The sequence below is a fragment of the Pan paniscus genome, chromosome 7 (assembly GCF_029289425.2).
Source record: "Pan paniscus chromosome 7, NHGRI_mPanPan1-v2.0_pri, whole genome shotgun sequence".
NCBI lineage: Eukaryota > Metazoa > Chordata > Mammalia > Primates > Hominidae > Pan > Pan paniscus.
In genome coordinates, this window is record NC_073256.2 from 160,411,559 (window position 1) to 160,549,225 (window position 137,667).

The 137,667-nt window shown below is 55.2% G+C and overlaps 3 protein-coding genes, 3 long non-coding RNA genes and 1 pseudogene across 24 annotated transcripts; 3 read left to right on the forward strand and 4 right to left on the reverse strand.

Moving 5' to 3' along the window:
* Nucleotides 1-6,888: 6,888 nt before the first annotated feature.
* On the reverse strand, nt 6,889-65,151 carry LOC117981537 (uncharacterized). The gene is made up of 2 exons (XR_008626537.1): nt 65,013-65,151; nt 6,889-9,100 (listed from the first exon to the last, which is right to left on the reverse strand). It is a non-coding gene; the product is annotated as an uncharacterized LOC117981537 (long non-coding RNA).
* Nucleotides 18,029-28,566, forward strand: LOC129398653 (cell division control protein 42 homolog; annotated as a pseudogene).
* Nucleotides 65,152-65,297: 146 nt separating the features above from the next.
* LY6E (lymphocyte antigen 6 family member E) lies at nt 65,298-69,764 on the forward strand. Of its 8 annotated transcripts, none has more exons than XM_055117054.2 (6): nt 65,318-65,439; nt 65,686-65,972; nt 67,627-67,742; nt 68,241-68,349; nt 68,669-68,788; nt 68,921-69,764. In XM_055117054.2, exons 4-6 carry the CDS (start codon nt 68,298-68,300, stop codon nt 69,142-69,144), a joined length of 396 nt encoding a protein of 131 aa, XP_054973029.1. In that variant the 5' UTR covers nt 65,318-65,439; nt 65,686-65,972; nt 67,627-67,742; nt 68,241-68,297; the 3' UTR covers nt 69,145-69,764. The 8 variants fall into 8 exon arrangements, with proteins under 8 accessions (XP_054973026.1, XP_054973028.1, XP_054973029.1 ...); XM_055117056.2 differs by having other exon boundaries at nt 68,246-68,349; XM_055117052.2 differs by lacking the exon at nt 67,627-67,742.
* Nucleotides 69,765-72,169: 2,405 nt separating this feature from the next.
* LOC129398656 (uncharacterized) lies at nt 72,170-86,352 on the reverse strand. 3 transcript variants are annotated; one of them, XR_008626539.2, is made up of 5 exons: nt 86,205-86,352; nt 74,438-74,571; nt 73,846-73,938; nt 73,065-73,184; nt 72,170-72,754 (listed from the first exon to the last, which is right to left on the reverse strand). It is a non-coding gene; the product is annotated as an uncharacterized LOC129398656 (long non-coding RNA). The 3 variants fall into 3 exon arrangements; XR_010112845.1 differs by having other exon boundaries at nt 74,438-74,536; nt 86,205-86,316; XR_010112846.1 differs by lacking the exon at nt 86,205-86,352 and adding an exon at nt 79,369-79,505.
* On the forward strand, nt 86,353-120,773 carry LOC100980434 (chromosome 8 C8orf31 homolog). 10 transcript variants are annotated; one of them, XR_010112844.1, is made up of 9 exons: nt 86,623-86,951; nt 90,395-90,479; nt 91,868-92,036; nt 94,914-95,049; nt 96,438-96,527; nt 96,961-100,531; nt 108,020-108,173; nt 108,427-118,392; nt 118,749-120,773. It is a non-coding gene; the product is annotated as a chromosome 8 C8orf31 homolog (long non-coding RNA). The 10 variants fall into 10 exon arrangements; XR_010112843.1 differs by having other exon boundaries at nt 116,831-120,773; XR_010112840.1 differs by lacking the exons at nt 108,020-108,173; nt 108,427-118,392; nt 118,749-120,773 and adding an exon at nt 92,523-93,225 and having other exon boundaries at nt 86,353-86,951; nt 100,434-103,745.
* Nucleotides 90,325-92,910, reverse strand: LOC129398654 (lymphocyte antigen 6S). The gene is given in 5 exon segments (XM_057303104.2): nt 90,325-90,510; nt 90,513-90,554; nt 91,903-92,019; nt 92,507-92,658; nt 92,799-92,910. Coding segments are annotated over 4 exon segments (402 nt in total). The 5' UTR covers nt 92,577-92,658; nt 92,799-92,910; the 3' UTR covers nt 90,325-90,337.
* A 3,915-nt stretch (nt 120,774-124,688) lies between the features above and the next one.
* LOC134730948 (uncharacterized protein FLJ40521-like) lies at nt 124,689-127,419 on the reverse strand (the record flags this gene model as incomplete). The annotated part of the gene is given in 2 exon segments (XM_063606617.1): nt 124,689-124,858; nt 126,264-127,419. Coding segments are annotated over 2 exon segments (1,326 nt in total), but the record flags the coding sequence as incomplete, so codon positions are not given.
* Between the last annotated feature and the right edge of the window lie 10,248 nt (nt 127,420-137,667).

The window sequence follows — 137,667 nt, forward strand, 5'->3', positions numbered from 1 at the left end:
TTGTTCTCAAACTCCACTTTCTTGTTCTCCATGCCTCCTTGCCCCTAGTTACTGCAAACAACCTTCCAGTCAGCTCTAAGCAATAACTCACATCTGTTCCCTTTGCTACCCGCTGTACACCCATTCCTCCCTTTGAAACTTCACGTCCCACCACTATAAATCACATCCCCCCTTCCCTTCCTTATTTGGGAAAGTATTCACAAATAGCCAATTGGGTCAATTTAAAATGTGCGGTCTGACCCCAGCCCATGAGAGAATGACATAGAGGTAGGGGCTGCATTAGAAATAAAAACCCTTTCCCTCCTTTGTTCAGTGTGCTCTTGCGATTATGAGTGACGCAAACAGCACCCTTCTGCAGAAGATAATTGCCTTGCTGAGAAAACTTTTGCCTGAGTGCTGGTTTCTCTTTGCAGCACTGAGCATTTATCTCCAACAGTGAGAAACCTTTAGACCCTTGGACCAAGAGGCCTGACCCCAGGTGTGGCCCAAACCATCCCAGCTGTCTGTTGCAGAGGCCCAGAACCCAGCAAGCCTGCCCAGAACCCAGCGAGCCTACTCAGCCTCTCCGTGCGCTGATGTTGCCTGGGCTTAGCCTTGCCTTTGGTCTGGCCTCCATCTTGGTCGAGTTGTTGGCTGCTGTCAGCCTTGACCAAGGCCTACCCCTGGGTGTCCCTCCTCTTGGATCCCTTTTGCTTGTTGTTCTCTCCTCTGCCTGCAGGTCTTTTGTTTCTTCAGTCTTGGTTGAGGGGTCTTGGACTCAATTCTCCTCCTGGCCCTAGATGTGATGTAGCTGTTCTCACTGTGGATCTGATCTTGTCCTTGGCCTTCACCTTGCGTGTGCCCTTTGTCTTGGTTCTCTGTCTCAGGACACTACACCCTTGACGTTCAAATCCAGGCATCCTCTGGTTTTGTGTGCACACCTGAACCTGTGTGACTTGACTGCCATCCTTTTCTCCAGCTGCATCTGCAGCTGTGCACACAACACACTTCTTCAACAGCAAGACCATGGGGGCGAATGCTGGGGGAGGCGGTGGGTTATGCTGACTGTGAGGGGCTCTTGGACACCAGGCAGGGCAGCCCACAGGCAGCTGGGAGGGCTCCAGTCCTCACCTGACTGCCCTCACTTGCCGGGGCTGATGGACATGCCTGTGGCCTGGAATGTGGCTCTCTCGTGTCTGCCAGAACTGAGCAGCCACCAGAGCCTGGGCCAGGGGACCTGGGTTCTAATAGCAGCTCTGCCATTTCTCAGTTTGTCATTTCTGGGATGTGAGAACAGGTGTTGAAAGCTCCATATTTAGGGAAGGGGGACAGTTGGGGTAGTCACCCCAGGGTGCTTCCTCTGGCCTAGCAAAAAGAGCCATCTGGGAGCACAGGGTCTGGCTGTGCCCCTCCCCTCGCTGTGCTGCCTCCACAGGTGCCTGCCTCTCTGGGCCCCAAGGCTGCTGGGGATGCCTGGGAGCCTGAGGCCTGCACAGGCTGATTTGGATGTCAGAGACACCACCCCCAAAGGCTTCCAGAACAAAGGCTCTGAAAGCTGGGGGTGGTTGGTGGAAACTGAAGAAGGAAGGAGCCCCTGCTAGGCCAAGGGAATGCGTGAGAGAAGTGGAGAGTCCCTGGGGAGGAGTGGCATCTGGAGACTTCAGCATCCTCTGCCCTTCTCCCTTCGCAGGCTCCTGGGTGCACCGGCCGGCAGGCCACTCGCCTCCCCGCCCCCCGCCCCCCGCACAGACCAGAGCTTGGGGCTGCACAAGATGTGAGGAGGCATAGGCAGGGAGCGGGGGCCAGGGGCGGGAGCAAGTGCAGGCAGGTGGTGGCAAGTGCAGGCAGGTGGGGGCACAGAGAGTGGAAAAAGCATGGGGGGAGAAGCAGACAGAGGCAGATGGAGAGCTGGGAGCGCGCAGGCCGGGAGAGCGCAGGCTGGGAGAGCGCAAGGGAGAGAGAGCACAGGCTGGGAGAGCGCAGGCTGGGAGAGAGAGCGCAGGCTGGGAGAGCGCAGGCCGGGAGAGCGCAGGCTGGGAGAGTGCAGGGGAGAGAGAGTGCAGGCTGGGAGAGCGCAGGGGAGAGAGAGTGCAGGCTGGGAGAGCACAGGGGAGAGAGTGCAGGCTGGGAGAGCGCAGGCGGGGAGAGAGAGCGCAGGCTGGGAGAGCGCAGGGAAGAGAGAGCACAGGCTGGGAGGGCGCAGGCTGAGAGAGAGAGTGCAGGCTGGAAGAGCGCAGGCTGGGAGAGAGAGTGCAGGCTGGGAGAGCACTGGCTGGGAGAGCGCAGGGGAGAGAGAGCGCAGGCCGGGAGAGAGAGCGCAGGCGGGGAGAGAGAGCACAGGCTGGGAGAGCGCAGGGGAGAGAGAGTGCAGGCTGGAAGGGTGCAGGCTGGGAGAGAGCAGGGGAGAGACAGTGCAAGCTGGGAGGGCACAGGGGAGACAGAGCCCAGGCTGGGAGAGCGCAGTCTGGGAGAGAGCAGGGGAGAGAGAGTGCAGGCTGGGAGGGCACAAGGGAGAGAGAGTGCAGGCTGGGAGAGCGCAGGCAGGGAGAGCGCAGGCAGGGAAGAGAGATCTGTCATCCTAGTTGTGATCCTCATGTCTCAGAATGGAGTCACTCATGTCAAAATGCATGAAGCCGGACTGGCACAGTGGCTTACGCCTGTAATCCCAACACTTTGGGAGGCCGAGACGGTTGGATCACTTGAGGTCAGGAGTTCGAGACCAGCCTGGCCAACATGGTGAAACTCCATCTCTACTAAAGATACAAGATACTAGGCACAGAGCGAGCCAGCAGGGCTGCGCACACTGTCTCTGAAAGGTGGATCCCTCGACTGCCCCAGTGGGATGGGAGACCAGCGAATTCGGCCAAAAAAAGACTATTCTTGAGCCTTACGATCTAATGCTGTTTGCTTTATTGCCTTCGTCCCTGCTCAGGACCTGTTACCCTTTCTTCTTTCCTATTTCTCCCTTTTGGAATAGGTGCGTCTGTCCTCTGCCTGTCCCACCCCTGGGTTTCGCAAGCTCACATCTCGTTTGCTTCTGTAGGCTCACAGCTGGAGGAGAATCCGCCTCGGGATGAATCACACCTTGAGTCTCACCCAGCTGTGATTTACATGATATTTAAATGAGACTTTTGGACTTAGACCGTCAAGTTGATGCTGGAATGACTGGAAACTTTTGGTCTGTTAGGATGGAGTGAACCTATTTTGCATATGAGGAAGACATGAATTTTGCAGGGCAGAATGCTATGGCTGGAAAGTTTGTGTCCTCTAAAAATTCCTATGCTGAAATCCTAGTCCCCAAGGACTGAGTATCAGGAGGTAGGGTCTTTGGGGAGGTGATTAGGTCATGGTGGCAGAGCCCTTATGAATGGGATTTGTGCCCTTAAGAAAGAGGGCCAAGGGAGCTCATGCACCCTTCCCCCACGTGAGGTCACAGTGAGAGTGTGGCATCTGTGAACCAGAAAGCCTTGGCCAGACACAGAATCTGCCAGCGCCTCGATGAACCAGAAACCAGGCCTTGGGAAGACACAGAATCCACCAGCACCTCGATGAAGCAGGAAGCAGGACTTAGCCAGACACGGGATCCACCAGCACCTCGATGAAGCAGGAAGCAGGACTTAGCCAGACACGGAATCCACCAGCGCCTGGATGAACCAGAAAGCCTTAGCCAGGCACGGAATCTGCCAGCACCTTGATCTTGGACTTCCAGCCTCCAGAGCTGTGAGACATAAGTGTCTGTTTTTTATAAGACACCTGTGCTGTGGTATTCTGTCATAGTAACCCCAACAGACTAAGACACCTTCCTTCCCGTTCCCCTTCTCTTCCCTCCGCTTCTAGCATGGAAGAGACAGCCAAGGGGTTGAGGACATGAGGAAGTGATGGAGATTGGGAAGTCACACTGAGGCACAGGCTGGAGCCTGGCAGCTGCACAAAGGTGTGGACCCGGGGCTCTGGCTTCCTAGGACACAGGGGGTGGCAGGAGTGCAGGGGAGCCCCTCAGAATGCAGGCCACTGGGCCCCATTGCCAAGGGGTGTCAGGGAAGGGGCACAAAGTGAGTGGACGGAGGCCATCAGTGCAATAGGGAGATCAGTAATGTTAAGCAAACAAGTAAATATATTCAGGATGAAGGGGATCGAGCTACTCCCTGCTGGGGAAGACATTCACAAACACAGAAGTCTGAGAGGCTAGAAAGAATCCTGGGGTGTTGGGTTGCAACTGAGAGTACTGGTAAGAACTCATGGCTGTTGACTGGATGCACAGATAGATACAAAGATACTTACAGATGAGTGTCGTGTACAGATAAACACACACATATTTCCCAGGCTGCCCACTGAGAGGACTCGGTGGCATGAACACCCTGGCAGCAATGAGCAGACCCAGCGCCCGGATCTTGGTTTCTAAACACCATCCTGCACTAAAAGGAATGATTCCAGGGCCAGGCAGGGAAAGAATAAAATGAGCCTGGGACATCTTTTTGTGCCATAAAGGACAGACTTAGTCAATGAATGATATAGGCCTGTCAAAGGGACACAGCCCGAAGGGGCTCCCATGCCTAAATCAGAAACCATTTTAACATCAAAAATAAATGATTGCCCGAGCATGGTGGCTCATGCCTATAATCCCAGCACTTTGGGAAGCCGAGGCGGGTGGCTCAGTTAAGATCAGGAGTACAAGACCAGCCTGGACAACATGGTAAAACCCCATCTCTACTAAAATAAAAAAATTCACTGGGTGTGGTGGCAGGCGGCTGCAGTCCCAGCTACTCAGGCGGCTGAGGTAGGAGAATCACTTGAACCTGGGAGGTGGAGGTTGCAGTGAGCCGAGATTGTACCGTTGCACTCCAGCCTGGGTGACAGAGACTCACTCTCAAAACAAATAAACAAACAAACAAATAAATAAATAAAGGTAATTCATGGATTATAGCCCTCTGAATAAAATAGGAACCCACAAGTTAATAGTGTACATGAAGGAACAAGGAAGATGAGAAAACTCACATTTGTTAATAGTCACATATCAGCTAATAAACGCAGAAGGAATTACAGAAATGAAGGTTTGTCCATGGGCAACTCTCCTGGAGGCGGCTAATTTGGGGTGGTTGTTTGAGCTGTGAGGCTGCTGGGTGGAGACTTAAAGAACAGGACATTGGTGGAATCCGGAACGACTCCCACAAAAGACCAATCAATTACAAAGGGAAAAAGGAGATCTCAGGTGGAGAAACCTGGCCGACCCCCACAGGACCAGGGGCCAGGGCTGGCATCCGAGAAAGAATGATGGCAGAGAGTGCACATCCGCAGCACAATGGGGCAAAGGCAGTGACCACTTCCTGGAGAGACAGAGGGGACATGGGAGCTCTTAGTACCGCTCTGGAAACTTCTAAGTAAGTGTTGCTTAACATTTCTTATACAGATTACATAGATAAATGATAGATAGATGATAGACAGATAGATGATAGATAGATGGTAGATAGATAGATAATAGATAGGTGATAGAGATAGATGATAGAGATGACAGAGATGGACAGATAATAGATAGATGATATAGATAGATAGATAGATAGATAGATAGATAGATAGATAGATAGATATAGATAGGTAGATAGATAATAGATAGATGGTAGAATAACATAACAAACACTTGTAAACTCACCACCCACATATGTCCTATTTTAACATTTTCACATAGTTGCTTCTAATTATTTTAAAGACATGATTTGGCCGGGTGCGGTGGCTCATGACTGTAATCCCAGCACTTTGGGAGGCCAAGGCGGGCGGATCACCTGAGGTCAGGAGTTCAAGACCAGCCTGGCCAACATGGTGAGACCTCCGTCTCTACTAAAAATACAAAAATTAGCCGGGCATGGTGGCACGCACCTGTAATCCCAACTACTCGGGAGGCTGAGGCAGGAGAATCGCTTGAACCCAGGAGGCGGAAGTTGCAGTGAGCCGAGATCACACCACTGCACTCCAGCCTGGGAAACAGAGTGAGACCCAGAGGTAACCCTATCCTTCACACGGGGCTATCCTTGCCCTCCAAATGTGTCTGTATCTTTGCTAAAGATGTGCTTAATACACAGTGTCTGTCAGGCTGGTTTAAAATTTTTACATCATGGCATCCCCTACGTACGCCTGTGCGGTTGCTTTCTCACTCGCCATCGTCTGGGCACACGATGGTGGGGATGTTGGTGCAGGTGGTGCAGGTGTTAACCTGCCTCCCGTATTTGCGCCCTTGTAGTCCACACCTCATGGATCTGGGTAGGGCCTATGTTGTAATTCTGGGTCTGAGTCTCACGAGGACTAGGCAGCTCTGTCTTATGCCTCTTGGAAGCCAGAGGTGACCATGGATGAAGCCCACCTGCCCCTCTAAAGACACCAGGTGGAGAAGCCACGTGCAGAGGGAGAGAGCCTGAGGCTACATGGAAAGAAATCGGGGAACCCAGCTGACAGCAGGAATTGAGGCCCCAGAAATGCGACTCCAGTGGAGCGGCTCTGGCCAGCCTGCAGCTGTCCCAGCCACAGAGCCATGAGGGAGGAAGGAAGCCAGCACAGACGTTCCAGCCCTGCCACCTCGCAGGCAATGGGAGGACCTTCCACGTGTGCCCTCCCCACCGCTGTGCACAGAGCTCTCTTCGCCCCACAACCTCCCCAGTGCTCGGTGTGGTTGGTCTCCTCAATTTTCTACATTTTGATGAATGTGCTGATATATCTTCTGCTTTGCATTGCATTTCCCTGATGTTAATGAGGTTGGTCACCATTTCATGTTTATTGGCCACGGGGCATCTTCTTTTGTGAAGTGTTTGTTCAATTCTACGCATATTGCCTCCTGGGCTGCCAGTCATTTTTTCATTGGTTTGTAGAAATATATATATATATATATATATACACACACCAGCACACACACAGAGGCAGGAGGAGAGAGAGAGAGATGACTCAATTTAATATGTTCATTACATACTTCCAGGATTTTTTGTTTATTTGTTTTTTGTTTTTGACACAGAGTCTCGCTCTGTCGCCCAGGCTGGAGTGCAGTGGCGCGATCTCGGTTCACTGCAAGCTCCGCCTCCCGGGTTCACGCCATTCTCCTGCCTCAGCCTCCCAAGTATCTGGGACTACAGGCGCCCACTACCACACCTAGCTAATTTTTTGATTTTTAGTAGAGACAGGGTTTCACCGTGTTAGCCAGGATGGTCTCGATCTCCTGACCTCGTGATCCACCCACCTCAGCCTCCCAAAGTGCTGGGATTACAGGCGTGAGCCACCACGCCTGGCCAACTGCCAGGTCTTATATGCTAATATCTTGTTGAGGATTTCTGTCTATGTTCATGAGTGAGACTGGTCTGTAAGTTTATTTTTTCTCTGTTGAGTTTGGGTATCACGTTCTCCTGGAGGTGAAACATGACAGGTGGAGTTGCTGTTCCCATGATGCCTCGGCTCTAGAAGAGTTTGTGTGAGATGGGTGCTATTTATTCCTTAAATGTTTAGTAGAATTCACTGGTGAAGCATTTGTGACTAGAGGTTCCACTGCGTGGAATATTTTCATGACAGATCCCATTTATTTAACAAATGTGGGGTCATTTATCTTTCTTCTTTCAGTTTTGGTAGTTATAATTTTCTAGGAATTTTTCCATTTCATCGAAACTTTCAAATTTGTTAGCATGTTCCTTGTGCTCTATTTTTTTTTCTATTATCATTATACTTTAAGTTCTAGGGTACATGTGCACAATGTGCAGGTTTGTTACATATGTATCCATGTGCCATGCTGGTGTTCTGCACCCATTAACTCATCATTTACATTAGGTATATCTCCTAATGCTATCCCTCCCCCCTCCCCCCACCCCCCGACAGGCCCCGGTGTGTGATGTTCCCCACCCTGTGTCCAAGTGTTCTTATTGTTCAATTCCCACCTATGAGTGAGAACATGCAGTGTTTGGTTTTCTGTCCTTGCGATAGTTTGCTGAGAATGATGGTTTCCAGCTTCATCCATGTCACTACAAAGGACATGAACTCATCCTTTTTTATGGCTGCATAGTATTCCATAGTGTATATGTGCCTATTTTTAATGTCCACAGATCTCCAGCAATCTCCCCTTTTCCTTCCCCATCGCAAGGTGCCTTCCTTCATTGTTTTCTTGGTCAGCATCACCAGAGATTTATGAGTTTGGGGCACTTTCAAAGAATCGATAGTTGACTTTTTTGGCCCTTGATGGAAGGTGTGTTCTGAAGGTTTCTCCTCCCTGTGTCTCTAGCCCTCCCTCTAAGGACGTTTCAAACACCTCTTCTATACCAATCAGCTCATGTCTCCTGAGGAAGAACGCTCTTGATTTCTCTTGTGTGAGTCTGTATTTATTTCACCTTTATTCTTGGAGAGTATTTCCACTAGGAATAGAATTTAGGTTGGCAGTTAATTATTTCACTTAACAATTAAATTCTTTCAATATTTTGAAGATCACATTCCCTTGTAGTTTGGCTTTTATATTTCTATTTCGAAGTCAGATGTTAGTGTGATTGGTGTCCTTATGAAGGTAATGTGGCTTTTTTCCTCCAACTGTTAAGTGTTCTATTCATCTTTGGTTTTCAGCAATTTTACTATGTTGTGTCTGGGTGCAGTTTTCTTGTAGTTACCCTGCTTGGGTTTGTAACACTTCTTGAGCCAGGACTTTATAGCTGTTTTATTACCTTTATCTCAACATCTTGAGACATACCATAAAATCTATCATAACCTGGTAGCAGGATCCAAAAATTCAATCACAGAAAATGGGGGCAGGTGCCATTACTGTGAGGCCAGTGAAAAACAATGTTTTCAGCTACTAAACCAGCCATGTGTGACCACGGCCTGGGCTCGGCACTGCCCTGTGTGTTGGCCAGTGGCCCATGATGATCTAGTGAGGCTGGAAGGCTGGATGGAGCCAGGAAGCAGGTGCAGGCTGAGGTCACGGGGCAGAGTCTGGTGCTGGGTGATGGGGAGAGAGAGGACGCTTCGGTCTCTGTACAGGGTGGGGAGCTGGTACCAGCTGCAGCCGACAGGTAACTGTTTCTTTCACTCTCCTGAGTTCTTGTTCAGGATGCTTCAGCCCTGAGGCTTTGATGGGTGAAGAAAGTTCCCAATGGCTGTGATACACTCTTCCCTGCACAGAAAATAAACATGTAGCTTTTAATACAAGAACTCACATGATTGTTTGCTTTTTCTTTCAAATACTCCTGTTTTTATACCTTGGAATCTTGTCTATTTTATCTTGTTCCCAGTTTATTTATTTATTTTTTTTTTTGAGATGAAGTCTCGCTCTGTCGCCCAGGCTGGAGTGCAGTGGTGCGATCTCAACTCACTGGAAGCTCCACCTCCTGGGTTCAAGAGATTCTCCTGCCTCAGCCTCCCAAGTAGCTGGGATTACAGGCACCCGCCACCACACCTGGCTAATTTTTTTTGTATTTTTAGTAGAGATGGGGATTCACCATGTTGGCCAGACTGGCCTTGAACTCCTGACTTCAGGCAATCAGCCTGCCTTGGCCTCCCAAAGTGCTGGGATTACAGGCATAAGCCACTGTGCCCAGCCTCCCAGTTTATTCTTTTACGTCTCCAATTATTTAAAACTATGTATCATGCAGTGCCTCTCCAAAATGCTATTATTCCGCGGTCTCATGGAACGAATTCTGCCCTTTGCTGTGCCTACAACATGTCGCCCTCAGTGGGTGTGTTACCTAATGGGTTTTGAAATCATGAATCTTGAAGCTGTCTTCTGGGAGCCCCTATTTCAGGGGATTCCTTTCCCTTCATATCCAAGTCTCATCTTCTTTCCCCAGGAGCCCCAGGGATGTCACTAAGGCAAGACCACACTTTGGTGTGATTTATTGGCTTGGCACCTCTGCAATTATGCAGGCAGCATCCACTCCAACTCCAAAGCCATCTGAAGTTCAGGCCTGTGTGTACATCTCAGGGCAGTTGTTTTTTTTCCTACCCAGAAGCCAGGCCGATACAGGAAAAATCCCTTTTCATTCCCTGTTCTGCAGGGTAGAGGTTTCTGTAGTCCCCCCTGCACAGAGAGTGTGGCCCTTCCAAGGTCCTGCTTCCTGCAAGGTCTCAGTTTTACGCTCCCCACGGCCAGAGCTTGTCCCCAAGACCCTTGGCTAAGCACACCAGACCCCTGCAACGCTGCAGGCAAACGGTCCTGGATCTCAATGCCCTCTTTGTTGTGCGGCATCAATTCACCCCCCAGAGATTCCCCCTTGCTTGTTGTAAATTCAATGTACTTTTCAAAGAATTCAACTTTTTCCAGTATCTTGTAGCTCAAACTTTTGTCAAAAATGAAAACCTCTTAAAATTCTTCTTTTATCTTTTATTTCAAAGGATATTAAATAATACTACTCAAGGCTGGGCGTGGTGGCTTACACCTGTAATCCCAGCACTTCGAGAGGCCAAGGCAGGGGGATCATTTGAGGTCAGGAGTTCGAGACCAGCCTGGCCAATATGGTGAAACCCTATCTCTACAAAAAAAAAAAAATATATATATATATATATATATATATACGTATATATATATACGTATATATATATACACGTATATATATATAGACACACACACACACACACAAAATTAGCTGGGTATGGGGGTGCATGCCTGTAATCCCAGCTACTTGGGAGGCTGAGGCAGGAGAATCGCTTGAACCCAGGAGGTGGAGTTTGCAGTGAGCCAAGATTGCGCCATTGCACTCCAGCCTGGGCAACAAGAGCGAAACTCCATCTCAGTAAATAAATAAATAAATAAATAATAGCAGTACTCAAGGTAAAATCCAGAACTTGCCGTAGTTTCTCTGCCCTCTACTGGTGAGGCCTCACCCTTTGAATTGTTTCAAAAGCCCAAGCCCGTAAGTTCACCCCACGTGGCGTCTCCCATCTCAGAAGGGACACAGGGACAGCCCAGTGCTCTCTAGGATTGGCAGCTCCTCTATTCTTTATCCCCAGATCCCCCAGGGACTGGGGATGAGGACAGCCCAGCTGATTTTTCTCCTTTCCCACTTGGGCTGCTGAGAGGTGAACTGGCTGCATTCCCTAGGAGAGATTTTACAAGTACATTAACACGCAAGGGATAAAGGCAGCAAAGACTGGCATGAATTCCTGATGCTTGCAGATCACGGCTGCTCCCTGCTGGCTGCGTGTGGCCACAAGGAGGTGTGCCAGCGGGACCTCTCTCCAAGAGGGTGCAGGAGGAACCTCCTTGGCTGGACTGAACCTGGGGCTTCCTCCGGCTGCTCCCGACAAGGACAGGGCAAGAGAGGGTACTCGAGCTGGCTGTTTTCCTGCCCATGGCAAGAGTCCTCTGGTGGGCATCTTTGGCTTGAAGGCAACCTGATGGCTGGCTGAGGCTTTCTTAGAACTGTGCTGAAGTTGGAAACTCTTTCTATGCAACATCCTTCTTGGGTCCTCTCTCTCTGAGAGGGCCAAGAAAACAGACAGCAAGGCCGGGTGCGGTGGTTCACGGCTGTAATCCCAGCACTTTCAGAGGCTGAGGCGGGCGGATCACCTGAGGTCAGGAGTTCAAGACCAGCCTGGCCAACATGGTGAAACCCCATCTCTATTAAAAATTCAAAAATTAGCCAGGCGTGGTGGCAAGCACCTATAATTCCAGATACTCGGGAGGCTGAGGCAGGAGAATCGCTTGAACCAGGGAGGCAGAGGTTGCAGTGAGTGGAGATCGTGCCATTGCACTCCAGCCTGGGGCACAAGAGCGAGCCTTCATCTCAAAAAAAGGGGAGGGGAGGGGGAGGGGAGGGGGAGGGGAGGGAGAGGGGAGGGGGAGGGGGGAGGGGAGGGGGAGGGGAGGGGAGGGGAGGGAGAGGGGAGGGGGAGGGGAGGGGAGGGGAGGGAGAGGGGAGGGGGAGGGGAGGGGAGGGGAGGGGGAGGGGAGGGGGAGGGGAGGGGGAGGGGGGAGGGGAGGGAAGGGAGAAAGCAGACAGCAAGTGGGATTTTGAGACCAGCCAGCCATGGCCTGCCTGGCGAGGGAGGGCCACCTGGAGTGGAAGGTGGGACCCTGGATGGTCCCTGGCTCAAGGCAGGGGCTGGTCACAGAGGGTTCACTGGCGGTGGCCTGAGCAAGCATCCTGGGAAGGACTACGCTTTAGCCCATGTGATGGTTAAGCGGCCTGGAGGGTCTTGGGGGCAAATGCCTATAGGGACAGCCATGCGCTAGCCGTCACCAAGTCACACTAACCCTACAGGGGATAACGAGAACACCAGGAGGTGCATAAGCGTCAGGACAAGTGTGAAGGCACGGGCCCCTGCAGAGGATGGGCAAAGCTGTGGGGCAGTCAGAACACAACAGAGTGCGAGCCCAGGAAGCTCTAATGCTCAGCCAAGGCAGGTCTGTGCACCAAGGCTGGGTCCCTGGAGGTGAGACCCAGAGATCCAAGGGGTGGATATCGGGAAGTGCCTGCAGACACCCTGACCCCACAGGCAGCAGGTGCATCTGTGCAGGGGCCAGTCACCTCCATTCTGGGACACACCCTGCCCTCCTGGCCTTGGTGGGGTGATCTTGGGTTTTATTATTACTGATGTGCTGTCTTGACCCAGTTTTGAGGCCCTAGAGGCCGGTCAGTTCCCTCCTTGAGCAGCCAGTTAAGTCCACACCCAACCACCTCCTCATCGGCCCCTCACACTCCAGGCCACGGCACATGTGTCCAAATCTGCCCCAGGGCCAAGGGCCAGACTATCAGGGACAGCCCTGTGACCCAGAGCTCAAAATCACCCAAATTAGCCAATCCACAGGGAGCCCCAGAAACCCAGCCACCCCACCTGCTGTCCACATACCAGCCACCCGGCAGCCCCAGCTGTCTGCTACCCTGTCCCCGGGTGCCTCATGCAGCCCTACCTGGACGCCTTCCTCGTTTGGAGCTGTAAGTGACAGAGTGCTCTGCTTTTCATCTCTGGAGTGTCAGTGTGCCGTGCCCTACCTCGGAAGAACTTTCAGATCCTATATAATGGGTGTCCGGCCCGGTCTCCAGCCCCACCCCCAAGAGGGCTAGGCAGGGTGTCCTTCTGCCGTTGCCCAGGGTTGATCTGGGGTGAGGGGCCGGTGGCCAGTGCTGGTTTGTCATCTTGCCATCTATTAAACATATTCTTAGGCATTATTTTGTTGCTTTTGACTCTGTTACACGTAGGATTCATTGTTATTATTTCAATTTCTATGATAACTGTTTGTTGCCAGTACATAAAAGCAATTTTATATGTTCAATCACTTACTGAAAGCATCTTATTGGTTCTGTAGGTTATCAGATGAATGAAGCTTTTGGATCTTCTCAATGGGCATCCCTGTCTTCTGCAGGGAGGGGAGAATGTCAGCACTTCTGGCCTACTGTGCACAATCTCTACTGCATCTGCCTGCCTTCATCTGCCATGAGGATCCCCAAATGCAGCTTGAGGGGTACCAGTGAGACAGGCATCCCTGACTTTTTCGCAGCTTTAATGCTGATCACTAATATTTCATCAATTAATATGTTATCTGTTCTTTTTGAAAAAGTAGGTGTGATTTTTAGGTGCAGTATTTAAATTCCATATTTTATTTTACTTTATTTTTTTGAGACAGAATCTCGCTCTGTCGCCCAGGCTGGAATGCAGTGGCGTGATCTCGGCTCCCTGGAACCTCCGCCTCCCAGGTTCAAGCGATTGTCCTGCCTCAGCCTCCCGAGTAGCTGGGACTGAAGGCGTGTGCTTCCACACCCGGCTAATTTTTGTATTCTTGTATTTTTAGTAGTGATGGGTTTCATCAATGTTGGCCAGGCTGGTCTCGAATTCCTGACTTCAAGTGATCTGCCCACCTTGGCCTCTCAAAGTGCTGGGATTACAGGCGGGAGCCACCACACCCGGCCCCCTTTTATTTTAAATAGAAGATTTTATGAGAAATGACTGCTAAATTTCGCCAAGTACTTTTTTCACTAATTACAACATAATTACATGATTTGTGTACTTTAGTGTACTGATGTATTATATTCTGCTTCCTAATATCAAGTCACTGTTACATGTATGCAATCAAAGCTTGACTATGGTGTGCTCTTCCTTAATAAATGACTGTGTACAAATTTATGGTATTTTATTTGGATTTTTGCATCCATTTTACAAAATAAATTGGAATATTTTTCTCATACTATATCAAAATTTGATACGAAGTTACTTTAGCTATATAATATGAATTGGAAAAATTTTCACCTTTTTCTATTTTCTGGAATATTTTTTAAAATACTAGAAGAACTTGTTCCTTACCAATGAGGAAGAAGACAGCTTTAAAACCATTTGGTGTTGGCATGTTTTGCACTAACAAATGTTACACGGACTTGCCAATTTCTTCCTTTTTTGATTTACCCAAGTTTTCCACTTACTCTGGTAATGTATTTCCTCTCAATTTTCACATTTCTTGCCGTAAAATTATACATATGATATAATTCACTTAATCATTTTATTTTTTATAGTCATGTCTTTGTTGAAATATGTTCCGACGTCTTTGATACCCCTCCTTTCTAAAGGCAGAATCAGCCTTAGAGGCTCACACCCCACGCATGGAATGTGGCAGAGTGACACTGTGTGACTTCAGACATGAGGCTGCAAAGAACACTGCGGCCTCCCCTGTGCTCTCTGGGATCCCTGCGTGGAGGAAGAGGCCACCCATGAGGACACTCGGCGACGACGTGCAGAGATGACCACGTGCCAAGAACCCAAGGCCTCCCGCCAAAGGGCAGCATCTGCCTGCCGGCAGCACAGTGCTCCATCTAGGAGACGGGTCCCCCAGCCCTAGCCGAGCCTTCGGACCACTTCACCCCAGACAACATCTGGCCTCACGCAGCCGGAACCACCCGTGGCGAAGGCTAAAATGACTCCATCTTGGATGCTGAGCCGCCATGGGGACTTCCGATGAACCCTAGTTCTGGGTCCTTAGGTCAAAACAACCTTAATGTTATTGTAAACACAAAATCCTGCCCTTAAGCGAGTTACAGGCTGCGGGGCAGGTGGCATTCTTGCCTTCTCCTGAGGGTGGACCAGCAGGCGGCATTCTTGCTTCTTCCTGAGGGGTAGGCCAGTTGTCTTACACATCCTTCTGAAGCTCCCACTCCCTTTCCCTCTGCTACCTAAGCCCTGGGTCCGCGGGTAGCGATGCATGGATCTCGCGGCCGCCTGCACCGTGGCTTCTGCTCCCAACGCACTGTTGAATGTTTCTTTCTGAGAAACAGGATTTGTCGGCCTTTTTCTTCAGCCTCTCAGCACCCTCAGCCTTTGTGGGTAAGTGGCATAGACCTGCTCGCCACAGAGCGCCACCCAGCAGGCTTTTCTGAACAACCCACAGAAACTGCGATCGTAAATGCTTTTTGACGTTGTAAACCTCTAAGTTTCAGAGCAATTCTTTTAATGTGACAATAGATAACTCATGCACCAGTATTGTTTTATTTTCTCTCTCCCATTTATTTTCAGCCAGCCAGAAAAAAGCAGTCTGTTTGTCGAGCCGATCCTGTAAATCTGATGTTAGTAAAAACGGGGACCCTGCCTCCCTACTGAGACCAACCCCCATCCCCATCCTGTCCACACCCTGCACAGCTACGGCAGTGAGTTTCAATCTACGGCGGGCTTTGGAAATATTCACAGTTAAATGCCAACAATGACCACCTGTTTCCTCAGGTTGGTTTAGGAGACCGTGAAACCCTCTACTCACCTCCAGTTCCCAATTAGTCACACTCATGGCCGCTTGCTGTTTCTACCAACGAAAAGCCTGCATTCCAGCAGATGTGAGCGGCTCCAGAATCTCCGCTTGAGTTGCCCCCGAAACACCTAGAGCCCAGTCTCCACGCCTGCGGGGGAGCCACACTCCCCGGGCTGCTGCGGCCCCCAGGGTGCCACCTCCCTCTGCAACAGCCTTTAACAGCTCTGCACGTTCTGTGGGGCCGTCCCACGGAGAGGTGGGGTCTGAGAAGGGAGTGGAGGCACAGGGCTCCCGCGCCACGTCAGAAACGCCCTGCAGCTCCCACCTGACATCTTCGGAGGCTCCACGAGAGGAGACCAGCCCCATGCGGAAAAGTCCAGCACCCTGTGAGCGCCACTCTGCAGACACCATCTGTGGCGTCCAGGCAACAGCCCCGCCAGAGCTCCAGCCTCATGGGTGTCCCATCTTGGACTCACAGCCCAGTGACTTCTGAACACACTCATATGACAGACTCAGGAAAGAATTGCCCCAAAGACCCCTCCCCGAATTCCTCACCCTAAAATATGACCAAAATCAGATGGCTGTTTTCAGCTGTAAGTTGGGGATGTGTCGCACGCCGACAGAGACAGGAGCGCCCTCCTTCCAAACCATAAACCTAGAACCTAGCATCGCTCGACAGCACCGAAGCCACCTCCACACACTCTGCTGCAAGGAGTTTGGGAAACGTGTTTGGCTTTCTAGTCTCTGCGGGAGAGCAAGGTGTGCCCACAGAGGGCACAATGGATGTGGTGGGGCCGCCTCTGGACATCCCAGCCTCTGAGTCTCAACCGAGCCAGCACGCCGTTGCGGGCGAACCCATGCAGGGCTCCTTGCCGTCTCTGAGCTGGGATGTCCACAGCGCTGTGACTGAACGCGACATGACATGTGCACAGGAGGGCTCTGGAATGGCCACCTGTGTGTCTAATTCACAAAGGTTTCATTTTACACACCCCTGACACAGTGCACCAAGAGCCTGGCTCCCAGGCTCACAGCACGTCCATGCACGGGGGCAGCGTGTGTACACATGCATGCATGTGATGTGCTGTGGTGTGAGTGCGTGGCGTGCCTGTGCACAAATGTGTGTGTGTGGGTATGATGGGCGTGCACGTTTATGTATGGTGTGTGTGTGTGTGGTAGGTGTGCATGTGTCTGGTGTGAGTGTGTGGGTGTGAGGTAGGTGTGCATGTGTGTGGTGTGTGGGTGTGTGGTAGGTGTGCATGTGTGTGGTGTGTGGAGGTGTGGGTGTGATAGGTGTGCATGTGTGTGGTGTGAGTGTGTAGGTGTGTGGTAGGTGTGTGTGGTAGGTGTGCATGTGTGTGGTGTGTGGGTGTGATAGGTGTGCGTGTGTGGCGTGAGTGTGTAGGTGTGTGGTAGGTGTGCATGTGTGTGGTGTGTGGGTGTGTGGTAGGTGTGCGTGTGTGGTGTGTGTGGGTGTGGTAGGTGTGCATGTGTGTGGTGTGTGTGGGTGTGTGGTAGGTGTGCATGTGTGTGGTGTGCGGGGGTGTGGGTGTGATAGGTGTGCATGTGTGTGGTGTGAGTGTGTAGGTGTGTGGTAGGTGTGCGTGTGTGGTGTGTGGGGGTGTGGGTGTGATAGGTGTGCATGTGTGTGGTGTGAGTGTGTAGGTGTGTGGTAGGTGTGCATGTGTGTGGTGTGGGTGTGTGGTAGGTGTGCAGGTGTGTGGTGTGAGTGTGTGGGTGTGTGGTAGGTGTGCATGCGTGTGGTGTGTGTGGGTGTGTGGTAGGTGTGCATGTGTGTGGTGTGTGGGTGTGTGCTAGGTGTGCGTGTGTGTGGGTTTGGTAGGTGTGCATTTGTGTTGAGTGTCTATGCGTTTGGTAGGTGTGCATTTGTGGGGGGTGTGTGTGTGTGTGTGTGTGTGTGTAAGGATGGGTTCACAGTGCACTGGGCCTGGTCTCATGAAACCCGTGTTTGGAATATGTGGTTCCAGTCTCATAACCTACATAGGCAACCCCACATTGCCCCGCCCCTGGCTACCGCACAAAGCGAGGTTTCTCCCGCTGCACCTCAGGGGTGCTACTCAGCGCTTTTTCTGTCCAGGAAAGCCTCCCCAGCATCCACCCCACCACTCACAGCTTCCACCCACCGCCCACGGCCTCCAACCACAGCCTCCACCCACCACCCACAGCCTCCACCCACAGTCTCTATCCGCCACCCACAGCCTCCATCCACAACCCACAGTCTCCACCCATGGCCTCCACCCACCACCCAGTCTCCACCCACAGCCTCCACCCACCACCCACAGCCTCCACCCACCACCCACAGCCTCCAGTCTCCACCCAGTCTCCACCCACAGCCTCCACCCACCACCCACAGCCTCCCTAGCCTCCACCCACAGCCTCCACCCACAGCAGCAGGTGAGCACAGGCGGGCATTCTTCCCAACCCCAGGAAACTCCAAAGAGCAGATTTGCCTTCTAGAGGAAAGGAACCCCAAGACTCCAGTTGGGGAGACTTGCTGGGCAGGCCTGGGGCCCCTGAGCAGGCCCAAGGGAGGGAGCAGCTAAGGCCTCCAAGAACAAAGCAGTGACCCTGGGCGCTCCCTGAGCAACTGGAAGCACCGGGTGTTCTGACAGCCCCCAAGAGCTGAGGAGAGGGGCAGGGCCCCAGGCCGACCATAGCCACCACATTCATAGCACTCTTTGCTGGCCCAACCTTCCAAGATGTTTATCTTTCCATAAACAAGAAAAGAACACCTCAACTGCAACTTTAGTCTGCAACACCTGGTCCGCAAAGCTAGTCTGTTAGAATGCACACCGACAAGCTGGATTCCAAGCAGACCTTCCCAGGTGCAGAACAAAGGCCAGGTGAGATTCCTCTGCCTACCTGAGACCAGAGGTCAGCAGGATTAACTCTTCCTTTGCCTCCCCTCATCCCCGGCAATGTTTGCCCACGGATTACTGTTGGGCACTCGTTAATGAAACCAATTTGCCTAAGCGCCTGCCCCCTCTTCCTGCGCTCCTTCTCCCGGTTAAAGAAACGTGTTTATACTGAGCCCCCCACAGACCTCCTCAGAGGACACGGGCCACAGAAGCTTCTGGGCCCACATTTTTCCCGACCATGCCCTCAAGCTGTGGCTCAACAAGCTTCAGCTGATGGAGACCCCTGCTTCAGTCTCCCAGGTTGGCCCTGGGTAAAGGATGAGAAACCCTTTCAGACATGAGAGGGATCAGACATCGAGGCTGCAGGTTTTGGGCTAAACTGACTTAGCAGGATTCTTGCTAAAATTGAATTGTAGAGGAAAGGCACAGATGGGCCTGGGGGGAAGGTTCAGAAGCTTGATTACAGATTGGCCAAGCAAACCATCCTCATCAGGTGCTGGGGGTCAGCACTGTGGGGAGGGGCAGTCACAGGAAGCCTGCAGGGTCTTCCCAAGGCCAGAGCGGACCCGGAGGAGCCACCCTGAGCCATAGCAGAGCCCAGCTGGCGTGGGTGGGGGCAGGGAAAAGGGAACTGCAGGAATTCTGTGTCCCTGCAAGCAGGAAGGAAGGGGCTGGGGCCGTGCTGAACCTGCGTCAACAGAGGCCAGCTCCTGCTTCAAACGCAGGGTCCTCTCCCCCTCCAACTGGCTGTGTGCCCAATGGTGTCTGGGAAGCAGGCTGCCACTCACCCTGCTGAGAGTGAGAAAAGAAAAGAACTATTATCTGAGAAATGTGAGTCTTTTTCTATTATCAGGCCCAGAGAGATACTGACATGAGACAGCAGGTGCATCCTTCTACTACCTTGAGCTATGGACTCATCTCCGGTGGTTGCCATTGCCAGCAGCTATGCATTCACCTGATAATGCCGCACTGGACACGAAAACCCACACCCTGGAGCTTAACCATGTCCAGCCAATCACCCAGCAATGTCACTTCTGTGAACCAATCAGAATTCCTGACAAACAACTTTATATCAGCCACACTCTGCCCCCTTTTTGCCTTTAAAAATTCACTTGTATGGCTGGTCGCCATGGCTCACGCCTGTAATCCCAGCACTTTGAGAGGCCAAGGCGTGCAGATCACCTGAGGTCAGGAGTTCGAAACCAGCCTGGCCAACATGGTGAAACCCCATCTCTACTAAAAGTACAAAAATTAGCCAGGCATGGTGGCAGGTGCCTGTAATCCCAGCTACTTGGGAGCCTGAGGTAGGAGAATCACTTGAACCCAGGAGGTGGAGGTTGCAGTGAGCCAAGATCACACCATTGCACTCCAGCCTGGGTGACGAAGCAAGACTCCATCTCAAAAAAAAAAAAAAAAAAAAAAAATCATTTGTAGCTAGGCTCAGTGGCTCACGCCTGTGATCCCAGCACTTTGGGAGGCCAAGGCAGACAGATCACCTGAGGTCAGGAGTTCAAGACCAGCCTGGCTAACATGGTGAAACCCCCTGTTGACATTTTTGTAGAAATCTCTACAAAAATACAAAAATTAGCTGGGTGTGGTGGCACACGCCTGTAATCCCAGCTACTCAGGAGGCTGGGAAGGGAGAATCGCTTGAACCCAGGAGGCGGAGGTTGCAGTGAGCCAAGATCGCGCCACTGCCCTCCAGCCTGGGCAACACAGCAAGACTTGTCTAAAAAAAAAAAAAAAGACTTGGAATCCATAGAAAGGAATGTCTGGGTTAAGATAAGGGATTGCGACACCAAGATTCTTATCATTCAGGTAAAGCCTCCAGATAGCAGGCTTCAGGGAGAATGGAATGTAAATGTTTCTTATCAGACCTAAAAGGGTGTCAGTCTCTTAGCTGATTCTCTCCTGGGTCAGGAAAAAGGCCTCAGAAGAAGAAGGCGATTCTCTACAGACTGTAGATGTTTCTCCCACAAGAGACAACTTTGCACGGCTACTTCAAGATATGGCAAATAAATGTATATGCATTTAAAATACCTCATTTTCTTCCTTGTCCGTCATGCGATGCTACACCACAGTCAGGCTGGAAAGGCAGCCGTGTTATATGGGGTTAAATAAAACCCATTTGAGAGACTCTACGGTTTGTAGGGCACACTCCCCAGGCCTCTTAGGTAGGAATTTGGGCAAAAGAAGAAAAAAGGGCCAGAGTTTAGTCCTCAGAACGCTGACGTGGAACCCCCCGCCCTCAGCCAGCTAGCCTGCCCTGCCCTGTTCAAGCACCGTGGGGCCAGGAGTGCCTGAGGGTGGAGGCAGCTGGAGGCAGCTGGAGGCAGGCCCTGGAGTGGTGGGCAGCCCTCCCAGCCTCCTAACCCATGCTCAGACAGGTGACCACTGGCAGGCCCAGCTCCAGGCTAGCCCCAGGGACAGGGAGACCAGTTCCCCTCAGTGGGAGTCTGAGAGGGTGGCTCTAAGATTCCCCACCAACACCAACCACTGACTAGTGTGGAGGAAGCCCAGGGTGTGGGACCCTAGCACGGTAGGAGGTGGCCGTCAGGACCAGGAGTGTGAGGCTGGTGGGAAGAAAAGACCTTTTGCCAAATAGGAGGTGGTGTCTTCTTTAGGTATGTCAGGGTGGGAGGCTCCCACTCCATGTCTCATTGACCATCAACAATGGTAGCCCCAGATCCCCAGTGCCCAGCCAGCCTCTCTGGGACCTCTCTGTGCAGGTAAGACTTTGTAACCACTGAAGGGGCTCTTCCTGCCTGCTGCATAAAGAAAGACCATGGCATTGCAGTAAGGAAAGAGTTTAATAGACAAAAGGCTGGCCACGCTACAGAGATGGAGTTAGCACTCAAACAACCTCATGCAAAACTCACAGGTTAGGGGTTGTTCAAAGACAGTTTTTGGGGAAGGAGTGGGGGAGGCCAGGTAATAGGTGCTTGCTGCTGATTGCTTAGAGCAGAGATGAAATCACAGGGGGTCAACGCTGAGTCCTAAGGACTGAGTCACTTCTGGGTGGGGTCACACGAGCAGGATTGGCAGGTCCAGGTGGGTCCAGGTGGAGCCACGGTCATGCACAAACACTGGAAAAGATTTCTCAAAAAGCCAATCTACAATAGTGGTGTTATCTGCAGCAATAACTGGGGAAGTTGCAGATCTTATAACCTCAGAAAAAAATGGCTGACAACCCTTTCTGTCTGTGCCTTACCAGGACTCAGGCAAGCTCCACCTCCCGGGTGCAAGCAATTCTCATGCCTCAGCCTCCTGGGTAGCTAGGATTACAGACACATGCCACCACACCTGGCTAATTTTTGTATTTTTTGGTAGAGATGGTGTTTCACCACCATGTTGGCCAGGCTGGTCTCGAACTCCTGACCTCAAGCAATCTGCCCGCCTTGGCCTCCCAGTGTGCTGGGATTACAACTGTGAGCCACCATGCCCAGCCCAGTACCTGTTTTTACTGAAGACAAATCATAGTAGGACAAATTTATTTAAAATAATTTTTCATCTTATACTTGGCCTGAGTGTTTGCATAATGTCAGCACGAATAATTATTTGCCATATAGGCCTGTCTTAAAATTGGCTTTACTGGAACTTTATTCTATAAGGAATCCCAGATTTGACTTTTTTTAAAGCCTTGAGCCCAGCCATGATTTATTGGTGCCTGAAAATACCTATATAAATTGGGCAATGTCCTCTCCTCAAGGTCCCAAGATAATTTGGGGCTCCTGAGCCTGTCAGAAAGTGACATTCTTTACATACTACAGGCAAGGAACTCTGTACAGTGACTGTGTAGACAAGGGATGAGGCCAACTTCATAAGTCAGCTTTGACTCCTTAAAGCAGTCTGTTTGTATCTGAAAGTACATCCTTCCAGTCAAAGCTTTGGTAAAATAACCAGTGTCTCCAATTATGTCCTGTTACAAAAGAAAATACATTCTTATTGAACTTATGCAAATAACTATACTGCCGTAAATTAAGTATACTTGCAAATAGTTTTCAAATTTCGACAGAAATCAGGTAGACAGAAATGTACTTCAGAGTTTACTCACAGGAGTGTACTTTACCCAGTTATGAAAAGCTGTAGAGTGCTGCCAATGCCCCAGTGAAGAAGCTGAGGTCAACATCAGATTTGAAATATTTAAAGTGGATACAAAATTATTTCAGCAATGCAAACAATTAAGCGTGTTGTTGTGGGCAATGGTGCTGTTGGTAAAACATGTCTCCTGATATCCTACACAACAAACAAATTTCCATCAAAATATGTACCAACTGTTTTTGACAACTATGCAGTCACAGTTATGATTGGTGGAGAACCATATACTCTTGGACTTTTTGATACTGCAGGGCAAGACGATGATGACAGATTCTGACCGCTGAGTTATCTACAAACAGATGTATTTCCAGTCTGTTTTTCAGTGGTCTCTCCATCTTCATTTGAAAATGTGAAAGGAAAGTGGGTGTCTGAGATAACTCACCACTGTCCAAAGACTCATTTCTTGCTTGTTGGGACCCAAATTCATCTCAGAGATGACCCCTCTACTATTGAGAAACTTGCCAAGAACAAACAGAAGCCCACCACTCCAGAGACTGCTGAAAAGCTGATCCGTGACCTGAAGGCTGTCAGGTATGTGGTGTGTTCTGCACTCACACAGAAAGGCCTAAGGAATGTATTTGATGAAGCAATATTGGCTGCCCTGGAGCCTCCAGAACTGAAGAAGAGCCACAGGTGTGTGCTGCTAGGAACATCTCTCCAGAGCCCTTTCTGCACAGCTGGTGTCAGCATCATACTAAAAGCAATGTTTAACTCAAACCAAAGATTAAAAATTAAAATTCGTTTTTGCAGTAATGACAAATGTCCTGCACCTACCCACATGCACTCATGTGAGACAAGGCCCATAGGTATGGCCCCCCCTTCCCCCTCCCAGTATTAGTTAATTTTGAGTAATTGCGTATTGTCAGAAAAGTGATTAGTACAAGTTTTTGTTTTGTTGTTTCAAATTTTTTTTTTGTTTAAAAGCAAGGCATGCTTGTGGATGACTCTGTAACAGACTAATTGGAATTGTTGAAGCTGCTCCCTGGTTCCACTCTGGAGAGTAATCTGGGAGATCTTAGTGTGTGTGTGTGTGTGTGTGTGTGTGTGTGTCTCCTCTTTTTTTGGGAGGAGTGTGTGTGGGGTTTATTTTTTAGTCCTTTATTTTTTTTTTAATTCATTAACCAGTGGATAGCCCTTAAGGGGAGGAGGACAGATTGATTCCACATTCCACTTCCTAGATATGGTTTAGAAAACATGTTCCCCACCTGGGGCTCTCAGGAAGGAGTATAGTAAATGCCTCATTTAATAACAGACTCCTTTTTGAAAGTTGCCTTTTCTCTCCACCTTTGAGTAGATCCAGTATTTGATGAAACTCATGAAAGTGGGTGGAGCCTGTCTTGCCCCTCCTCTTTTCTAGGACACACTATATGTGACTGTGACTTTCAAAGACATTTGTTTGCCATTTGCTGATTTTGGGGGGAAGTTAATTTCTAACTTCTTTCACTAATAAATGAAGAAAAGTATTGCACCTTTGAAATGCACCAAATGAATTGAGTTTGTAATTAAAAATTTTTTTCCCTGTCAGTCATTGTCTTACATGCTTAGCATCGATTTGCAGCTCAGTAGTATATGGTGTTCCTAGAATGCAGCTGAAGACCTGGTATGTAGAGGAAATACCAGGGGTGGTGCTAGAAGATAGACATCTGTGGAATGATTCACTTCCTCTCATTAGGAGGATAGAGGCCTTCTTCATTAAGAAGCTGGGGGTTGGGTGGGGGTGGGGAGAACACATAACAACATGGGGACCAGTCAGGGGAGTCCCCTTATTTCTGTTTTGCATATGAGGAACCCTACAGCAGCCAGGTGAGGCTCTCTAGTTTAATAAAAATCATGGAAAGAGTCTTTTTTTTTTTTTTTTTTGAGCTGGAGTCTGGCTCTGTCACCCAGGCTGGAGTGCAGTGGCACAATCTCGGCTCATTGCAACCTCCACCTCCCAGGTTCATGCCATTCTCCTGCCTCAGCCTCCCAAGTAGCTGGGACTACAGGCACCCACCACCACGCCCGGCTAATTTTTTTGTATTTTTAGTAGAGACGGGGTTTCACTGTGTTAGCCAGGATGGTGTCGATCTCCTCACCTCATGATCCACCTGCCTCAGCCTCCCAAAGTGCTAGGATTACAGGCGTGAGCCACCACGCCCTACCGGAAAGAGTCTTATGAAGACTTTTCATAAGTGTTAATAGGGATTTTATCAGCTTATTTTGGTTGCAGTTTCCAATTTCTTAAAATGTTGAGGTAATCTTTTCCGCCTTCCCAATCCTAATTCTTGTAGATTCATTAATGTTAAACCAATGCCTTCTCATATCTCAATTTTTTGTATATGCATTCTTTTCAAATGTATTAAACAAACAAAAGCCCTTCACAAGCCAAAAAAAAAAAAAGCTATAAACAGCTCAAAAGAAAAAAAAGGTTTTCTAGACTCTGAAAAACAAAAGAATGCGCAACATTTCAAACAAAAAAGCAATGAAAAGATTACTCCCATCTTCCTTTAGTTCAGTCTATGTAATTGACTTCTGTTCTGCTCAATATTCAGGAACACATTAGCTGTCTGTGGGAGTCTTGGAAGTTTCTCCTCTATTCTAATGCCACAACTGCCAAAGTTCTCAGAAACTTGCCTTCAAGAGCACCTGTCAGAGTCCTATAGCTGATTATAAAACCACCTTGAAAATAAAGTAAAACAATTGTGGATAAGGAAATCTCAGAACGGCCACAGTTAACGTCTGGTCATCTCTGTGGTACACAATAATTTCACATAACAATCCTAATTATTACTGATAACACATACTGAGATATATCAGAATTACAGGAATCTTACACAATTTTGGAACATATACTAATAACATATTCATACAAATACAGCCCAAATAAAGCCAAATACCGTTTCATACTTGACAATGCTTCCTGTATGATTTTACCAAATAACCAAATATGCCTCTTTTGGACTTTTACCAGATTTTTTAAAAGGCTAACTTTAGGCCGGGCACAGTGGCTCATGCCTATAATCCCAGCACTTTGGGAGGCTGAGGCAGGCAGATCACAAGGTCAGGAGATCGAGACCATCCTGGCTAACACAGTGAAACGCTGTCTCTACTAAAAATACAAAAAATTAGCCGGGCGTGGTGGCGGGCGCCTGTAGTCCCAGCTACTTGGGAGGCTGAGGCAGGAGAATGGCGTGAACCCGGGAGGCGGAGCTTGCAGTGAGCCGGGATAGTGCCACTGCACTCCAGCCAGGGCGACAGAGTGAGACTCTGTCTCCAAAAAAAAAAAAAAAAAGGCTAACTTTAGAATTTGACTTTGGAAAGTTTGTCAGATATCAAAGGTTTAATCAAACATTTGATATTACAACATGAAAGTCCAGGTCACTATAAGTAAAGGGGAAAATCTTTACTCATTGACAGAGGGGAGACTCCACTTTCCAAACAGGACCCAAAAAAGATGGCATGAGGCCAACTGAATGTCCCCTCTTTCCCTCCCTTTTTTCCTGCTGTTATTCAAAAGGCAAACAAAAACCTTTCATTCTCTTTTAATATTACATCAAAATCTTGTTCAAAAAGGAAACCCAAATTTCACCTTTCCATTAATGTACTATTAATGTTAAATCTGATTTTTTTTTTTTTTTGAGACGAAGTCTCACTCTTGTCCCCCAGGCGGGAATGCAATGGCGCGATCTTGGCTCACTGCAAACTCTGCCTCCCGGATTCAAGCAATTCTCCTGCCTGAGCCCCCCAAGTAGCTGGGATTACAGGCGTCCACCACCACACCCGGCTAATTTTTGTATTTTTAGTAGAGATGGGGTTTCACCATGTTGGCCAGGCTGGTCTAGAACTCCTGACCTCAGGTGATCCACCCACCTCGGCCTCCCAAATTGCTGGGATTACAGGCATAAGCCACCACGCCAGGCCAAATCTGATTCTTAATAAAACCTTACAAACAAGTCTATCCAATCTTACTTTGAACATAAGACAAAATTTCCATAAGTGTTTTATAATTTTCTGTTAAACAGCAGATCAGCTCGCTAAGAAAGCCCTGTTATTCAAACACACGGGCCCGGATTCTGACCCTGCATCAGTGTGCTTTTATTTCAATGTTCAACCTACGGAAAACTAAATCATCCCCTTTAAATCCTAGCCAACTTGCTCACATCCACAGAACATCCTGAACAAGATCAACCCTTCACAAACCCTTCACGACTTGCTTAAACCTTCAGTTTCGTCCCATTTCTCTGTTAGGTTAGGGCAACCCTTAAAAATCTCCACAGCAGACAAAATTACATTCTGTTTTACAAAAAAAAAATATATATATATTTCCAAGCCTTCTTATAACCTTTTACAAAGAACACATTCTACTTCCCTTCTACACCTTGTGTGTAAATCTGTTTCTCCAGTAGTCTCAAGTATGTGTTACACTGTTAACTCTTAGCAACTTTTATTTTTGCTGAAAAACCTGGTAAGGAAGCAGTTTTCACCATGTATAAGATTGGAGAGCCCAGGCAAGGAGATTGCTGCAGATAATGTGTGACTCTTCCCAGCCTCACCAGGGGACCTAGCTAACTCCATGTGTCCCCAGGCCTTCCCTAGAATCTAATGGCTATAAAACAGACAAGTCAAACACTTATTAAAAGTCATAGAAGCAGCTTATGGCCTTAAAGTATCTAGCAAACAGTACTAAGCATTCCTAATTTAGACCAAATGGGTAAGCTTCCCAGCAATCATCTTTTAACTGTCTTTATTTTTCAAAGATTATCAGTCACATGACCTAAAAGGCATTAAAGTTTCTATTTTCCTGACAGTGTTTGATTTAAGCACTTGCTTTTCTTTTATCACTTAACTTTTATTTTAAGTTCAGGGGTACATGTGTAGGTTTACTATCTAGGTAAACTTGTGTCATGGGGGTTCATTGTACAGATCATCTCATCACCCGGGTACTAAGCCCCAGCACCCACTTGTAGGGAAAAGAGAGATCAGACTGTTACTGTGTCTATGTAGAAAGGTAAGACATAAGAAATCCCATTCTGACCTGTACCTTGAACAATTGTTTTGCTGAGATGCTGTTAATTTGTAACTTTGTCCCAGCCACTTTGCCCCAACTTTGAGCTCACAAAAACATGTGTTGTATGGAATCAAGGTTTAAGGGATTTAGGGCTGTGCAGGACGTGCCTTATTAACAAAATGTTTACAAGCAGTATACTTGGTAAAAGTCATCACCATTCTCTAGTCTCAATAAACCAGGGGCACAACGCACTGCGGAAAGCCGCAGGGACCTCTGCCCTTGAAAGCGGGGTATTGTCCAAGGTTTCTCCCCATGTGATAGTCTGAAAAGTGGCCTCGTGGGATGAGAAAGACCTGACCGTCCCCCAGCCTGACACCCGTAATGGGTCTGTGCTGAGGTGGATTAGTAAAAGAGGAAAGCCTCTTGCAGTTGAGATAGAGGAAGGCCACTGTCTCCTGCCTGCCCCTGGGAACTGAATGTCTCGGTATAAAACCCGATTGTACATTTGTTCAATTCTGAGCTAGGAGAAAAACCGCCCTATGGCGGGAGGCGAGACATGTTGGCAGCAATGCTGCCTTGTTATTCTTTACTCCACTGAGATGTTTGGGTGGAGAGAAACATAAATCTGGCTTACGTGCATGTCCAGTCATAGCACCTTCCCTTGATTCTTTGGCTCACATGTTTTTTGCTGACCTTCTCCCTATTATCACCCTGCTCTCCTACTGCATTCCTCTTGCTGAGATAATGAAAATAACAATCAATAAAAACTAAGAGAACTCAGAGACCAGTGCCAGAGCAGTTCCTTGGTATGCTGAGTGCCGGCCTCCTGGGCCCACTATTGTTTCTCTATACTTTGTCTCTGTGTCTTCTTTTCTCAGTCTCTCATCCCACCTGACAAAAAATACCCACAGGTGTGGAGGGGCAGGCCACCCCTTCACCCATTACTTATTTTTCCTGATCCCCTCCCTCCTCCTACCCTCCAACCTCCAATAGGCCCCAGTGTGTGTTATTCCCCTCTATGTGTCCATGTGTTCTCATCATTTAGCTCCCACTTATAAGTGAGAACATGCGGTATTTGGTGCCTGTTCCTGCCTAAGTTTGCTAAGGATGATGGCCTCTAGCTCCATCCATGTTCCTGCAAAGGATATTATCTCATTCCTTTTTATGGCTGCATAATAATATTCCACGGTGTATATGTACCGTATTTTCTTTATCCAGTCTACCATTGATGGGCATTAGGGTTGATTCCATGTCTTTGCTATTGTGAATAGTGCTGCAGTGAACATACACATTTATGTATTTTTATGACAGAATACTTTACATTCCTTTACGTATATACTTGGTAATGGGATGGCTGGGTCAAATACTATTTCTGTTTTTAAGTCTTTCAGGAATTGCCAAACTGTTTTCTACAGTGGTTGAACTAATTTACATTCCCACCAACAGTGTATAAGCATTCCTTTTTCTCTACTACCTTGTCTTGTCAGCATCTGATATTTTTTGACTTTTTTTGTTTGTTTGTTTGAGAGAGTTTCACTCTTGTGGCCCAGGCTGGAATGCAGTGGCATGATCTCAGCTCACTGCAAACTCCGCCTCCTGGGTTAAAATAATTCTCTTGCCTCAGTCTCCTGAGTAGCTGGGACTACAGGCACACACCACCATGCCCAACTAATTTGTGTATTTTTAGTAGAAACAGGGTTTCTCCATGCTGGCCAGGCTGGTCTTGAACTTCTGACCTCATGATCCACCCACCTTGGCCTCCCAAAGTGCTAGGATTACAGGCGTGAGCCACCGCACCTGGCCATTTTTTGACTTCTTAATAATGGCCATTCTGACTAGTGTGAGATGGCATTTAATTGTGGTTTTGATTTGCATTGCTCTAACAATCAGTGATGTTGAGCTTATTTTAATATGCTTCTTGGCCGCATGTATGCCTTATTTTGAAAAGTGTCTGTTCATGTCCTTTGCCTACTTTTTCATGAGGTTGTTTTTTTCTTGTAAAGTCATTTAAGTTCCTTATAGCTGCTGGATATTAGACCTCTGTTAAATGCATAGTTTGCAAAAACTTTCTCCCATTCTATAAGTTGTCTGTTTACTCTGCTGATAGTTTCTTTTGCTATGCGGAAGCTCTTCAGTTTAATTAGGTCCCATTTGTCAATTTTTGCTTTTGTTGCTATTGCTTTTGGTGTCTTCATCATGAAATCTTTGTCATTTCCTATGTCCAGGATGGTATTGCCTAGGTTGTCTTCCAGGGTTTTTATAGTTTGGGGTTTTACATTTAAGTCTTCAATCCATCTTGAGTTAATTTTTGTATGTGGTAAAACATAGGGGACCAATTTCATCCTTCTTCATATGGCTAGCAAGTTATCCCAGAGCCATTGATGAAATAGGTAGTTCTTTCCCCATTGCTTGTTATTACTGACTTTGTTGAAGATCAGATGGTTGCAGGTGTGTGGCCTTATTTCTGGGCTCTCTATTCTGTTCCTTTGGTCTATATAGACCATAATATGTCTGTTTTTATACCAATACCATGCTGTTTTGGTTACTGTAGCCCTGTAGTATAGTTTGAAGCTGGGTAGGATGATTCCTCCAGCTTTGTTCTTTTGCTTAGGATTGCCTTGGCTATTCAGGCTAATTTTCAGTTCCATATGAATTTTAAAGTAGTTTTTTCTAGTTCTGTGAGAAATGTTATTGGTAGTTTAATAGGAATAGCACTGAATCTATAAATTGCTTCGGGTGATATGGCCATTTTAACAATATTGATTCCTCCTATCCATGAGCATGGAATATTGTTCCATTTGTGTCATCTCTGATTTCTTTGAGCAGTGTTTTGTAATTCTCCTTGTAGAGATCTTTCACCTCGCTGATTAGCTGAAGTCCTAGGTATTTTATTCCTCTGTGGCAATTGTGAATGGGATTGCATTCCTGATTTACCTCTCAGCTTGACTCTTGTTGGTGTATAGGAATGCTAGTGATTTTTGCAAACTTACTTTGTATCCTGAGACTTTGCTGAAGTTGTTTATCAGCTTAAGGAGTTTTGGGCCAAGACTATGGGGTTTTCTAGATATAGGATCATTTGTCTGCCAACAGGGATAGTTTGGCTTCCTCTCTTCCTATTTGGATGCCTTTTTAATTTTTTTTTTTTTTTTTTGAGACACTCTGTCACCCGGGCTGGAGTGTAGTGATGCAATCTCAGCTCACTGCAACCTCCACTTCCTGGGCTCAAGTGATCCTCCTGGTTCAGCCTCCTGAGGAGCTGGGACTACAGATGCAAGCCACCATGCCCAGCTAATTTTTTGCTTTTTTTTTTTTTTTTTTTTTTTTTGTAGAGACAAGGTCTCACTGTGTTACCCAGGCTGATCTCAAACTCCTGAGCCCAAAGCAATCCACCTGCCTCAGCCTCTCAAAGTGCTGGGATTATAGGAGTGAGCCACCATGCCTGGACAAGATGCCTTTTATTTATTTCTCTTGCCCAATTGCTCTGGCTGGGACTTCCAATACTACGTTGAACCGGAATGGTGAGAGAGAGAATTCCTATCTCATGCTGGTTTTCCAGGGGAATGCTTCCAGCTTTTGGCCATTCAGTATGATGTTGGCTGTGGGTTTGTCAGAGATGCCTCTTATTATTTTGAGGTATGTTCCTTCAATATCTAGTTTATTGAGAGTTTTTAACATTAAGGGGTATTGAATTTTATAAAAAGCTTTCTCTGACTCTATTGAGATAATCGTATGGTTTTTGTCTTTGGTTCTGTTTATGTGATGAATCATATGTGTTGATTTATGTATGTTGAACCAACCTTGCATGCCAGGGATAAAGCCTACTTGATCATAGTGGATAAGCTTGATGATGTGCTGCTGGATTCCATTTGCCAGTATTTTGTTGAGGGTTTTTGTGTCGATGTTCATCGAGGATATTGGCCTGAAGTTTTTGTTGTTGTTGCTGTATCTCTGCCAGGTTTTGGTATCAGAATGATGCTGGCTTCACAGAATGAGTTAGAGGGGAGTCTCTCCTCCTCAATTTTTTTGGAATCATTTCAGCAACAATGGTACCAGTCCAGTTCTCCTTTTACATCTGATATACTTCAGCTGAGACTCCATCTGGACCTGGGCTTTTTTTGATTGGTAAGCTATTCATTACTGATTCAATTTCAGAGCTCATTATTGGTCTGTTCAGGGATTCAATTTCTTCCTGGCTCAGTTTTTTGTTTTTTGTTTGTTTGTTTTTGAGACAGAGTCTTGCTCTGTCTCCCAGGCAGGAGTGCAGTGGTGCAATCTTGGCTCACTGCAACCTCTGCCTCCCAGGTTCAAGCAATTCTCCTGCCTCAGCCTCCTGAGTAGCTGGGATTACAGGCATGCACCACCATGCCCAGCTAATTTTTATATTTTAGTGGAGATGGGGTTTCACTATGTTGGCCAGGCTGGTCTCAAACTCGTGATCTCAAGTGATCCACCCACCTTGGCCTCCTAAAGTGCTGGGATTACAGGCTTGTGCTACCATGCCTGGCCCTGGCTCAGTCTTGAGAGGGTGTATATGTCCAGGAATTTACCCGTTTTTTCTGGATTTTCTAGTTTATGTGCATAGAGGTGTTCATAATATTCTCTGGTGGTTATTTATATTTCTGTGGGGCCACTGGTAATATCTCCTTTGTCATCTCTGATCGTGTTTATTTGGATCTTTGCTTTTCTTCTGTATTAGTATAGCTAGTGGTCTATCTATTGTATTAACTTTTTCAAAAAACCAACTTCTGGATTTGTTGATCTTTTGAATGGTTTTCATGTCTCAGTCTCCTTCGGTTCTGCTCTGATTTTGGCTACTTCTTGTCTTCTGCTAGCTTTGGGGCTGGTTTTCTCTTGGTTCTCCAGTTCTTTTAGTTGTGATGTTCGGTTGTTAAATTGAGATCTTTCTAACTTTTTGATGTGGGCCTTTAGCGCTATAAATTTCCCCTTAACACTGACTTAGCTGTGTCCCAGAGATTCTGGTATGCTGTATCTTTGTTCTTATTAGTTTGAAAGAACGTCTTGATTTCTGACTTAATTTCATCATCTACACAAAAGTCAATCAGGAGCAGGTTATTCAATTTCCATGTAATTGCATGGTTTTGAGTGAATTTCTTAGTCTTGATTTCTAATTTGGTTGTGCTGTGGTCTGAGGAATTGGTTGTTATGATTTCAGTTCTTTTGTATTTGCTGAGGAGTGTTTTTTGTTCAATCATGTGATCTATCTTAAAGTACGTGTCATGTGGCAATGAGAAGAATGCATATTCTGTTGTTTCGGGGTGGAGAGTTCTGTAGGTGTCTATCAGGTCCATTTGTTCCAGTGCTGAGTTCAGCTCCTGAATTTTTTTGTGAATTTTCTGCCTTAATGATCTGTCTAATACTGTCAGTGGGGTGTTAAAGTCTCCCACTATTATTGTGTGCGAGTCTAAGTCTCTTTGAAGGTCTTTAAGAACTTGCTTTATAAATGTGGGTGCTCCTATGTTGGGTGCATATATATTTAGGATAGTTAGGTCTTCTTGTTGAATTGAACCCTTTACCATTATGTAATGCCCATCTTTGTCTTTTTTGATCTTTGTCGGCTTAATGTCTGTTTTGTCTGAAGTTAGGATTGCAACCCCTGATTTGTTGTTTTCCATTTGCTTGGTAGATTTTTCTCCATCCTTTTATTTGAGCCTATGGATGTCACTGCATGTGAAATGGATCTCTTGAAGACAACTTACCAATGGCTATTGGTTCTTTATCCAGCATGCAACTCTGTGCCTTTTAATTGGGGCATTTAGCCCATTTACATGCAAGGTTAGTATTGATATATGTGGATTTGCTCCTGTCATCATGTTAACTGATTATTATGCAGATTTGTTTGTGTGGTTGCTTTATAGTGTAACTGGTCTGTGTACTTTGGTATGTTTTTGTAGTGGCTGTTAACAGTCTTTCTTTTCCATATTTAGTGCTGCCTTCAGGAGTTCTTGTGAGGCAGGTCTGGTGGTGACAAATTCCCTCAGCATTTACTTGTCTGAAAAGGATCTTATTTCTCCTTCACTTACGAAGCTTAGTTTGGCCAGATATGAAATTCTGGGTTGGAATTTCTTTAGGAATGTTGAATATTGGCCCCCAATCTCTTCTGGCTTGTAGGGTTTCTACTGAGAGGTCTGCTCTTAGTCTGACAGGTGTTCCTTTGTAGGTGACCTGGCCTTTCTCTCTGGCTGCCTTTAACTTTTTTTCTTTCATTTCAACCTTGAAGAATTTCATGATTATGTGTCTTGGGGATGATCTTCTCATGGAATATCTTACTCTGAGTTTCCTGGATTTGGATGGCAGCCTCTCTAGCTAGGCTGGGGAAGTTTTCATGGATGATATCCTGAAATCTGTCTTCCAAGTTGCTTACACTCTCCCCATCTCTTTCAGGGACACCAATGAGTCACAGATTTGGATTACAGAATCCCATATTTCCTGGAGGTTTTGTTCATTCCTTTTCAAAGTTCTTTTGTCTCCATTCTTGTCTGACTGTCTTATTTCAGAAAGCTAGTCTTCAAGCACTGAGATTCTTTCCTCCACTTGGTATATTCTGCTATTAACACTTCTGATTGCATTATGAAATTCTTATAGTGTGGTTTTCGGTTCTATCAGGTCAGTTATGTTCTTTTCTATACTGGCAATTTTGTCTGTCAGCTCCTGCATCATTTTATTGTGACTCCTATCATCCTTGGATTGGGTTTCCACGTACCCCTACACCTCAATGATCTTGGTTCCTATCCATATTCTGAATTCTATTTCTGTCATTTCAGCCATCTCAGCCTGGTTCAGAACCCTTGCTGGAGAGGTGGGGCAGTCATTTGGAGGAAAGAAGGCACTCTGGCTTGTGTTGTCTGGGTTCTTGAACTGGTTCTTTCTTATCTTTTTGGGCTGATGTTCCTATGCTCTTTGAAGTTGCTAACCTTTGGATAATTTTTTTTTCTTTTATCCTATTTGATGACCTTGAGGATTTGATTGTAGTATAAGTTGGATTCAGCTGACTGGCTTTGTTTCTGGATGATTTTAGGGGGCCAAGGCTCAGTTCCTGACTCCCGGACTGTGTGCTCTAACTGGGGGACTTGTATCAGGCACCAACTTTGTTCTCTGGCTCCTGGAGGTTAGGAATCAACTGCACTGAGGGATCAAGGTGCTCCTCACTACCGGTCACTACACTCTGATAGGTGGCGCCAGCCAATGCATTTTGCAGTGCAGTGGCAGCAGGATCCATTCTTGCTTGCACATGCCAGCAGCCGTGGTGGCAGCAGCACAGGGTGCACGTTCATCGGCTGTGGCAGGGTGCTAGCAAGTGCTTGGGTGCCTGCCTCCATGCAGGTGTTCACCACAGTGGCAGAAGAAAGCACCTGGGGGGCAGGGCCCCCTGCTGGCAACAGCCATGCTGGTGGTGGTGTTGGGATGGAGGTGGAGCACCGGCAGGCCCAGGCCTGTGGCATTCTTTGTGCCCCACAGGCAGGGTGGTCCCTGTTCCGTGCCTAGTTTCACTCCCGCAACAGTGTTGGTGCAAGAGTGGGGTGCAAGGGAAGTGGGGCTGGCTGGCTCTGTGTCTGCCAAGGCTCCAACTGCAATGGCAGTCAGCAGGGGGCGTGGGGCAAACGGTACTCCTGCCACAGCAATGGCAGGGCACGGTGCAAACACACAGGTACACTGGCGGGCAAGGAAAGCAAAACCCACCTGCACAGATATGCACTGGCAAAAGCAAGATGGGGGGTGACAGTGGGCCCTGGAGAAGCTGCAGTGTGGGAGGCAGTGGGCAGGCTGGCACAGGGATATGGGGGCTGCCCTGCTGGAGCTCTCCACCAATCAGGCATGGTCCACCAGTGCAGAAGCTATGCTGCAGGCCCCCAGGGCACCCAGAGCTGCCCTGCAAGCAGGCGTGGCCAGGCCGGGGCCCTGGGAGAGGCCAGCAGACCAAGGCATGCTCGGGTCAGACTGGCCCCATCTGATGGGCAAGACCGCCCCGCAAAGATCACATACAACAGCTCCCCTAGGGCTAAAATCTCCTATGGGAGGAATTTGAGCCTGGGGGATGGCCCTCCACTACAGACTCTCCTGCACCAAACCCTCTGGGCTCTGCCTCAGCTGGCTGCTGCCCCCACACCTTCTCTAGGCAGCTCTCTCTGCCACCTCGAGTGTCCATGGTGGTTAATCTCCTCCTGCCGGGATTCCAGAGGCCCGTAGTGACAGTGGGCTCCTCCTTGCCAGTTCAACTCACCCATTCTCCCTGAGTCTTGGGGACCAGTAACGAGTCCCAGTGCGCAGTGGCCCCGTGCAGGGTTCCCAGCTTCCTCCCGCTTCAGCCTAGCTTCTGTGTCCTCCTGCAGTCCACTCCGGGTGTCCAGCAGTCCACTCCCGGTGCCTTCCCTCTGAAGATCTGTTGGAAACATGCCAGTTGTCTCTGCCCCTCGGTGGCAGCTGTTTCACCTGGCTACGTTGTCGGCTGTCTTCCAACTTTTAGCCTATTTTTCTTTAATTCAGTTAATTAGAGCTCTTTTTTTTTTTTTTTTTTTTGAGATGGAGTTTCACTCTTATTGCCCAGGCTGGAGTGCAATGGCACGATCTTGGCTCACCGCAACCTCAGCCTACCGGGTTCAAGCAATTCCCCTGCCTCAGTCTCCTGAGTAGCTAGGATTACAGGCATGCACCACCACACCCGGCTAATTTTGTATTTTTAGTAGAGACAGGGTTTCTCCATGTTAGTCAGGCTGGTCTTGAACTCCCGACCTCAGGTGATCCACCCACCTCAGCCTCCCAAAGTGCTGGGATTACAGGCATGAGCCACCGCGCCCGGCAATTAGAGCTGTTTTATAGAAAGACCATAAGCGACACATTAAATACACAGACAGACAGAAATGAAGAATCAACACAGAATTCCGTTGACTAAAAGTGTTTAGAGGGAGAGCAGGGGCTTTAAAACAATATCTGCACAAATATAGCCCAAATATCGGTTTTAATAAAGTCGATTTCTAACTATAGAGCTCTCAAAAGAAAAATCCTTTTAAAATCTGGCTGGGCATGGAGGCTCACGCCTGTAATCCTAGCACTTTGGGAGGCCGAGGTGGGTGGATCACCTGAGGTCAGTAGTTCGAGACCAACCTAGCCAACATGGTGAAACCCCATCTCTACTAAAAATATAAAATTAGCCAGGCATAGTGGCAGGCACCTGTAATCCCAGCTACTCGGGAGGCTGAGGCAGGAGAATTGCTTGAACCCAGGAGGCGGAGGTTGCAGTGAGGCAAGATCACACCATTGCACTCCAGGCTGGGCAACAGGAGTGAAACTCCATCTCAAAAATAAAAATAATAATAATAATAAATCTTTTATTACCAGATTTCAGCCAGGACAACGGGCCAATATTTCTGGCTTTTGAATTGTTTTACTAAAGGTAAATCAGTGAGCCTTAACGAAAAGGATGACTTAACCACAGATATTCAAAGTGTCTCCAAAGAGATAATAAGTGATTTGTACAAGGTCTAAAATCTCCCCAAAGGTAGTTCAAGACAGAAAATCAGAAGCTGTCCATAGAGGGGAAAATAATCAATAAGCGGCAAAAGTCCAGCAAGTATTAGACCACGAAGGACTCACTCCCAAAGCCAGGAACTGAACCCAGGCCACGATTGCGAAGAACCACCAGAGCCTTAGCTAGCTGATCTCTAGCACAAGGTGGCTGCTGGTGTCTTTCCCAGGAGTCAGTTCCAACAGCAACTCAATCTAAAAAGCCCGCTAAAGTCCAGATGGCAATCTTCCAGGTTTTTACCATCTTAGCAAAAGGTATTTCCAGAAAGGGAGTAAAGCAGGCATCTCCGTGATCCCCAAGAATCCACTCTCAGAAATGGGCTTAAGAAAGTGATAGGCGGCCGGGCGCGGTGGGTCACACCTGTAATCCCAGCACTTTGGGAGGCCGAGGCGGGTAGATCACGAGGTCAGGAGATCGAGACCATCCTGGCTAACGTGGTGAAACCCTGTCTCTACTAAAAATACAAAAACAAAATTAGCTGGATGTGGTGGTGGGCACCTGTAGTCCCAGCTACTCAGGAGGCTGAGGCAGGAGAATGGCATGAACCCGGGAGGCGGAGCTTGCAGTGAGCCGAGATTGCACCACTGCACTCCAGCCTGGGCAACAGAGTGAGACTCTGTCTCAAAAAAAAAAAAGAAGAAGAAGAAAGCGATAGACAGTAAAAGCCCTGTAGGGATGAGACCTTTTAAGACAAAACTCTTGAGAGGGCTCAACACACTCAGGGGAAGAGCAAGGCAACTCATTTCTGACTCCTGGTCCTTGGACCAGCCGCCTGACGTGAACTTGAAAATTCCTGCCCTCCGGATGGTGGAGAGCAGGAGAGAATTCCTGCACATGGTCACAAAGTCACGCTTTCAAGGACATAAACCAAGACAAGAGGGAAACTTCCTCCAGTTTTTGCTCCAGGAACCCGCAGCAAAGTTTGTCACTGACCAGCCTGTCGGACCAGGTTGAGCCGTGGGCTTCCAGGGGTCCTGAGCTCATGTTTATCCTGTGGTGCCCCCTCTTTATGACAGAACAACAGAGAAAAACGAATTCATAGCACAAGGTACTCCAGATTTGCTACAGCCTCAGACTAGCCTCACAAATCCTTCTTCTCATTAATAAACAGTGGTTTTTACCATTCACTCAACCAGTATGCACAGAGAGAGAGGGCCCAGAAGCCTGGCTGGTAAGGCATTATTATTATTATTATTATTATTTTGAGGTGGAGTTTCACTCTTGTTGCCCAGGCTGGAATGCAATGGTGCGATCTCAGCTCACTGCAACCTCCGTCTCCCGGGTTCCAGTGATTCTCCTGCCTCAATCCCCCAAGTAGCTGGGATTACAGCCGCCCACCACCACACCTGGCTAATTTTTTTTTTTTTTTTTTTTTTTTTGTATTTTTAGTAGGGACGGGGTTTCACCATGTTGGCCAGGCTGGTCTTGAACTCCTGACCTCAGGTGATCCGCCCGCCTTGGCTTCCCAAAGTGCTGGGATTACAGGCATGAGCCACTGCGCCCAGCCCGGTAAGACATTCTTACCCTGCTGCTGGCATGCCAGGTTTTTTGGGTCCCCTTTCCCTGGGCTGCCCTGGTGACCCTGCTCACAGCACCAACCACAGCTATGGGGGCGAAGCCACATCACGAAGGAAAATCACCTTTTTCCACTTCATGGAATCACAGGGGGAAGAAACCTCTCGATTTTGCGAGATGCTGCCCAGTGAGCTGCATGGGGAACCGGCAAAATTAACATTTTCCATCCCAGCTGTCGCAAAATACAAGGAAACAGACACAGGTCACCTCGCTCAGCAGCCAACATTGACCGCACAAGGCTCAGACTTGCCCCCTGTGGTCCCTGGTGTCTTTGATGCACTCAAGGTGGGGAGGGATGACCTCTCACTGGGAATTCAATGGGTGGTCTTTGGGCCAGATGGACGAGCGGACGGACACCCCCAGTCAGGCCTGTTGAGCTTCCACTAACAATTCCTTCAGGGCTCACCAAATGGGACCACACAAATAAGGAGGCTTCTCTGAGTGAGGCTTGCTGGACTTCCATCAGCGACTCCTTCAGAGATCCCCCCCACGTGTTCAAACACACACACGACACCACCACAAGTGTTTCCACTCAGAGGCACTCACCACGCAGAAGCCGGGTCCAGCTGTCATGGAGTCCAAAACCAAGCGGGAGTGACAGAAAGGAAAATAAGATCTTGGGTCCCCAGACTCACTATGCCAAAGGAAAAAGTTAAGCTTGGAAACTGAGTCATGCAAAAAACAAAAACAAAAACAAAAAAAACCCCTGCCTTTCCTTTTGTTCTTAAACGGACAGCTACAAGATAGAAGGCCACGTGTCTCCCCAGGTGGCCTCCCTCACCTGAAAATGTAAATGAACAACAAATCAGCCAGGCACGGTGGCTCGTGGCTCACGCCTGTAATCCCAGCACTTTGGGAGGCCGAGGCGGGTGGATCACCTGAGGTCAGGAATTCGAGACCAGCCTGGCCAACATGGCAAAACCCCCATCTCTACAAAAATACAGAAATTAGCCAGGCGTGGTGGTAGTGCATGCCTGTAATCCCAGCTACTCAGGAGGCTGAGGCAGGAGAATCGCTTGAACCCGGGAGGCAGAGGTTGCGGTGAGTTGAGATTGCGCCACTGCACTCCAGCCTAGATAACAGAGTGGGAGTCCATCTCAAAACACACACACACACACACACACACACACACACACACACACACAAATCAACTGTTCCTCTGGCCCCCACTTTCACCTGCAACCTGGAGAGCAGTGGACACTGATCACAGCCTCACAAGAATATGACCTTCCCTTTTTTCCTTTCCTCCTTCCCCTGCGGCCACTTCTTTCTTTAAATATTGAAGCCCCAAAACCCTCTTTGGAAAAGGAGTGGGCTGCACACCCTACTGTGGCTTCTGCCTCTTTTTCCCAGGCATGGCTTCAACCTTGGCAAAGTGAACCTCTGAACCGGTTGAGACCTGTCTCAGTCACTCTGTGGGAGGGGCCTCCCCTGAGGTTGGGGAAGATGTCCCAAGAGGAGAGGACAAGCAGCAACTCAAGGAGGCCTGGAGCCAACTTCGGTTTCAGGGTTGAGCCAGGGTCAAGGTGGCAGTGGAAGTTAGAGGAAGAGCCTAAGGCCCCAGTGGTGGGAGCAGATGCTGAAATCCCCGGGAGCACTTTGGACTGTGCCCTGGGAGAGGCGGGAACCAAGCCTGAGAGCAGAGTACTGGCAGCTGCACGTTGGAATGTGAAGCCTGGACACAGGGAGGTCAGGCAGCGAGCTCACGGCAGCCCAGCCAGAGAGTCAGCCTGCTCTCCCCGCACTGAGCCAAGGCTGGGAGACAGCCTACCTCCCGCCAGAGCCAGCAGGCAGGTCCCAGCCCAGCCTGCCCTGTCCTGACATCTGCACTCCCCGTCAGGCCTCCTGGCCAGCCCCACAGTCCCTGCCTTCCAAGAGACACAGGCAGCGGCAGCAGCGGCTGGATGGGGGAGGCCAAGAATCAGGGGCACTCCCCCACAGGACCCTGAATCATGGCCAGAGAAAGGTCAGGGCAGGATGAGGCCTGTGGCCACGGGCAGATCTCAGGTGGCTGACCCGTCCTAGGAGCACACAGGGCAGCTGTGGCTCCTTCCCTCTCGAACCCAGAAAACAGGGCAGAGCTCATCGGTGGCCTCATCTGCCAGCCCCAGTAGTGAGGCCGCCGGCTCATTCTTCATGGGGAAGCAGCATCTGGCTTTCTGGCTCCAGACACCGCCTGCTGGGCCAGGCCTTCAACCAGGTCCCTCCTGACAGCAGGCACACCTGAGTCCAGACACAAGACAGAGCTGGGAGGCAGCCTGCAGCAAACGTGCCCCAAGCTCCACAGGCGCCTAACCCAGTCCTGCCAGGGGAGAGTGCTCCAGGCTCCGCCCTCTCGCTGGAGGCCCACTGCTCACTCTCACCCATGGGACTTCTCCCCACAGGCCCCAGCAGCCTCCTCCCGTCATCGGAGACGCTACCAGGACAAAAGTCTTCCACAACAAGGGCCAAAGGCCTCTTAGTCATGGAAGTCTCCCTGAACCTATTCTGCTTCGGCGGTTGCCTGGTTTAAAATTTTAAAAATTAAAAAAACAAAAGCCTCCGCATGAGAGCAGGCCCGTCCCAGTCTCATGATGTCTCTGCTCTGGTGTGTGAGGAGGAGGGAGTGCCGTGTGAGGGGAGGGAGTCGCGTGTGAGGGGGAGGGAGTGCCGTGTGAGGGGGAGGGAGTGCCGTGTGAGGGGGAGGGGGTCCCGTGTGAGGGGGAGGGGGTCCGGTGTGAGGGGGAGGGAGTCCCGTGTGAGGGGGAGGGAGTCCCGTGTGAGGGGGAGGGAGTCCCGCGTGAGGGGGAGGGAGTCCCGTGTGAGGGGAGGGAGTCCCGTGTGAGGGGGAGGGAGTCCCGTGTGAGGGGGAGGCAGTCCCGTGTGAGGGGGAGGGAGTCCCGTGTGAGGGGGAGGCAGTGCCGTGTGAGGGGGAGGGAGTGCCGTGTGAGGGGGAGGGAGTCCCGTGTGAGGGGGAGGGAGTCCCGTGTGAGGGGGAGGGGGTCCCGTGTGAGGGGGAGGCAGTGCCGTGTGAGGGGGAGGGAGTGGCGTGTGAGGGGGAGGGAGTCCCGTGTGAGGGGGAGGGGGTCCCGTGTGAGGGGGAGGCAGTCCCGTGTGAGGGGGAGGGAGTGGCGTGTGAGGGGGAGGGAGTCCCGTGTGAGGGGAGGGAGTGGCGTGTGAGGGGGAGGGAGTCCCGTGTGAGGGGGAGGGGGTCCCGTGTGAGGGGGAGGCAGTCCCGTGTGAGGGGGAGGGAGTGGCGTGTGAGGGGGAGGGAGTCCCGTGTGAGGGGAGGGAGTGCCGTGTGAGGGGGAGGGAGTCCCGTGTGAGGGGGAGGGAGTCCCGTGTGAGGGGGAGGGAGTGCTGTGTGAGGGGGAGGGAGTCCCGTGTGAGGGGGAGGGAGTGGCGTGTGAGGGGGAGGGAGTCCCGTGTGAGGGGGAGGGAGTCCCGTGTGAGGGGGAGGGAGTCCCGCGTGAGGGGGAGGGAGTCCCGTGTGAGGGGAGGGAGTCCCGTGTGAGGGGGAGGGAGTCCCGTGTGAGGGGGAGGCAGTCCCGTGTGAGGGGGAGGCAGTGCCGTGTGAGGGGGAGGGAGTCCCGTGTGAGGGGGAGGGAGTCCCGTGTGAGGGGGAGGGAGTCCCGTGTGAGGGGGAGGGAGTCGCGTGTGAGGGGAGGGAGTGCCGTGTGAGGGGGAGGGAGTGCCGTGTGAGGGGGAGGGAGTCCCGTGTGAGGGGGAGGGAGTCCCGTGTGAGGGGGAGGCAGTGCCGTGTGAGGGGGAGGCAGTGCCGTGTGAGGGGGAGGGAGTCCCGTGTGAGGGGGAGGGAGTCCCGTGTGAGGGGGAGGGAGTCCCGTGTGAGGGGGAGGGAGTGCCGTGTGAGGGGGAGGCAGTGCCGTGTGAGGGGGAGGGAGTCCCGTGTGAGGGGGAGGGAGTCCCGTGTGAGGGGGAGGGAGTCCCGTGTGAGGGGGAGGGAGTCCCGTGTGAGGGGAGGGAGTCCCGTGTGAGGGGGAGGGAGTCCCGTGTGAGGGGGAGGGAGTCCCGTGTGAGGGGAGGGAGTCCCGTGTGAGGGGAGGGAGTCCCGTGTGAGGGGAGGGAGTCCCGTGTGAGGGGGAGGGAGTCCCGTGTGAGGGGGAGGCAGTCCCGTGTGAGGGGGAGGCAGTCCCGTGTGAGGGGGAGGGAGTCCCGTGTGAGGGGGAGGGAGTCCCGTGTGAGGGGGAGGGAGTCCCGTGTGAGGGGAGGGAGTCCCGTGTGAGGGGGAGGGAGTCCCGTGTGAGGGGGAGGGAGTCGCGTGTGAGGGGAGGGAGTCCCGTGTGAGGGGAGGGAGTCCCGTGTGAGGGGAGGGAGTCCCGTGTGAGGGGGAGGGAGTCCCCTGTGAGGGGGAGGCAGTGCCGTGTGAGGGGGAGGGGGTCCCGTGTGAGGGGGAGGGAGTCCCGTGTGAGGGGGAGGCAGTGCCGTGTGAGGGGAGGGAGTCCCGTGTGAGGGGGAGGGGGTCCCGTGTGAGGGGAGGGAGTGCCGTGTGAGGGGAGGGAGTCCCGTGTGAGGGGGAGGGGGTCCCGTGTGAGGGGGAGGGAGTCCCGTGTGAGGGGAGGGAGTCCCGTGTGAGGGGGAGGGGGTCCCGTGTGAGGGGGAGGGGGTCCCGTGTGAGGGGGAGGCAGTGCCGTGTGAGGGGGAGGCAGTGCCGTGTGAGGGGAGGGAGTGCCGTGTGAGGGGAGGGAGTACTGTGTGAGGGGGAGGGGGTCCCGTGTGAGGGGGAGGGGGTCCCGTGTGAGGGGGAGGCAGTGCCGTGTGAGGGGGAGGGGGTCCCGTGTGAGGGGGAGGGAGTCCCGTGTGAGGGGGAGGCAGTGCCGTGTGAGGGGAGGGAGTCCCGTGTGAGGGGGAGGGAGTCCCGTGTGAGGGGGAGGGGGTCCCGTGTGAGGGGGAGGGAGTCCCGTGTGAGGGGGAGGCAGTGCCGTGTGAGGGGAGGGAGTCCCGTGTGAGGGGGAGGGAGTCCCGTGTGAGGGGGAGGGGGTCCCGTGTGAGGGGAGGGAGTCCCGTGTGAGGGGAGGGAGTCCCGTGTGAGGGGAGGGAGTCCCGTGTGAGGGGAGGGAGTCCCGTGTGAGGGGGAGGGGGTCCCGTGTGAGGGGGAGGGAGTCCCGTGTGAGGGGGAGGGAGTCCCGTGTGAGGGGAGGGAGTCCCGTGTGAGGGGAGGGAGTCCCGTGTGAGGGGGAGGGGGTCCCGTGTGAGGGGGAGGGAGTCCCGTGTGAGGGGGAGGCAGTGCCGTGTGAGGGGAGGGAGTCCCGTGTGAGGGGGAGGGGGTCCCGTGTGAGGGGGAGGGAGTCCCGTGTGAGGGGGAGGGAGTCCCGTGTGAGGGGGAGGCAGTGCCGTGTGAGGGGAGGGAGTGCCGTGTGAGGGGAGGGAGTCCCGTGTGAGGGGGAGGGGGTCCCGTGTGAGGGGGAGGGAGTCCCGTGTGAGGGGGAGGCAGTGCCGTGTGAGGGGGAGGGAGTGCCGTGTGAGGGGGAGGGGGTCCCGTGTGAGGGGGAGGGAGTCCCGTGTGAGGGGGAGGGAGTCCCGTGTGAGGGGGAGGGAGTCCCGTGTGAGGGGGAGGGAGTCCCGTGTGAGGGGAGGGAGTCCCGTGTGAGGGGAGGGAGTCCCGTGTGAGGGGGAGGGGGTCCCGTGTGAGGGGGAGGGAGTCCCGTGTGAGGGGGAGGCAGTGCCGTGTGAGGGGAGGGAGTCCCGTGTGAGGGGGAGGGGGTCCCGTGTGAGGGGGAGGGAGTCCCGTGTGAGGGGGAGGCAGTGCCGTGTGAGGGGGAGGGAGTCCCGTGTGAGGGGGAGGGGGTCCCGTGTGAGGGGGAGGCAGTGCCGTGTGAGGGGGAGGCAGTGCCGTGTGAGGGGGAGGGAGTCCCGTGTGAGGGGGAGGGAGTCCCGTGTGAGGGGGAGGGAGTCCCGTGTGAGGGGGAGGCAGTGCCGTGTGAGGGGAGGGAGTGCCGTGTGAGGGGAGGGAGTCCCGTGTGAGGGGGAGGGGGTCCCGTGTGAGGGGGAGGGAGTCCCGTGTGAGGGGGAGGCAGTGCCGTGTGAGGGGGAGGGAGTCCCGTGTGAGGGGGAGGGGGTCCCGTGTGAGGGGGAGGCAGTGCCGTGTGAGGGGGAGGGAGTCCCGTGTGAGGGGGAGGGAGTCCCGTGTGAGGGGGAGGGAGTCCCGTGTGAGGGGGAGGGAGTCCCGTGTGAGGGGGAGGGAGTCCCGTGTGAGGGGGAGGCAGTGCCGTGTGAGGGGGAGGGAGTCCCGTGTGAGGGGGAGGGAGTCCCGTGTGAGGGGGAGGGAGTCCCGTGTGAGGGGGAGGGAGTGCCGTGTGAGGGGGAGGGAGTCCCGTGTGAGGGGGAGGGAGTCCCGTGTGAGGGGGAGGGAGTCCCGTGTGAGGGGGAGGGAGTCCCGTGTGAGGGGAGGGAGTCCCGTGTGAGGGGAGGGAGTCCCGTGTGAGGGGGAGGGGGTCCCGTGTGAGGGGGAGGGAGTCCCGTGTGAGGGGGAGGCAGTGCCGTGTGAGGGGAGGGAGTCCCGTGTGAGGGGGAGGGGGTCCCGTGTGAGGGGGAGGGAGTCCCGTGTGAGGGGGAGGCAGTGCCGTGTGAGGGGAGGGAGTGCCGTGTGAGGGGAGGGAGTCCCGTGTGAGGGGGAGGGGGTCCCGTGTGAGGGGGAGGGAGTCCCGTGTGAGGGGGAGGCAGTGCCGTGTGAGGGGGAGGGAGTCCCGTGTGAGGGGGAGGGGGTCCCGTGTGAGGGGGAGGCAGTGCCGTGTGAGGGGGAGGGAGTCCCGTGTGAGGGGGAGGGAGTCCCGTGTGAGGGGGAGGGAGTCCCGTGTGAGGGGGAGGGAGTCCCGTGTGAGGGGGAGGGAGTCCCGTGTGAGGGGGAGGCAGTGCCGTGTGAGGGGGAGGGAGTCCCGTGTGAGGGGGAGGGGGTCCCGTGTGAGGGGGAGGCAGTGCCGTGTGAGGGGGAGGGAGTCCCGTGTGAGGGGGAGGGAGTCCCGTGTGAGGGGGAGGGAGTCCCGTGTGAGGGGGAGGGAGTGCCGTGTGAGGGGGAGGGAGTCCCGTGTGAGGGGGAGGGAGTCCCGTGTGAGGGGGAGGGGGTCCGGTGTGAGGGGGAGGGAGTCCCGTGTGAGGGGGAGGGAGTCCCGTGTGAGGGGGAGGGAGTCCCGTGTGAGGGGAGGGAGTCCCGTGTGAGGGGGAGGGAGTCCCGTGTGAGGGGGAGGGAGTCGCGTGTGAGGGGGAGGGAGTCGCGTGTGAGGGGGAGGGAGTCGCGTGTGAGGGGGAGGGAGTCCCGTGTGAGGGGGAGGGGGTCCGGTGTGAGGGGGAGGGAGTCCCGTGTGAGGGGGAGGGAGTCCCGTGTGAGGGGGAGGGAGTCCCGTGTGAGGGGGAGGGAGTCCCGTGTGAGGGGGAGGGGGTCCGGTGTGAGGGGGAGGGGGTCCCGTGTGAGGGGGAGGGAGTCCCGTGTGAGGGGGAGGGAGTCCCGTGTGAGGGGGAGGGAGTCCCGTGTGAGGGGGAGGGAGTCCCGTGTGAGGGGGAGGCAGTCCCGTGTGAGGGGGAGGGAGTCGCGTGTGAGGGGAGGGAGTCCCGTGTGAGGGGGAGGGAGTCGCGTGTGAGGGGAGGGAGTGCCGTGTGAGGGGGAGGGAGTCCCGTGTGAGGGGGAGGGAGTGCCGTGTGAGGGGGAGGGAGTCCCGTGTGAGGGGGAGGCAGTCCCGTGTGAGGGGGAGGGAGTCGCGTGTGAGGGGAGGGAGTGCCGTGTGAGGGGGAGGGGGTCCGGTGTGAGGGGGAGGGAGTCCCGTGTGAGGGGGAGGGAGTCCCGTGTGAGGGGGAGGGAGTGCCGTGTGAGGGGGAGGGAGTCCCGTGTGAGGGGGAGGCAGTCCCGTGTGAGGGGGAGGGAGTCGCGTGTGAGGGGAGGGAGTGCCGTGTGAGGGGGAGGGAGTCCCGTGTGAGGGGGAGGGAGTCCCGTGTGAGGGGGAGGGGGTCCGGTGTGAGGGGGAGGGAGTCCCGTGTGAGGGGGAGGGAGTCCCGTGTGAGGGGGAGGGAGTCCCGTGTGAGGGGGAGGGGGTCCGGTGTGAGGGGGAGGGAGTCCCGTGTGAGGGGGAGGGAGTCCCGTGTGAGGGGGAGGGAGTCTCGTGTGAGGGGGAGGGAGTCTCGTGTGAGGGGGAGGGAGTCCCGTGTGAGGGGGAGGGAGTCTCGTGTGAGGGGGAGGGAGTCCCGTGTGAGGGGGAGGGAGTCCCGTGTGAGGGGGAGGGAGTCCCGTGTGAGGGGGAGGCAGTCCCGTGTGAGGGGGAGGGAGTCGCGTGTGAGGGGGAGGCAGTGCCGTGTGAGGGGGAGGGAGTCCCGTGTGAGGGGGAGGGAGTCCCGTGTGAGGGGAGGGAGTCCCGTGTGAGGGGGAGGCAGTGCCGTGTGAGGGGGAGGGAGTCCCGTGTGAGGGGGAGGCAGTCCCGTGTGAGGGGGAGGCAGTCCCGTGTGAGGGGAGGGAGTCCCGTGTGAGGGGGAGGGAGTACCGTGTGAGGGGGAGGGAGTCCCGTGTGAGGGGGAGGCAGTCCCGTGTGAGGGGGAGGGAGTCGCGTGTGAGGGGAGGGAGTCGCGTGTGAGGGGAGGGAGTGCCGTGTGAGGGGGAGGGAGTCCCGTGTGAGGGGGAGGGAGTCCCGTGTGAGGGGGAGGGAGTCGCGTGTGAGGGGAGGGAGTGCCGTGTGAGGGGGAGGGAGTCCCGTGTGAGGGGGAGGCAGTGCCGTGTGAGGGGGAGGGAGTCCCGTGTGAGGGGGAGGGAGTGCCGTGTGAGGGGGAGGGAGTCCCGTGTGAGGGGGAGGCAGTCCCGTGTGAGGGGGAGGGAGTCGCGTGTGAGGGGAGGGAGTGCCGTGTGAGGGGGAGGGAGTCCCGTGTGAGGGGGAGGCAGTGCCGTGTGAGGGGGAGGGAGTCCCGTGTGAGGGGGAGGGAGTCCCGTGTGAGGGGAGGGAGTCCCGTGTGAGGGGGAGGGAGTCCCGTGTGAGGGGAGGGAGTCGCGTGTGAGGGGGAGGGAGTCGCGTGTGAGGGGAGGGAGTGCCGTGTGAGGGGGAGGGAGTCCCGTGTGAGGGGGAGGGGGTCCCGTGTGAGGGGGAGGCAGTGCCGTGTGAGGGGGAGGGAGTCCCGTGTGAGGGGGAGGGGGTCCGGTGTGAGGGGGAGGGAGTCCCGTGTGAGGGGGAGGGAGTCCCGTGTGAGGGGGAGGGAGTCCCGTGTGAGGGGGAGGCAGTGCCGTGTGAGGGGGAGGGAGTCCCGTGTGAGGGGGAGGGAGTCCCGTGTGAGGGGGAGGGAGTCCCGTGTGAGGGGAGGGAGTCGCGTGTGAGGGGGAGGGAGTCGCGTGTGAGGGGAGGGAGTGCCGTGTGAGGGGGAGGGAGTCCCGTGTGAGGGGGAGGGGGTCCCGTGTGAGGGGGAGGCAGTGCCGTGTGAGGGGGAGGGAGTCCCGTGTGAGGGGGAGGGGGTCCGGTGTGAGGGGGAGGGAGTCCCGTGTGAGGGGGAGGGAGTCCCGTGTGAGGGGGAGGGAGTCCCGTGTGAGGGGGAGGGGGTCCGGTGTGAGGGGGAGGGAGTCCCGTGTGAGGGGGAGGGAGTCCCGTGTGAGGGGGAGGGAGTCTCGTGTGAGGGGGAGGGAGTCCCGTGTGAGGGGGAGGGAGTCCCGTGTGAGGGGGAGGGAGTCTCGTGTGAGGGGGAGGGAGTCTCGTGTGAGGGGGAGGGAGTCCCGTGTGAGGGGGAGGGAGTCCCGTGTGAGGGGGAGGGAGTCCCGTGTGAGGGGGAGGGAGTCCCGTGTGAGGGGGAGGCAGTCCCGTGTGAGGGGGAGGGAGTCGCGTGTGAGGGGAGGGAGTGCCGTGTGAGGGGGAGGGAGTCCCGTGTGAGGGGGAGGGAGTCCCGTGTGAGGGGGAGGCAGTCCCGTGTGAGGGGGAGGGAGTCCCGCGTGAGGGGGAGGGAGTGCCGTGTGAGGGGGAGGAGGGAGTCCCGTGTGAGGGGGAGGGAGTGGCGTGTGAGGGGGAGGCAGTCCCGTGTGAGGGGAGGGAGTCCCGTGTGAGGGGGAGGGAGTCCCGTGTGAGGGGGAGGGAGTCCCGTGTGAGGGGGAGGCAGTCCCGTGTGAGGGGGAGGGAGTCGCGTGTGAGGGGAGGGAGTGCCGTGTGAGGGGGAGGGAGTCCCGTGTGAGGGGGAGGGAGTCCCGTGTGAGGGGGAGGCAGTCCCGTGTGAGGGGGAGGGAGTCCCGCGTGAGGGGGAGGGAGTGCCGTGTGAGGGGGAGGAGGGAGTCCCGTGTGAGGGGGAGGGAGTGGCGTGTGAGGGGGAGGCAGTCCCGTGTGAGGGGAGGGAGTCCCGTGTGAGGGGGAGGGAGTCGCGTGTGAGGGGAGGGAGTGCCGTGTGAGGGGGAGGGAGTCCCGTGTGAGGGGGAGGGGGTCCCGTGTGAGGGGGAGGCAGTGCCGTGTGAGGGGGAGGGAGTCCCGTGTGAGGGGGAGGGAGTCCCGTGTGAGGGGGAGGGAGTCCCGTGTGAGGGGGAGGGAGTCCCGTGTGAGGGGGAGGGAGTCCCGTGTGAGGGGGAGGCAGTCCCGTGTGAGGGGGAGGGAGTCGCGTGTGAGGGGAGGGAGTGCCGTGTGAGGGGGAGGGAGTCCCGTGTGAGGGGGAGGCAGTCCCGTGTGAGGGGGAGGGAGTGCTGTGTGAGGGGGAGGGAGTGGCGTGTGAGGGGGAGGCAGTCCCGTGTGAGGGGAGGGAGTCCCGTGTGAGGGGGAGGGAGTCCCGTGTGAGGGGGAGGGAGTCCCGTGTGAGGGGGAGGCAGTCCCGTGTGAGGGGGAGGGAGTCGCGTGTGAGGGGAGGGAGTGCCGTGTGAGGGGGAGGGAGTCCCGTGTGAGGGGGAGGGAGTCCCGTGTGAGGGGGAGGCAGTCCCGTGTGAGGGGGAGGGAGTCTCGTGTGAGGGGGAGGGAGTGCTGTGTGAGGGGGAGGGAGTCCCGTGTGAGGGGGAGGGAGTGCCGTGTGAGGGGGAGGGAGTGCCGTGTGAGGGGGAGGGAGTCCCGTGTGAGGAGGAGGGAGTGCCGTGTGAGGGGGAGGGAGTGGCGTGTGAGGGGGAGGGAGTCCCGTGTGAGGGGGAGGGAGTGCCGTGTGAGGGGGAGGGAGTGCCGTGTGAGGGGGAGGGAGTGGCGTGTGAGGGGGAGGGAGTCCCGTGTGAGGGGGAGGGAGTGCCGTGTGAGAGGTAGGGAGTCCCGTGTGAGGGGGAGGGAGTGCCGTGTGAGGGGAGGGAGTCCCGTGTGAGGGGGAGGCAGTCCCGTGTGAGGGGGAGGGAGTGCTGTGTGAGGGGGAGGGAGTGGCGTGTGAGGGGGAGGCAGTCCCGTGTCAGGGGAGGGAGTCCCGTGTGAGGGGGAGGGAGTCCCGTGTGAGGGGGAGGGAGTCCCGTGTGAGGGGGTGGGAGTCCCGTGTGAGGGGGAGGGAGTCCCGTGTGAGGGGGAGGGAGTCCCGTGTGAGGGGAGGGAGTCGCGTGTGAGGGGGAGGGAGTCGCGTGTGAGGGGAGGGAGTGCCGTGTGAGGGGGAGGGAGTCCCGTGTGAGGGGGAGGGGGTCCCGTGTGAGGGGGAGGGAGTCCCGTGTGAGGGGGAGGGAGTCCCGTGTGAGGGGGAGGGAGTCCCGTGTGAGGGGGAGGGAGTCGCGTGTGAGGGGGAGGGAGTGGCGTGTGAGGGGGAGGCAGTCCCGTGTGAGGGGGAGGGAGTGCTGTGTGAGGGGGAGGGAGTCCCGTGTGAGGGGGAGGGAGTCCCGTGTGAGGGGGAGGGAGTCCCGTGTGAGGGGGAGGGAGTCCCGTGTGAGGGGGAGGCAGTCCCGTGTGAGGGGGAGGGAGTCCCGTGTGAGGGGGAGGGAGTCCCGTGTGAGGGGGAGGGAGTCCCGTGTGAGGGGGAGGGAGTGCCGTGTGAGGGGGAGGGAGTCCCGTGTGAGGAGGAGGGAGTGCCGTGTGAGGGGGAGGGAGTGGCGTGTGAGGGGGAGGGAGTCCCGTGTGAGGGGGAGGGAGTGCCGTGTGAGGGGGAGGGAGTGCCGTGTGAGGGGGAGGGAGTGGCGTGTGAGGGGGAGGGAGTCCCGTGTGAGGGGGAGGGAGTGCCGTGTGAGAGGTAGGGAGTCCCGTGTGAGGGGGAGGGAGTCCCGTGTGAGGGGGAGGCAGTCCCGTGTGAGGGGGAGGGAGTGCTGTGTGAGGGGGAGGGAGTCGCGTGTGAGGGGAGGGAGTGCCGTGTGAGGGGAGGGAGTCCCGTGTGAGGGGGAGGCAGTCCCGTGTGAGGGGGAGGGAGTCCCGTGTGAGGGGAGGGAGTCCCGTGTGAGGGGGAGGGAGTCGCGTGTGAGGGGAGGGAGTGCCGTGTGAGGGGGAGGGAGTCCCGTGTGAGGGGGAGGGGGTCCCGTGTGAGGGGAGGGAGTCCCGTGTGAGGGGGAGGGAGTCCCGTGTGAGGGGGAGGGAGTGCCGTGTGAGGGGGAGGGAGTCCCGTGTGAGGGGGAGGGAGTCCCGTGTGAGGGGGAGGGATTGCCGTGTGAGGGGGAGGGAGTCCCGTGTGAGGGGGAGGGAGTCCCGTGTGAGGGGGAGGGAGTCCCGTGTGAGGGGGAGGGAGTGCCGTGTGAGGGGGAGGGAGTGCCGTGTGAGGGGGAGGGAGTCCCGTGTGAGGGGGAGGGAGTCCCGTGTGAGGGGGAGGGAGTCCCGTGTGAGGGGAGGGAGTCCCGTGTGAGGGGGAGGGAGTCCCGTGTGAGGGGGAGGGAGTCCCGTGTGAGGGGGAGGGAGTCCCGTGTGAGGGGAGGGAGTCCCGTGTGAGGGGGAGGGAGTCCCGTGTGAGGGGGAGGGAGTCCCGTGTGAGGGGGAGGGAGTCGCGTGTGAGGGGAGGGAGTGCCGTGTGAGGGGGAGGGAGTCCCGTGTGAGGGGGAGGGAGTCCCGTGTGAGGGGGAGGGAGTCCCGCGTGAGGGGGAGGGAGTCCCGTGTGAGGGGAGGGAGTCCCGTGTGAGGGGGAGGGAGTCCCGTGTGAGGGGGAGGCAGTCCCGTGTGAGGGGGAGGGAGTCCCGTGTGAGGGGGAGGCAGTGCCGTGTGAGGGGGAGGGAGTGCCGTGTGAGGGGGAGGGAGTCCCGTGTGAGGGGGAGGGAGTCCCGTGTGAGGGGGAGGGGGTCCCGTGTGAGGGGGAGGCAGTGCCGTGTGAGGGGGAGGGAGTGGCGTGTGAGGGGGAGGGAGTCCCGTGTGAGGGGGAGGGGGTCCCGTGTGAGGGGGAGGCGGTCCCGTGTGAGGGGGAGGGAGTGGCGTGTGAGGGGGAGGGAGTCCCGTGTGAGGGGAGGGAGTGCCGTGTGAGGGGGAGGGAGTCCCGTGTGAGGGGGAGGGGGTCCCGTGTGAGGGGGAGGCAGTCCCGTGTGAGGGGGAGGGAGTGGCGTGTGAGGGGGAGGGAGTCCCGTGTGAGGGGGAGGGAGTCCCGTGTGAGGGGGAGGGAGTCCCGCGTGAGGGGGAGGGAGTCCCGTGTGAGGGGAGGGAGTCCCGTGTGAGGGGGAGGGAGTCCCGTGTGAGGGGGAGGCAGTCCCGTGTGAGGGGGAGGCAGTGCCGTGTGAGGGGGAGGGAGTCCCGTGTGAGGGGGAGGGAGTCCCGTGTGAGGGGGAGGGAGTCCCGTGTGAGGGGGAGGGAGTCGCGTGTGAGGGGAGGGAGTGCCGTGTGAGGGGGAGGGAGTGCCGTGTGAGGGGGAGGGAGTCCCGTGTGAGGGGGAGGGAGTCCCGTGTGAGGGGGAGGGAGTCCCGTGTGAGGGGGAGGCAGTGCCGTGTGAGGGGGAGGCAGTGCCGTGTGAGGGGGAGGGAGTCCCGTGTGAGGGGGAGGGAGTCCCGTGTGAGGGGGAGGGAGTCCCGTGTGAGGGGGAGGGAGTGCCGTGTGAGGGGGAGGCAGTGCCGTGTGAGGGGGAGGGAGTCCCGTGTGAGGGGGAGGGAGTCCCGTGTGAGGGGGAGGGAGTCCCGTGTGAGGGGAGGGAGTCCCGTGTGAGGGGAGGGAGTCCCGTGTGAGGGGGAGGGAGTCCCGTGTGAGGGGGAGGGAGTCCCGTGTGAGGGGAGGGAGTCCCGTGTGAGGGGAGGGAGTCCCGTGTGAGGGGGAGGGAGTCCCGTGTGAGGGGGAGGCAGTCCCGTGTGAGGGGGAGGCAGTCCCGTGTGAGGGGGAGGGAGTCCCGTGTGAGGGGGAGGGAGTCCCGTGTGAGGGGGAGGGAGTCCCGTGTGAGGGGAGGGAGTCCCGTGTGAGGGGGAGGGAGTCCCGTGTGAGGGGGAGGGAGTCGCGTGTGAGGGGAGGGAGTCCCGTGTGAGGGGAGGGAGTCCCGTGTGAGGGGAGGGAGTCCCGTGTGAGGGGGAGGGAGTCCCCTGTGAGGGGGAGGCAGTGCCGTGTGAGGGGGAGGGGGTCCCGTGTGAGGGGGAGGGAGTCCCGTGTGAGGGGGAGGCAGTGCCGTGTGAGGGGAGGGAGTCCCGTGTGAGGGGGAGGGGGTCCCGTGTGAGGGGAGGGAGTGCCGTGTGAGGGGAGGGAGTCCTGTGTGAGGGGGAGGGGGTCCCGTGTGAGGGGGAGGGAGTCCCGTGTGAGGGGAGGGAGTCCCGTGTGAGGGGGAGGGGGTCCTGTGTGAGGGGGAGGGGGTCCCGTGTGAGGGGGAGGGAGTCCCGTGTGAGGGGGAGGCAGTGCCGTGTGAGGGGAGGGAGTGCCGTGTGAGGGGAGGGAGTCCTGTGTGAGGGGGAGGGGGTCCCGTGTGAGGGGGAGGGGGTCCCGTGTGAGGGGGAGGGAGTCCCGTGTGAGGGGGAGGCAGTGCCGTGTGAGGGGGAGGGGGTCCCGTGTGAGGGGGAGGGAGTCCCGTGTGAGGGGGAGGCAGTGCCGTGTGAGGGGAGGGAGTCCCGTGTGAGGGGGAGGGAGTCCCGTGTGAGGGGGAGGGGGTCCCGTGTGAGGGGGAGGGAGTCCCGTGTGAGGGGGAGGCAGTGCCGTGTGAGGGGAGGGAGTCCCGTGTGAGGGGGAGGGGGTCCCGTGTGAGGGGAGGGAGTCCCGTGTGAGGGGAGGGAGTCCCGTGTGAGGGGGAGGGGGTCCCGTGTGAGGGGGAGGGAGTCCCGTGTGAGGGGGAGGCAGTGCCGTGTGAGGGGAGGGAGTCCCGTGTGAGGGGGAGGGGGTCCCGTGTGAGGGGGAGGGAGTCCCGTGTGAGGGGGAGGGAGTCCCGTGTGAGGGGGAGGCAGTGCCGTGTGAGGGGAGGGAGTGCCGTGTGAGGGGAGGGAGTCCCGTGTGAGGGGGAGGGGGTCCCGTGTGAGGGGGAGGGAGTCCCGTGTGAGGGGGAGGCAGTGCCGTGTGAGGGGGAGGGAGTCCCGTGTGAGGGGGAGGGGGTCCCGTGTGAGGGGGAGGCAGTGCCGTGTGAGGGGGAGGGAGTCCCGTGTGAGGGGGAGGGAGTCCCGTGTGAGGGGGAGGGAGTCCCGTGTGAGGGGGAGGGAGTCCCGTGTGAGGGGAGGGAGTCCCGTGTGAGGGGAGGGAGTCCCGTGTGAGGGGGAGGGGGTCCCGTGTGAGGGGGAGGGAGTCCCGTGTGAGGGGGAGGCAGTGCCGTGTGAGGGGAGGGAGTCCCGTGTGAGGGGGAGGGGGTCCCGTGTGAGGGGGAGGGAGTCCCGTGTGAGGGGGAGGCAGTGCCGTGTGAGGGGGAGGGAGTCCCGTGTGAGGGGGAGGGGGTCCCGTGTGAGGGGGAGGCAGTGCCGTGTGAGGGGGAGGGAGTCCCGTGTGAGGGGGAGGGAGTCCCGTGTGAGGGGGAGGGAGTCCCGTGTGAGGGGGAGGGAGTCCCGTGTGAGGGGGAGGCAGTGCCGTGTGAGGGGAGGGAGTGCCGTGTGAGGGGAGGGAGTCCCGTGTGAGGGGGAGGGGGTCCCGTGTGAGGGGGAGGGAGTCCCGTGTGAGGGGGAGGCAGTGCCGTGTGAGGGGGAGGGAGTCCCGTGTGAGGGGGAGGGGGTCCCGTGTGAGGGGGAGGCAGTGCCGTGTGAGGGGGAGGGAGTCCCGTGTGAGGGGGAGGGAGTCCCGTGTGAGGGGGAGGGAGTCCCGTGTGAGGGGGAGGGAGTCCCGTGTGAGGGGGAGGGAGTCCCGTGTGAGGGGGAGGCAGTGCCGTGTGAGGGGGAGGGAGTCCCGTGTGAGGGGGAGGGAGTCCCGTGTGAGGGGGAGGGAGTCCCGTGTGAGGGGGAGGGAGTCCCGTGTGAGGGGGAGGGAGTCCCGTGTGAGGGGAGGGAGTCCCGTGTGAGGGGAGGGAGTCCCGTGTGAGGGGGAGGGGGTCCCGTGTGAGGGGGAGGGAGTCCCGTGTGAGGGGGAGGCAGTGCCGTGTGAGGGGAGGGAGTCCCGTGTGAGGGGGAGGGGGTCCCGTGTGAGGGGGAGGGAGTCCCGTGTGAGGGGGAGGCAGTGCCGTGTGAGGGGAGGGAGTGCCGTGTGAGGGGAGGGAGTCCCGTGTGAGGGGGAGGGGGTCCCGTGTGAGGGGGAGGGAGTCCCGTGTGAGGGGGAGGCAGTGCCGTGTGAGGGGGAGGGAGTCCCGTGTGAGGGGGAGGGGGTCCCGTGTGAGGGGGAGGCAGTGCCGTGTGAGGGGGAGGGAGTCCCGTGTGAGGGGGAGGGAGTCCCGTGTGAGGGGGAGGGAGTCCCGTGTGAGGGGGAGGGAGTCCCGTGTGAGGGGGAGGGAGTCCCGTGTGAGGGGGAGGCAGTGCCGTGTGAGGGGGAGGGAGTCCCGTGTGAGGGGGAGGGGGTCCCGTGTGAGGGGGAGGCAGTGCCGTGTGAGGGGGAGGGAGTCCCGTGTGAGGGGGAGGGAGTCCCGTGTGAGGGGGAGGGAGTCCCGTGTGAGGGGGAGGGAGTGCCGTGTGAGGGGGAGGGAGTCCCGTGTGAGGGGGAGGGAGTCCCGTGTGAGGGGGAGGGGGTCCGGTGTGAGGGGGAGGGGGTCCCGTGTGAGGGGGAGGGAGTCCCGTGTGAGGGGGAGGGAGTCCCGTGTGAGGGGAGGGAGTCCCGTGTGAGGGGGAGGGAGTCCCGTGTGAGGGGGAGGGAGTCGCGTGTGAGGGGGAGGGAGTCGCGTGTGAGGGGGAGGGAGTCGCGTGTGAGGGGGAGGGAGTCCCGTGTGAGGGGGAGGGGGTCCGGTGTGAGGGGGAGGGAGTCCCGTGTGAGGGGGAGGGAGTCCCGTGTGAGGGGGAGGGAGTCCCGTGTGAGGGGGAGGGAGTCCCGTGTGAGGGGGAGGGGGTCCGGTGTGAGGGGGAGGGGGTCCCGTGTGAGGGGGAGGGGGTCCCGTGTGAGGGGGAGGGAGTCCCGTGTGAGGGGGAGGGAGTCCCGTGTGAGGGGGAGGGAGTCCCGTGTGAGGGGGAGGGAGTCCCGTGTGAGGGGGAGGGAGTCCCGTGTGAGGGGGAGGGAGTCCCGTGTGAGGGGGAGGGAGTCCCGTGTGAGGGGGAGGCAGTCCCGTGTGAGGGGGAGGGAGTCGCGTGTGAGGGGAGGGAGTCCCGTGTGAGGGGGAGGGAGTCGCGTGTGAGGGGAGGGAGTGCCGTGTGAGGGGGAGGGAGTCCCGTGTGAGGGGGAGGGAGTGCCGTGTGAGGGGGAGGGAGTCCCGTGTGAGGGGGAGGCAGTCCCGTGTGAGGGGGAGGGAGTCGCGTGTGAGGGGAGGGAGTGCCGTGTGAGGGGGAGGGAGTCCCGTGTGAGGGGGAGGGGGTCCGGTGTGAGGGGGAGGGAGTCCCGTGTGAGGGGGAGGGAGTCCCGTGTGAGGGGGAGGGAGTGCCGTGTGAGGGGGAGGGAGTCCCGTGTGAGGGGGAGGCAGTCCCGTGTGAGGGGGAGGGAGTCGCGTGTGAGGGGAGGGAGTGCCGTGTGAGGGGGAGGGAGTCCCGTGTGAGGGGGAGGGAGTCCCGTGTGAGGGGGAGGGGGTCCGGTGTGAGGGGGAGGGAGTCCCGTGTGAGGGGGAGGGAGTCCCGTGTGAGGGGGAGGGAGTCCCGTGTGAGGGGGAGGGGGTCCGGTGTGAGGGGGAGGGAGTCCCGTGTGAGGGGGAGGGAGTCCCGTGTGAGGGGGAGGGAGTCTCGTGTGAGGGGGAGGGAGTCTCGTGTGAGGGGGAGGGAGTCCCGTGTGAGGGGGAGGGAGTCTCGTGTGAGGGGGAGGGAGTCCCGTGTGAGGGGGAGGGAGTCCCGTGTGAGGGGGAGGGAGTCCCGTGTGAGGGGGAGGCAGTCCCGTGTGAGGGGGAGGGAGTCGCGTGTGAGGGGGAGGCAGTGCCGTGTGAGGGGGAGGGAGTCCCGTGTGAGGGGGAGGGAGTCCCGTGTGAGGGGAGGGAGTCCCGTGTGAGGGGGAGGCAGTGCCGTGTGAGGGGGAGGGAGTCCCGTGTGAGGGGGAGGCAGTCCCGTGTGAGGGGGAGGCAGTCCCGTGTGAGGGGAGGGAGTCCCGTGTGAGGGGGAGGGAGTCCCGTGTGAGGGGGAGGGAGTCCCGTGTGAGGGGGAGGCAGTCCCGTGTGAGGGGGAGGGAGTCGCGTGTGAGGGGAGGGAGTCGCGTGTGAGGGGAGGGAGTGCCGTGTGAGGGGGAGGGAGTCCCGTGTGAGGGGGAGGGAGTCCCGTGTGAGGGGGAGGGAGTCGCGTGTGAGGGGAGGGAGTGCCGTGTGAGGGGGAGGGAGTCCCGTGTGAGGGGGAGGCAGTGCCGTGTGAGGGGGAGGGAGTCCCGTGTGAGGGGGAGGGAGTGCCGTGTGAGGGGGAGGGAGTCCCGTGTGAGGGGGAGGCAGTCCCGTGTGAGGGGGAGGGAGTCGCGTGTGAGGGGAGGGAGTGCCGTGTGAGGGGGAGGGAGTCCCGTGTGAGGGGGAGGCAGTGCCGTGTGAGGGGGAGGGAGTCCCGTGTGAGGGGGAGGGAGTCCCGTGTGAGGGGAGGGAGTCCCGTGTGAGGGGGAGGGAGTCCCGTGTGAGGGGAGGGAGTCGCGTGTGAGGGGGAGGGAGTCGCGTGTGAGGGGAGGGAGTGCCGTGTGAGGGGGAGGGAGTCCCGTGTGAGGGGGAGGGGGTCCCGTGTGAGGGGGAGGCAGTGCCGTGTGAGGGGGAGGGAGTCCCGTGTGAGGGGGAGGGGGTCCGGTGTGAGGGGGAGGGAGTCCCGTGTGAGGGGGAGGGAGTCCCGTGTGAGGGGGAGGGAGTCCCGTGTGAGGGGGAGGCAGTGCCGTGTGAGGGGGAGGGAGTCCCGTGTGAGGGGGAGGGAGTCCCGTGTGAGGGGGAGGGAGTCCCGTGTGAGGGGAGGGAGTCGCGTGTGAGGGGGAGGGAGTCGCGTGTGAGGGGAGGGAGTGCCGTGTGAGGGGGAGGGAGTCCCGTGTGAGGGGGAGGGGGTCCCGTGTGAGGGGGAGGCAGTGCCGTGTGAGGGGGAGGGAGTCCCGTGTGAGGGGGAGGGGGTCCGGTGTGAGGGGGAGGGAGTCCCGTGTGAGGGGGAGGGAGTCCCGTGTGAGGGGGAGGGAGTCCCGTGTGAGGGGGAGGGGGTCCGGTGTGAGGGGGAGGGAGTCCCGTGTGAGGGGGAGGGAGTCTCGTGTGAGGGGGAGGGAGTCCCGTGTGAGGGGGAGGGAGTCCCGTGTGAGGGGGAGGGAGTCTCGTGTGAGGGGGAGGGAGTCCCGTGTGAGGTGGAGGGAGTCCCGTGTGAGGGGGAGGGAGTCCCGTGTGAGGGGGAGGGAGTCCCGTGTGAGGGGGAGGCAGTCCCGTGTGAGGGGGAGGGAGTCGCGTGTGAGGGGAGGGAGTGCCGTGTGAGGGGGAGGGAGTCCCGTGTGAGGGGGAGGGAGTCCCGTGTGAGGGGGAGGCAGTCCCGTGTGAGGGGGAGGGAGTCCCGCGTGAGGGGGAGGGAGTGCCGTGTGAGGGGGAGGAGGGAGTCCCGTGTGAGGGGGAGGGAGTGGCGTGTGAGGGGGAGGCAGTCCCGTGTGAGGGGAGGGAGTCCCGTGTGAGGGGGAGGGAGTCCCGTGTGAGGGGGAGGGAGTCCCGTGTGAGGGGGAGGCAGTCCCGTGTGAGGGGGAGGGAGTCGCGTGTGAGGGGAGGGAGTGCCGTGTGAGGGGGAGGGAGTCCCGTGTGAGGGGGAGGGAGTCCCGTGTGAGGGGGAGGCAGTCCCGTGTGAGGGGGAGGGAGTCCCGCGTGAGGGGGAGGGAGTGCCGTGTGAGGGGGAGGAGGGAGTCCCGTGTGAGGGGGAGGGAGTGGCGTGTGAGGGGGAGGCAGTCCCGTGTGAGGGGAGGGAGTCCCGTGTGAGGGGGAGGGAGTCGCGTGTGAGGGGAGGGAGTGCCGTGTGAGGGGGAGGGAGTCCCGTGTGAGGGGGAGGGGGTCCCGTGTGAGGGGGAGGCAGTGCCGTGTGAGGGGGAGGGAGTCCCGTGTGAGGGGGAGGGAGTCCCGTGTGAGGGGGAGGGAGTCCCGTGTGAGGGGGAGGGAGTCCCGTGTGAGGGGGAGGGAGTCCCGTGTGAGGGGGAGGCAGTCCCGTGTGAGGGGGAGGGAGTCGCGTGTGAGGGGAGGGAGTGCCGTGTGAGGGGGAGGGAGTCCCGTGTGAGGGGGAGGCAGTCCCGTGTGAGGGGGAGGGAGTGCTGTGTGAGGGGGAGGGAGTGGCGTGTGAGGGGGAGGCAGTCCCGTGTGAGGGGAGGGAGTCCCGTGTGAGGGGGAGGGAGTCCCGTGTGAGGGGGAGGGAGTCCCGTGTGAGGGGGAGGCAGTCCCGTGTGAGGGGGAGGGAGTCGCGTGTGAGGGGAGGGAGTGCCGTGTGAGGGGGAGGGAGTCCCGTGTGAGGGGGAGGGAGTCCCGTGTGAGGGGGAGGCAGTCCCGTGTGAGGGGGAGGGAGTCTCGTGTGAGGGGGAGGGAGTGCTGTGTGAGGGGGAGGGAGTCCCGTGTGAGGGGGAGGGAGTGCCGTGTGAGGGGGAGGGAGTGCCGTGTGAGGGGGAGGGAGTCCCGTGTGAGGAGGAGGGAGTGCCGTGTGAGGGGGAGGGAGTGGCGTGTGAGGGGGAGGGAGTCCCGTGTGAGGGGGAGGGAGTGCCGTGTGAGGGGGAGGGAGTGCCGTGTGAGGGGGAGGGAGTGGCGTGTGAGGGGGAGGGAGTCCCGTGTGAGGGGGAGGGAGTGCCGTGTGAGAGGTAGGGAGTCCCGTGTGAGGGGGAGGGAGTGCCGTGTGAGGGGAGGGAGTCCCGTGTGAGGGGGAGGCAGTCCCGTGTGAGGGGGAGGGAGTGCTGTGTGAGGGGGAGGGAGTGGCGTGTGAGGGGGAGGCAGTCCCGTGTGAGGGGAGGGAGTCCCGTGTGAGGGGGAGGGAGTCCCGTGTGAGGGGGAGGGAGTCCCGTGTGAGGGGGAGGGAGTCCCGTGTGAGGGGGAGGGAGTCCCGTGTGAGGGGAGGGAGTCGCGTGTGAGGGGGAGGGAGTCGCGTGTGAGGGGAGGGAGTGCCGTGTGAGGGGGAGGGAGTCCCGTGTGAGGGGGAGGGGGTCCCGTGTGAGGGGGAGGGAGTCCCGTGTGAGGGGGAGGGAGTCCCGTGTGAGGGGGAGGGAGTCCCGTGTGAGGGGGAGGGAGTCCCGTGTGAGGGGGAGGGAGTCGCGTGTGAGGGGGAGGGAGTGGCGTGTGAGGGGGAGGCAGTCCCGTGTGAGGGGGAGGGAGTGCCGTGTGAGGGGGAGGGAGTCCCGTGTGAGGGGGAGGGAGTCCCGTGTGAGGGGGAGGGAGTCCCGTGTGAGGGGGAGGGAGTCCCGTGTGAGGGGGAGGGAGTCCCGTGTGAGGGGGAGGCAGTCCCGTGTGAGGGGGAGGGAGTCCCGTGTGAGGGGGAGGGAGTCCCGTGTGAGGGGGAGGGAGTCCCGTGTGAGGGGGAGGGAGTGCCGTGTGAGGGGGAGGGAGTCCCGTGTGAGGAGGAGGGAGTGCCGTGTGAGGGGGAGGGAGTGGCGTGTGAGGGGGAGGGAGTCCCGTGTGAGGGGGAGGGAGTGCCGTGTGAGGGGGAGGGAGTGCCGTGTGAGGGGGAGGGAGTGGCGTGTGAGGGGGAGGGAGTCCCGTGTGAGGGGGAGGGAGTGCCGTGTGAGAGGTAGGGAGTCCCGTGTGAGGGGGAGGGAGTCCCGTGTGAGGGGGAGGCAGTCCCGTGTGAGGGGGAGGGAGTGCTGTGTGAGGGGGAGGGAGTCGCGTGTGAGGGGAGGGAGTGCCGTGTGAGGGGAGGGAGTCCCGTGTGAGGGGGAGGCAGTCCCGTGTGAGGGGGAGGGAGTCCCGTGTGAGGGGAGGGAGTCCCGTGTGAGGGGGAGGGAGTCGCGTGTGAGGGGAGGGAGTGCCGTGTGAGGGGGAGGGAGTCCCGTGTGAGGGGGAGGGGGTCCCGTGTGAGGGGAGGGAGTCCCGTGTGAGGGGGAGGGAGTCCCGTGTGAGGGGGAGGGAGTGCCGTGTGAGGGGGAGGGAGTCCCGTGTGAGGGGGAGGGAGTCCCGTTTGAGGGGGAGGGATTGCCGTGTGAGGGGGAGGGAGTCCCGTGTGAGGGGGAGGGAGTCCCGTGTGAGGGGGAGGGAGTCCCGTGTGAGGGGGAGGGAGTGCCGTGTGAGGGGGCGGGAGTGCCGTGTGAGGGGGAGGGAGTCCCGTGTGAGGGGGAGGGAGTCCCGTGTGAGGGGGAGGGAGTCCCGTGTGAGGGGAGGGAGTCCCGTGTGAGGGGGAGGGAGTCCCGTGTGAGGGGGAGGGAGTCCCGTGTGAGGGGGAGGGAGTCCCGTGTGAGGGGAGGGAGTCCCGTGTGAGGGGGAGGGAGTCCCGTGTGAGGGGAAGGGAGTCCCGTGTGAGGGGGAGGGAGTCGCGTGTGAGGGGAGGGAGTGCCGTGTGAGGGGGAGGGAGTCCCGTGTGAGGGGGAGGGAGTCCCGTGTGAGGGGGAGGGAGTCGCGTGTGAGGGGGAGGGAGTCCCGTGTGAGGGGGAGGGAGTCCCGTGTGAGGGGGAGGGAGTCGCGTGTGAGGGGGAGGGAGTCCCGTGTGAGGGGGAGGGAGTCCCGTGTGAGGGGGAGGGAGTCCCGTGTGAGGGGGAGGGAGTCGCGTGTGAGGGGGAGGGAGTCCCGTGTGAGGGGGAGGGAGTCCCGTGTGAGGGGGAGGGAGTCGCGTGTGAGGGGGAGGGAGTCCCGTGTGAGGGGGAGGGAGTGCCGTGTGAGGGGGAGGGAGTCCCGTGTGAGGGGGAGGGAGTCCCGTGTGAGGGGGAGGGAGTCCCGTGTGAGGGGGAGGCAGTGCCGTGTGAGGGGGAGGCAGTGCCGTGTGAGGGGGAGGCAGTGCCGTGTGAGGGGGAGGGAGTCCCGTGTGAGGGGGAGGGAGTCCCGTGTGAGGGGAGGGAGTGCCGTGTGAGGGGGAGGGAGTCCCGTGTGAGGGGGAGGGAGTCCCGTGTGAGGGGGAGGGAGTCCCGTGTGAGGGGGAGGCAGTGCCGTGTGAGGGGGAGGCAGTGCCGTGTGAGGGGGAGGGAGTCCCGTGTGAGGGGGAGGCAGTGCCGTGTGAGGGGGAGGGAGTCCCGTGTGAGGGGGAGGGAGTCCCGTGTGAGGGGGAGGGAGTCCCGTGTGAGGGGGAGGGAGTGCCGTGTGAGGGGGAGGGAGTCCCGTGTGAGGGGGAGGGAGTCCCGTGTGAGGGGGAGGGAGTCCCGTGTGAGGGGGAGGGAGTCCCGTGTGAGGGGGAGGCAGTGCCGTGTGAGGGGGAGGCAGTGCCGTGTGAGGGGGAGGCAGTGCCGTGTGAGGGGGAGGGAGTCCCGTGTGAGGGGGAGGGAGTCCCGTGTGAGGGGAGGGAGTGCCGTGTGAGGGGGAGGGAGTCCCGTGTGAGGGGGAGGGAGTCCCGTGTGAGGGGGAGGGAGTCCCGTGTGAGGGGGAGGCAGTGCCGTGTGAGGGGGAGGCAGTGCCGTGTGAGGGGGAGGGAGTCCCGTGTGAGGGGGAGGCAGTGCCGTGTGAGGGGGAGGGAGTCCCGTGTGAGGGGGAGGGAGTCCCGTGTGAGGGGGAGGGAGTCCCGTGTGAGGGGGAGGGAGTGCCGTGTGAGGGGGAGGGAGTCCCGTGTGAGGGGGAGGGAGTCCCGTGTGAGGGGGAGGGAGTCGCGTGTGAGGGGGAGGGAGTCCCGTGTGAGGGGGAGGCAGTCCCGTGTGAGGGGGAGGGAGTGCCGTGTGAGGGGGAGGGAGTGCTGTGTGAGGGGGAGGGAGTGCTGTGTGAGGAGGTGGAGGGAGTGCTGTGTAAGAAGAAGGTAGATGTGTGGGGGCAGAGTTGGCATTCAGCCAGGTTCCTGACTCAGGACTCCATGGCCCTTGTTACAGTTGTGGGTAGAAATGGAATCTCTGTGACATCTCCTGCTCCCCTTTCACCTGCCCCAAGGCAGGTCTCCAGTCCTCCCCCTCCTTTCTGATCATGGGCCCAAAGAGGCTCATTCAGAGAGGATCAGTCCCATGCCCTGGGGGCAGGAATGCTGAGCACACAGAGGTTTCCTGGAGGGGCCACGTGGGCGGCATGGAAGCTCCCCACCCCTTCCCGGAGAGGGCGCCCTGTGACTCTCCTGTGTATCCATTTATAATTAACTGCAAATATGTTTCCCTGAGTTCCCTGAGCCACTCTTGCAAATCAATTGAACGTAAAACAGGGAGGGGCTGCAGTATTGCTGGGAAAGAGGGTCCTGATCCAGACCCCAAGAGCGAGTTCTTGGATGTTGTGCAGGAAGTAATTTGGGGTGAGCCACACAGCACAGTGAGAGAAGCAGGTTTATCTGAAATGGCTCCGTTCCAGAGTGGGGCGTGCTCAGAAAGCAGGAGGAGGAGGGCCTGTCCTCTGTTAGTGCCTCTGCTTATAGGAAACTGTAAGGAGCTACAGTTACACCTGGAATGGGCAGATGCACTCACTAAGGATAGGGGCTGTGGGTGCCATCAGTGCCCGTTCATCCTCCAACCTCAGGCTGCTCATTGAAATTATCTCTGAGTAAAGTGGCCTGCACTCTTGGGTTATCTGGACAGTCTGCGGGCTTGCTGGGAGATGCCCCATATGGCCACAAATATTCTGTAATTATAATTGGTGTCCAGCTTGAGACGTGGCTATTTTTAGACCATAAGCATTAACCTTATAGGTGCCTTGTGAGTGCCTCCTACTCACTTCAAGATGGAGTCACTCTGGTCATGTTTCATTAAACCAGATGCCTGGTGAGCAAGCGTTCCTCTAACAGTGGGAACCTCAACGTCGGGCCAGTCGGTAAGAAGTTCCAGAGGCTGGCCCTCGCAGCTCATGTGTGTGCGCGTGTGTGTGTGTGCGTGTGTGTGTGTGTGTGTGTGTGTAGGTGTCTTGGAGCTAAGCGCTCACCCTGTGGGATCTGATGCTATCTGCAGGTACCGGAATGGTGTTGGAGGACACTCGGCTGGTGTCCGCTGCAGAACTGATGGCTTGCTCGGTGGCGGGGAGACGTCCACCTGCCACATTTGGCCCCGGCAGTCTTGGGAGCCTCCTGTGTTGGTGTCTTCTGTGTTGAGTGAGAGGCGGGGTAAATGGTTTGAGAGTTTTTTCCAAACAGCCCTCCTCCTAATGCAGCTTGTTTTCTGAATGAGAGGGTCCTGTCTTGAAGGGGGCAAACCCACCCGTGCTTTCGTCCCACAGTTCTTACTGAGCCCCTGCCGCGGCAGGGATGGCCCCAGGTGCCGGCTGCAGAGACAGAACCCCCTGCCCTCACCGCCAACATTCTAGAGAAGAAGACGCCCTGCCTGTGCCCCACGTAAGACGCAGAGGCAGGGACTCCCCCGGGCCACAGCCTACTGGAGCCTCCTGTCCCCAGAGACAGCTGGGCCATCGCCCCCAAAGCTGTGGAAGCCCCACCCACGATGCCATCATACCACGGCCAGGACATCTCGTGACACACAGAGCCCCAGCCTCAGCCTCCATACACACACACACACACGCACCACACACACTCACTCATGCCAAACACACACACAGCCACATTGACTGCACCCCTAGATTTGAGACAGGGGTGTTACAGGTGTCAGCCCCAGCCCCCTCCTGACCACACGGCCACCTGCCCACCCTCGCATTTCCCCACACCCTCCCCCTACTCCCGTGTGGGGTTCAGAAGACCCCTCCCTGGTGCTCGCCCTGTCACCCAGAAAGGAAACGCACTGTCAACTGGAGAACAGGCCGGTGGCAGAGCCCCAGCGCCCACAGCCCCTCGGAGAGGGCCTGGCGGGAGGAGAGGCACCCACCGATGGCAGAGCCTCAGTGCAGCACCCACAACCTCCCACCTCCCAACCCTTGCCGGTCTCCCCACCCCCGCCTGAGGGATGGCCAAGGAACAGCCCAGCCTGGAGCGGGAAGCAGGGACAAGATGACCTCAGGAATCCCAGGCTGCGGGGGTGCCTGCGTCCTCCCCTCCCGAGCTCCACTCCGCAGGCGAGACCCCCAACACTGCTCCCCGACACTCTCCGAGGCACCCCTCCTCCGTGCTCACACCCAAACACGTCTGCTCACCCGTGGGCTTCCCACCCCGAACACAACGAGGACTGTCCAGGTGTCAGTGACGGTCACCCCGACCTGGTCCCCTGTCGGGCCTCGCCAGGTCAGCACCTGCCGCGCGCACAGCAGGGCCGGGTGGAAGGAGGCCGGGCCTGGCCGTGGCTCAGGCGCCACCTCGCTGGGGAAACTGGGAGGTGGTCTCAGCCCCCTTCTGGGCCTCAGCCTCCCCATCTATCCCAAGGAGCCGGGGTAGGCCTGGGCAGCGCGGGGACCCCCACCGCGGGCTCGCCGACTCCGCCCGCCGGAGGCCCCTCCCGCGTCCCGCCCCTGCCCCCGCCCCGGGGCCGCGCGGCTGCCTGGGAGGCTCCGGGCCAGCCGCGGTCCAGAGCGCGCGAGGTTCGGGGAGCTCGGCCAGGCTGCTGGTACCTGCGTCCGCCCGGCGGTGAGTCCGCGGGCCCCCGGCCGGGACGCCCCCGCCACCTGCGCGCACGCGCTCAGACCCGGCGGCCTCGGCTGCGGTGCACGCGGCCCCGGCTCAGCCACGCGCGGCGGAAGGCGCCCTGCGGGGGCCGGGGCGGGAGAGGGTGGGAGAGAGCAAGAGGGGCGCACGGGGAGGCGCAGGAGAGGGGCTGGGGCTGCCGGTGGGTTGGTCCCCAGAGAGCTGAGCTTCTCCTCCCATCCCCCGCAGGCCTCCGCGAATGTTTCCAAAGATCTGGGGCGGGAGCGGGCGGAGACTGCCGCCAGGAGCCTCCCGGCCGCCCCAGGGCTGCGCAGCCACTGGAGCCCATCACCCAACTCCAGACGCTCCTGGCTCCTCTACGTGGGCCGGGAGGGACAGCCTTGAGGACTAGGGGAGGGGGCACGGGACCTTGCAGAGCTCCTGGCCGGAAAGGGAGGATTGACCGCCCCCGGCATATCACCCCGGAGCACTGGAACCCGCCCCCGCTTCTTGTTTTGGCACTGGTGGTGCTTGCGGTGAGGTCCAAGGGGCCCATCCTCCCTGAGTGCACCGCCGGGCCCCTCCCCATTCCGGGACAGCCTCTTGCTGGCTGGGCAGCCCCTAGATACCTGGCTCCAGGGGCCAGCTTCCCTGAGCCTGGGGATGAGCCATGAGCCTGCAGCCTGGGCCCCAGAGGCGCCCCCCACGGCCTGCCGGCTGGCTCCCTCCGGGCTCCAAGGCCCACCCGGCCTTCCTAATTGCCTGCGGCTCCCACCGGTGCCTTAGCTCAGCCTGGTGGCCCAGCGGGTTGGGTGCCACCCAGTGAGCAGGTGGCGGCACCAGCTGGACCTGTTTGTGGCCCTGTATGCTAGGACTTCCTCAGAGACAGCTCAGGGACCCCCCCACACCAGAACCTCACTTTAGGGGGGTGGGGGAAAAGGAATTGGAGATCCTTCCTCCTCGGGCTACTCCCTGGAGGCGGGGACAGGCCCCAGCCCGACTTGGCACTGTTTTTGGCCATCTGGGGCTCCCACTCCCAACCCCAGGATGTCAGCCCAGGTCTCACGGTCCTGGCCTGCTGCTCTCCCCTTAGGGTCTCTGCGGGCCCCTCTCCAGATCTGTTCTCTGAGGCATCCTCCTTACCCCCAGTGCCCAGCACTAGCTCCCCAGGCCCGGGATGTCCCTCCCACTCCTCTGCCCACGGCTGTCCCTGACAGAAGGCAGCAGCCTCCCCCTCCAACACCATGCACTCACAAAACAGAGAATCACGACCCCAGCTGGGTGTGTTCCAGATTCTTTCTCCAGCAGTGCAGAGGGTCCTGTGCAGAGGCCCCTGCCCAGGGGAGGGTCCTGTGCAGAGGCCCCTGCCCAGGGGAGGGTCCTGTGCAGAGGCCCCTGCCCAGGGGAGGGTCCTGTGCAGAGGCCCCTGCCCAGGGGAGGGTCCTGTGCAGAGGCCCCTGCCCAGGGGAGGGTCCTGTGCAGAGGCCCCTGCCCAGGGGAGGGTCCTGTGCAGAGGCCCCTGCCCAGGGGAGGGTCCTGTGCAGAGGCCCCTGCCCAGGGGAGGGTCCTGTGCAGAGGCCCCTGCCCAGGGGAGGGTCCTGTGCAGAGGCCCCTGCCCAGGGGAGGGTCCTGTGCAGAGGCCCCTGCCCAGGGGAGGGTCCTGTGCAGAGGCCCCTGCCCAGGGGAGGGTCCTGTGCAGAGGCCCCTGCCCAGGGGAGGGTCCTGTGCAGAGGCCCCTGCCCAGGGGAGGGTCCTGTGCAGAGGCCCCTGCCCAGGGGAGGGTCCTGTGCAGAGGCCCCTGCCCAGGGGAGGGTCCTGTGCAGAGGCCCCTGCCCAGGGGAGGGTCCTGTGCAGAGGCCGAGGAGCAGTACACCGACCCATCTGGCCCCTTCCTGCTGGTGGGACCAGTGGCACGCAGCCTTGTCTCTCGGAGCCCATTTCCCAGCCACAGAATGGGGAGTAGCAGATACTGAGTGGGGTGCTTTCCTCGGAACTGAGTAACATCAGGAATGGGGAGTGCTTTCCCCCTCAGCCATGCCCCACCTGGCCCCAGGTCTCCATGTGAGGGGAGCTGCCTGGGCTCAAAACACTGAGCCATCCCAAGGAACATTCTAGATACAGATTAGCTAATATACACTGACAGATACACATAAAGATGTGTATATAGATTTCTCTTTTTTTTTGAGACAGGGTCTCACTCTGTTGCCCAGGCTGCAGTGCAGTGGCGTGATCATAGTTCACTTCAGTCTTGAACTCCCGGGCTCAAGAGATCCTCCCACCTCAGCCTCCCGAGTAGCTGACCACAGGCACGTACCACGCCCGGCTAATTTTTGTGTTTTTTGTAGAAACAGGAGGTCTCACTGTGTTGCCCAGGGTGGTCTCAAACCCCTGGCCTCATGTGATCCTCCTGCCTTGGCCTCACATAGCATGGAGATTACAGGCGTGAGCCCCTGTACCCAGCCCCAGACTAGCTAATATTATGACTGATCACCATTCCCCATTCCCCCACCCCAGGACCACTGGCAGAGGCCACTCACTCTGCCTTCTTTTCTGTGGTTCTGAGAAGGCTGCTGAGTTTCCTCCTCTTGCCTGTGCAGCCCCCTCCTGCCAGGTTTCAGGAGGGAGATAGCCTAGAGCATGTCTGCACTGAGTGAGGAGTGGGTCAGGAGAGAAGCAGGGAAGTCCTTGTGTGCTGGCAGGTCCCTGCCCCTCTGCTGTCTGTGTCCTCATCTGCAAAGTGGGGGTGCAAGGTCTTGGGGAGGAGTGAGGCACCACCCGGCCCCCTAACCAGTGTGTCTCTCCAGAGCAGGACAGGCTGCTTTGGTTTGTGACCTCCAGGCAGGACGGCCATCCTCTCCAGAATGAAGATCTTCTTGCCAGTGCTGCTGGCTGCCCTTCTGGGTGTGGAGCGAGGTGAGGTGCCCTCGGGGACCCCAGACCTTTGTCCAGCTGTGCCCTGCTCTACTCCCTCTCCACCCCTCTCCCCTGAGCAGACGCCCCAGGGGTCCTTCCAGGCCGCTCCCAGCAGAGGGCTCACCCGGCCTGGCCACACTGTCTCACTGTGTGTTTGAGTGTCGCTTGACCTGCTCGACGGCCAGGGTGGGGTGTCACTGTCTTTGCTCTGCCTTCAGCCCAGGGCCTGGTATACAGTAATTTCTCAGTAAATGTCCACTGGGGTCAGGCCTGGGAGGGACACTGGAGGCTTCCCTGAGACAGGTGTGTCCTTCCACAGCCAGCTCGCTGATGTGCTTCTCCTGCTTGAACCAGAAGAGCAATCTGTACTGCCTGAAGCCGACCATCTGCTCCGACCAGGACAACTACTGCGTGACCGTGTCTGCTAGTGCTGGCATTGGTGAGTGCCAGGCGTCAGACCGTGCCTTCCTCCCCTGGCCATCTCCCTAGCCCGGGCCGGGGCTCAGCAGAGGCCATTGCTGTCTGTCTGCAGCCGTCTGTCTCTCCCCTGACAGCCTCATTTCCCATGCAGGGAATCTCGTGACATTTGGCCACAGCCTGAGCAAGACCTGTTCCCCGGCCTGCCCCATCCCAGAAGGCGTCAATGTTGGTGTGGCTTCCATGGGCATCAGCTGCTGCCAGAGCTTTCTGTGCAATTTCAGTGCGGCCGATGGCGGGCTGCGGGCAAGCGTCACCCTGCTGGGTGCCGGGCTGCTGCTGAGCCTGCTGCCGGCCCTGCTACGGTTCGGCCCCTGACCGCCCAGACCCTGTCCCCCGATCCCCCAGCTCAGGAAGGAAAGCCCAGCCCTTTCTGGATCCCACAGTGTATGGGAGCCCCTGACTCCTCACGTGCCTGATCTGTGCCCTTGGTCCCAGGTCAGGCCCACCCCCTGCACCTCCACCTGCCCCAGCCCCTGCCTCTGCCCCAAGTGGGGCCAGCTGCCCTCACTTCCGGGGTGGATGATGTGACCTTCCTTGGGGGACTGCGGAAGGGTCGAGGGTTCCCTGGAGTCTTACGGTCCAGCGTCAGGACCAAGTCCCATGGACATGCTGACAGGGTCCCCAGGGAGACCGTGTCAGTAGGGATGTGTGCCTGGCTGTGTACGTGGGTGTGCAGTGCACGTGAGAGCACGTGGCGGCTTCTGGGGGCCATGTTTGGGGAGGGAGGTGTGCCAGCAGCCTGGAGAGCCTCAGTCCCTGTAGCCCCCTGCCCTGGCACAGCTGCATGCACTTCAAGGGCAGCCTTTGGGGGTTGGGGTTTCTGCCACTTCCAGGTCTAGGCCCTGCCCCAAATCCAGCCAGTCCTGCCCCAGCCCACCCCCACATTGGAGCCCTCCTGCTGCTTTGGTGCCTCAAATAAATACAGATGTCCCCCAGCTTCCTGCTGTGAGTGTGGCTGCCCCTTGTGGGGAGAGGCAGAGCACCCCAGGTTTGGAGGGTCCTGGGGTCTTCTGTGGTATGACCCAGGGGGGTGGTGGGGGAGGAGGAGTCGTCCCCTGAGCCACAGCCAGCTGCTTGCCTGACCTCAGAGGGAGCCCCTCCCCAGTGCTCTGCCCTTTCTTCTGCCCCAGGTTCAGCAGGTCAAGTGAGTTCCTCCTCCCACAGCGGAAGGAGGTGTTGGGGGGCATGGAGGAAAGAAAGCGGGTGCAAGAAGGAGCACGCTCAGGCTGGGGCAGCACCCAGGGCCGTAGGACTTGGGAATGGAGGGTGTCTGTCTGGACCCGCTGGTGCAGAGGGCACAAAAGCTGGGCTGGGGCAGGACAGACGGGCCGGAGTGTAGTGAGTGGCCTGTGGGAGGGGCAGGGGGCTCCCACGCAGAAGCTCTGGGCAGCAGCCCTGACCCATCCGTGCCTGGACTGCAGCGCTGCCCGCTTCCCCCTGGCAAACAGGTGGCAGCCTCCTGACAGAGGAAGCCGGCCCAGGCCGCTGTGTCTGCAGTTGGGTGCTGTGCGCTGCCCAGAGGGGTCTTTGGGCTGGAGAGAGAAAACAAGAACAGACACCCAGTGGAGGTGTGCTTGTTCATTTCTCCGGGACAGTGGGAGGGAGCCGGCCAGGGTCTCAGCCACTTAGCGCCCGACCCTGAATTTCCCCGGCTGGCCAGAAACTGTGGTGTGTGTGTGTCAGGATCCCAGGGGCACCGTCCAGCAGGAGGGGCCGGTGGTCAACGTGGAGGCCTGAGATTCCCACCCCCGGCAGCTGATGTGAATAGCCGGGTCCTCCCAGGTCCCTGAGGTCAAGGCAGGTCAAAGACCTGTGTCCTCCTCCTGGGTCCCTGAGGTAGTGATTCCTGTCTGAAACACACTAATCATTACTGCCACCCATGAGGGGCCCATTGTAACTGAGCGAGAGGGCCTGGAAGAGGTCAGCGGGAGGAGGGGCCTGCCACCGATCAGCTCTCCCAGTGCAAGGACCCGGAGCCCGTCAGAGCAGCCTGCAGAGACTGAGCTTGAGATTCCGTGGGGAGTTTGGATTCGCTGAGTGGGTCGCTCTAGCATTGAGAAATGCAAGCAGAGAACAGAGGGTGGAAACCAGATAGTCCAGGAGCCTGGGCACTGTAGCCAGGAGGACAGAGATCCCGGTGTTTGGGCCCCGGTGTGCAGTGCGTTCACTGCATTGTTCACTCGGAATCGCAGGTGGCTTTGCTGGAGGGACAGACAGTTGATCATAGTGGAGCTGGTGAGAGGAAGCTGCACCCAAAAGCCATGGCCGGGAACCTGGATCTGACTGCAGGGACACAGAAGCGTGGTGGGCGCTGGGCGATGATGGAATTTCTAACAAATGCTTTGTTTCTGCTAAAGCTAACTTGCGCTTCCATCTCTGGCATCTCCTCCACTTCCCAGGTGAGCTGACTGGTTACTGAGCCTCGCAACTACACTGAGACGGGGGCGCAGTCATCCCCTCATTTCCCCAGGGGAGACATGCTCAGAGTGGAAGCCGCTTGTCCTCCTAGGATCTGGGACTCGGGGCCCAGCTCTCCCTCTGCTCTGGGTTTAGGGCTGAGGTCAGAGGCAGCCCTGACCTCCTGCTGGTGGTAGGTAGGGCAGTCCCGCAGGGTTCCTGCTGCCCCGCCCTCGGGAGGCTGGAGGCCCCCCAAGGACAGGTGGTTTCCAGGAGCAGAGGGAGGGAGCACGGGAGCAGAGGGAGGGAGCCCGGGTTGTGTCCTGGGCCTGGAGCAGAGAGGGGAGGAGCCCAGCGCCTGAGTTTCAATTTCCTGAAGCCTGGGGGAGGGAGAGGAAGAGAGCCTCGTTTCAGGGCTCTGGACCTGAGCCTCCCGCCCAGGGCCCACCACACCCTGCTAGGACCTGGGATTTCCCAGTCTCCCCACCGGCCCGGAACTGGGCCCCCTCCTCTCCGCAGCCCATCCAGCCCCACTTCCCCGCTTCCCCGCTTCCCAGCATCTGCCCGCGGATGAGCCTCTGGAGGATGGGCAGCCCGTCCCGGCGCTGCCTCTCACCCGCCCCCCACCGCTCAACCCCTGTGGGGACTTCCTGCAGTGAGGCCCAGGCAGGACGCTGCGCTGCCTCCCCCATCCACAGCCTCTGCCCCCTTGACACCCCCGCCCTCTGCGGTGCTTTGCAGGAGTCGCCAGCCTGTGGGCCCGGGACCGTTTCACACGCTGTCCACAGTCGTGGAAACCCGGCAGCCACAGCAGGCCTGGGCCCACGGTGCCTCCACCCCTCCGTCAGCCCCCAGCAAGTCTTCCTGGGGGGCCCCAGCCCTGAGTGCGAGACCCTCCAGGCTGCTTCTGGACCTCGGGGCTGGGGCTGAGCCCGATCCTGGCTGGAAATGAGTGCAGGGCCGATCCTGGCTGGAAATGAGTGCAGGGCCGGGCCGCCAGGGGGAAAGCCCTCCAGTCTCTGAGCCCCACCCTGGGGAATTTGCTGGGACCCCTTGAAGGCTGCAGGCCAGACCCCAGGGGTTAATAAGGGAACAAAGTCCTTGGGCGAACACATGCATTTACTATCTGAGCCAGCAGGCAGCTAGGATGCTGGGTGAGGGGGTCTCTGGGCTGCTGGGCGGCCAGGCGGGAGCATCGGGGCAGGAGCTGAGGGCTGCACTGGGCAACCACCCTGAGCCCCTGTTTACCCACCAGGGGCAGTGCCAGGGCGGGCTGGGCTCACAGCAGAGCCCAGAGGAAGGGGCCCAGGCTGAGCAGGAGCTCCCCGACAGTCTGGCACCAGAGGCCACGCCGCACTGTGGCCGCCTTGTTATGGAGGCTATTTTCACAGCAGGTCATGTCCAGCTTCTCAGTCTTCAAGTCAATCAGTCTATCCTCAATTTCTGTGGGGTAAGACCCTCCAGGGACCACAGTAATCTGGGCACAGAGTGGGGCCACAGCCCTTGCTAGTGTAGCTGAACTTCTGCCCTGTGGGCAAGAGAGGAGGGTGTCTGGCACAGGAGGTCCCACCCGAGCCCCTCGGACCCGCCCCAGGACCACCCCCTTCAGGGAACCTTGAAACCAGTGGGGACACGGAGACAAGCAGAAGAGAACGGGCGGCGGCCCCAGGCCCCACACCAAGTCTGCGGTCCATTAGATGGAGGTCCCTGAGCTCTGTCCCCAGATCTAAGCTTCCACCAGGCCAGGGGGCTCAAGGCAGAGCCCCTGGGATGCTGCCAGAGAGTGCCCTGCCCACCCCTCACCTGCCTACAGACGCTGGGTCCCACCCAGGACTCACCATCGATAGTGCCAGTGACCACAGAGGAGGGGCAGCTTTGAGCCTGCATGGGATAGGAGACGGGGTGGCACAGGCTGGGGTCCAGGACACCGTAGCACTGGAAGCACTCAAGGCCCTGGCCTGGGATGGGGCGGGGAGGGTGCAGGTCAGGGTCGCAGGCTGAAGGGTGGGTTCCAGTCCCTCTCACCAGCACCAGCAGCAGGCCTGGGCAGCACACAGGTAGGCTCAGGTGCCCTTGGCTACTCAGAATTGTGGGCAGGGTCCTGCTGGCATCTGGAGCCCCCAGCATCGAGAGGGTCTTACTCCCACCTTCAGGCCTCCTTCCCATCCCCCACCCTCAGCCAGCAGCAGCATGGGGCCAGTGACCTTCATGGTCTTGGGTATGGGTGCATTGAGGGCACGTGTGGCACAGAGGCTCTGAGCCTGGAAAGAGCTAGGGGAGGCCTTGCACCCCCAAGCCTGGGAACCTCTGCCCCACTTCTGGTTTGTGATGAGGAGCCCGGATTGTTTGTGTAAAGTGCACACAGCTGATGGCCTCATCCCATCATCCCACAGAATGGGAACTGAGGGGTAGAAACCCTTCCTTCCTGACCTGGCTGCTCTGGAAGGCAGACATGACCTTGAGCAAGACCCCTCTCACCCCACCCCTTCTCTGCCTGGGGCCTCCCAGAGCTCAGGGTGTGAGCAGAACAGACCCGGAGGGAGGAGGGGCTGCGGTGAGGAGAGGAGGGGCTGTGGTGAGGAGAGGAGGGCGAGGTTGTCCCCTGGGGTAGGAGGACACCTTAGGAGAGGTTCTGACTCAGTAGAGAGGAGGGTCCCGGACTAGGGCCTTGAGTTTCAGTTTCAGTTTCCTGGTACATCACGGTGTTGGTGTCTGAAGCAGGAGAGAAAAGCAGCCGTGAGACCTCAGGTCACGCCCAGGACCAGGCCCTTCCCGCTCAGGATGAGGGTCTCGGGCTGAGCCCACCACTGGCAGGCCCCTGTGCAGACAGAGCCTGGGAGGGGCCAGCAGGGCAACAAGCTCTGACACTGAGACCCCAGGCCAGGCACCCCTTGTTTTCTGTGCAGGGAGCAGAGGCCCCTGTAACGGGGTGGGACGACATGGGGGCTCCCTCGGGGCAGGGGAGGGGGGGTCCAGAACTCTGTCCTGGCCACAACCGGAACCACCCCTGTCCCTCCCCCCTGCCCACCCCCATCACACCCACACCCGAATTTGTTCTTCACGGAGAATCAGAAGACACAGGAAATGGGCCAGGGGTGACTGACTGCAGACTCCGCCCCCCCTCCCCAACCAGGTGCTGGGCAGAAGGAAGAGAGGGCTGCCTGGGCTGTGGGGACAGAGCCCTTGATGAAGACAGATAAAGGCAGCAGACCTGCATAAGGATGGGTCGCCTCTCCGGTGGGTGGTCCCTTCCGAAAAGCAGAATCCACTCTGTGCCCTCAGGGGTCTCTGCTTGGAGAGTCCATGGCATCTGAGAGGATGGGCCAGGTGAGGTGGGGGTGGCTCCTGAGAGCAGGGAGGACAAGGGCGGAGCTGGAGGCGTCAGGCCCAGAAGACCCCCCAGTGACTCGGGGCAGCTGTGGGCAAGGCTTGGGCCCAAGAGGCCTGACCACCCCACCTGGCAGCACACCAGAGCACAGGTCAGACCTGAAGGGGCAGCGCCAGCAGGGCCCATGGTCCGCAGGTCACTCTGCCGGCCCTGCAGCCACACTGCTCAGGTCCCAGGGCCTGATGATGGCTGAGCCAGACATCATAACACCAAGCAATGGAGAAGTTAGAATATTGCTAGGGATACTGACTTGTATTTTTGAATCTTAAAATATATGTTTTAATCTGACATCTATAAGCAGTGCATGTTACATGCCAGTCAGAGCACGAGCATCCCCGAGAGGTGTGCACTCTGTGTATCTATGGATAATGAAAGCACGGCTTTCACACAGCAAGTTATCCTCACTTCCTGTGATCAACTCTGATATCTTCTACTTTATTTGAAAGAGTATTGATTGTGTCCCACTCGACTGATTTTACACCCTCTATGTACATGGTCCCCAGTTTATGGGCAGGGCGGTTATTTTGTGTTTTATTTTGTTTTTGAGACGGAGTCTTGCTCTGTCGCCCAGTCTGGAGTGCAGTGGCGCGATCTCGGCTCACTGCAACCTCCGCCTCCCGGGTTCCGGCGATTCTCCTGCCTCAGCCTCCCGAGTAGCTGGGATTACAGGCGCCCGCCACCATGCCCGGCTAATTTTTTTATTTTTAGTAGAGATGGGGTTTCACCATGTTAGGCTGGTCTCGAACTCCTGACTTCAAGTGATTTGCCTGCCTCAGCTTCCCAAAGTGCTGGGATTACAGGCATGAGCCACCACACCTGGCCTGTTTTGTTTTTTGAGATAGGGTATCCCTCTGTCACCCAGGCTAGAGTGCAGTGGTACAATCACAGCACATTGCAGCCTCAACCTCCCTCCCAACCTCAACCTGCAGGGGAGGGGAGGGAGAGGAAGGGAGGCTCATCTCAGGGCTCTGAACCTGAGCCTCCCGCCAGGGATTTCCCAGTCTCCACACTGGCCCGGAACTGGGCGCCCTCCTCTCTGCAGCCCCATCCAGCCCCCACTTCCCAGCATCTGCCCACGGATGAGCCTCCGGAGGATGGGCAGCAGGTCCTGGCACTGCCCCTCACCCGCCCCCCACCACTCAGCCCCTGTGGGGACCTCAGGAGGTAAGGCCCAGGCAGGACCCTGTGCCACCTCCCCCATCCACAGCCTCTGCCCCCTTGACGCCCTTGTTACAGAGGCTCTTTTCACAGCAGGTCATGTCCAGCTACTCAGTCTTCAAGTCTATCAGTCCATCCTCAGTTTCTATGGGGTAAGACCCTCCAGGGACCACAGGATGGGTGAGGTTCATAATCTGGACACACAGGGAGGGCCACAGCCCTTGCTAGTGTAGCTGAACTTCTGCCCTGTGGGCGAAAGAGGAGGGTGTCTGGCACAGGAAGCCCCACCCGACCCCCTCGGACCCACCCCAGGACCGCCCCCTTCAGGGAACCTTGAAGCCAGTGGGGACACAGAGATAACCAGGAGACAAGCAGAAGAGAACGGGCTGCGCCGAGTCTGCAGTCCTTCCAGGCTCAAGCAATCCTCCTGCCTCATCTTCCAAGTAGCTGGGACCACAGGCACCCGCCACTACCCCCAGCTATTTAAAAAAAAATTTATAGAGATGGGATCTCACTATGTTGCCCAGGCTGATCTTGAACTCTTGGGCTCAAGTGATCCCCTTGCCTCAGCCTCCCAAAATGCTGGAATTGTAAGCATGGGCCTCTGCACCCGGCCTGGTCCGCAATTTAAAAACACACAGCCACCATTCCCTCTCCAGAAAGCACCCAGATCCCTTTGGGAGAACCAGCCTCCTCCATGGAGGAAAGCTTGGGATCTGCCTTCCCACCTGGGGAGGAGAGGGATCTGTGGAAAATCCTTCTGACGGACTTCCCTCAGTGCCTGATCCATACTCAATAGTAGAAAAAGTAAGAAATATACAAAGATAGCAGATACACGGAGACAGTTCCCCAAATAGCTGAGCGAATAGCGCAGAAGCAATATTGAAGACCTAATAGCTGAGACATTTCCAGAACTGATAAAGTGCATCCAGCCACAGATCAAGCAGCCCAGAAAATTCCAGGCAGCATCAACAAATAAATAGCCCCACATGCACCCGTGAAAATGCAGAAGACCAAAGAAAAAAGTCCTGTCAACAGCCAGAGAAAAAGATCAGCCACCAGGGGTCGGTAGTGAGAAGGACAACTGTGGAAGCCAGGAGATGACAGCCCTGAGTTCCACAGGCAATGGAAGAAAGATTGTCAGACAGAAAGGTTGTCCCCAATATACTTGCACTAAAAGAAAATCTTTTATTTATTTATTTATTTATTTTAGACAGGATCTCACTTTGGAGTGCAGTGGCGGGAACACAGCTTATTGTAGCCTTGACCCAGGCTCAAGCGATCCTCCCACCTCTGTCCCCGAAGTAGCTGGGATGACAGGTGTGCACCACCACGCCCAGCTAATTTTTGTATTTTCGTAGAGGTGGGGTTTCTCCATGTTGCCCCAGCTGGTCTTGAACTCCCTTGATCAAGGAATGCTGAGACTACAGGTGTGAGCCACAGCACCGGCCAAGAAGGTCTTTTAAAAAGTGATCTTTTCGGGCACGGTGGCTCATGCCTGTAATTCCAGCACTTTGGGAGGCCAAGGCGGGTGGATCACAAGGTCAGGAGTTCAAGACCAGCCTTGCCAAGACGGTGAAACCCCGTCTCTACTAAAATTAGCTGAGTGTGGTGGTGGGCACCTGTAATCCCGGCTGCTCGGGAGGCTGAGGTGGGGAATTGCTTGAACCCGGAGGCAGAAGTTGCAGTGAGCCAAGATCACGCCACTGCACTCCAGCCTGGCGACAGAGACAGACTCTGTCTCAAAAAAAAAAAAGAAAAGAAGAGTGATCTTTAGGCTGGACATGGTGGCTCTCACCTGTAATCCCAGCACTTTGGGAGGCCTAGGCAGAAGGATCGCTTGAGCCCAGGAGTTCCAGACCAGCCTGACCAACATGGAGAAACCTGTCTCTACTAAAAATACAAAAAAATTAGCCAGGCGTGGTGGCGCATGCGGGTAGCCCCAGCTACTCAGGATGCTGAGGCAGGAGAATCGCTTGAACCCAGGAGGCAGAGGTTGCGGTGAGCTGAGATTGTGCCATTGCGCTCCAGCCTGGGCAACAAGAGCAAAACTCCATCTCAAAAAAAAAAAAAAGTGATCTTTAGGCCGGGCACAGTGGCTTGTGCCTGTAATCCCAGCACTTTGGGAGGCTGAGGTGGGTGAATCACTTGAGGTCAGGAGTTGAAGACCAGCCTGGCCAACATGGTGAAACCCCATCTTTACCAAAAATACAAAAATTAGCCGGGCGTGGTGGCACGCACCTGTGATCCCAGCTACTCGGGAGGCTGAGGCAGGAGAATCACTTGAACCCAGGAGGCGGAGGTTGCAGCGAGCCAAGATCTCGCCACTGCACGCCAGCCTGGGCAACAGAGCGAGACTACATCTCAGAAAAAAAAACAGTGATCTTTAGCCAGAAGGAAAATGGTCCCATTCAGAATCAGAGATACCTCAAGTAATGAAGCACAAATTCGTAAAAACGTGGTAAATCTAAATGAACATCAATTCTATTAAAAAAGATAAAATAGTGGCCGGCGTGGTGGCTTATGCCTGTAATCCCAGCACTTTGGGAGGCCGAGGCGGGCGGATCACCTGAGGTCAGGAGTTCAAGACCAGCCTGACCAACATGGTGAAACTCCATCTCTACTAAAAATACAAAAAAATTAGCAAGGTGTGGTAGCACATGCCTGTACTCCCAGCTACTAGGGAGGCTGAGACGGGAGAATCACTTGAACCCAGAAGGCCTCTCACGCCATTGCACTCCAGCCTGGGTGACAGAGCAAGACTCCGTCTCAAAAAAAAAAAACTTCTGTCTTGTGGGAGATTTAAGTTTTTGTGGTGAAATGAAAATTCATACCATAAATACAAACCTGGAAAGGAGTGAATACAATGAGGCGAACCCACTGGGCGGTTACACAGTGGCCCACAGCTGTAGTCCCCGCTACTCAGAAGGCTGAGGCAGGAGGACGGCTGGAGCCCAGGAGTTCAAGACCCACATAGGCAACATAGTGAGATGGAGCAGGGACCCCTCCTAGGCACCAGCCAGGCTCTCCCAAGCTTGGAAATCAAGGAACACTCTTCAATCCCTTCAAGGGAAATTCCAGTCACCTTGCCAGCCTTGAAAGGTAAGTGAGCAGCCTGCCAGGAAGGCGACGGGAGCACGGGTCTCCCAAGCAGGCCACAGCCACAGGTGGTTTGCTTCCCTATAGAAACTAAAGCATAACATACATTCTCAAGTCTTTCAGAAACCCCCACCCGGTGGAAAATGCCGACTGCTATCACAGAGACCCAGATAAGGGGGAACTGAGGACTGAACTCTGGCCGTGTTCTCTGTCCTGAATTTCTTCTTGAGGGGCCTGGAGGGAGTCACACCTGTGAGCCACTAATGCGTGCCCCCATGCACACAGCACCCTTGGCATAACTCCATCTTAGAAAGAGACTCCATTGTATATCTTACAGGGCACTTTGCCAACAAAGGTAAGATGTTTTGCTTAATAAACAAGTTAAAAATAAAGCCTGCATCCAAACAGATGAGGACGCAAGCAAGCACACTCTTCCGATGTCACTTCTCACGGGAGGCCTCTGTGATTGCAGAAGGAAAGGCCCCGGCAGAACTCACCATCTGCCGCCTGAGGCTCCACCACCTCGAAGACATCCTTGCAAGATCCACAGACTGGCCCACACCAGGAGGTGTCTGTCTTCTTCTTGTGTCTTCTTCACTCCCCTGGACTGGTTCGTGAACCCCTTCTCCTATCTCTGTTTCCTCTGGATGTTAAATGCTACTTTCTTTGTTGTGGAACGTTAACCTGTAACATGTATATACTGATTAAGTACACTCTTACGTTGTCGTGTGCAATATTGGCTGACGTGTGCAGTGGCTTGAGCCCGTGTGACTGCAGCTCTCACTACCGAGGGAAAAGGAGCACTAAGCAGCATGCCTCCTTGGGAACGCCGTGTGGCTCGTGGCTTTAGGGATTGAAATAGCCTCAATAAAATTCTGACATTGTGAAAGACACAGGCATGCTTGGATGTGATTACCTCTAACTTTGCACTGCTCATGACACCCCAGGTATTGGTTAATGATTTTGCCTGCAACTTCTGCTTTCCTGAAATGTACCCATACCCCTAAAAACCCCAGCTTGTAAGCCACTGGGGAGTTTGGGTCTTAAGCGTGAGCTGTCCGTTCTCCTTGCTTGGTACCATGCAATAAATATCATTTTTCCCCTGCTGCAAATTGCAACATCAGTGTTTGACTTTACTGCCCTGGGTGAGAAGAGCCCAGCTCGGTTCAGTAACTGTAGAAGACTGTAAGAGGCGTCCAAACTGGAGTGACCCCATCGTGAATAAAAGCTGAACAAAGCCACACCTGCTGGGTGACATTCCCAGGGGTTGGGCATTGTGGGTCACAAGATGCCTATGGTTGAGGGAACGAGTTAATAATGCTAACTAATTAATCAGACGCAGAACTTAAGGAAATGTCCCAACATTTTAAGAACAAAAAGCATTCTAAGTTGGAGAATAAGATTTGCTTTAAAAATAATGGTATAGGAGTCAGGTATGGTGGCTCACACCTGTAATCCCAGCACTTTGGGAGGCCAAGGTGGACAGATAACTTGAAGTCAGGAGTTCGAGACCAGCCTGGCCAACATGGTCAAGATACCTCCAAATCTTTATTTATGTATTTATTTATTTTGGAGACAGGGTTTCATTCTCACTCTGTTGCCCAGGCTTTTTTTTTTTTTTTTTTTTTTTTTTTCTTTTTTGAGACGTAGTCTCACTCTGTCGCCCAGGCTGGAGTGCAGTGGCACAATCTCGGCTCACTGCAACCTCCGCCGCCCGGGTTCAAGCGATTCTCCTGCCTCAGCCTCCTGAGCAGCTGGGATTACAGGCGCCTGGCACCGCACCTGGCTAATTTTTGTATTTTTAGTAGAGACGGCGTTTCACCATCTTGGCCAGGCTGGTCTTGAACTCTTGACCTCGGGTGATCCACCTGCCTCGGCCTCCCAAAGTGCTGGGATTACAGGTATGAGCCACCGTGCCTGGCCTTAACTCTTCTATAAATAGATTACCAACAGACAAAAGAAAATTTAAGGCATAAAGCATTAATAGCAGTTAAAAGGCTTAATTCAAAATGACAAAAAATACTGTTAACCCAAAGATGATAATTCTAAATTTTTTAACATCCATTAAATGGTCAGAAAATAAATAAAACTAAAGTGAGAGAACTAAAAAGAGAAAGAATCATACTCTGAGGCCCTGTAACACCCCTTGTAATAGCAGATGAAAAATCAACAAAGATAGAGAGTTAAAACAGGATAAATAGGCCGGTCACGGTGGCTCACGCCTGTAATCCCAGCACTTTGGGAGGCCGAGGCAGGAGGATCATGAGATCAGGAGTTTGAGACCAGCGTGGCCAACATAGTGAAAACCCGTCTCTACTAAAAATACAAAAAAGATTTAGCCAGGCATGGTGGTGCGCCTGTAGTCCCAGTTACTCAGGAGACTGAGGCAGGAGAATCGCTTGAACCCAGGAGGCAGAGGTTGTGGTGAGCCAAGGTCGTGCCACTGCACTCCAGCCTGGGCAACAGAGCAAGATACATCTCAAAAAAAAAAAAAAAAAACCAGGATGAACGAAAGAAATTAATGGAGGCTGATCGTGTCAGCTCACACCTGCAATCCCAGCACTTTGGGAGGCAGAGGTAGGAGGGCTGCTTGAGCACAGGACAACATAGGAGGACCCTGACTTTTTTTTTTTTTCTTTTTTTTTGAGACAGAGTCTTGTTCTGTCACCAGGCTGGAGTGCAGTAGCACGATCTTGGCTCACCGCAATCTCTGCCTTGCAGGTTTAAGTGATTCTCCTACCTCAGCCTCCCGAGTAGCTGGGATTATAGGCACGTGCCACCATGCCAAGCTAATTTTTGCATTTTTAGTAGAGATGGGGGTTTCACCATATTGGCCAGGCTGGTCTCAATCTCTTGACCTCGTGATCCACCCACCTCAGCCTCCCAAAGTGCTGGGATTAAAGGCATGAGCCACTGCACCCAGCAACCCTGTCTCTTTAGAGCAAATTTTAAAGCCGGGCACAGTGGCTCACGCCTGTAATCCCAGCACTTTGGGAGGCCAAGGTGGATGGATCACCTGAGATCAGGAGTTTGAGACCAGCCTGGCCAACATGGTGAAACCCCATCTCTACTAAAAATACAAAAATTAGCCGGGTGCGGTGGCACACCCCTGTAATCCCAGCTACTCAGGAGGCTGAGGTGGGAGAATTGCTTGAACCCGGGAGGCAGAGGCTGCAGTGAGCCGAGATCGCGCCACTGCACTCCAGCCTAGGCAACAAAGCAAGACCCCGTCTCAAAACCAAAAAAAAAAAAAAAATTTTCAATTTAAAAATTTTTAAAAATAAAACAAATTTTAAAATTAAAAAAAGGTAACCAACATAGAAAACTGATCACAGCAATTCCAGAACACACACACTTTTCAAGTACACACAAACATCTACAACTATGGATCACATAATGAGCCATGAAAAAGTTTCCACAAATTAATTGAAATCATACAGAGTGGCTTCTCTAATTACAGTTAAATTAGACTAGAAATTATTACCCAAAACAAGAAAATGCTCCTCTGTTTGGAAATGAACAAGTATAGTTATAAATAACATATATGTCACAGAAGAAATCAAAATGAAAATAGGATTTCGCTCTGTTGCCGAATGCAACAGGAATGCAGTGGGTACAATCAAAGCTCACTGCAGCCCTGACCTCCTGGGCTCAAGTGATCCTCCCGCCTCAACCTCCTAAGTAGCTGAGACCACAGGCACGCACCACCACATCTTGCTAGTTTTTAATTTTTTTTTTTTTTTTTTTGAGATGGAGTTTTGCTCTTGTTGTCCAGGCTAGAGTGCAGTGGCACCATCTCGGCTCTGCAACCTCTACCTCCAGGTTCCAGCGATTCTCCTGTCTCAGCCTCCCAAGTAGCTGGGACAACAGGCATGCACTACCACACCTGGCTAATTTTTGTATATTTAGTAGAAACGGGGTTTCACCATGTTGGCCATGGTTGGTCTCGAACTCCTGACCTCAGGTGATCTGCCCTCCTCAGCCTCCCAAAGTGCTGGGACTGCAGGCATGAGCCACCACGCCCAGCCATAACTGCATGCTTTGAGAGAACTGTATCCACTGTTAGGTCTCAGAAACCAATACCCCAAAATATGGCACTTTGACATGCCGAAGAAACTTCAAGAACTTTCTGTCCTCCCCCACAACCCACAGACTCTCCCAAAGTCAGGATGGAGTTCTCTGAAGTTCCTTTGTCTGCCTAAAGTCTGGACTCACCAAGAACAATTGTGTTTTCTTCCCCCTACCCCCAGACAAAGAATGTCACCATACCTGAACAAACCCTTTCACAAGATAATAATGTCTGTCCCTCAGGCCCATTCACATTGCAAAGAGAACTATCTACAAGTTAATCTCCGCTCCCTGCTCCACTGCCCTCAGAATCCTCTTCTCCCCCCATGGCCTGTGTGGCCAGGATGGTCCCTAAGCGTCTGAACCCCGCTGCAGGGTGCAGGATATCGCTCTGTGTTTTCCCCTGTGGACACATTAATACACCTCTGCGCCTTTTCTCCAGTTAATCTGCCTTTTCTGAGTCGCGTTTTCATGGAAATGTCAGGGGTTAAAAGGGAAGATTTCCCACTGGCCCTTACCTTCATACATTAAAAACACATTCAGGCTAGGCACGGTGGCTCATGCCTGTAATGCCAGCACTTTGGGAGGCCAAGGCCAGAGGTCAGGAGTTGGAGACCAGCCTGGCCAACAGGGTGAAACCCTGTCTCTACTAAAAATACAAAAATTAGCTGGGCATAGTGGCACACACCTGTGATCCCGGCTACTTGGGAGGCTGAGGCAGGAGAATCGCTGGAACCCGGGAGGTTGCAGTGAGCCCAGATAGCGCCATTGCACTCCAGCCTGGGTGACAAGAGTGAGACTCCATCTCAAAAAAAAAAAAGATTCAACATTAATGAATGAAGCATTCGTCACAAGAAATTACAGGAAGAACAGCAAATGGAATCCAAAAAAATGGAAGAAAGAAGCGAATAAAACTGACATCAGAAATTAATAATATGGAAATTATGTGCATATTAGGATACACAAGTTAGTTATTTGTTTGGATAAACTAAAAACTTTGATAACTCTTGCTTTTTTTTTTTTTTTTTTTTTTTTGAGACAGGGTCTCACTCTGTTGCCAGGGCTGGAGTGCAGTGGTGCAATCTCAGCTGACTGCAACCTCCGCCTCCCAGGTTCAAGCAATTCTTGTGTTTCAGCCTCCCAAGTAGCTGGGATTACAGGCTTGTGCACCATGCCCGGCTAATATTTGTTATATTTTGTAGAGATGAGGTTTCACCATGTTGGCCAGGCTGGTCTCAAACTCCTGACCTAAAATTATCCACCTGCCTCAACCTCTCAAAATGCTGGAATTACAGGTGTGAGCCACCGCACCCAGCCTTAAAAATGTGGATAATTCTTGTGGGAGACCAGTCAAGAAAAGAAGAGGAGAAAAACAGCCATAATAGCAATGGGGAAAAAATCAGGATCAACAGAGGCTTCAGCCAGGCGCAGTGGCTCACACCTGTAATCCCAACACTTTGGGAAGCCGAGGCAGGTGGATCCCTTGAGCCCAAGGGAGAAATAGCGAAGGGGGACGCGTCACACTTTCAAACCATCAGATCTCCTGAGAACTCACTCACTATCACCAGAACAACAAGGGGGAGGTCTGACCCCATGATCCAATCACCTCCCACGCGGCCCCTCCACCAATTCCACATGAGATCTGGGCGGGGACACAAATCCAAACCATCTCATCCTGTAACTTCTTTCTCCCTAAAGGGTATAAAATCGAGCTGTACCCCAGCTGCCTTGGGCACATGTTCCCCGGACCTCCTGAGTCTCTGTCATGTGAGGTCATGGTCCTCACATTTGGCTCAGAATAAACCTCTTCAAATATTTTAGAGTTTGGCTTTCTTTCATCAACACATCCCATCCTGTAAAACGCGGAGTAAGCCAGAGAGAATGGCTCACACCTGTAATCTCAACACTTTGGGAGACCAAGATGGGAGGATCATTTGAGGCCAGGAGTTCAAGAGACCAGCTTGGCCAACAAAGCAAGACCTCATCTCTAAAAAAAAAATAAGTAAATAAAAATAAATGCAAGTGACTTCACTCTTCTCTCCCAGAGCCTCCAGTTGTCACTTTTGTGAGTTTCTTCAGGGTCTCTTGAACTGTACTCAGGGTGTCAAGAGGTACAGTCGGGAAGGATGGGGGCCTCTAATGAGGGGGTTAAGAGCATCATTCTGGGGGAGACATGAGGGAGGCAGCAGAGGAGGGGCTGTGGTGTGGCCTTCACACACTGCAACTCCTGGAGCTCAGGCAGGGGCAGGATGGCCAGACAGTGGACGCATGAGTGGAGAAGACTTCAGCCACCCTGACTCCACCTAGGAGGTGCCCCAAGGCAGAACCAGCAGCTGAGCCTGGCCAGCCCCGGCAGCGATGAGAGACGGTAGGTTTTGGGGTGACCAACAGGGAGCCCCAGCAGGAGCCCAGCAGGAGAGAGAAGCTGGGTATTGATCCTGCTGGCCCCTCCTGCAGTCCGCAGGACTGTCCACAGCCCTCGCTCCTCTTAAGCAGCTCACCTGCCTTGGTGGCCCCTCCCTTCCTGGCCCCTCCTTTTGGGCCTGGGTTGGGGGTGGCAGGGGTCCTGTCCCTGCACCGGAGCAGAGCGGGATACGGCACTGGAATGTTTCTAGGCAGCCCACCCCTGTAAGAGGGCCTGGGGCTGGGCGCAGTAGTTCACACCTGTAATCGCAGCACTTTGGGAGGCTGAGGCAGGAGGATCGCTTGAGCCCCGGAGTTTGAGAGCAGCCTGGGCAACATAGAGACCCCACTTCTACTTGAGAGACACAGAGAGAGAGAGAGAGGGAGGGAGGGAGAGAGAGAGAGAGGGAGGGAGAGAGAGAGGGAGGGAGGGAAGAAGGGAGGGAAGAAGGGAGGGAGAGAGAGAGGGAGGGAGAGAGAGAGGGAGGGAGGGAAGAAGGGAGGGAGAGAGGGAGGGAGGGAGGGAGAGAGAGAGGGAGGGAGGGAGGGAGAGAGAGAGGGAGGGAGGGAGGGAGGGAGAGAGAGAGGGAAGGAGAGAGAGAGGGAGGGAGAGAGGGAGGGAGGGAGGGAGGGAGAGAGGCTTCTGGTAAACGCTCCTATTTTGTAAACTCTCTTCCTATTTTGTGATTAGGCTGCTCCATCAGTTTCTGCCACCAGCTTGCTGGAGACGCTGCATGTCCCCGACTCCTCTCAAAGGGTGAAAAGCTCAGTCGCACCCCAGACCCGCTCCTCAGGCAGAGGATGAACTGAGTCCCCGCCCCACCGCCCGTCTGGCCTCTGTGAGAGTGGCGTGCAGGCTGACCCTGGAAGCAGAGGGACATTCGAACGGGCCGGCGGCCTTCTCCCCGCTAGGCTGGGCTCCGGGGTGGGCGGAGAGTGGCCGCCACAGGCCATCAGCGTCCGGGGTTCTGGAAGCAGGGAGGGCAGAGGCTGGCCCAGCCTATGGGAGACCCTGCAGAGGCGTGGCCTCCAGGCTAATCCTACCCCAGCTGCCCCAGGGGGGATTTCTTTTCTTTTTTCCTTTAATCTCTTTATCTACAGGCGCCGAGGCTTAATGAGCTCCAGATGTCTCAACATACCGGGAGAGGTTTAGGCTCCCCTGCCAAATACCAGGGAGATAAGAACGCACCAGACTTTGCACAAACCAGAGCTGGTGACCCCCAGTTCCCTTTAAATCAGCGACATGTCATTACAAGGCGGAAGTCCCGCCCGAGAGGACAGTCCCCAGGGCTTGCTAAGCATGCGTGGTATCAAGAGGCGCATTGAGGCGCTCCTGCAGCCTCCTCCCGGCACGGGACTCCTCACAACCCCCAGCCTCAGCTTCCCCGACAGGGCAGGGGCTCAGTCTTCCCCACTCCGGGCCAGGAACGCAGCCTGCTTGCCTTTTGTCCAATTGGGTGCTCTTTCTTTGCGACTGATACAAAGTGGGAACAAACTCCGCTTCCGGTGATGCCCGGGCCCCAGGAGGCTGGGGGAGAAGTGCACGCTGCCCAGCCTTCAACCTGAACTGCCGCCAGCACTTCCGAGCCCCGACCCCTGCAGCTGTGAGGTGAGGTGGGGAGGGGGCGGCCCGCGGGGAGGGGGCGGCCCGCGGGGAGGGGGCGGCCCGCGGGGAGGGGGCGGCCCGCGGGGAGGGGGCTGCCTGCAGGGCGGGCCGCGTGGGTCCCCCGAGCGTGGGGGACCAGTGACGTCAGGCAACATTTCTCCAAAGGCTCCCTCACCTCGTCCTTTGGCATCTGGGGTGCTCAGAGGAAGGGGGAAGCCGGGAGGGTGCGGAGAGGGTCACTGGAGAGGGGAAAGGCCAGAGTGATCCCCTTGGGGACGAGGCAGAGGAGAAGCTGTGGAGACCTAAAGAGAAGAGGTGGGGTGCGCCTGGGCCTCTCAGGTTTGTTTCCCAGAACCAGGGAAGGTTACAGTAGAAGGGAGGACCCTGTGGGGAAGAAGCTTCCAGAGACCTTCTGGAGAGGTGAGCCAAAGGCGAGCCATGGCCAGAAACCCCAGGCCTGCTGCAGCGGAGAGTCAGTGCTGCAGGAGGCTTGGGAATCAGGGCTGCCCTCCTTGGGCTGAACCCTCTGTCTAGCGGACAATGGCCCTGGGCAAAAGCACTGCTTTCTGGGCCCCCTGGAGGGTAGGGCATGACACTGTGGTGCTAGAGGCAGGGGGGACATGAGGAGGTAGACGAACGTCCTGAGTCACCAGGTACAACCACTACACCCCATTGTGACTGCCCCTGTGTGCGACACAGATTTGGGGTGGTCTGGAATGTCCCTTGAGCTCCTTAGGCACTCATGAGTTTCTAGTTGAGCAAATAAAACGTCCAAGATGCCCAGTTTGATCTGAATCTCAGATAAACAACAAATAGTCATTTTTACCAATGTTTGGGACATACTTATGCTAAAAATTGTTTATCTGAAATTCATATTTAATTGGGCATCTTACCCCATTGACCCTAATTAGCAAATCACATCCAGGAGTACAGGGCATGGCTGGGTGGTGGCTGTCACACTGTGCAGTCAGAGGGACCAGGACTTCTTGGATGCAGGCGTCTGGCCAGCGTGGAAGGCCAGGACCTGGTCACGAGATGTGGCTCCCGGCATGGCAGGGCAAAGACTGCTGGTTGTCTGAGCCCAGCCCTGACTCCAGGCTGAGATGGCCATTCACCCAGACCTTGAGCCCTGCCCTGACCCCAGGCTGAGACGGCTGCCCACCCAGGCTGTTCTGAATCTAGCCCTGACTCCAGGCTGAGACAGCCGTCCACCCAGACCATTCTGAGCCCTGCCCTGACCCCAGGCTGAGATGGTCATCTATCGGGGGAAATTCACCCCCGATATTTCATGTAGGTTCTTTTCTATTTTCCCTAAGTGTCAGCCAGTCTGAGAAATAAAGGGACAGAGTACAAAAGAGAGAAATTTCAAAGCTGGGCATCCAGGGGAGACATCACATATCGGCAGGTTCCGTGATGCCCCCTGAGCCGTAAAACCAGCAAATTTTTATTAGTGATTTTCAAAAGGGGAGGGAGTGTACAAATAGGATGTGAGTCACAGAGATCACATGCTTCACAAGGTAATAAGATATCACAAGGCAAATGGAGGCAGGGCAAGATCACAGGACCACAGGACCAGGGCAAAATTAAAATTGCTAATGAAGTTTTGGGCACACATTGTCATTGATAACATCTTATCAGGAGACAGGGTTTGAGAGCAGACAACCGGTCTCACCAAAATTTATTAGGCGGGAATTTCCTCATCCTAATAAGCCTGGGAGCACTGCGGGAGACTGGGGCTTATTTCATCCCTTATCTACAACTGTAAAAGGCAGCCATCCCCAAAGCAGACATTTCAGAGGCCTCCCCTTAGGGATACATTCTCTTTCTCAGGGATGTTCCTTGCTGAGAAAAAGAATTCAGCGATATTTCTCCTATTTGCTTTTGAAAGAAGAGAAATATGACTCTGTTTCACCTGGCTCACAGGCAACCAGAGTTTAAGGTGATCTCTTGTTCCCTGAACGTTGCTGTTACCCTGTTCTTTTTTCAAGGTACCCAGATTTCATATTGTTCAAACACACATGCTCTGCAAACAATTTGTGCAGTTAACACAATCATCACAGGGTCCTGAGGCGACATACATCCTCCTCAGTTTACGAAGATGATGGGATTAAAAGATTAAAGACAGGCATAGGAAATCACAAGAGTATTGATTGGGGAAGTGATAAGTGTCCATGAAATCTTCACAATTTATGTTCAGAGACTGCAGTAAAGACAGGCGTAAGAAATTATAAAAGTATTAATTTGGGGAACTAATAAATGTCCATGAAATCTTCACAATTTATGTTCTTCTTCCATGTCTTCAGCTGGTCCCTCTGTTTGGGGTCCCTGACAATAGCTGTCCACCCAGGGTGTTCTGAGCCCAGCCCTGACTCCAGGCTGAGACGGCCGTCCACCCAGGGCGTTCTGAGCCCAGCCCTGACTCCAGGCTGAGAAGGCCGTCCACCCAGACCGTTCTGAGCCCAGCCCTGACTTTCTGTCCAGAGTGCAGTCCTGAAGGAGCCCCTTTCTCCCACCACCAGGGGAGACCAGTCTAACCCCTGACACGGGGCATCATGGGAGCCCTAGCCAGGGCACAGAAATGACAGGCCTGGCCCACACCACAGGATGGCTGGTGGCTGCAGGAGCTCTGCCTCTTGGTGACCATCCAGAGGCTCTCTGACAACCCTATTCAGATGTCCCCTGGAGCCACATGGCAAGAGTTCTGCCAGAAGAGCCACGAGCCTGGCACTGTGTGGGTTCTGGTCCCTGGGGGGGCACCCATGCCCCAGGAGCACCTCCCCAAGGCCATGGTGCCAGCAGGATATTGCAGAGGCCTGAGGTCAGAGTGGCAGGGGGGTGGCCTCAGGAATGGTGAGGAAGAAGCCGAGTGCTGACGCTGAGTGGGTCAGCAAAGGGCTGTTTATTGACCTCAAGAGGGATGCCCTCACCCTGTGTGGGAGGCCAGCAGGGCCCCCTGGGACCACGTTCCCTCCTTGCTTGGACTCAGGTAGCCCAGAGAGCTGAGGCATTGGCCCTGACTCCTCGGCAAGTTAGTGGCAAGCTGGATGGAGCTGGGGACTCCTGCCCTGGGCCACGGTTTCTCTATGACCCTGGGTCCCAAGCAGCCAGTGGTGGGGCCCGGTCTCTGAGGCCCAGCTCTGAAAAAAGTGGTGTCGTTGGGGGGCATGGGCTGGAAGGCCTGGGCCCAGAGGACAAGGAGTTTAAGCAGGGATATGTTCCCTGACAGGGAAGCCCCTACCTCTGCCCTGGCCACATCCTTCCCCTGATCTCATGGCTGAAAAGCCACACCAGAATTCCTGCAGTTCAGTGAAGCAGCTGTTCAAAACCAAGCAGCTGTTGACGCACAGGGACAGAGGGTAGGCCTTCGGGGGAGAGGGCGGGAAAGGCCCTCACAGCAGGGCCCAGAGGAAGACTGACCCCAGGCTGAGCAGGAGCTGTACGCACAGGGCCCAGGGGCTGCCGGCTGCCAGGACCACCGCATTGCAGAGGTCTCCCTTGCAGCAGGAGATCTGGGAGTCCACGACGGCACTTGTAAGTTTCAGCAGGGGGAATCCGACGTCTTCTGGCAGGAGAGGAGGGAGAGCTTGTTCTCCCCTCTCACTTTACCTGCGAGAGAGTGGGGTGGGGGATGAGCAGGGCCCTGCCCCGAGGCCTCAGGGGCTTTCTGCAGGGAGGCTCCGCACCCCAACATCTGCTGGCTGGGAGCCTGAACATCAAAGCCATCAGGACCAAGGCCATCGGAGCCCTTTCACTTAGGGGACGCTGAGGCCACCCAGGGAACCAGGGTTGCAGCAGAAAGGGCAGCAGAGTTTGAATTCTTTCCCCAGGCAGCCTTCACCCTGCCCCGGCCTTGGGCCCCCCGAAGCGGGAGCTAGGTAGGCTGTGGAGGGGAGCTGGGTGCTGCTTTTGGGAAACAGCTGCGGGCTCCAGGCTGGCTTTTATTTATTTATTTTTTTTTTTAAATATCTTTTTGAGATGGAGTTTTGCTCTTGTGGCCCAGGCTGGAGTGCAATGGGGCGATCTCTGCTCACCACAACCTCCACCTCCCGGGTTCAAGCGATTCTCCTGCCTCAGCCTCCCCAGTAGCTGGGATTACAGGCATGCCCCACCACGCCCGGCTAATTTTGTATTTTTAGTAGAGACAGGGTTTCTCCATGTTGGTCAGGTTGGTCTCCAACTCCCGACCTCAGGTGATCCCCCCGCCTTGGCCTCCCAAAGTGCTGGGACTACAGTCGTGAGCCACCGCGCCCAGCCAGGGCAGGCCTTTTCCTGCCTCACCTCACTGAAGGGTGTGGCCTGGGGACAGATGCAGCTCCGAGAGCTGAGGGTGCTGAGGGTGTTGAGGGCCTGGGCAGGCTGCAGCCCCTCCCCAGTCCTCCCATGGCCTGGCTGATATCCCACCATTCCAGAGTCATTCCTTTAGCTTGAAGCTAACTGTCTCCAGGTTCTTCCAGGCAGGTAACTCACTGAATGCTCACAGCCTGCCCCTCTCTTGCATGGAGCTGGTGAGACCCGCAGCATGAAGTGGGGACAAGGGGCAGAGGTCACTGGGGTCCCCAGAGTAGCTACAGCAGCTGGCGATGGGAGGCTACTGGGAAGTTGGTGTGGGCCCTGCTGCTGGGCACTGGGAGGGGCTGGGATGGTTTCCACAGTAATGAGGGCCCTGTGGGCGCCCCCTGCTCTAGAAACCGGAACATCCCCTGTCCCTGCAGACCCACAACCCTTAGGCTCAGTTTGGTGGCCCAGGCTCCTCAGCCCTGCCACTCTTCCACCCTTCCCTGCACAGGCCCTGCCCCCCATGCCCACCCCACCCCACCCCCCACCTCAGGAGCCACAGACCGGCCCCCAAAGTGCTGAGGGCTTGTAGGGGGACCTTGGTCCATCATGCAGCTATCTAAGAAGTGCCCCTCCCTCCCCAGAACCTGCCCTCTGCCCTGGCACCCCAGGGACTCACTGCCAAAGACGCTCACTTTCTGGGAGACACAGACCCCATCCAGGAAGGGGCACGAGACCACGCTGCAGGAGGCCCCTTCCAAGACCGCCAAGCATCCGTAGCAGCGCAGACCCTGAGCTGGGAGAGAGGGCAAGGTGGGTGACCACAGCACACGCCAGGACATACACCAATGCCCTGGTGAGAGTCCCATGCCCACAAGGGCACCCACTCTCACCACCACCCTTGTCCCAACCTGCCACCTGGACCCATGGCCTTTGCAATAGCCCCACACACCTGCCTGCAACTGGCAGCCTGCAACTGGCGGCCTGCAACCCTCCAACACGACCTCCTTGTCCAGAGGCACCAGCAGCCACTGCCCGATGCCAAAGGCATACACGTGCCCAGGACTCAGTGAGTCCTTGGAAGTGAGCACAGCCAGCACGCGCGGTAACAAGCACAGAGCAGGCACCAAACACACCAGTCACCTCTGCCACCGGAACACCGAAGCCCGCCACCCCCAGCAGGCACGCCTTCCGAGCACACCCACCCGCAACTAGTTCCAGCACACACGGGGCAGCAGGAGCGCACTGGAGCGAAGTCCTCTAAAGGCCCCTCTGCTTCTCACCTCTCTCCGTGCTCAGCAGGGCCACCAGCAGGACCAGGGACAAGGTCTTCATGGCCTGGAGACTGCTCATTCCAGGGTGCTAGTGCACAGACAAACTTCAGCGAATCGGAGCAGCCCTCGGCCTCCTCACCCTCCTGGGGCTCGAATGAGTCCTGCACAGCAGCAAAGCCAGAACATCCGGCTCTCCATCTCCCACCCTGTCCTCAGCACAGTCACCCAAAGGAGAACTGTCTGCCTCATGCCCCCACCCCAGTCCCCATTCCTCCCTCCCATCCTTCCCTGCAATTCTCACCCAGAGCCCCATGGCTGTACTGCACCTCCTCTCCTTAGCGCCCCCACCCAGGACCCTCCCAGGCCTGGTCCACCCCTCCTCACTTTCCTCCCTCTGGCTGATTCTCAGCCACTTGCCCTGCAGGCTTGCCAGAGAGAGGAAGGTGGGGCAGGGAGAGGCCCTGCCCTCAGCGGCTCCTCCCCTCAGGCTCTTCCTGATTGGCCCAGAACAAGGGTGGGTTCCTGAATTTCCATTTCACAGGAACTTGCTACTGGAGCAATAGGTGACTCCAGGCCAATCTACTCATTTTTTTTTTTTCTTTTGAGCTGGAGTCTCACTCTGTTACCCAAGCTGGAGTACAGTGGCACAGTCTTGGCTCACTGCAACCTCTGCTTCCCGGGTTCAAGCAATTCTCCTGCCTCAGCCTCCCGAGTAGCTGTGACTACAGGTGCCCACCACCACACTCAGCTAATTTTTGTATATTAGTAGAGATGGGGTTTCACCATGTTGGCCAGGCTGGTCTCGAACTCCTGACCTCAAGTGATCCTCTCACCTTGGTCTCCCAAAGTGCTAGGATTACATGTGTGAGCCACCACGCCCAGCCCATTTTACTCTTTATACTAGAATTGGCAGTAGGTGGGCCTGGTGGCTCACATCTGTAATCTCATCACTTTGGGAGGCCAAGGCAGGAAGATAGCTTGAGGCCAGGAGTGAAACCACTTTTGCAAGATTATAACAATGAGAGGAGGCCAGGCACGGTGGCTCACGCCTGTAATCCCAGCACTTTGGGAGGCTGAAGTGGGCGGATCACAAGGTCAGGAGATGGAGACCATCCTGCCTAACATAGTGAAACCCCATCTTTACTAAAACTACAAAAAATTAGCAGGGCGTGGTGGCAGGCGCCTGTAGTCCCAGCTACTTGGGAGGCTAAGGCAGGAGAATGGTGTGAACCCGGGAGGCGGAGCTTGCAGTGAGATGAGATTGCGCCACTACACTCCAGCTTGGGTGACAGAGTGAGACTCCAGCTCAAAAAAAAAAAAAAAAAATGAGAGGAATCTAACATAACTGACTCCATCTTGCTTTCTAATCTCACAAGCTAACCTGCCTTTGCTCAGGTGGCATAGGCCAAGCTAACTATGGGAGGAATTTAGTTCATAGTTTAGAGTAAGGATGGTCCAGGCATGGTGGCTCACACCTCTAATACCTTTGGGAGACCAAGGCAGGTGAATCACCTGAGGTCAGGAGTTCGAGATCAGCCTGGCCAACATGACGAAACCCTGTCTCTACTGAAAAAAAATAAAAATTAGCTGGCGTGGTGGCGGGCACCTGTAATCCCAGCTACTCAGGAGGCTGAGGCAGGAGAATCACTTTAACCCGAGATGCGGAGGTTGCAGTGAGCCGTTATTGTGCCATTGTACTCCAGCCTGGGTGACAAGAGCGAAACTCCATCTCAAAACAAAAATAAATGAATACAAATAAAAAATAAAGTAAGGATGATAATAGTCTCTTCCCAAAACTACTCCACTCCTTGAGACCAAAGCCGCCTTTGTAAAACTAACGAAAGACCACAAGGTTAGCATTATGGTAGGGGCTTGATATTTTTTTTTTTTTTAAGATGGAGTCTTGCTCTGTTACCCAGGCTGGAGTGCAATGGTGCCATCTCAGCTCACTGCAACCTCTGCCTCCTGGGTTCAAGTGATTCTCCTGCCTCAGCCTCCGGAGTAGCTGGGATTACAGGTGCCTGCCACCACGCCCGGCTTTTTTTTTGTTGTTTTGTATTTTTAGTACAGATGGGGTTTTACCATGTTGGCCAGTCTCGAACTCCTGAGCTCAGGTGATCTGCCTGCCTCGGCCTCCCAAAGTGCTGGGATTACAGGCATGAGAGGCACGGCGCCCGGCCCAGGGGCTTGACTTCTGCTCATGAGCCAGGATAGGTAGTCAAGGAAGTGACCATATCCTTGGGATGCAGCCACCGTGGCCACTGTACAGTCAACACAGTAAGCCTTTGCATTTGCACTGTGGTCCAGCTCATCCAAGCAAAGCTAGCTCCAGGAGAGAAATCCCCCCTCCCCAACTACAGAGCAGGCATATTTGATTTTCCCTGTCCTCAGACTGACCCTTTGCTCATTATAATAGAAAACACACCCCTGGTTGAGATTTAAGATGCTAATGACACATGCGACGTGTGAGCAAGCAGGTGCAGTTACTGCGCGTGTGCACCCAGAGGACCCCCCCAGAACATGCTTCCTAGCAACACCTCTGCCCACCCGCTGTGAGTAATCATGGAAGACTCCCATGGAGGAGCCTCCCTGGTGCCAGTCTCTGCTGTCTCGCCCTTACAAGCAGCCGGCCCTGAATCCTCTCTCTCAGGGCGTCCTATCTCTTCTGCATCGAACTTTCAAAATATTCTTTCTCCTTTGCAATACATTGCGCTGTGCTGCATCTCCTTGGCTGTGTGTCTCTTGTTTAAATTCTTTTAAACTAAGAAGACAAGAATGGAGTCCTCACAGCAGCCGCCAACGTTTCTGATGCTGTGACTCGGATGGAGGTTCGTCTGCGTCATTCACTCCAGTTTCCCTTCCCCGCAGCGGGTACTGTGGCAGTGCCAGGCTGCCTGGTTGGCTGCCGCTGGTTTGCCCAGGGCTGTTTCAGTCAAGCTCCGGGGAAGGTTTCTAAGTTGCCTGGACCGTTTCGGTGGATATATGTGCTGCTCCCCTCTGGCTGCTGCCTCTGCACCACTCATCATTATCCAACCACATCGGTTGCTCTCAACATTCAGTATTTGGGCTGTTTCGCTGCTTAGTTTCATGCCTTTCTGGCCTCGTTTCAGATGCAGCTCGTTTGCTGTCCCTCTGGTAGCACTCGGCCGCCACCTTGTGGCCATTGTGATTTATTGTCTGATCGGGTTTTCTGTTTTACAAAATTTTCTTTTTTTTTTTTTTGAGATGGAGTCTCTTTTGCCCAGGCTGGAGTGCCATGACACCATCTCAGCTCACTGCAACCTCCACCTCCTGGTTCAAGCGATTCTCCCGCCTCAGCCTCCTGGGTTGCTGGGACTACAGGGGTCTGCCACCACGCCCAGCTAATTTTTTGTACTTTTAGTAGAGATGGGGGTTTCACCATGTTGGCCAGGCTGGTCTCGAACTGCTGACCTCAAGTGATCCATCCACCTTGGCCTCCCTAAGTGTTGGGATTACAGGTGTGAGCCACCGTGCCTGGCCGAAATCTGTTTTGAGGGACACATTAAGAGTGCGCTGTCCCTCCAGACCTTATGCATTTTCCACCTCCTTCAGATGGTCCTTCAACTGGCGTTCTTTGCTGAACAAAAGATGCTCAGTCATGTAGCTGCCAGGCTGTGGGGACTTCATCGGGTATTCCAGGCACTGTAATCGGGCGTCACCAATGGCCAACCAGTGAGGCAGGGAAAGGCTCGCTGATGAGACGTTGGGCCCCCCAGCCAGCAGGGGGGGCCACCTCAGTCGGGCCTGGAGACTTCCAGCACCCGTGAGACCCGGGACGGTGCATGCCAAATGCCCGTGACCTCCTAGCGCCCTGGTTTCATGGGGGTTCAAGGGGATGTCCCAGACCCTGTCATGGTCCAGCTTGGCTCGGGGACACCTGTGACCTCCTGGACTTTGGTATCTGTTTTTGTCATTGCAGGATTCTCTCGGCACCACGGGAACCACCTTCTCTACTCTCACTGAACACCCCTGGGATGTATCTGTAAAAATTGGAACACCTTTCGGCTAGGTGAGCTAAAAAGGAAAAGACATCTTTTGTTACACTGTTTGGCCTGGGTACAAGTTAGCTGACAATGAAAAGTGGTCAGAGAGTGGAACTGTGAGCTTCATCGCCATCCTGCAGCTCCATCTTTCCAGAGGAATCAGGGACAATGGTCAGAAGTACCCATGAGTAGGCATTTATGGCCTTACAACGGAACCCAGCTTTATGCAGCACCTGCAGGCTAAAATCCAGTAAGCCAGAAAGCCCCCCAGACCCATGCGAAGACCTTCTTTTATTAAAGGGAAGGGACTCCAGGCCCCATGGCCCAACTCCAAGTCCAGATAGGGGTTCTCAGGGCTCCACACCTCCTTCCGACTCCCCAGCATCCCCCGCACTATCAGAGTCTCCTGTGGAATCTAATCCCATTTCACCCCCTCCTTATGCTCCTCCTCCTTTGCAGGTACAATAGGGACTTGCCCAGCTGGAGCTGCTCGCACTGGGACTTCACACCATCCAGGGCCAGAGAAACTGCTCCCCTTATGGGAGGTCCCAAATGGAGAGGGGACCATTATGACACATGTCCCATAAATGATCTAATTTATAGACTCACATCTATAAATGATCTAATCCAATGGAAGCAAAAAAAACAAAAACTCATCTTCTGTAGCAGAGAAATGGAGAGTAGCCCTAGGAGTCCTCCCGAAACTGGGAGAAACACCCTGTCTGGTTGTGGGAGAAACACCTCGTCCAGTTGTGGGAGAAACGTCTCGTCTGGTTGGCTCCTTTCCAAAGCAGCTGGACTCTGCACCCTGCAGGTGGCCTGGCTGCCTTAGGGCAGTCGCAGGCATCGCCATTCTAGTAGAAGCCCAAAACCTGACTTTTTTTTTTTTTTTTTTTTGAGACGGAGTCTTGCTCTGTCACCAAGCTGGAGTGCAGTGGTGTGATCTCGACTCACTGCAACCTTTGCCTCCCAGGTTAAAGCAATTCTCCTGCCTCAGCCTCCCGAGTAGCTGGAATTACAGGCATGCACCATCACGTCTGGCTAATTTTTGTATTTTTAGTAGACGCGGGGTTTCACCATGCTGGCCAAGGTGGTCACAAACTCCTGACCTAAAGTGACCCACCCGTCTCAGCCTCCTAAAGTGCTGGGATTACAGGAGTGAGCCAGCTTGCCCGGCCCCAAAACCTGACTTTCAGACACACCTTCGAGGTCCTCACTCCCCACCAGGTGCAGGGAGTTTTAGAAATAAAGGGCCATGTTGGCTTTTGGGAGGAAGACTTGCCATGATCAGGCGCCCTCTGGACTCCCTCAAGGTTACTATAAAAACCTGTGGTACCCTTAATCCAGCTTCTCTCATGCCAGCCTGTTCCTGGGAGAACCTAACTCGTTCCAGGGTTGAAACATGGGCCAGGCCTTCCACAGTAGAATAGACCTCAGGGGTGCACCCTCTAGAATCCTGGTGCTGAATGGCTCACGGATGGAAGTAGTTGCATGGAAAATAAAAAAAGAGGGGCAGGACATGCTGTGGTTAGTCTACACCAAACAACAGATGCCCACACTGCCGCCTAATACCTCGGCGCAAAAAGCAGAGTGAGTCCCCTGACCAGGGCCCGGCTCGGGGTCAGGGAAAGGCGCTTCACGTGTGTGCCGACTCCGAGGGCGCCTCCCTTGTCCCTCGTGCACACACAACTATTTGGAAAGAACCGGTCTTCTAAATGCAAGGAAATCCCCCATTACATATGCAAAAGAAATACTGCGGCTTTTAGAGGCTGTGCAGGAGCCTGAGCGAGTGGCAGCCCTTCACTGCCTGGAACATCAAAGAGGAAACTCCTCAGTGACATTGGGAAATGCAAGGGCTGACAGGAAAGCTAAGAGGGAACTCCGGGAGCAGTGGCCCAGCTGGCCTTGTTCCCCTGTGCCCATTCTGTTGATGTAAATCCATCTTAACTACAAAAGAACTAGCAGCTGAGCGTGGTGGCTGTAATCCCAGCACTTTAGGAGGCCAAGGCGAGCGGATCATCTGAGGTCAGGAGTTCAAGACCAGCCTAGCCAACATGGTGAAACCCCGTCTCTACTAAAAATAGAAAAATTAGCCGGCCGTGATGGCACGCACCTGTAATCCCAGCTACTCGGGAGGCTGAGGCAGGAGAGTCACTTGAACTGGGGAGGCAGAGGTTGCAGCGACCCAAGATTGCACCACTGCACTCCAGCCCGGGTGACAGAGCGAGACTCTGACTCAAAACTAATAATAATTAAAACATCAAAACAAGCATAAGCTAAAGAAAGTCAGGGGACTCTAACACCTGAAGGTAAGTGGCTCATAGGTCAAAAGCTCTTGCTTCCTCAGCCAGACCAGTAGAAAATGGTTAAAAGTTCACATGATTCCCAGCTGGGCACAGTGGCTCACACCTGTAATCCCAGCATTTTGGGAGGCCGAAGCACATGGATCACTTGAGGTCAGGAGTTCTAGACCACCCTGGCCTACATGGAGAAACCCCGTCTCTACTAAAAATACAAAAATTAGCCGGGCATGGTGGCACCCACCTGTAATTCCAGCTACTCGGGAGGCTGAGGCAGGAGAATCACTTGAACCCGGGAGGCAGAGGTTGCAGTGAGCCGAGATCGTGCCACTGCACTCCAGCCTGGGTGACAGAGTGAGACTCTGTCTCAAAAAAAAAAAAAAAAGAAAAGAAAAAAGCCGGGCATGGTGGCTCAAGCCTGTAATCCCAGCACTTTGGGAAGCTGAGGTGGGCAGATCACGAGGTCAGGAGATCGAGACCATCCTGGCTAACACGGTGAAACCCCGTCTCTACTAAAAATACAAAAAATTAGCCAGGCGTGGTGGCGGGCGCCTGTAGTCCCAGCTACTTGGGAGGCTGAGGCAGGAGAATGGCGTGAACCCAGGAGGCAGAGCTTGCGGTGAGCCGAGATCGTGCCACTGCACTCCAGCCTGGGGGACACAGCGAGACTGCGTCTCAAAAAAAAAAAAAAAAATTTACATAATTATCTCCATATGGGGCAGGACACCATGACCACCTGGGTGGACCATCTGTTTATGGGCAAGGGCCTGGCAACCACAATAGAGTCACTCGGGCCTGTGAACTTTGCTCCCAAAATAACCGTGGGGGCAAACAAAGACAAAGGCCTCTCACTCACTAACCCCAGTCCAGCAGCGAGGAACCCAGGAACGCCTCCTGCTGAGGACTGGCAGGTTGACCGCACCCACACGCCCTCCTTTCCAGGCTTTAAATACCTTTTGGTTTTGTAGACACCTTTACCGGTTGGGTGGAAGCTCTCCCCCAAGAACAGAGAAAGCTACCGAAGTGGTTAAGGCATGTTTTGGCCTCCCCCGCTCCTTGCAGCTAGAACCCAGCAGGGAGCTCGAGCTTTGGGAATTAAGTATCGTCTCCACTCCTCATGGAGGCCGCAATCCTCTGGCAAGGTTGAAAGGACCAGTCACACTTTAAAGCAAACCCTGGCAAAATTATGCCAGGAAACTTCTGGGTCTTGGTATACTCTGTCATCTGTCGCGTTCATGAGAATACAAACGGTCCCCGAAGGGAAAAGGAAACTTAGTCTTTTTGAAATGACTTATGGGAGACCCTCCCTCACCTTAGACCTGTTAATCAAACCTGAAACTCAGTGTATTGTAAAATATATTCAAAATCTAGGCCAGGTACGGCCGGCCGGCCAGGAATATGGCAACACAGGGCTGCCCTCGCCTGGGCAAGTGAAACACAACCGCAAAATGCTGCCTGGAGACTGGGTCCTATTAAACACCTAGAAGGAAGGTTCCCCAGCAGATCAACTTCTTCCTAAATGGAAGGGACCTTACCAAGCGCTACAAACCACCCCCGATGGCTGTAAAGCTGCAGGGAGTCACCAGCTGGGCCCACATGACCAGAATTAAACTTTGCAATTAACCTTTACAGAAACCAGAGGAAGCCGCTCATGACACCCGGGAGCTCACAGAGGCTCTGAAGTTTCTATTCAAGAAAACAACTCCAGATGGGGCTGATCTGGAAGACAAGTAACATCTTCCTTTTCTTGGTGCTCGCCTGCCGTGCTCTAGGTGCTTTTAGAGATGCTGGTCTGTGTGCTAGGGAAGCGATGAACCATACTGTTAGTCTATTAAGCATAACTCAACCTGGCTGGCTTTCCATGACTACCAAACGCTGGGAATATGCCAGACCTGTGCCTGTGGAAGAACCTGGCCTCCCAGCACACCTCCAGGAACAAACTCCCTGGCCCGCAGGATGGGGACAGCAGCCGCAACAGTCAATACAAAGGGATTTTACTGGGTGGGCTCATGGGTTCTTTAAGTTCCCCCTCTTAACGATCAACGGTAATTCAAATGTCCCAAAAGGAGAAATGCTTTCTTAGCATATTTTTATCTGGAGTATTTCCCCTTCTGCCTTTACAGCAATCATGCCAGTTCTACCACTTTTGCAGGAAAGCTCCAAGACAGTCAGTGTAGCTGAACCTTTGTCACTGGGTCACCTATCTAGTCCATACGTCTGCAGGAATTATACTGATAAATGGACAACTCGCCCATGCAATCAATCTCCCGCTCTATCCTGTTCCCTGACCGGCATGGTTTCTACTTCCTGTCAGCACAACTAGGACGTCTGGTTTCTGCTGGGCTTCCCTCTCATGGGAAGCCTTTAATCACTCTATCTCAATATATCCTCTGGGGACCATCAACATTTCCTATTAAAGATAACTACACCTGGCCGGGCGCGGTGGCTCACACCTGTAATCCCAGAACTTTGGGAAGCCAAGGCGGGTGGATCACGAAGTCGGGAGATCGAGACCATCCTGGCTAACACAGTGAAACCCCTCCTCTACTAAAAATACAAAAAATTAGCCAGGCGTGGTGGTGGGTGCCTGTAATCCCAGCTACTTGGGAGGCTGAGGCAAGAGAATGGCAAACCTAGGAGGCGGAGTTTGCAGTGAGCTGAGATGGTGCCACTGCACTCCAGCCTGGGGGACAGAGCTACACTCCGTCTCAAAAAAAAAAAAAGAAAGAACTACACTTGTGGTGGGACCCTAAGAGGGGAACCCTATTTAAAGAACTTGTTAACACTACCATCCAACTCTACCATCCCCTGATGGGCCCAGTGACCACTGCCAACATAGCTGCACAAAACCTTTCACTTACAGGCCAGAAAATAGAAAACTGCCTCTTATAGAACCTCCACTGCTTTTACCACTATAATGAAAAATACTTTTGTAGCACAAATTTCACCACCACACGGAGTTGTGGGGGGTTGTGGATCTCCAGTGTATCTACGACTCCCTCCACTCTGGAAGGGACAGCGCTCCATCGCTTACAGCTCCCCCCATCTAACTCCACACGGGCTACTACGTCTCCCCCTTTTCCCACGTACCAACATTGCGCAAGCCGCCTCTGAGCAGGACCCCTTCTTCCCTTGGGTTTAGTATTATCCTCTCTATTGGGATTAGCAGGGACAGCTACGGGAGACAGAGCCTTGGGAATCCAGCATAAACTGTCTTGGGAGACTGAATGGCCCTCCAGCAAACGGCAGAGGGCCTCATGAGTCTTCAACAGCAGCTGGACTCCCTGGCTGCCGTAGTCCTGCAAAACCGAGGGGCCTTAAATCTTCTCATGCTGGACAAGGAGGAACGTATCTATATCTAAAAGGGGAATGCCGTGTCTACGTCAATCAGCCCAGTTTGGTCGTAGAACGTATTAAAAACATTGTTACCCAGGCAGACAAAATTGAATCTTTAGGAACTTCCATGGGAACTTGGAAGCAATGGCTGTTGTCTGCCCTACTCCCTTTAATAGTGCTGATTATTACCACACTTTTAGCCTTGACTTTTAGTCCAACTTTGTTTTTGCTGTTGTTGTTGTTGTTGTTGCTTTTCTGTTTTAAGATCATTTATTAGAACACAGTCATTCAGAAGCCGTTGAGACATCAGGCAGCAGGAAGGAAGGTGGGGCGGAGCAGGCCCTGGGAAGGACCAAGGACAAAGTAATAGCCACAGTAATGACATTTCATTTTATTCTGATAAAGACTAATGTATGCCTGATAACCTAGTGAGAATCCATAAGTTTGGTAGTTCACAACATTTTTAGAAAGCACATACGATTAACATTCAAATAAGGCACTATAGAAAGTTTTGTAAAGAATGAAGTGTTTACTGTCATTCTTTTAAAAAACCTTGGCTTATCTTGAAAGATCAATGAATTTTTAAAATATCAGAAGAAAAGAAAAATAAAAATTTCCCCCCAAAATACGTAAGAACCACTTACTGGCACTGGTATTTTAAGTACCTGGAAAAAAACAGAGCAGATTTTTAAAGGCAAATTAATAACAGCTTGTACGAGCGCTTGTTTCGTTTGACTTGGCATCAAGTAAAGGAAGAGTAAATACGCCGTGGAAGACGCCATCGGGCTTTTCCTCCACTTCTCCCAGACCACACAGCACATCAGCAGCCACCCTTGCTGCCCACTCAGGAATCACTGTAGATTCCAATTTTTAAATGGCTGCTCAGATGAGGCCAATAGAGTTCTTCCTCCTTACAGTAAGGCGGCAGTGAATGCTAACAGGTATCGAGTTCTCTGATCAGGAACAAAGAACTCCTTCAGGAAACTCACTCACTTTCCTGGTCCTTGTTAACCTGTCACGTAAATTCTTTTTATTGGCACACCTGTTTACTAATTATGATTGATTGCTATTTATGCCAAGGGAGCGTTTCGCAGGCGTGCCTCATCTGTTTACTCACGACACAGTGAGCCTACTTTATTTACACAGTGCCGCGGGTTTCCTCTTTTTTCTTTTCTGTTTTTGGCGGCGGGGGTGGCACTATAACTTGTTATTTATCAGGGTGGATCATACATTTGGATCAAAAAGAGAAACCGGCAAGTAGATCCTAAAACACATTTCTCAACCTGAGTCACATCAGAAAACACATAGACTTTAATTCCATTTTGTTGAAAATTCATTCAACTTTGGTGCTTGTCCAAGGACTTATGATGTCAATTTCTGACATAAATCATAACCCCGAGTACATATGTATTTTCAAAGGAAACAAGTCATCTTAAAGTAATATTTTTCTATATGCTAATTGATACATTTTTATAGCAAATTGAAAATTCTGAGCAAACTGAAAGTATGCTTAACAACAAAATTAATACAGCATATATGGTTAGCACATACATTTCTTACTGTAAAGGCAGAAGTGAATTTGTGTCTTACAATAAATCTGTAAATCCAGTTGTTTTCTTTCTGGAATTTATATAATGTCTCACCATGTTCCACAAAAAGGCTAGAAATACCTTTTTTTGGAATCAATCTATGCAAAAATTTCTGATTACATATTTTCCCTAAATGACATGTAACTTTTTTTTAACTTTTCCAGAAAAATATGGAAACTTTATCAACCACTTATTAACTGAACAAAAAGTGAGATTACTACCAAATGCTCATTTAATTTTGCTCTAACAGATGTTTTAAAAGTTCAGGCATCACTGATATTTTTGAGGATAACTGCATAAAACACACTAGATGATTTCAAAGGATGAATCTTAGTATCTGACTCATCTGGCAGATCCTTAGTATCCAGAATAAAATCAGTAGAAATAAAAGTAATATAGTTTTCAAAGAATTCATACATACTGGAAGTCTTAGGAAAAGTGCTTCTAAATGCAGGGACTAGGAGGTTTGCCCATCTTCCTGTTAATAGTTACACACATTTCTCCTCATGGAGTAACTGAAGTTTTCTGGCTTGTTTGTGCAACTTTAGTTGGTAGGAAAGTGTATATATAGGGCCAAATCTTGTTGGTTTCTGTTCCGGAGAATGTTTCCAACACCCCCTTTTTTCTGGTAATATTCCGAGACTGGCTTTGTTTGGCTTCATAAGCCTTTAGTCTCTTTTTTACTATTATTATTATTTTTATTTTTTTTTGAGGCGGAGTCTCGCTCTGTCGCGCAGGCTGGAGTGCAGTGGTGTCATCTTGGCTCACTGCAATCTCCACCTCCAGGGTTCAAGCAATTCTCCTGCCTCAGCCTCCTGAGTAGCTGGGACTACAGGCACCTGCCACCACGCCCGGCTAAATTTTGTATTTTTAGTAGAAACAGGGTTTCACAATATTGGCCAGGCTGGTTTCGAACTCCTGACCTTGTGATCCGCCCGCCCCGGCCTCCCAAAGTGCTGGGATTACAGGCGTGAGCCACTGCGCCTGGCTGCCTTTAGTCTCTTGATAACCGTCTCTGGTTTATCATCCTCATGCTGAATGAGAGGGTCCCCAGTCAGGTCATCAACGCCCACAGTTTTGGGAGGGTTGAATTCAATGTTGAAGACTCAGCCACTGGCGGGATGAATCCAGCAAGCAGTAAGGCGTTGTTTAATGACCTCAAAGGGCACATTCAGGTTAATCACTGTGTCGATCTGATCAGCTCTGTCTAGGGCTTCTGCCTGTGGATGTGTTCTTGAAAAACCATCAACAGCTAGACTGGGTGAGACTTTCGGGCTCCTGCAGCCAGCCTGACTGGGGGCCTGTGTCGGGTGCCATATGAGAGATTTCAACGAGCCCATGCACAACCAAAGGGATGCGGCCCACGGTGCAGGTGGTCTCAGCGTCCCCTCTGTCCGACCCTCCCGCCCTCTGCATCTCTCTAAAATCTTGGCAGCCCACAGACTGAGTCAAATTGAGAAGAAAGAAAGTGGAGGCAAGTTCATTAACGTCAGTGCAATTAATTTAACAGTATTCAATTACAAACAAATAGAGCATTTCAGAGAGTGATGAGGGTTCTGAGGATGCACAAACAAGGGGTGCAGGGTCCAGCCCCACAGGGTCGGTGGGTCTCTCCCCGTGTGCGGCGACGAGAGATTGTAGAAATAAAGACACAAGACAAAGAGATAAAAGAAAAGACAGCTGGGCCCGGGGGACCACTACCACCAAGTTGCAGAGACTGGTAGAGGCCCCGAATGTCTGGCTGCACTGATATTTATTGGATACAAAGCAAAAGGGGCAGGATAAGGAGAGTGAGCCATCTCCAATGATAGGTAAGGTCACGTGGGTCGTGTGTCCACTGGACAGGGGGCCCTTCCCTGCCTGGCAGCCAAGGCAGAGAGAGAGAGGAGACAGAGAAAGATAGCTTATGCCATTATTTCTGCATATCAGAGACTTTTAGTACTTTCACTAATTGACTACTGCTATCTAGAAGGCAGAGCCAGGTGTACAGGATGGAACATGAAAGCGGACTAGGAGCGTGACCACTGAAGCATAGCATCACAGGGAGACGGTTAGGCCTCCAGATAACTGCGGGCCGGTCTGACTAATGTCAGGCCCTCCACATGCAGTGGAGGAGTAGAGTCTTCTCTAAACTCCCCTGGGGAAAGGGAGACTTCCTTTCCCGGTCTGCTAAGTAGCGGGTGTTTTTCCTTGACACGCTACCGCTAGACCTCGGTCTGCCTGGCAACGGGCGTCTTCCCAGACGCTGGCGTTACCGCTAGACCAAGGAGCCCTCTGGTGGCCCTGTCCGGGCATAACAGAAGGCTCGCACTCTTGTCTTCCGGTCTCACTTCACTATGTCCCCTCAGCTCCTATCTCTGTATGGCCTGGTTTTTCCTAGGCTATGATTATAGAGTGAGGATTATTATAATATTGGAATAAAGAGTAATTGCTACAAACTAATGATGAATGATATTCATATATAATCATATCTAAGATCTATATCTGGTATAACTATTCTTGTTTTATATTTTATTATACTGGAACGGCTCGTGTCCTCGGTCTCTTGCCTCGGCACCTGGGTGGCTTGCCGCCCACAAGGGGCTGGGACACAGAGTGACCGGGTTAAGGCCACCTCAGAAAGGACAGGCAGCGAGGTGGCAGGTGAATGATTAGAGAGGCATATCCACCCTATTCGTAATATCTTTTAAAAAATAAAATAGAGATGATTGGCCAGGCTGGCCTTGAACTTCTGGGCTCAAGTGATCTGCCCACCTCTGTAGGGACCAGCGATGTAGGGACCAGCCCCACAGGGTCAGTGGGTCTCTCCCTGTGTGCAGCGACGAGAGAATGTAGAAATAAAGACACAAGACAAAGAGATAAGAGAAAAGCCAGCTGGGCCCAGGGGACCACTACCACCAATGCGCAGAGACCGGTAGTGGCCCCGAATGTCTGGCTGCGCTGTTATTTATTGGATACAAGGCAGAAGGGGCGGGGTAAAGAATGTGAGTCACCTCCAATGATAGGTAAGGTCACGTGGGTCACCTGTCCACTGGACAGGGGGCCATTCCCTGCCTGGCAGCCGAGGCAGAGAGGAAGAGGAGACAGAGAGAAAGACAGCTTATGCCATTATTTCTGCATATCAGGGACTATTAGTATTTTTCACTAATTTTCTACTGCTATCTAGAAGGCAGAGCCAGGTGTACAGGATGGAACATGAAGGCAGACTAGGAGCGTGACCACTGAAGCACAGCATCACAGGGAGACGGTTAGGCCTCCGGATAACTGCGGGCGAGACTGACTGATGTCAGGCCCTCCACAAGAGGTGAAGGAGCAGAGTCTTCTCTAAACGCCCCTGGGGAAAGGGAGACCCCCTTTTCCAGTCTGCTAAGTAGCGGGTGTTGTTCCTTGACATCTTTTGCTACTGCTGGACCCTGGTCCACCTGGTAACGGGCGTCTTCCCAGACGCTGGCATTACCGCTAGACCAAGGAGCCCTCTGGTGGGCCTGTCCGGGCATAACAGAAGGCTCGCACTCTTGTCTTCCGGTCTCACTTCACTATGTCCCCTCAGCTCCTATCTCTGTATGGCCTGGTTTTTCCTAGGCTATGATTATACAGTGAGGATTATCATAATATTGGAATAAAAAGTAATTGCTACAAACTAATGATGAATGATATTCATATATAATCATATCTAAGATCTATATCTGGTATAACTATTCTTGTTTTATATTTTATTATACTGGAACAGCTCGTGTCCTCGGTCTCTTGCCTCGGCGCCTGGGTGGCTTGCCGCCCATATGCCTCAGCCTCCCAGAGTGCAGGGATTACAGTCATGAGCCACAGTGTGCGGCCACGTCTTCTTATGAGAAGAAATTCTCAATGTTAATGAGGTCAAATTCATGTATATTTACTCTGATAGTGCTTTTGTGGAGTAGACAAAGATTACTTAAAATATTCCCATGTGTTGACTTCTAAATGTTTCATGGTTTTAAGTCCTACATTCAGGGCTAGGATGGTTTTGGGTAGGCTGTGAGGTTTGGGGTCGTGATTTACTGAACGTTTTTTTTTTAGACAAATATTCCATTGATCCAGCACCATTCTTCAAGCTAACTTATAATGATCCCAAATGGGAGTATGGAACTCTAAGAAGGCAAGAGAAGCAGAATAATAACTATTTGGATAAATATAAAATATCAATGGTGTAAAATAAGAATAATATCTTGTAGGTTTATAACATATATGCAAGTAAATATATATGGGACTATAGGCACACACGACCACACTCAGCTAATTTTTAAAATTTTTTTGTAGAAATGGAATCATGATATGTTGCCTGGCTGGTCTTGAACTCCTGAGCTCAAGTGATCCTCCCACCTCAGCCTCTCAAAGTACTGGGATTACAGTCATGAGCCACTGTGTCTGGCACAAGCAAATATTAAAACAACGAAAGTACAATGGAATAGAGGTAGGTAAATGAAGTTATGCTGTGTAATGTTCTGAATTTTTCATGAGTGTGGGCGGCAAGCCACCCGGGTGCCGAGGCAAGAGACCAAGGGCACAAGCTGTTCCAGTATAATAAAGAAAATACATAGACTAAGAATAGTTATACTAGAAATAAATTATAGATATGATTATATATGAATATTATCAATCATTAGTTTGTAGCATTACTCTTTTTTCAATATTATAATAATCTTTGTTCTACAATTATAACCTAGGAAAAACCAGGCCATACAGAGATAGGAGCTGAAGGGACATGGTGAGAAGTGACCAGAAGACAAGAGTGCGAGCCTTCTGTCATGCCCGGACAGGGCCACTACAGGGCTCCTTGGTCTAGCGGTAGTGCCAGTGCCTGGGAAGGCACCTGTTACTTAGCAGACCAGGAAAGGGAGTCTCCCTTTCCCTGAGGAAGTTAGAGAAGACTCTGCTCCAGCACCTCTTGTGGAGGGCCTGACATCAGTCAAGCCCGCCCGCAGCCATCTGGAGGCCTAAACATCTCCCTGTGATGCTGTGCTTCAGTGGTCACGCTCCTGATCCACTTTCATGTTCCGCCCTGTACACCTGGCTCCGCCTTCTAGATAGCAGTAGCAGAATTGGTGAAAGTATTAACGTCTTTGATCTCTCCAGAACTACATAGAAGAAATAATGACGTAAGCTGTCCCCTCTCTCTCTCTGCCTCGGCTACCAAATAGGGAAGGGCCCCCTGTCTGGTGGACACGACTCGTGTGACCTTACCTATCATTGGAGATGACTCACACTCCTTACCCTGCCCTCTTGCCTTATATACAATAAATAACGGCACGGCCAGGCATTCAGGGTCACTACCAGTCTCCACGCCTTGGTGGTAGTGGTCCCCAGGGCCCAGCTGTCTTTTCTTCTATCTCTTTGTCTTGTGTCTTTATTTCTATGATCTCTCATCTCCACACACGAGGAGAAAAACCCACAGGTCCTGTAGGGCTGGACCCTATAATGAGACAGTAACCAACTTAAGATGGACTATAGTAAGTCAAAGATGCATATTGTAATGTCTAAAATAACCACTGATGAATCACGTAAAATATATCTAAGAATATAACAAAAGAAAATACGAGAAATATTTAACAAATGCAAAAGAATACCGTAAAGGAAAAGAAAGATAAAAAACAGCTGGGAAAAATAAAAGCAAACAGTGAAATGGAAGGTTTTAACCCAATTATATTAGTTCTCACATTAAATGTAAATGAACTTATTCTAATTTATAGACAAAAAGTTTTAGGCCAAATAAAGATAATAATAAACTGGTCACAGTGCTCATTTTAAAAGGAAGGACACAAGCCAGACATGGTGGCTCACGTCTGTAATCCCAGCACTTTGAGGGGCTGAGGTCGGAGGATCTCTTGAGCCCAAGAGTTCAAGACAAGCCTGGGCAACATAGCAAACCCCTGTCTCTTAAAAAAAAAAAAAAATCACTGAATGAAAAGAATGGGAAAAGATACATCATGCTGATAGTATTAGGCAGGAAATGCAGCTGAAATAAAAGGATATTTATAGTGATAAAAGGGTCAACACAACAGGACAATATTTTAATCCTACATTTGTACATATCTAATAAAATAGCTTCAAAACATTTAACCACAATAGGACAAAGCTGAAAATCAAGGCAAATCCACAATCACACTTAGGTTTGTTTGTTTGGTTGGTTGGTTGTTTGGTTTGGTGTTTTTTATTTTGTTTGTTTGTTTTTGAGAGGGAGTTTTGCTCCTGTTGCCCAGACTAGAGTGCAATGGTGCGATCTTGGCTCACTGCAAACTCCACCTCCCAGGTTCAAGTAATTCCCCTGCCTCAGCCTCCCAAATAGCTGGGATCACAGGCATGTGCCACCATGCCCAGCTAATTTTGTATATTTAGTAGAGATGGGTTTTCTCCATGTTGGTCAAGGCTGGTCTTGAACTCCTGACCTCAGGTGATCTGCCCACCTCGGCCTCTCAAAGTGCTGGGATTACAGGCGTGAGTCACCACACCTGGCCAGGTATTTTAATACGAATCTTTAAGTAACTGATAGAACAAGCAGACAAAAATTAGAATACATGAATTTATACAAGATTATAAATATTCACGTACTGAACATACATGGAATGCTGTACCAAACACCTGGAGAATCCACATTTCTTTAAGTGAATGTAGAACATTTATCAAATGTGTCCCATGCTCAGCCAGGCAATTAATCTATAATTAGAAATAAAACATATAAAGGTTGGAAAGAAATAAATGCAATATGGCAAGAAAAAGATATGATTAGAAAGGAAATGAAACTGTCATTATTTGCAAATGATATATTTGCATATGGGGAGAAACCAAAATAATTTGCAAACAAAATTACATAAATTTAACAGGGTTCTGAAGGTCAAGGTACAAAAATCAAATATATTCTATAGACTGACAAGGTAAAGTGAAATGTTAAAGACAGTATCATTTATATTATCATCAAAACCAATAGAATGTTCAAAATGAAACCTAACAAGAGATGCAGAAGACCTCTACCCTGAAAAACCAAGAAAATACACAAGAGGCCGGGCGTGGTGGCTCACGCCTGTAATCCCAGCACTCTGGGAGGCCGAGGCGGGTGGATCATGAGGTCAGGAGTTCAAGACCAGCCTGGTCAACATGGCGAAATCCTGTTGACCAGGAGTACTAAATACACAAAAAATTAGCTGGGAGTGATGGTGGGCACCTGTAATCCCAGCTACTCGGGAAGCTGAGGCAGGAAAATCATTGAACCCGGGAGGCGGATGTTGCAGTGAGCCAAGATCGCACCATTGCATTCCAGCCTGGGTGACAGAGTGAGACTCCATCTCAAAGAAATAAAAATAAAAATACACATGAGAAAAAAATGGAGATCTATATAAGGAAGGACATACAAAGGCATCTGTTGGAAGAGTTAATACTTTTAAATTGATGTACAGATTTGATGCAATCCTGATCAAAAGGGTATCAGGAATGATGATGATGATGATGATGATGTCAAAATTCGCCTGCTGAGTCTGTAATTTATCTGGAAATACAAAGTTTTAGAATAGCTAGGGCAACCTTGGAGAAGAACAAGGGCTTATGAATCACGTGTCAAGATTTTCTGAAACTTTCCATTGTTATGACAGCTTGGTATTGGCAAAGGGGACAGACAGCTGCTGAGTTGGGCCTGTCCCCTCCATTTTTTAGCAGCACTTGATCACCAGGCTGGAAAAACTGGACAAGTTTCTGCCGAGTTCACAGGCTCCTGTTTGGAGCAAGCTTATGCAAAACATGAAGGATTTGTCCCACTTGAGTATGTTTAATAGTTGGCTTTCTACTAAGAGGCACCCCAGTAACCTGAGACAGACTAGCAGCAAAGGGTCTCCCATATATAATTTCATAGGGACTTAACCTGATCCCACTTCTGGGGGTCACTCTTACCTGGAGCAGTGCAAGGCCAAAGCCCTAAATCCATTTCAGTTGAGTTTCCTGACACGGTTTGGCAAGAACTGTTTTAACGGTTTGATTTTTCCTTTCCATCAGTCCAGAGGATTGTGGTCTCCAGGCTGAATGCAGCTCCCAATTTACTCCGAGTGCCCTGAGTACTTGGGACAACCGCAGGGCTCTCATAAGGGCAATCAGTTCTGCCTCCTGTGCAGAGGTTCCTATTGGTAAAGTCCTCGCTTCTGTTACCTCAGAAACAGTTACCAAGGCATATGCAGCATTTCTTTTTCTGTTGGTTACCAGGCTGCTCCCATCCATAAACAATGTCCAGTCTGCATGTGGCAGGGCTGTGTCCTTTAAATTAGGGCAACTGGAAAACACCTGGTCAATAATTTCTAAGTGATTGTGCATAGGTTCTTTAGGCTCTTCAGTAGCGGGAAGTACAGTTTCTGGGTTTAAGACTCCAGCAGTCTGCACTTTTACTGCAGGGTCATCTGGGAGTGTGGCCTGGCATTTGCTCAGCCTGCCCGCTGTCAGCCAGTAGCCTCCCTTCTGTTCTAGTAACACCTGCACCTGGTGAGGCTCATGGATCATGATGCGCTGTCCCCAAACCAACTTTTCAGCTTCCTTTAACAGCAGGCAGTGGCAGCAACTGCCCTTACACAAGGAGCCAGCCTTTGGCCACAGCATCCAGTAAGCCACTGGCTGCAATATTCTTCCTAATTTCTGTGTAAGGACCCCTAGTGTTAGACCCAGTCTCTCAGGCACGTACAGGGCTCATGAAAGGGCTTGTGAGAATTTGGGAGCCCCAGGGCTAGGGCAGAGGTTAACTTAGGTTTCAGTTATTCATATGCATGCTGATGTTTTGTTCACAGTCGAAGGGGCCATTGTTAGCTCCCTTCAACAGTTTGTCTAGTGACTTTACCAGTAGTTCATAGTTAGGAATCCAGATTAACAAAACCCTGTTATGCCTAGAAATCCTTTTAGCTGCCTTCGGGTAGCGGTGGCGGAGATGGAAGCGGTTGCATTTCGCCCTTCCACTGTTAGAGCTCTGTTTCCCTTCTATAGAGAAAACCTAAATATTCCACAGTTTGTTGGCATATTTGAGCCTTTTTACTTGAAACCTTATATCCACAGGTTGCTAGATGGTTTAGGGTTTTAATGGTGTTATTCTGATAGTCCCATTCCGAGGGGCTAGATATTAGTAAATCATCCACATATTGTAAATATACCCAGTTTTTCTATTGTAAGCTCCTCAAATCTTGAGCCAAGGCTACTCCAAATATAGTTGGAGAGCTTTGAAATTCTGGTGGGAGTACAGTCCAATGATACTGAACTTGTGTGTGGCTTTAGGACCTGTCTATTCAAAGGTGAACAACAGTTGGCTTTCTGTGTCTGTGGGTATGCAAAAGAAAACTTCTTTTAAATCCAGTACTGCAAACCATTTATGATCTCCAGGAAGAGAAGCAGACATAGTATACAGGTTAGCTACATTGAGATGTATGTCCTCTACAACATCCCAGTTTGGGTCCGTGCAGGGAATTGCTCCAGTCAGGATCTGGAGTGTTGTCTGGATTTTCATCATGAAGGTGCTGTGCCTCTTCCTTTGCTTTATTTAAAACCAGCCATAGCTCATCTGCAGTGAGCATAATGTCCCAGAGAGCCTGCACGTCTGCCCAGGTGAGATGGTGTGCAGCAAATAGTGGTAAATAATTCAGCCATCTTTCAGGGATCCTCCCTGTGTGTAGGGAGGGTTAGAGTTCTTCCAATGTAACAAGTCCGAGGTGGAGCAGGGATTACAGGCCCAATCATTTTGGGCTGGAGCTGCTTGCTGATGGATGTTGTCATCGTGGGAACACTATGCAATGCCCTGCTCTGGACTCTGTGACTCCTCAGCCAAAATTAGTACCTTGCCTAATCTGAGAGGAAGACAGAAGCCCTGCTGCTTCCCTGTACTCTGGGGGTGACATTCCCTCTCTTTTCTGAGGTGGAGCAGGAGACGCTATGGGGTTTAGGGTACTTACTGTCAGGTTTGGGAGGTTTTCTCTTCCTCCCCTGGGGAGCAGGACAGACCTTAGCAGTGCCTCACACCATGAGCTCATTTCCCTTTTCTTCAGCATCCTCGTTATGCAGCCACATACATGCCAGCATGCAAGGTGTCCTGCCCCTTTTGCCTGACCTCTGGCAGAACAGTTTTAATGGGTAAATGTATGAAATTTCGAAGATCCAAGAACTGGCCATCATTTCTCAGACCCTCAAACAAACATTGGCCAAGCTGTGTTGCAATAGAAGATTTTTTTTTTTTTGGTCATGGGTGGATAACCAAAGTGCTTCCAATCTGACAGAATTCTCCTCCCTAGATGACTGTGTAGGGAGAGACGCAGTATTGCCTGTACTGGAGCCGGAAGACTTAATGACTCCCGTGCCGGGCGCAGGACTTGTGTGTGGCCGGTTGTCCCTTTCTTTCTCTTTCTTTTTCTTTCTTTCTCTTTCTTTCTTTCTTTCCTTCCTTCCTTCTTTCTCTTTCTTTCTTTCTTTCTTTCTTGTACAATATCTATTTTGTTTTTCTCCCGAGAACAGTCCGTCTTCAGTCTTTAAGGACTCAGTTCCTCACATGGGCTTTGGTGGCGGTCGTGGGGCAGCACCCACAGGTCTAAATCAAGGCGGGGGTGTTCGGTCCTTGTGGGCTTCACGAGATCCATTCCTGACTACCTTGCTGTGCATTGCACACCCCACACAAGAAAGTAGCTTCACATACAGCTTGGAAAGCACATAGGCATCGAAGACACTCACTTCGGAAATGTCCCTGACTGCTGCGGCCTCCATGATGTTTCCAATGATGAATTTCTTTTCTTTTCTTTTCTTTTCTTTTCTTTCGAGATGGGGTCTCACTCTATCACTCAGGCTGGAGTGCAGTGGCGCAATCTCAGCTCACTACAACCTCTGCCTCCCAGGTTCAAGCGATTCTCATGCCTCCTGAGTAGCTGGGATTACAGGCACCCACCATCACACTGGCTATTTTTTGTATTTTTAGTAGAGACGGGGTTTTGCCATGTTGGCCAGGCTGGTCTGGAACTCACGACCTCAGGTGGTCCACCCACCTTGGTCTCCCAAAGTGCTGGGATTACAGGTGTGAGCCACTGCACCCAGCCTCAAATGATGAATTTCTTAATGGCCTTGTCCTTGGCCACACATCAGGCACCATTCTGCACATGGCTGCACATGGCTGCGGCCCTTTTTGGCATGACCATTGTTCCTTCTTTCCTTTGTCATCTTGGAGGCATAGACCGGAAAGAGGACAGTTGTTCCTTTCTTTTGGCCAATTTCTCCCTTTTGGAATGGGAATGTTTACCCAATGCCTGCATCCCCATTGTATTTTGGAAATAAATAACTTGTCTTTGAGTTCAAAGGCTCATAGGTGGAAAGAACTCATTTCCAGATGAGACTTTGAACCTGGGACTGGAACCTTTTGGTTGTGTTGATGCTGGGACGAGTTAAGACTTTGGGGAACTACTGAGAAGGGATGATCTTACTTTGCAATGTGAGAAGGACATGAGATTCGGGAAGCCCAGGGTGGAATGATATGGTTTAGGTGTCTGTCTCTTCCAAATGTCATGGGGAAAAGGCCTCAAAGGCATTTCAGAAATCTCTGGAAGTGTAATCCCCAGTGGTGGAGGTGGGCCTGGTGGGTGGTGTTTGGATCGTTGGGGTGGGTCCCTCATGAACATGTTGGTGCCATCCTCATGATAGTGAGTGAGTTCTCACTCTGAGTTCATGTGAGATGTAATTATTTAAAAGAGTGAGGTGCCTCCTACCCCTTTCTCCACTCTTGTTATGTGAGATACCTGCTGTGGGGAAAAGAAAGAGAGATCAGATTGTTACTGTGTCTACGTAGAAAAGGAAGACATAAGAAACTCCATTTTGATCTCTACTAAGAAAAATTGTTCTGCTTTGAGATGCCGTTAATCTGTAACTTTAGCCCCAACCCTGTGCTCACAGAAACATGTGCTGTATTGAATCAAGGTTTAAGGGATTTAGGGCTGTGCAGGGTATGCCTTGTTAACAACATGTTTGCAGGCAGTGTGCTTGGTAAAAGTCACCGCCATTCTCCATTCTCTATTAACCAGGGACACAATGCACTGCAGAAAGCCACAGGGACCCCTGCCCCTCCACATCTGTGAGTATTTCTCGTCAGGTGGAGATAAGAGACTGAGAAAAGAAATAAGACACAGAGACAAAGTATAGAGAAAGAACAGTGGGCCCAGGAGACCGGCGCTTAACATGCGAGGACCCGCATCGGCGCTGGTCTCTGAGCTCCCTCAGGATTTATTGATCACTGTTTTTACTATCTTGGCGAGGGGAGTGTGGCAGGACAACAGGGTGATGGTGGGGAGAAGGTCAGCAGGGAAACATGTGAGCAAAGGAATCTGTATCATGAATAAGTTCAAGGGAAGGTACTGTCCCTGGATGTGCACGTAGGCTAGATTTATGTTTCACTTTACACAAACATCTCAGTGTAGCAAAGAGTAACCGAGCAGTATTGCTGCCAGCATATCTCGCCTCCAGCCACAGGGCAGTTTTCTCCTATCTCAGAATAGAACTAATGGTCAGCTTTACACTGAGGCATTCCATTTCCAGGGAGAAGCCGGAGACAGAAACCTTCCTCTTATCTCAACTGCAAAGAGGCCTCCCTCTTTCACTACTCCTCCTCAGCACAGACCCTTTGCGGGTGTTGGGCTGGGGGACGTAAGGTCTTTCCTTTCCCACAAGGCCATATCTCAGGCTGTCTCAGTGGGAGGAAACCTTGGTCAATACCCAGGCTTTCTTGGGCAGAGGTCCCTGCGGCTTTCTGCAGTGCATTGTGTCCCTGGTTAATAGAGAATGGAGAAAGGCGATGACTTTTACCAAGCATACTACCTGCAAACAAATTGTTAACAAGGCACATCCTGCACAGCCCTAAATCCCTTAAACCTTGATTCAATACAGCATATGTTTCTGTGAGCACAGAGTTGGGGCTAAAGTTACAGATTAACAGCACCTCAAAGCAGAACAATTTTTCCTAGTACAGATCAAAATGGAGTTGCTTATGTCTTCCTTTTCTATGTAGACACAGTAACAATCTGATCTCTCTTTCTTTTCCCCACAACCTGCTTCCCCTTTGCCTTCTGCTATGATTGGAAACTTCCTGAGGCCTCCCGAGAAGCCAAGCAGATGCCAGCACTGTGCTTCCTGTACAGCCTGCGATACCAAGAGCCAATTAAACCTCTTCTTTGTAAATTGCCCAGTCTTAGGTATTTCTTTACAACAACAAAAGAACAGACTATCACAACAGGCAAGAGTCAAAATTTTCTTGTCTCAGTTTCCTTGGAGAACAGTAATTATATATTTATAGTGGTTGTTATGGTGATTTATGCCAACAAAAGGGCACTTGACTAATAATTTCTTTTTTTTTTTTCTGAGAATATCTCGCTCCAGATTGACTAATAACTTCCTAGAAAACTACCATGCTTAAGATAAAATCCAAGCTCTTCTGCAGTGCCACTCCCAGAATTGTTTATCCTGTCACTGCAGGAGTGAGCTGGGCTGGGTCTGAGATCTTATGTCCCAGGGAGAAATGCTCCCCGCACCGCCCCAGGGGGACCCCAAGGGTCCTGGGAGTTGGAAACAGAAGTTGACCCATGGTGGTTCTGAGCTCCTAACTCTGAGTCAATAGGCAAAGCAAGGGGCTGTGCCATCCTAGCTGGGGCTGTTTTCAACTCACCAAGGAAGCGAGCTGGCCCCGCACCCATGGGGTGGGGGGAATTGTCTCTGGGCTCAAGGCTCTCTCTCATCTGTTACATCTCCCACATCCAAGGGAAAAAGTTAATGGGAACCAGAGCCCCTAGAAAGAGACAAGGCTGCGGAAAGTCCAGACGCTTCCGCAGTGAGGGCTTAGTCACCGTGTAACTGAGTGGCTGGTCTTCAAAATGCATTTTTAAACTTGTTTCCTTTCTCTTGGGTTTCAAGATATAACCTTGAAGCAAACTGCAGAAGCCTTTTCCCTTAGCCTTGAAATACACTCCTCATCCCTCCCTATCTCACCGTAAATACTCTCTCAAAGTTCTCTGTCCATTAGTATCTAATTATGTGCCTTCTTAGAAGTGCCGCAGGCTAATCTTGAGACAGACAGGCCAAGCCTGGGGACCCAGCTGCAAAATTCCAGAGATGACTTCAAAGCGGGTAATTAACAGCCCGGCCATAGTTGCGATGATGCCAGCCCGCGCTCCAAGTGAACTGGGACCCAAGACAGCCACCAGGACGGGACACACAGGCGCTGTGCTCAGCACGATTCCTGCATGCCTTCCATATCCAGCTTTCCATTTGTGAACCTTTGCCTTTCCCCCCACATTTGAAGTGGTTGCTCTGGGTCAGAATCCAGCTACTTCCTTTCACTAGTCTTGGCTAATGAAGTCTCTTGCTTTCTACCGGCCCCTGCTCTTGTTAATCAGACTCTGCAAGCAGAGAACACCTGAACCTGTGGCGTCTACAAGCCCACCAGTAAAGAGCCCTTTCCTGAGGACAAAATACACGTGAATGAACAGGGGACAGGGGATGTTACAGCGGCCGCACCCAGCGTCGTGGGAAGCCCCAGGCATTAGGGTCCGGCAGTGCACTAGTCAGCTCCTGCCGCCATAACGAACACCACAACTGGGGGCTTAAGCTACAGGAATGGATTCTGTCGCTGTCCTGGAGGCTGGAGATCAGAGATCAAGGTGTCAGCAGGGCTGGCTCCCCCTGGGGCCCCTCTCCTTGGCATGCAGATGGCATCTGCTCCCTGCATTCTGTCACGGTTGCCCCTCTGTGTGTGTCTGTGTCCTCACCTCCTCTTATAAGGACACCAGGCATGCTGGACTAGGGCCCACCCTAATGACCCCATTCTACCGTAATCACCTCTTTAAGGACCCTATTTTCAAATGCTATCACATTCTGAGGTAGCGGGAGTGAGGGCTCAACATGTGAATTTGAGGGGGGCACAGTTCAGCCATAACAAGTGCCCATGGGCTTTCTCCAGCTGATTATATATATATATATGTATATATATTTATGTATGTTTTTTTTTTTTTTTTAGATGGAGTCTCGCCCTGTCGCCCAGGCTGGAGTGTAGTGGCATGATCTCAACTCACTGCAACCTCTGCCTCCTGGGTTCAAGTGATTCTCCTGCTCCAGCCTCCTGGGTAGCTGGGATTACAGGCGCATGTCACCACACCCAGCTAATTATTTTATCTTTAGTAGAGATGGGGTTTCACCATGTTGGCCAGGCTGGTCTCGAACTCCCGACCCCATGATCCACTCGCCTCGGCCTCCCAAAGTGCTGGGATTACAGGCGTGAGCCACCGTGCCTGGCCGCAGTTGCCCTATGTTTTTATGTATTATTTCATTTCTTCTCTCACTCCTCCTCTACCCTATTATTTTATACAGTGACTGATGTTGTAAATTAACAGACTTAGTATTTATGTTACACAGTATTCTAACAGGATTGGCTGGCTTCCCAGAGCACACACTTTCACCCAGAAAGAGATCGTATTGATCGGAGTGTGGTGGGGAAAGGAAGGTCACTTGTTTTTACATGTGATGGAATAAAGGGTGGAATATAGACTCAGGAGGAGGCATGGCTGGCGGAAGACCCGGCATGGAATATAGACTCAGGAGGCGGCATGGCTGGCGGAAGACCCGGCATGGAATATAGACTCAGGAGGCGGCATGGAATATAGACTCAGGAGGAGGCATGGCTGGCGGAAGACCCGGCATGGAATATAGACTCAGGAGGCGGCATGGCTGGCGGAAGACCCGCCATGGAATATAGACTCAGGAGGCGGCATGGCTGGCGGAAGACCCGCCATGGAATACAGACTCAGGAGGCGGCATGGCTGGCGGAAGACCCGCCATGGAATACAGACTCAGGAGGCGGCATGGCTGGCGGAAGACCCGGCATGGAATATAGACTCAGGAGGCGGCATGGCTGGTGGAAGACCCGGCATGGAATACAGACTCAGGAGGCGGCATGGCTGGCGGAAGACCCGGCATGGAATACAGACTCAGGAGGCGGCATGGCTGGCGGAAGACCCGGCATGGAATATAGACTCAGGAGGCGGCATGGCTGGCGGAAGACCCGGCATGGAATATAGACTCAGGAGGCGGCATGGCTGGCGGAAGACCCTGCAGCATGGATGTTGGGGAAGCTGTCCCCACAGTGAGAAGACTTGATGGTGGACATGTCAGCTTAAAGCACCCAAGAAGAGGTCTCAAACGTTCTCCTGGGAGCAGTGGTCAGAGGGCTATGGGATAGAGGGGAGGGATGAGTGGGTGGAGCAAGGGGATTTTTAAGGCCCTGAAACGATTCTGCAACATTGTAATGGTGGACGCATGATGTTATGGATTTGTCAAAACCCGCAGAATATACAACACAAAGACTGAGCCCCGGTGTAAGCTATAAACTTGTGTTAATAACCACGTATCAATATCGGTTTATCCATTGTTCCACATGAATGCAAAGTGTGAGTAAGAGGAGAAATGTGAGACAGGGCAGGATACACGGGAACCCTCTGTACTATCTTCTCGATTTTCTATAAAGCCAAAACTGCTCAAAGAAATAGAGTCTATTGATAGATAAATAAGTTTTCCTGGAAGCCGCTGCAATCCCCAAGGTCCCCAAACAGCTTCCACCCACTGTCACTCTCGACAGCAAACAGCATCCCCACAAGCTCGCAGGAGCACCTCTGTGAGGCTCCCGTCTACGCACGCGCCCGGCTTCAGCGACCCCAGGAAAGGAGGGTCTCCGCTTAATCTTCCAAGTTCTACGTGAGTTTCCCTTGGAAAACTCTAATTCAGAGCCACACGGGAGGGAGTCTGGTGGTTCTTCAGAAGAGGGTGTGCTGGGTTCAAGGTTACAACAGAAAATCCAGCACCATCCACCCCAAAGTCAACACACCATCTAACACAACCTCCCTTCACATTTACCCTCTGAAAAGAATGTGACACCCCCATGCTTCCTCCTGACATTGCAGTTGGCAGCAATTCCTCTCAGCTTCTATTTATCTGAAAAAATGCCTTTATTTTGCCCTCATTTGTGAGGGAAATTTTAAATAGTATCAGAATCCAAGTTGGCAATTTGATTTCTTACCAGTGTCTGCTTCTGGCTTCCAAAGTTCCTGTTTGAGAAGACAGCTGTCATTCTGGGGGTTCCTGTTTGAGAAGACAGCCATCATCCTCGGGGTCCCTATTTGAGAAGACAGCCATTGTCCTTGTGGTTCCTGTTTGAGGAGACAGCCGTCGTCCTCATGGTTCCTGTTTGAGGAGACAGCCGTCGTCCCCAGGGTCCCTGTTTGAGGAGACAGCCGTCGTCCTCGGGGTCCCTGTTTGAGGAGACAGCCGTCGTCCTCATGGTCCCTGTTTGAGGAGACAGCCGTCGTCCTCATGGTTCCTGTTTGAGGAGACAGCCGTCGTCCTCAGGGTTCCTGTTTGAGGAGACAGCCGTCGTCCTCATGATTCCTGTTTGAGGAGACAGCCGTCGTCCTCATGGTTCCTGTTTGAGGAGACAGCCGTCGTCCCCGGGGTTCCTGTTTGAGGAGACAGCCGTCGTCCCCGGGGTCCCTGTTTGAGGAGACAGCCGTCGTCCCCGGGGTCCCTGTTTGAGGAGACAGCCGTCGTCCTCGGGGTCCCTGTTTGCGGAGACAGCCGTCGTCCCCGGGGTCCCTGTTTGATGAGACAGCCGTCATCCCCGGGGTCCCTGTTTGAGGAGACAGCCGTCGTCCTCGGGGTTCCTGTTTGAGGAGACAGCCGTCGTCCTCATGGTTCCTGTTTGAGGAGACAGCCGTCGTCCTCGGGGTCCCTGTTTGAGGAGACAGCCGTCGTCCTCGGGGATCCTGTTTGAGGAGACAGCCGTCGTCCCCGGGGTCCCTGTTTGAGGAGACAGCCATCGTCCCCGGGGTCCCTGTTTGAGGAGACAGCCGTCGTCCCCGGGGTCCCTGTTTGAGGAGACAGCCGTCGTCCCCGGGGTCCCTGTTTGATGAGACAGCCGTCGTCCCCGGGGTCCCTGTTTGAGGAGACAGCCGTCGTCCTCGGGGATCCTGTTTGAGGAGACAGCCGTCGTCCTCGGGGTCCCTGTTTGAGGAGACAGCCGTCGTCCTCGGGGTCCCTGTTTGAGGAGACAGCCGTCGTCCTCATGGTTCCTGTTTGAGGAGACAGCCGTCGTCCCCGGGGTCCCTGTTTGAGGAGAAAGCCGTCGTCCCCGGGGTCCCTGTTTGATGAGACAGCCGTCGTCCCCGGGGTCCCTGTTTGAGGAGACAGCCGTCGTCCTCGGGGATCCTGTTTGAGGAGACAGCCGTCGTCCTCGGGGTCCCTGTTTGAGGAGACAGCCGTCGTCCTCGGGGTCCCTGTTTGAGGAGACAGCCGTCGTCCTCATGGTTCCTGTTTGAGGAGACAGCCGTCGTCCTCGGGGTCCCTGTTTGAGGAGACAGCCGTCGTCCTCGGGGTCCCTGTTTGAGGAGACAGCCGTCGTCCTCATGGTTCCTGTTTGAGGAGACAGCCGTCGTCCTCGGGGTCCCTGTTTGAGGAGACAGCCGTCGTCCTCATGGTTCCTGTTTGAGGAGACAGCCGTCGTCCCCGGGGTCCCTGTTTGAGGAGACAGCCGTCGTCCCCGGGGTCCCTTTTGAGGAGACAGCCGTCGTCCTCGGGGATCCTGTTTGAGGAGACAGCCGTCGTCCTCGGGGTCCCTGTTTGAGGAGACAGCCGTCGTCCCCGGGGTCCCTTTTGAGGAGACAGCCGTCGTCCCCGGGGTCCCTGTTTGAGGAGACAGCCGTCGTCCCCGGGGTCCCTGTTTGATGAGACAGCCGTCGTCCTCGGGGTCCCTTTTGAGGAGACAGCCGTCGTCCTCGGGGTCCCTGTTTGAGGAGACAGCCGTCGTCCTCATGGTTCCTGTTTGAGGAGACAGCCATCATCCCCGGGGTCCCTGTTTGAGGAGACACCCGTCGTCCCCGGGGTCCCTGTTTGATGAGACAGCCGTCGTCCTCGGGGTCCCTTTTGAGGAGACAGCCGTCGTCCTCGGGGTCCCTGTTTGAGGAGACAGCCGTCGTCCCCGGGGTCCCTGTTTGAGGAGACAGCCGTCGTCCTCGGGGATCCTGTTTGAGGAGACAGCCGTCGTCCTCGGGGTCCCTGTTTGAGGAGACAGCCGTCGTCCCCGGGGTCCCTGTTTGAGGAGACAGCCGTCGTCCTCGGGGATCCTGTTTGAGGAGACAGCCGTCGTCCTCATGGTTCCTGTTTGAGGAGACAGCCGTCGTCCTCGGGGTCCCTTTTGAGGAGACAGCCGTCGTCCTCAGGGTCCCTTTTGAGGAGACAGCCGTCGTCCTCGGGGATCCTGTTTGAGGAGACAGCCGTCGTCCCCGGGGTCCCTGTTTGAGGAGACAGCCGTCGTCCCCGGGGTCCCTGTTTGAGGAGACAGCCGTCGTCCCCGGGGTTCCTGTTTGAGGAGACAGCCGTCGTCCTCATGGTTCCTGTTTGAGGAGACAGCCGTTGTCCTCATGGTTCCTGTTTGAGGAGACAGCCGACGTCCTCGGGGTCCCTTTTGAGGAGACAGCCGTCGTCCTCGGGGTCCCTGTTTGAGGAGACAGCCGTCGTCCCCGGGGTCCCTGTTTGAGGAGACAGCCGTCGTCCTCGGGGATCCTGTTTGAGGAGACAGCCGTCGTCCTCATGGTTCCTGTTTGAGGAGACAGCCGTCGTCCTCGGGGTCCCTTTTGAGGAGACAGCCGTCGTCCTCGGGGTCCCTTTTGAGGAGACAGCCGTCGTCCTCGGGGTCCCTGTTTGAGGAGACAGCTGTCGTCCTCGGGGTCCCTGTTTGAGGAGACAGCCGTCGTCCTCGGGGTCCCTTTTGAGGAGACAACCGTCGTCCTCGGGGTCCCTGTTTGAGGAGACAGCCGTCGTCCTCGGGGTCCCTTTTGAGGAGACAACCGTCGTCCCCGGGGTTCCTGTTTGAGGAGACAGCCGTCGTCCTCGGGGTCCCTTTTGAGGAGACAGCCGTCGTCCCCGGGGTCCCTGTTTGAGGAGACAGCCGTCGTCCTCGGGGTCCCTTTTGAGGAGACAGCCGTCGTCCTCGGGGTCCCTGTTTGAGGAGACAGCCGTCGTCCTCGGGGATCCTGTTTGAGGAGACAGCCGTCGTCCCCGGGGTCCCTGTTTGAGGAGACAGCCGTCGTCCCCGGGGTCCCTGTTTGATGAGACAGCCGTCGTCCTCATGGTTCCTGTTTGAGGAGACAGCCGTCGTCCTCGGGGATCCTGTTTGAGGAGACAGCCGTCGTCCCCGGGGTCCCTGTTTGAGGAGACAGCCGTCGTCCTCATGGTTCCTGTTTGAGGAGACAGCCGTCGTCCTCGGGGTCCCTTTTGAGGAGACAGCCGTCGTCCTCAGGGTCCCTTTTGAGGAGACAGCCGTCGTCCCCGGGGTCCCTGTTTGAGGAGACAGCCGTCGTCCTCGTGGATCCTGTTTGAGGAGACAGCCGTCGTCCTCATGGTTCCTGTTTGAGGAGACAGCCGTCGTCCCCGGGGTCCCTGTTTGAGGAGACAGCCGTCGTCCCCGGGGTCCCTGTTTGAGGAGACAGCCGTCGTCCCCGTGGATCCTGTTTGAGGAGACAGCCGTCGTCCTCGGGGTCCCTGTTTGAGGAGACAGCCGTCGTCCCCGGGGTCCCTGTTTGAGGAGACAGCCGTCGTCCTCATGGTTCCTGTTTGAGGAGACAGCCGTCGTCCTCGGGGATCCTGTTTGAGGAGACAGCCGTGGTCCCCGGGGTCCCTGTTTGAGGAGACAGCCGTCGTCCCCGGGGTCCCTGTTTGAGGAGACAGCCGTCGTCCTCGTGGATCCTGTTTGAGGAGACAGCCGTCGTCCCCGGGGTTCCTGTTTGAGGAGACAGCCGTCGTCCTCAGGGTCCCTTTTGAGGAGACAGCCGTCGTCCCCGGGGTTCCTGTTTGAGGAGACAGCCGTCGTCCTCATGGTTCCTGTTTGAGGAGACAGCCGTCGTCCCCGGGGTTCCTGTTTGAGGAGACAGCCGTCGTCCTCGGGGTCCCTGTTTGAGGAGACAGCCGTCGTCCCCGGGGTCCCTGTTTGAGGAGACAGCCGTCGTCCTCGTGGATCCTGTTTGAGGAGACAGCCGTCGTCCCCGGGGTTCCTGTTTGAGGAGACAGCCGTCGTCCTCGGGGATCCTGTTTGAGGAGACAGCCGTCGTCCTCGGGGTCCCTTTTGAGGAGACAGCCGTCGTCCTCAGGGATCCTGTTTGAGGAGACAGCCGTCGTCCCCGGGGTCCCTGTTTGAGGAGACAGCCGTCGTCCTCATGGTTCCTGTTTGAGGAGACAGCCGTCGTCCCCGGGGTCCCTGTTTGAGGAGACAGCCGTCGTCCTCGGGGTCCCTGTTTGAGGAGACAGCCGTCGTCCCCGGGGTTCCTGTTTGAGGAGACAGCCGTCGTCCCCGGGGTCCCTGTTTGAGGAGACAGCCGTCGTCCTCGTGGATCCTGTTTGAGGAGACAGCCGTCGTCCCCGGGGTTCCTGTTTGAGGAGACAGCCGTCGTCCTCGGGGATCCTGTTTGAGGAGACAGCCGTCGTCCTCGGGGTCCCTTTTGAGGAGACAGCCGTCGTCCCCGGGGTCCCTGTTTGAGGAGACAGCCGTCGTCCTCGTGGATCCTGTTTGAGGAGACAGCCGTCGTCCCCGGGGTTCCTGTTTGAGGAGACAGCCGTCGTCCTCGGGGTCCCTGTTTGAGGAGACAGCCGTCGTCCTCGTGGATCCTGTTTGAGGAGACAGCCGTCGTCCCCGGGGTTCCTGTTTGAGGAGACAGCCGTCGTCCCCGGGGTTCCTGTTTGAGAAGACAGCCGTCGTCCTCGGGGTCCCTGTTTGAGGAGACAGCCGTCGTCCTCCGGGATCCTGTTTGAGGAGACAGCCGTCGTCCTCGGGGTCCCTTTTGAGGAGACAGCCGTCGTCCTCGGGGTCCCTGTTTGAGGAGACAGCCGTCGTCCTCGGGGTCCCTGTTTGAGGAGACAGCCGTCGTCCTCGGGGTCCCTGTTTGAGGAGACAGCCGTCGTCCTCGGGGTCCCTGTTTGAGGAGACAGCCGTCGTCCTCGTGGATCCTGTTTGAGGAGACAGCTGTCGTCCTCGTGGATCCTGTTTGAGGAGACAGCCGTCGTCCTCGGGGTCCCTGTTTGAGGAGACAGCCGTCGTCCTCGGGGTCCCTGTTTGAGGAGACAGCCGTCGTCCTCATGGTTCCTGTTTGAGGAGACAGCCGTCGTCCTCGTGGATCCTGTTTGAGGAGACAGCCGTCGTCCTCGGGGTCCCTGTTTGAGGAGACAGCCGTCGTCCTCGGGGTCCCTGTTTGAGGAGACAGCCGTCGTCCTCGGGGTCCCTGTTTGAGGAGACAGCCGTCGTCCTCGTGGATCCTGTTTGAGGAGACAGCCGTCATCCCCGGGGTCCCTGTTTGAGGAGACAGCCGTCGTCCCCGGGGTTCCTGTTTGAGGAGACAGCCGTCGTCCTCGGGGTCCCTGTTTGAGGAGACAGCCGTCGTCCTCGGGGTCCCTGTTTGAGGAGACAGCCATCGTCCTCGTGCTTCCTGTTTGAGGAGACAGCCGTCGTCCTCATGGTTCCTGTTTGAGGAGACAGCCGTCGTCCTCGTGGATCCTGTTTGAGGAGACAGCCGTCGTCCTCGGGGTCCCTGTTTGAGGAGACAGCCGTCGTCCTCGGGGTCCCTGTTTGAGGAGACAGCCGTCGTCCTCGTGGATCCTGTTTGAGGAGACAGCCGTCATCCCCGGTGTCCCTGTTTGAGGAGACAGCCGTCGTCCCCGGGGTTCCTGTTTGAGGAGACAGCCGTCGTCCTCGGGGTCCCTGTTTGAGGAGACAGCCGTCGTCCTCGGGGTCCCTGTTTGAGGAGACAGCCGTCGTCCTCGGGGTCCCTGTTTGAGGAGACAGCCGTCGTCCTCGGGGATCCTGTTTGAGGAGACAGCCGTCGTCCCCGGGGTCCCTGTTTGAGGAGACAGCCGTCGTCCCCGGGGTCCCTGTTTGAGGAGACAGCCGTCGTCCCCGGGGTCCCTGTTTGAGGAGACAGCCGTCGTCCCCGGGGTCCCTGTTTGAGGAGACAGCCGTCGTCCCCGGGGTCCCTGTTTGAGGAGACAGCCGTCGTCCCCGGGGTCCCTGTTTGATGAGACAGCCGTCGTCCCCGGGGTCCCTGTTTGAGGAGACAGCCGTCGTCCTCGGGGATCCTGTTTGAGGAGACAGCCGTCGTCCTCGGGGTCCCTGTTTGAGGAGACAGCCGTCGTCCTCGGGGTCCCTGTTTGAGGAGACAGCCGTCGTCCTCATGGTTCCTGTTTGAGGAGACAGCCGTCGTCCCCGGGGTCCCTGTTTGAGGAGAAAGCCGTCGTCCCCGGGGTCCCTGTTTGATGAGACAGCCGTCGTCCCCGGGGTCCCTGTTTGAGGAGACAGCCGTCGTCCTCGGGGATCCTGTTTGAGGAGACAGCCGTCGTCCTCGGGGTCCCTGTTTGAGGAGACAGCCGTCGTCCTCGGGGTCCCTGTTTGAGGAGACAGCCGTCGTCCTCATGGTTCCTGTTTGAGGAGACAGCCGTCGTCCTCGGGGTCCCTGTTTGAGGAGACAGCCGTCGTCCTCGGGGTCCCTGTTTGAGGAGACAGCCGTCGTCCTCGGGGTCCCTGTTTGAGGAGACAGCCGTCGTCCTCATGGTTCCTGTTTGAGGAGACAGCCGTCGTCCTCGGGGTCCCTGTTTGAGGAGACAGCCGTCGTCCTCATGGTTCCTGTTTGAGGAGACAGCCGTCGTCCCCGGGGTCCCTGTTTGAGGAGACAGCCGTCGTCCCCGGGGTCCCTTTTGAGGAGACAGCCGTCGTCCTCGGGGATCCTGTTTGAGGAGACAGCCGTCGTCCTCGGGGTCCCTGTTTGAGGAGACAGCCGTCGTCCCCGGGGTCCCTTTTGAGGAGACAGCCGTCGTCCCCGGGGTCCCTGTTTGAGGAGACAGCCGTCGTCCCCGGGGTCCCTGTTTGATGAGACAGCCGTCGTCCTCGGGGTCCCTTTTGAGGAGACAGCCGTCGTCCTCGGGGTCCCTGTTTGAGGAGACAGCCGTCGTCCCCGGGGTCCCTGTTTGAGGAGACAGCCGTCGTCCCCGGGGTCCCTGTTTGAGGAGACAGCCGTCGTCCCCGGGGTCCCTGTTTGAGGAGACAGCCGTCGTCCCCGGGGTCCCTGTTTGAGGAGACAGCCGTCGTCCCCGGGGTCCCTGTTTGATGAGACAGCCGTCGTCCCCGGGGTCCCTGTTTGAGGAGACAGCCGTCGTCCTCGGGGATCCTGTTTGAGGAGACAGCCGTCGTCCTCGGGGTCCCTGTTTGAGGAGACAGCCGTCGTCCTCGGGGTCCCTGTTTGAGGAGACAGCCGTCGTCCTCATGGTTCCTGTTTGAGGAGACAGCCGTCGTCCCCGGGGTCCCTGTTTGAGGAGAAAGCCGTCGTCCCCGGGGTCCCTGTTTGATGAGACAGCCGTCGTCCCCGGGGTCCCTGTTTGAGGAGACAGCCGTCGTCCTCGGGGATCCTGTTTGAGGAGACAGCCGTCGTCCTCGGGGTCCCTGTTTGAGGAGACAGCCGTCGTCCTCGGGGTCCCTGTTTGAGGAGACAGCCGTCGTCCTCATGGTTCCTGTTTGAGGAGACAGCCGTCGTCCTCGGGGTCCCTGTTTGAGGAGACAGCCGTCGTCCTCGGGGTCCCTGTTTGAGGAGACAGCCGTCGTCCTCATGGTTCCTGTTTGAGGAGACAGCCGTCGTCCTCGGGGTCCCTGTTTGAGGAGACAGCCGTCGTCCTCATGGTTCCTGTTTGAGGAGACAGCCGTCGTCCCCGGGGTCCCTGTTTGAGGAGACAGCCGTCGTCCCCGGGGTCCCTTTTGAGGAGACAGCCGTCGTCCTCGGGGATCCTGTTTGAGGAGACAGCCGTCGTCCTCGGGGTCCCTGTTTGAGGAGACAGCCGTCGTCCCCGGGGTCCCTTTTGAGGAGACAGCCGTCGTCCCCGGGGTCCCTGTTTGAGGAGACAGCCGTCGTCCCCGGGGTCCCTGTTTGATGAGACAGCCGTCGTCCTCGGGGTCCCTTTTGAGGAGACAGCCGTCGTCCTCGGGGTCCCTGTTTGAGGAGACAGCCGTCGTCCTCATGGTTCCTGTTTGAGGAGACAGCCATCGTCCCCGGGGTCCCTGTTTGAGGAGACAGCCGTCGTCCCCGGGGTCCCTGTTTGATGAGACAGCCGTCGTCCTCGGGGTCCCTTTTGAGGAGACAGCCGTCGTCCTCGGGGTCCCTGTTTGAGGAGACAGCCGTCGTCCCCGGGGTCCCTGTTTGAGGAGACAGCCGTCGTCCTCGGGGATCCTGTTTGAGGAGACAGCCGTCGTCCTCGGGGTCCCTGTTTGAGGAGACAGCCGTCGTCCCCGGGGTCCCTGTTTGAGGAGACAGCCGTCGTCCTCGGGGATCCTGTTTGAGGAGACAGCCGTCGTCCTCATGGTTCCTGTTTGAGGAGACAGCCGTCGTCCTTGGGGTCCCTTTTGAGGAGACAGCCGTCGTCCTCAGGGTCCCTTTTGAGGAGACAGCCGTCGTCCTCGGGGATCCTGTTTGAGGAGACAGCCGTCGTCCCCGGGGTCCCTGTTTGAGGAGACAGCCGTCGTCCTCGGGGTCCCTGTTTGAGGAGACAGCCGTCGTCCTCGGGGATCCTGTTTGAGGAGACAGCGGTCGTCCTCGGGGTCCCTGTTTGAGGAGACAGCCGTCGTCCTCGGGGTCCCTGTTTGAGGAGACAGCCGTCGTCCCCGGGGTCCCTGTTTGAGGAGACAGCCGTCGTCCCCGGGGTCCCTGTTTGAGGAGACAGCCGTCGTCCCCGGGGTCCCCGTTTGAGGAGACAGCCGTCGTCCCCGGGGTCCCTGTTTGATGAGACAGCCGTCGTCCCCGGGGTCCCTGTTTGAGGAGACAGCCGTCGTCCTCGGGGATCCTGTTTGAGGAGACAGCCGTCGTCCTCGGGGTCCCTGTTTGAGGAGACAGCCGTCGTCCTCGGGGTCCCTGTTTGAGGAGACAGCCGTCGTCCTCATGGTTCCTGTTTGAGGAGACAGCCGTCGTCCCCGGGGTCCCTGTTTGAGGAGAAAGCCGTCGTCCCCGGGGTCCCTGTTTGATGAGACAGCCGTCGTCCCCGGGGTCCCTGTTTGAGGAGACAGCCGTCGTCCTCGGGGATCCTGTTTGAGGAGACAGCCGTCGTCCTCGGGGTCCCTGTTTGAGGAGACAGCCGTCGTCCTCGGGGTCCCTGTTTGAGGAGACAGCCGTCGTCCTCATGGTTCCTGTTTGAGGAGACAGCCGTCGTCCTCGGGGTCCCTGTTTGAGGAGACAGCCGTCGTCCTCGGGGTCCCTGTTTGAGGAGACAGCCGTCGTCCTCGGGGTCCCTGTTTGAGGAGACAGCCGTCGTCCTCATGGTTCCTGTTTCAGGAGACAGCCGTCGTCCTCGGGGTCCCTGTTTGAGGAGACAGCCGTCGTCCTCATGGTTCCTGTTTGAGGAGACAGCCGTCGTCCCCGGGGTCCCTGTTTGAGGAGACAGCCGTCGTCCCCGGGGTCCCTTTTGAGGAGACAGCCGTCGTCCTCGGGGATCCTGTTTGAGGAGACAGCCGTCGTCCTCGGGGTCCCTGTTTGAGGAGACAGCCGTCGTCCCCGGGGTCCCTTTTGAGGAGACAGCCGTCGTCCCCGGGGTCCCTGTTTGAGGAGACAGCCGTCGTCCCCGGGGTCCGTGTTTGATGAGACAGCCGTCGTCCTCGGGGTCCCTTTTGAGGAGACAGCCGTCGTCCTCGGGGTCCCTGTTTGAGGAGACAGCCGTCGTCCTCATGGTTCCTGTTTGAGGAGACAGCCATCGTCCCCGGGGTCCCTGTTTGAGGAGACAGCCGTCGTCCCCGGGGTCCCTGTTTGATGAGACAGCCGTCGTCCTCGGGGTCCCTTTTGAGGAGACAGCCGTCATCCTCGGGGTCCCTGTTTGAGGAGACAGCCGTCGTCCCCGGGGTCCCTGTTTGAGGAGACAGCCGTCGTCCTCGGGGATCCTGTTTGAGGAGACAGCCGTCGTCCTCGGGGTCCCTGTTTGAGGAGACAGCCGTCGTCCCCGGGGTCCCTGTTTGAGGAGACAGCCGTCGTCCTCGGGGATCCTGTTTGAGGAGACAGCCGTCGTCCTCATGGTTCCTGTTTGAGGAGACAGCCGTCGTCCTCGGGGTCCCTTTTGAGGAGACAGCCGTCGTCCTCAGGGTCCCTTTTGAGGAGACAGCCGTCGTCCTCGGGGATCCTGTTTGAGGAGACAGCCGTCGTCCCCGGGGTCCCTGTTTGAGGAGACAGCCGTCGTCCCCGGGGTCCCTGTTTGAGGAGACAGCCGTCGTCCCCGGGGTTCCTGTTTGAGGAGACAGCCGTCGTCCTCATGGTTCCTGTTTGAGGAGACAGCCGTTGTCCTCATGGTTCCTGTTTGAGGAGACAGCCGTCGTCCTCGGGGTCCCTTTTGAGGAGACAGCCGTCGTCCTCGGGGTCCCTGTTTGAGGAGACAGCCGTCGTCCCCGGGGTCCCTGTTTGAGGAGACAGCCGTCGTCCTCGGGGTCCCTGTTTGAGGAGACAGCCGTCGTCCTCATGGTTCCTGTTTGAGGAGACAGCCGTCGTCCTCGGGGTCCCTTTTGAGGAGACAGCCGTCGTCCTCGGGGTCCCTTTTGAGGAGACAGCCGTCGTCCTCGGGGTCCCTGTTTGAGGAGACAGCCGTCGTCCTCGGGGTCCCTGTTTGAGGAGACAGCCGTCGTCCTCGGGGTCCCTTTTGAGGAGACAACCGTCGTCCTCGGGGTCCCTGTTTGAGGAGACAGCCGTCGTCCTCGGGGTCCCTTTTGAGGAGACAACCGTCGTCCCCAGGGTTCCTGTTTGAGGAGACAGCCGTCGTCCTCGGGGTCCCTTTTGAGGAGACAGCCGTCGTACCCGGGGTCCCTGTTTGAGGAGACAGCCGTCGTCCTCGGGGTCCCTTTTGAGGAGACAGCCGTCGTCCTCGGGGTCCCTGTTTGAGGAGACAGCCGTCGTCCTCGGGGATCCTGTTTGAGGAGACAGCCGTCGTCCCCGTGGTCCCTGTTTGAGGAGACAGCCGTCGTCCCCGGGGTCCCTGTTTGATGAGACAGCCGTCGTCCTCATGGTTCCTGTTTGAGGAGACAGCCGTCGTCCTCGGGGATCCTGTTTGAGGAGACAGCCGTCGTCCCCGGGGTCCCTGTTTGAGGAGACAGCCGTCGTCCTCATGGTTCCTGTTTGAGGAGACAGCCGTCGTCCTCGGGGTCCCTTTTGAGGAGACAGCCGTCGTCCTCAGGGTCCCTTTTGAGGAGACAGCCGTCGTCCCCGGGGTCCCTGTTTGAGGAGACAGCCGTCGTCCTCGTGGATCCTGTTTGAGGAGACAGCCGTCGTCCTCATGGTTCCTGTTTGCGGAGACAGCCGTCGTCCCCGGGGTCCCTGTTTGAGGAGACAGCCGTCATCCCCGGGGTCCCTGTTTGAGGAGACAGCCGTCGTCCTCGTGGATCCTGTTTGAGGAGACAGCCGTCGTCCTCGGGGTCCCTGTTTGAGGAGACAGCCGTCGTCCCCGGGGTCCCTGTTTGAGGAGACAGCCGTCGTCCTCATGGTTCCTGTTTGAGGAGACAGCCGTCGTCCTCGGGGATCCTATTTGAGGAGACAGCCGTCGTCCTCATGGTTCCTGTTTGAGGAGACAGCCGTCGTCCCCGGGGTTCCTGTTTGAGGAGACAGCCGTCGTCCTCGGGGTCCCTGTTTGAGGAGACAGCCGTCGTCCCCGGGGTCCCTGTTTGAGGAGACAGCCGTCGTCCTCGTGGATCCTGTTTGAGGAGACAGCCGTCGTCCCCGGGGTTCCTGTTTGAGGAGACAGCCGTCGTCCTCGGGGATCCTGTTTGAGGAGACAGCCGTCGTCCTCGGGGTCCCTTTTGAGGAGACAGCCGTCGTCCTCAGGGATCCTGTTTGAGGAGACAGCCGTCGTCCCCGGGGTCCCTGTTTGAGGAGACAGCCGTCGTCCTCATGGTTCCTGTTTGAGGAGACAGCCGTCGTCCCCGGGGTCCCTGTTTGAGGAGACAGCCGTCGTCCTCGGGGTCCCTGTTTGAGGAGACAGCCGTCGTCCCCGGGGTTCCTGTTTGAGGAGACAGCCGTCGTCCCCGGGGTCCCTGTTTGAGGAGACAGCCGTCGTCCTCGTGGATCCTGTTTGAGGAGACAGCCGTCGTCCCCGGGGTTCCTGTTTGAGGAGACAGCCGTCGTCCCCGGGGTCCCTGTTTGAGGAGACAGCCGTCGTCCTCGGGGTCCCTGTTTGAGGAGACAGCCGTCGTCCCCGGGGTTCCTGTTTGAGGAGACAGCCGTCGTCCTCGGGGATCCTGTTTGAGGAGACAGCCGTCGTCCTCGGGGTCCCTTTTGAGGAGACAGCCGTCGTCCCCGGGGTCCCTGTTTGAGGAGACAGCCGTCGTCCTCGTGGATCCTGTTTGAGGAGACAGCCGTCGTCCCCGGGGTTCCTGTTTGAGGAGACAGCTGTCGTCCTCGGGGTCCCTGTTTGAGGAGACAGCCGTCGTCCTCGTGGATCCTGTTTGAGGAGACAGCCGTCGTCCCCGGGGTTCCTGTTTGAGGAGACAGCCGTCGTCCCCGGGGTTCCTGTTTGAGGAGACAGCCGTCGTCCTCGGGGTCCCTGTTTGAGGAGACAGCCGTCGTCCTCGGGGATCCTGTTTGAGGAGACAGCCGTCGTCCTCGGGGTCCCTTTTGAGGAGACAGCCGTCGTCCTCGGGGTCCCTGTTTGAGGAGACAGCCGTCGTCCTCGGGGTCCCTGTTTGAGGAGACAGCCGTCGTCCTCGGGGTCCCTGTTTGAGGAGACAGCTGTCGTCCTCGGGGTCCCTGTTTGAGGAGACAGCCGTCGTCCTCGTGGATCCTGTTTGAGGAGACAGCTGTCGTCCTCGTGGATCCTGTTTGAGGAGACAGCCGTCGTCCTCGGGGTCCCTGTTTGAGGAGACAGCCGTCGTCCTCGGGGTCCCTGTTTGAGGAGACAGCCGTCGTCCTCATGGTTCCTGTTTGAGGAGACAGCCGTCGTCCTCGTGGATCCTGTTTGAGGAGACAGCCGTCGTCCTCGGGGTCCCTGTTTGAGGAGACAGCCGTCGTCCTCGGGGTCCCTGTTTGAGGAGACAGCCGTCGTCCTCGTGGATCCTGTTTGAGGAGACAGCCGTCATCCCCGGGGTCCCTGTTTGAGGAGACAGCCGTCGTCCCCGGGGTTCCTGTTTGAGGAGACAGCCGTCGTCCTCGGGGTCCCTGTTTGAGGAGACAGCCGTCGTCCTCGGGGTCCCTGTTTGAGGAGACAGCCATTGTCCTTGTGGTTCCTGTTTGAGGAGACAGCCGTCGTCCTCATGGTTCCTGTTTGAGGAGACAGCCGTCGTCCTCGTGGATCCTGTTTGAGGAGACAGCCGTCGTCCTCGGGGTCCCTGTTTGAGGAGACAGCCGTCGTCCTCGGGGTCCCTGTTTGAGGAGACAGCCGTCGTCCTCGTGGATCCTGTTTGAGGAGACAGCCGTCGTCCCCGGTGTCCCTGTTTGAGGAGACAGCCGTCGTCCCCGGGGTTCCTGTTTGAGGAGACAGCCGTCGTCCTCGGGGTCCCTGTTTGAGGAGACAGCCGTCGTCCTCGGGGTCCCTGTTTGAGGAGACAGCCGTCGTCCTCGGGGTCCCTGTTTGAGGAGACAGCCGTCGTCCTCGGGGATCCTGTTTGAGGAGACAGCCGTCGTCCTCGGGGTCCCTGTTTGAGGAGACAGCCGTCGTCCTCGGGGTCCCTGTTTGAGGAGACAGCCGTCGTCCCCGGGGTCCCTGTTTGAGGAGACAGCCGTCGTCCTCGGGGTCCCTGTTTGAGGAGACAGCCGTCGTCCTCGGGGTCCCTGTTTGAGGAGACAGCCGTCGTCCTCGGGGTCCCTGTTTGAGGAGACAGCCGTCGTCCTCGTGGATCCTGTTTGAGGAGACAGCCGTCGTCCCCGGGGTCCCTGTTTGAGGAGACAGCCGTCGTCCCCGGGGTCCCTGTTTGAGGAGACAGCCGTCGTCCCCGGGGTCCCTGTTTGAGGAGACAGCCGTCGTCCCCGGGGTCCCTGTTTGAGGAGACAGCCGTCGTCCCCGGGGTCCCTGTTTGAGGAGACAGCCGTCGTCCTCGGGGTCCCTGTTTGAGGAGACAGCCGTCGTCCTCGGGGTCCCTGTTTGAGGAGACAGCCGTCGTCCTCGTGGATCCTGTTTGAGGAGACAGCCGTCGTCCCCGGGGTTCCTGTTTGAGGAGACAGCCGTCGTCCTCGGGGTCCCTGTTTGAGGAGACAGCCGTCGTCCTCGGGGTCCCTGTTTGAGGAGACAGCCGTCGTCCTCGGGGTCCCTGTTTGAGGAGACAGCCGTCGTCCTCGGGGTCCCTGTTTGAGGAGACAGCCGTCGTCCCCGGGGTCCCTGTTTGAGGAGACAGCCGTCGTCCCCGGGGTCCCTGTTTGAGGAGACAGCCGTCGTCCCCGGGGTCCCTGTTTGAGGAGACAGCCGTCGTCCCCGGGGTCCCTGTTTGAGGAGACAGCCGTCGTCCCCGGGGTTCCTGTTTGAGGAGACAGCCGTCGTCCTCGGGGTCCCTGTTTGAGGAGACAGCCGTCGTCCTCGGGGTCCCTGTTTGAGGAGACAGCCGTCGTCCTCGGGGTCCCTGTTTGAGGAGACAGCCGTCGTCCTCGTGGATCCTGTTTGAGGAGACAGCCGTCGTCCCCGGGGTTCCTGTTTGAGGAGACAGCCGTCGTCCTCGGGGTCCCTGTTTGAGGAGACAGCCGTCGTCCTCGGGGTCCCTGTTTGAGGAGACAGCCGTCGTCCTCGGGGTCCCTGTTTGAGGAGACAGCCGTCGTCCTCGGGGTCCCTGTTTGAGGAGACAGCCGTCGTCCTCGGGGTCCCTGTTTGAGGAGACAGCCGTCGTCCTCGGGGTCCCTGTTTGAGGAGACAGCCGTCGTCTTCGGGGTCCCTGTTTGAGGAGACAGCCGTCGTCCTCGGGGATCCTGTTTGAGGAGACAGCCGTCGTCCCCGGGGTCCCTGTTTGAGGAGACAGCCGTCGTCCTCGGGGTCCCTGTTTGAGGAGACAGCCGTCGTCCTCGGGGATCCTGTTTGAGGAGACAGCCGTCGTCCTCGGGGATCCTGTTTGAGGAGACAGCCGTCGTCCCCGGGGTCCCTGTTTGAGGAGACAGCCGTCGTCCCCGTGGTTCCTGTTTGAGGAGACAGCCGTCGTCCTCGGGGTCCCTGTTTGAGGAGACAGCCGTCGTCCCCGTGGTTCCTGTTTGAGGAGACAGCCGTCGTCCTCGGGGTCCCTGTTTGAGGAGACAGCCGTCGTCCTCGGGGTCCCTGTTTGAGGAGACAGCCGTCGTCCTCGGGGTTCCCTAGTGCTAAGGTGTTTTTTTCTCCTGGCTGCAGCTAACATTTTTCTCTTTTCCTTTAGTTTCAGCAGTTTGATTATGATGTGACTAAATATGGTTTTCTCCAGTTTTATACTTCATGGAGTTTGATAAGCCTATTGAATCTTGGGTTAATGTCTCTTACCAATTTTGGAAAATTGGCTATTATCCATCAAAATAATATTGCTCCTATCCCATTCTCACCCTTCTCCTGGGATTCCAATATACATGTTAGACAGTTGGATCAGTACCATATGGCCCTCTTCTCTCTGTCTCTGTCTCTCTCTCTGCATGTGTGTATGTGGGTGTGTGTGTTTGTGTACTTTTAATTCTATCTTTTCTCTGTGCTTTATTTTGGATAATTTCTATGGACCTCTCTGAAACTTCATCAGTCCTTTTTGCTAGTATATGTTTAGTCTGCTCTTAAGCCCATCCAATGAGTTCTTAATTTCAGGTATTATATTAATTGGTTGATATAATAAACACTTATTTTTATTATTTATTTTGTTTATTTTTAATAACAAATGAGCACTTATTTTCATAGCTTCCATCTCTCTGTTGAAATTCTCCATCTTTTCATCCATTTTGTTCATCCTTTCCTCCATCTCATTTCATGTATTTACAAGAATATTGTGAAGCATTTGTCTGCTAATTCTTTCATCTGGGTTATCTGTGCGTCTGCTTCTATTGAATAGCTTATCTCTTGGTTGAAAATCACACTCTCCTGTAATTCTTATAATTTTTGGTAGTATGCTAGAAATTATATGCAAAAGAACCAAGAAACATCAGTCTCTCCCCGCAGGTAGAGCTCTGCCGATGACGAACCCGCCCTCAGCACCATTCAGCTCCACTGCGAGAAAGGGGCCCCCCCAGACTGGCAGTTCCTTCAGATTTGCACCCACCATTTTCCAATGCATTTGAAAGAAATGATGATTTTTGTACATAATTCCATTTTTTCTCATTGTTGAAATAGAAAGGTTGGCTTCACACTCTTTTCTCATGCTAACTGGACGTGGAAATCTTGTCTTTTTGCATTACAAAATCTGGGAGTTATTTGTCATTGTGACCCATTTTTTTCATTTACATTATTCATCTGTGGATCTTTTTTCCTTATTCAGTCTTGCCAGATATTTGTCTAATTTTTGTTCCTTCAAACACGCAGCCATGGCCATGCTGATTTTTCTGTTTTGTTAATAGGCATTCTCAGTCCTGTCTCTTTTCTTCAGTTGAGTTTTGAAATGTGGAGGTTGGACCCTGAGCTTGCTAACTTCAGGCTTCCCACCAGTTTCCCCCTAATAACTCCAGCATTGATCACCTAAGAAAAAAGTCTCCCTCCTGCTCACCAAATATCACTCTAATGGCTGAGAACATTATTAATTCAAAAATAAGGACAGGCACGGTGGCTCACACCTGTAATCCCAGCACCTTGGGAGGCTGAGGAGGGTGGATCATCTGAGGTCAGGGGTTCAAGACGAGCCTGGGCAACATGATGAAACCCCATCTCTACTAAAAATAACAAAAAGTAGCCAGGCATGGTGGTGCACAACTGTACTCCCAGCTACTTAGGAA

Bases quoted from the DNA above. Each gene is read 5' to 3' on its own strand.
- LY6E (XM_055117051.2), top strand. From the start codon at position 68,298: ATGAAGATCTTCTTGCCAGTGCTGCTGGCTGCCCTTCTGGGTGTGGAG. The intron at 68,350-68,668 runs GTGAGGTGCCCT...GTCCTTCCACAG, and splicing joins CCTTCTGGGTGTGGAGCGAG to CCAGCTCGCTGATGTGCTTC. The intron at 68,789-68,920 runs GTGAGTGCCAGG...TTTCCCATGCAG, and splicing joins GTCTGCTAGTGCTGGCATTG to GGAATCTCGTGACATTTGGC.